The following is a 144,179-nucleotide window of genomic DNA, read 5'->3' as shown; positions in this document are numbered from 1 at the left end:
AGTTAAATTGAATAGGAATCTGTTAATTTTACAGAATTTTGTTAACTTAAGAGCGGCAATTTCCTTCTGTTGAAATGACTAAACTAATTTGTTCGCTTGACAAAGAACTCGGTCGATCTATCCATAATTCGATCAATTTCACTGAATCTCCGTTAAGTCAAGAATCGATTTGTTGATTTTACTAGCACCATTTCTTACAGTGTAAGTATGACCACAATAGTCCTGAAATTTCATGAACTCATTTATTTGTTTTGGGCTATGTGAGAAAAATTTATATATCGGCGTATAACAAAATTATTTACAAAGTGATCCTGTCGAAAAATTTTTGAGTGTTACTTTTCGTTTGGCACGTCGATATACTCCTAATCTCAATATCTTCGTTATGCTTGCATAACATAAAGTTCTGTAAGTTGAATGTGTTAAATGCATAAATATTTTTTTCTCAATTAATTTCTTCGCCGGTCATCATATTGACTCTATCAAAAGCAAAAGCTAGAGGCATACGTGCTTTTTAAAAAAAAATTTATTCAGTGATGTACAAAATGGGCACCACTTCTATTTGACCCGGCTAGTGACAAAAATCTATTACGAAGAGTTTGATAACCGATCGTAATTTTAACCACCAAAGCAAGACCTTTCCTTCTGACAAGTCGTTGTTTCATCACCCATTAACAAAAATTAGTCCTCTTTAAAATCCGACATTATTCTTTTTAGTGTTCCTTTGCCTAAATTATCTGCTGCCGGGATTGAGTCTGTTCTGCCAATTTCATGATTGAATAATTTGTGAATCTGTGCGACACATACCTAGCAGTCATGGAAAGAAATTCATTTAAGTAAATGGAAGATTATATCGTCGGTCTCATGGAAGACTAACAGTTTTCTTTTCTGTTCTTCCCGTATAAAACTAGCACGTAGCGATACTCGCGTGGAAAACAAGCACTTTTCCATTGTTATATGAGAAAGAAAATCACCATAATCGTGGCTCCTTGCTAAAAATTACCAAAACTGACTAAAAGGGACCAGAGGACCAAATAAAGGTTTCAAAAGACCTTTTTTGGTCCAAATGGACCAAAGTAGCAACCGTGCTTATGACTGCTTAAAGTTTTAGAAGTGACATCTCTTGACAGCTGTTGAGTTAACAGCAATTTAATATGTTAACAGCACTGTTCGGTGATAGTGATTATTCATTATTCATGATATCTTTTTGTGGTTGGCTTCTGATTGAATGCGCATCACCGCATATCAAAATTATGTTTGTGCTAAAAGAATAAAAGGCGGCTGCCGTGGTGTGGTGGTGGCGAGCTCCGCCTACTACACCGAAGATCGTGGGTTCAACTCCTGGTCAAAGCAACATCGAAAATTTAGAAAAACGTTTTTTCAATTAGAAAAATGGTTTTCTAAGCGGGGTCGTCCCTCGGAAGTGATTTGGCAAGCACTCCGAGTGTATTTCTGTCATGAAAAGCTTTTCAGTGAAAATTCATCTGCCTTGCAGATGCCGTTCGGAGTCGGCATAAAACATGTAGGTCCTGTCCCGTCAATTTGTAGGAAAAGAAGCGACAACTTTCATTCGCATAACATGGCCTAGCCAGCGTAGCCGCTGTATTTTAGCTCGCTGGACTACGTTGGTATCTGCATAGAGCTCATACAGCGCGTCATTAAATCTTCTTCGCTAATCGCCCTCGCCAACGCGTGTAAGTCAGTAAATCTTTCGAAGAACTGTTCTCTCGATCACTCTCTGAGCGCCTCGTCTAATGTTGTCTTGGACCATTTTTCTGCACTATATAGCTGAACGGGTCCGATGACTTGTTGTAAAGATTTTCGTTTGCCGAGCGAGGAATTTTCTTTTCAATTGTTTACCTAGTCCAAAGTAGCATTTAGTGCTAAGAGTGATTTTTCGCTGGATTCCTAAGTTGATTTTATTGTTTGTATTAATACTGGTTCCCGATTAAGCGAAGTCATTTACTATTTCGAAATTATGGCAGTAACAATGGCGTGGTTGCCAGGGCGACGATAATATCAATGTTGACATCATACGCCAGTAATCGGATGCTTTTATAGAATACTAGCTAGCTCGCAGTCGGTGTTCTGCCATAACTTTACTTCTCTTCCTTCTTTTCTATCCAGCCCCATCTCCTTTTCCCTCCTCCGCTCTATCTATCCATATCTCTCTACCTTCGTCTAACTCCATCTCCCTTTTCCTTCCCTCATTATTCTTCACCATCACCCTTACCATTTTGGGGAATAAAAAATATATAAGATCTGATTTTTAAAACCACTCAATGTGCTCACAAGATTTTATGAGAATCGGTCGAGCCGTTTTGAAGGACCTAAACCACAAACACTGTCACATAAGACTTTTGATATAAGATTGTTCCCGAGCGATTAACTTCTGCAGCTTGTATTATTTTTTTCCGTATCCAATAAAGAAGTTACATGATAGGGGGTCATCCTGTCTGAAACCTTGTTTAGTTTCGAGCGGCTCGGAGAGCTGAGCTGATGGTGTTGCTCAACGTCATTTTGCAAAACCGTTTAAGTTTTGCGGTCTTTTATGTGCTGTCAAAGGCGATTTTAAAATCGACGAAGAGGTGATTTGTCAACGGCCTCTTCTCAAATTTTTTTCCAAGATTTGGCGCATATTTAAAATTTGGTAGATAGTAGTAGGTTTACCAGGCCCGAAGCCGCACTGATAAGGTCAAAATAGCCGATTCACTGTAGGCTTCAATCTTTCGAACAATACGCTTGACAAGACCTTATATATGGTACTAAGAGGGCTGATCCAGCGATAGTTGGCGCGGTTTTCAGGATTCCCCTTCTTGTGGACTAGGCAAAAAATACTTAAGATTCCAATCGTCGGCCATGCACTCGTCCAACCATATTTTGGAAAGAAGTCGCTGCATGCACCTTCCAAACTCCTTCCCGCCGTATTTAAATCAGCACGAGCTGCGTTGTTGTCTTCTAATCTGAGCTATCCTGACTTCGTCACAATCGGGTAGTAGGACATTAACTCCAACATCATCGATTGCGGTCTCGATAATATACATACTCTCTTTCGTTTTTACAAGTTTGCCCTTAACTTGAAACTTTCCGTCTGTCACCGAATTTTTTGGTAATTCCTGATGGCTATCAGCACAAGCTCCTCGCACTCACGGCTTTCTGCCTCCGATTTTTCCTTCCTGTAAAGGCGTCTCGCCTCCTTTTTCAACGTAGATCTGTAGACAGCGTCTTTTCTTCCGTTGCCACCGGTATATTTTCCTAACGCGGAGGTAACTAGTGCTCTCTGAGATCAGGTGGGTATGAGAGTCAAGTTGCGAAATAATTGGCAGTCTGTGGCGATTCCAGCCATGCGACATCTAGCATTCCTCGTTTCTTCATTCATTGTTTTTAGCTACGCAGAGGTGGGAACGTATTTCAGCGAAGTCGATCAGCCTCAGTCCATTCAGAAAGCAGTGAGCCGTTAGTCCACAGGACTGAACGTCCGTACTTAACGACAAAGTCTCTCTTCCGAATCCGACATCGAAACTGTGCTTTTTTCCAGACCAGTAAATCTTACATTTGTTGATAGTTTTCTCACCATTTTTTGTTCGTTGCATTTCTGGATGGCGTAGATGTCAGTTTTTGCTTTCATAAGGACATCAACCAGCCCGAAATCTGCACCCATCTAATGGTTGTCTTCTTACCCGAGGCATTTTGTTGGGTTTCTTTGGAGTGTGGTTTTACGTAGCGGGTCACAATTCCAGCACGAAACCCGCTCAGCTGGGATGACAGTACAACTTGCACGTTTATATGGCTAGCCGCTTGATCCAAAACAGAAGCCCGCTTGCAGTCGCACTTTATGGTGGTCAGACGCTGTGTTGAAATCCTCCAGCTAGCCTTTTAACCAATTATGCACGAGTGACCTGACCTATAAGGTACAATTATACCCCCTGCGGTGGCTTAGAATACACCCGCGCTAGGTATATCTGTCCAGCACACAACCCGCTCAGCTGGGATGGAAGTATTCCTTGCACGTTTGTATAGTGAGCCGCTTGATCCAAGACAGATGGCCGCTCGCAGGCGCACCTTGCGGTGGTCAGGTGCTGCCGATGAAATTCGCCTTAAACCAATTATGTTGGAGTGGCCAAGTCAGGTTGTCTTCTCACAATAGCTCATCACTTGATGTTCAGGAGAAGTGAGCTGCTTGAACTGCATTCAAAAGAATTCCTCTTGTCATTCCCTGATGAATGGCGGTCAGAACTTGGAGTTCGCTTCATTTCTTACTGTGTACATACCTACATACATAGATAAAATTATCTACTTACATGAATATATATATGTATGTACATATTTATGTATGTATATAGCCATACGGCTCATTCTCGTATCCATCGTTTAATCGTGTTTGTCGGTTTTTCATTCAGCATGCTTAACTGCTTTTCATACTGTTTTCATCATTTTGCTTCGGGCGATAACATGCGATAAATGCATGTAAAACACAAAATGAAATGACAGATGAGAGGATAATGTTGCTTTAAAGGATGTGTGGATGGCACATGCCCGGTGTATCCTTAAACATACCTACTTGGATAAAACTTTTGAATATTCACTTAAGTGCCAAAAAAACACTAAACCAGATACTAAACATGAACACAAGAGGCACGCAGGTAGCCAATTTCCTTCATACTGTAAAAACGGAGATGACTTTAAGTAAAAGTTTTCATAAGTATTTTTACGCAAACTTATGTAGATGTATTTACAATCTTAATGTGAACGTACATATGTAAGCCAGATAGAAATTTTAGTCCCGCAATTCAGGGTCCCTGCGACGTGATCGAAAACTACTTTTTAAATCAAAATAGCTCGGAAATGAAGAATCAGATTAATGTCATATGCGAACTATTGATCAGAGCTGCTAAGGTATGCATTCCATTTGGAATAATTATTCCTTTGATTACAGCCCCAGAGGTATGAAATACTTTTTTGTTAGTCCAGAATAATGAATAAAAAATGTAAGTCATTATTCCTTTTTGCATTCCAGACTAATTATTCATTTTTTTATTCGTCGTTGTTTTATTCCATGGATTGCATTCATCGGACTGCATTACTCGCAGGAATGCAATCGTCATTACACTTATGTTTGTATTTTTTAATGATGGGATTGTTTTTGTTAGTTCAGTTAATTAAAAAAAAAATACTAAATTTCATTCATCTATGTTAGAGAGCTCGAACTTTACTGCAATTGCAGTAAATCTATTGCGTTTCTGAAATGGCGAAAATTCTATATCACCAACAAATACAGTTGAATGAGATTTTTTTTACTTTTAAAAATTAAATACCAAAACGTGAAATAAAATCGCACAACGAAACGATCAAAGTAGGAGTTTAATATTTTATAGAATTAACTGTTCATATTAGTTTAAACGGCCAAACTGGCAGAGTAAAGCTAACTTTTCTTTTAACTGTAGTTTGAACTCGCACTGAAAAAATAGGACTTTTATTCAGTAATGAACTGAACTTTGAAATTCCACATAAGGAATGTAAAAAGGAATAATGACTAAAAAAATAAAGGCTGCAAAAGAAGTGTGTTAGCCTTAGGAATGGGAATGCACTCTAAACTTGAAAGAAAATTGAAGCCATATATGTAATTCTCCTATATTGCTACAAAAGGCTAGGTACATTCTCAAACATCAGAGCGTCGATATATTGCTGATTAACGGTTTTTTTTTGTATTCAATAATCGAATGTACCTAATTTAAAATTTTTTCTGGTCACACTTATGCAATCAATTTAAAAATCTGGACGGGTTGCCTTACAAATTAAGGAAAACAGGGCATCATTCAATCCCCTTCAGCGAAAATTGTAGTAGAAAAGTATCTTTAGTAGTGTATTAGTATTAGTAATAAATTTGTAAATGCCAAAAGGTTTTGGGGGTATTAATTAATTTTCAGCTAAATATTTCGTGAATTGATAAAGAGTTATGCTGGTTTGGTCATTATTTCAGAATTTGTTTGAAGAATGCCATACGTTAGAATTTTATCCAAAACTACACTATCTCAAAATTTGTTTCAAAAACTCCAGATTACTTAACCCAGTTGCTCAATTTTGTTTTTCAAGCATTTTTGTAGACGACTGGTACATTGCATTATTTACATTTAAAAGAAAAGTTGGTTTGAAACACACATAGGCAATTTATTCAATTATTAACCGCGAGCAAAAAACAAACCTTTCTTCCATTCTCTCGCCATTCGCGATAGCCATTCTCCCTGCCGGCTATTATTTGACAGGTAGGTATGTTAATTGAGGAATAGAAAGGTTTTTCAATTGTATGAATTCACAATAGATAGGACGATGAAAAAATAAAAAAAAGAAAATGGCCTATTGTCTTTGAACTTTATACCCCGGCTTTGACTTAGAAGAGTTAAGCCTTTGCGCGGTCCTGCTGCACAGGGACTATTCACCTTTTTTCGGACATTTCGGAAAGCTCTTTTCCGTTAAGTATTTATGTTAGTGTTCCGGATAAATCGGTAGTTTAGAATAATCGGAACACGTTTGTTTTTGACGTTGAACGATGAATTTTAAATAAGTTTCGGTTTCGTACGTTCATAGGTTTGCGAAAGTGCACGATTCCTTGGTATCCGTACTTTTAATAAATGGATCATGACGTAGTTAATAAATTCATCATAACATAAAAATTTTTTTTAAGGAATTATACAATTCAGTACTTATCGGGTATTTGTAAACTGATTGCATCCTATTTCTACTACATACTAATATTTTCCGAAAAATCGCAAAGAAACAACAAAGTTAAAGGATGACAACTCGATTTGGCAGCATAATGGCTGCAATTGTCAAAATATTTGTCAGCCGAACAAACCTCTTGTAATTGAATCAGTTGTTTCTTTGCTATTTTTCGGAATCAGTGTTGTTTCTTTGCTATTTTTCGGAAAATATTAGTATGTAGTAGAAATAGGATGCAATCAGTTTACAAATACCCGATAAGTACTGAACTGTATAATTCCTTAAAAAAATTTTTTATGTTATGATGAATTTATTAACTATGTCATGATCCATTTATGAAAAGTATGGATACCATGAATCGTGCACTTTCGTAAACCTATGAACATACGAAACCGAAACCTAATTAAAATTCATCGTGGATTTTTGAAGTTTCATAATGTTTGTTGTTTTGCCAGAACCGTTGCCATACCGTTACGTCTAAGGCGAAATTGTGGTTTTTCGGGATGGAAATTTCCTTTAGGATGAAAACGCAATGGTCACCTGAGACAATAATAATGTGACGAATATTAGTGACACTACGTGATACTCACATCACTAGTCTGATGCTAAGTAAATTATGCCACAACAAGAATAAAGCAGGCAGTCACTTGTATCTACATAAACGACTCAATCATTATGTCTACACATATGTACGTACACGCAGCGGAGAAGAGACGCACAAACACATGCATATATCTTATCTGAGATGCTCCCAAAAGTAGGCAGTTATCTGTGGAAGTGTCACTCACATATACACGCGCATATGAGAAGCTATACACGTGCATCTGTAGTTATAATTTTATAGCAGTAACTAAGTTAATTCTGGAAACGCCTAGAAGTATGGAACGAGGAAATCGAAGAGTATGAAAGAGCGCAATCTGAGCAATCAGCAGTCTGTTTGATTTAAGCACGCTATCTGTCGAGCAATAGAAGTGTTATTTTGAAAGTAGTCCAATAAAGACCATTTTGCATTATCGAATATTGGAGTTATTTATTCAACAGTTTAGTGATTCGAACGTTAGCAGAAGGTTGCAAATAACCGGAATTGCACTAAATTCGTTACAGTTGGAGTCAGAAGAGGAATGATTGAATAAATTCCGAAGATTTTGAATACAACTTGGACATGGCCAAGTTGAGTGAATTAAGGATCTAGCAATTGAAAAAGGAGTTGGAGAACCGTGGGTTGAGTACAACCGGCAATAAGATCGAACTTCAAGCACGGCTACGAGACGCTATGGAGTCGGAAGGAATTAATGTTGAACAGTACGTATTGAAGAGAAAAACGAAACATCGCAAACAGTAACCAGCACAGACTTGAACAAGATATTGGCTGCAATATCTGCACAAACATCGACAGTAACATCAATGTCGTCGCAAATATCATCCCAACTGAAATCACAGGAGGTACGCATTTCAGAAATGGCGTCGCAAGTGTCATCTCAACTAGAAGAACAAAAGACAAATATAACATCTCAACTGGCAGAACAAAAGACAAATATAACATCACAATTGGAAGAACAGAAGACATATTTGGCATCTCAACTGGAAGCGCAAGAGACATGTATATCGGAAATGTCGGCACGAATTTCAGCGCAGACATCATCTCAGATCTCTACACAACTTGGAGACCAGGAAGTCCGCATATCATCAAAGCTGGAAGCACAGGACACAAAAACCGCTCAATTTCAGGCAGAAGTCTAGGATTTAAAAAGTCGTATGGAGCAGTTGCAACTAAATTGCCCAGCAGTTTCTGCGAGTAATCCAAAGGTAAAAACACCATCCTTTGACGGATCTGTTCCTTTCCAGGTGTTTAAGCTTCAGTTTGAGAAGGCCGCAACAGCGAACAACTGGAATGCTGAAGATAAAGTTGCTGCACTGTTCATGGCAATGAAAGGGCCTGCAGCTGATATTTTACAAACCAATCCAGATGGCGAACGGAACTGTTATGAAACATTGCTGGGCGCTCTAGTGAGAGATAGAGAACTGAGCAGAGAAGACAGATATACCAAATGGAGTTACTGAACCGCTTCCAGAGGCCTGGTGAAACATTACAAGAGTTTGCCTCGGATGTTGAAAGATTGGCTCATCTCGCAAATGCAGACGCACCCGTGGAATACACCGAAGGGTAAAAATCCAGAGCTTTATAAATGGCATCGGGGCGTGGAAACGAAGCGACCGACATACGCAAACCCAAAACCTACATTCACAGAAACGGTATCACATGCTCTGATTCAGGAAACAGCTTCGCTTCTGCGTAAGTCAGTTTTCAAAGCACGCCGTGTGGAAATAGAAAGGCCAGAGTGGGTAGACGCAATATTGAAGGCGCTGAAAGGATCGTAAAAGCGGAGTGAAAGAGTTATCAAATGCTTCAAATGCGGGAAGCCCGGTCACATTGCACATAATTACGATCCTGGTTCTGGTAGTTCCAACTTGGGTGGCCGTAAACGCGTGTCAGATATAAAGATCGTGAGCTATCTCCAGCTGTTGAATGTCCTGTGATATCTATCTCGCAAATTGGAAGAAAGTCGAGCAGTCTTGCCATCAAAGAAAAGGTGGATGGCAAAAAACGTGTACTGACTGTAGATACGGGCGCATCTCATTCCTTGATTCGATCTGATTTGGTCAACAGGAGAGTTAGAAGCTATTACCTGGAGCAAGGTTGCGTACGGTCACTGGCGAGTATAACCAAGTCCTGAGAGAAGTGATCTGTGAAGTCTTAATTGGGAAGGTCATGGTTCTACACAAAATCGTTGTAGCAGAGATTATTGATGAAGTCATATTGGGAGTGGACTACTTAGTTGACCATGATATCAGGATCGACATGCAGAGAAGGATTGTGCGTTATAAGAACCAGGATATACCACTTAACTTCAGTTTGGAGAAAGGGTTCAGTAGTAATCGAGTACTGATGGAGAAGACTCGACAAAGACCACGAAAGTCAAAGGGAAAGGTTGATATATCGAATGGGCCAAATAAAGCGAAATCAAAAGTACCTGCGAGAGAAACACTAGCATTGACAAAACCAAATGGATGCACAAAAACGAAGGAACGAATTTCCCAGAAAGAATGCGAGGGTAGTTTTAAGTCGGGCGCACTACTGTTGTGAAACGTGGGAACGATACTGATTATGCGAAGCCAATCCGTCAAGTGCAAGCTCTACGAAGTAGTTCCTTGGCCAAACAACAGAGCGCGAGGGAACGATCCAGGATAATGAGTATTAAGATGAAACGCAGGTACGATGAGAACAATAATTCGGAAGGTTTCTTGGAGGGAGATTTGGTCATCATCATCATCATCATCCTCCTCAACTCCTATTGGAGCATAGGGCCTCGACCACCGGCTTAAATCTTATTCTGTTAGGTGCAGTTCTTGTGATGTCATTCCACGTATATCCTGCGTCTTCGAGTTCTTTATCCACAGTTCTGCGCCAAGTTTTCGCAGGTGCACCAGGTCGTCGGCTTCCTTGTGGATTCCATCGCAATGCTTGTCTGGCTATATTTACTGGAGGTCTTCTGAGAGTGTGACCAATCCACGACCATTTAGGCTTGGTTATTTCTGTGGTAGCCTTAGGTTGATTTTTTCTAGACCATAAGTCGTCATTTGAAATTCTTTCCGGCCATCGAATTTTCAGGATTCGGCGCAGACATTTATTAATAAAAACTTGTAGACGTTTCTGAATTGAAGTTGAGCTTTTCCACGTCTCGCAAGCATAAAACAGTACTGATTTAACATTCGAATTAAACAGTCGAAGCTTCGTTTTTAAAGATATTTGGCTGGACCTCCACACGTTTGCCAGTTGCCCAAAAACCATTCTTGCTTTGTTTATGCGAGACTGAACGTCCTCATCTGCACCGCTCTTATTTGAGACAACACTACTAAGATAAACAACGGACTCTACACCTTCGATTTCATTTTCGTCAACCGTAAGCGTCAATGGCCTTGATGAAATACTATAGCCGCATCTTATGACTTTGGTTTTCGCTGTATTGATGCTTAGTCCGGCCTCCTTTGCATGTGTGTTGACAGCTTCTAAATTGTGTGAAGGTCAGTACTTCTGTGGCTTAGCAGACAGACATCGTCTGCATATTCTAAATCCCCTAGCTGAGTGAAAGGCGTCCACTGTACACCGTGTCCACCATTTTCTGCGTTCCTCATAATCTCGTCTAATGCCAAGATAAACAAGAGCGGCGAGAGTATGCATCCCTGTCGCACCCCGCTTTTAATTTCGAAGGGTTCTGAGAGGCGCCCATCGTGACTGATCCGGCACTTAAATTCGGCATACATTGCCTTTATAATGTTGATTATTTTATTGGGCATCCCTCGTTTTCGTAGTATTTCCCAAATATATTTCCTGTCGAGACTATCAAAAGCCTTTTTAAAGTCGATAAAAAGTAAATAAGCTGATGTTCTGTATTCACAGCATTGTTCAACAATGATTCGGACGGTATTTATTAGATCAACACAGGATCGGTTTTGTCTAAAGCCAAACTGATTTTCTCTTAGAGTTCCATACACCGCCTCTTGAATTCGGGACAGTAAGATCGTGGAGAACACTTTGCTAGGAATCGAGAGTAAGGTGATACCTCTGAAGTTGTTACAATCAGAGGTATCTCCCTTTTTTGCGACGGAGATTTGGTACTGCTATACAACCCTCACTGGTGGAAAGGTGTTCCATCCAAATTTTGGTGCAGTTGGGAAAGCCCGTACAGAGTTGTGAATATTAGTGACACTGAGTGATACTCACATGACTAGTCTGATGCTAAGTAAATGAAGCCACAACAAGAATAAAGCAGGCAGTCACTTGTATCTACATAAACGAATCAATCATTATTTCTACACATATGTACGTACACGCAGCTGCATATACATATCTTATCTGAGATGCTCCCAAAAGTAGGCAATTATCTGTGGAAGTGTCACTCACATATACACGCGCATATGAGAAGCTATACACGTGCATCTGTAGTTATAATTGTATAGCAATAACTAAGTTAATTCTGGAAACGCCTAGAAGTATGGAACGAGGAAATCGAAGAGTATAAAATAGTGCAATCTGAGCAATCATCAGTCATTTTGATTTAAGCACGCTATCTGTCGAGCAATAGAAGTGTTATTTTGAAAGTAGTCCAATAAAGCCCTTTTGCATTCTCGAATATTGGAGTTATTTATTCAACAGTTTAGTGATTCGAACGTTAGAAGAAGGTTGCAAATAAGGGGAATTGCACTAAATTCGTTACAATAATATGCTTTAGCACGATTCGTGTGCATACATATCGATTGAGAATACAGTAAAACATGCAATTTTATTGAAAAATAGTGGACAATGACTCATACATTGGTTAATGACTCATATCTTTATGCAGTTTGACCCCTAGACAGAAAAAAATACACCAAAAATCCTGTTATTCTAGCATGGCTCTATTATCATGCCCCTACAGTGAATATTTCTCAAGCATGTTGAGAAAAAGTGTACCTCCAAAGTCTGCACATCTATGTCAATGCTAAAAGGGCACAGAATGTGTATAGGTGGGGCTGCCACAAGGTGACGAGCAAAAACACTTTCATAACTAGTGGCTAACCTGCAGAGCTACAGGGTAATCCTCTCCCTAAAAAATGGTTTAACCATTCCCTCCTAAAGCGCAACGCTTGAATTATACAATAAATAAAAAAATAAAAAATGTGGACCTGTAGCCAATTTATCATGAAATTGCGGTATCGGTTTATAAGAACCTCCTTTAAGGAAGCAATTGACAAACGTGTATGTTTTGTCAAAATGTTCGGAGCAAACGTACGGGCTATATTCCCTTGCTTTGCATATTTCGATCCATGTTTCTTCCACCAAACAAAATTTCGGGAGCTTGAAAAACTTATTAAAAACCTTCTTTTCTAGGCAGATATTTCGTATTAAAATATGTCCAAGGCATGGGACTCGTTGTTTTTTCTTTTTTATTTAAAATAACTATGAAAGTAATTTAGTCGTATTCGTTAATATGAAATCCATACAAATTAGAAAAATTCGTAACATTTTTCAATCTGGTAGCTGGTTTTTGGGGAAATTGTCATTGTCACCGCAAAAGTCAAGTGGCTAACGTCACACTCAATGGAACTACCTCCATTTTTTGTATCATGGTCCTATCTATTGCGAAGTGAAAAATCTTTCTAATCCTCCATTACCATACCTACCTGTCAAATAATAGCCGACAGGGAGAATGGTTGTCGTGAATGGCCAGAGAATGGAAGAAAGGTATGTTTTTTGCTCGCGGTTAATAAATTGAAATAAATTGCTTATGTGTGTTTCAAACCAACTTTTCTTTTAAATGTAAATAATGCAATGTACCAGTCGTCTACAAAAATGCTTGAAAAACAAAATTGAGTAACTGGATTAAGTAATCGGGAGTTTTTGAAACAAATTTTGAGATAGTGTATTTTTGGATAAAATTCTAACGTATGGCATTCTTCAAACAAATTCTGAAATAATGTCCAAACCAACATAACTCTTTATCAATTCGCGAAATATTTAGTTGAAAATTAATTAATACCCCCAAACCTCTTGGCATTTACAAATTTATTATCAATACTAATACACTATTAAAGGTACTTTTCTACTGCAATTTTCGCTGAAGTGGATTGAATTATTCCGTTTTCCTTATTTTTTAAAGGCAACCCGTCCAGATTTTTAAATTTGGGAGTGTCAAAGCTCTGTCATCATTGGAGAACAAACCCCTAGTTATTGAATCATGTTATTGCACTATAAACTTAAATCCGTTTTTTAGGTTATCTAACCGATATATGAGTAGAGTTTGAAAAATTTGTCGCATCTAATGCAAATTATGTGTACGCTGATGTTAATTTATCTAACAATTGAGAAATTAGTTTGGATAGGTAAGTATTTAAAAGTTGAAGCTTTGAACTGTTGCAGTATCCATACCTAGAGTTTGCCATGGAAGGTAACTTAATTATGACTACAGCGGAATCCACGCGAGGGTTGGTAAAATAATTCAGTGATTTCAGATATATTTTCGGTCTCGCATTCGTAGGGGGAGAAAGACTTGCCGCCAAGAACTTATAGGAAAATAAGAATAAATATTTCCTATTGAAATTTAAATATAAATGAGAACGAAAATCGACACTGATGATGGCACAACGCCGAAACCGGTTTGTCTCAAAACCAAATTTGACAAGGGATGACGGAAAATCGTTCCAATATACATCATAAATGTATTTTATTATTTCACAATGAAAAATACGTAATGACTGTCTCAACTATGAAAACTTGTTGAACATTATAATATTTAAATGTTAGTTGCTAAGCAACACTTTTTTTCTGAAAACTTGAACTGCACCGCTACACTACCCCCCTTGGTAGAGAATTTGGCTACAAATCCAAAATTTCTCGAAATCGAATTTTCCTGCCAGACCGGGTCGTGCATTCTGGAACTGGTGCATTTGTAGGAACAGGAGCAGGTACAGACGTTGAAACAGGATCTGATGTAGAAGTAGGAATAGGTGTTGAAACAATGTCATCTTGAATAACAAAAGCTGGTTTTTACATGATCAATAGAGACTTGAATTGGTTCATTTCGAATTTTGAGTGTGACTGTTTTTTTATCACGATTCATTATTTCATACGGCCCGGTGTATGGAGGCTGGAGTGCTTTAATAAATGGTCCAACTTTGAGAAAGGCGTGACTGCATTTCGAAAGTTCCTTGAAAACAAAAACTCCAGGTTGACGGTGTCTTGATGCTGGAAGTGGACGTTAGCGCGACATAAATTCACGTAAACTTGAAAGAAAACTGCTTGTATCATCGGAAATTTTATGTCCAAAACTCGAAGAAAGAAATTCAAATGGCAAACGAATCGTCTCACCATAAACCATTTCAGAGGAAGTAGCCTTGATATCTTCTTTAAAAGCTGAGCGAATTCCAAGTAGAACTAGAGGCAAAGCCCGAACTCAGTCAATGTCGGAATGAGCCATGATTGCGGCTTTCAAGTGACGATGTAATTGTTCGACTAAACAGCAGGATGCCAACTTGTAGTGAAATTATGTCGAATTCCGAATTGTTTAACAAAAATTTCGAAAAGATGAGAAGAAAATTGAGCTCCATGAACTGAGGTTATAATTTCAGGAACGCCAAAACGAGATATCCAAGAATCAAAAAGTGCATGAGTCACATTAACTGTAGTTATGTTCTGCAAAGGATATACCTCAGGCCATCGAGTAAAACGATCGATGACAGTCAAGCAATATCGAAACGAACATGCAAGTGGAAGTGGACCAATCAGATCAATGTGAATATGGGAAAATCTCTTTGTTGGAGTTTCAAAATTTTGAAGTGAAGCATGAACATGGCGTGAGATTTTTGATCTTTGACAATCATTACAAGCAGGAGCCCAATTTCGACAGTCTTTATTCATTGACGGTCATACAAAACGATCGCTGATTAGCTTGAGCGAAGCATTGGCACCTGGATGGCTCAGGTTATGTAGCTGATCAAAAACAGAACGACGAAACGGTGATGTGATGAAAGGCCGAGCTTTTCCTGTTGATGTATCACAAAACACAGTAAGTGAGGAACCAGGAATTGGCACACGCTCGATGCAGAGAGAAGAATTTTCTTGGGTAATTCTCTTAAGTTCATCGTCTTCCTCTTGAGATTCAACCAGTAACTTGTAATCCAACGGTGCAGAAACAGCTTCAATTTGTGAGAGTGTATCAGCAACGACATTATCGGCTCCTTTGATGTGCTGGATATCAGTTGAAAACTCCGCAATGAATGAGAGTTGTCTGAGTTGAACCGGTGGAAGTTTTACACGTTTTTGTTGACAAGCGTAAATCAATGGTTTATGATCGGTGTAAATCGTGAATGAATGTCCTTCCAAAAAATGACGAAAGTTCTGGATTACAGCGTAGATCGCAAGAAGTTCACGATAGAAAGCAGGCCAAGAGCATTCTTTTGAGGACATTTTCTTCGAGAAGAAGGCAAGAGGTTGCCACACGCCATCGACAAGCTGTTGTAAACATGCTCCAACTGAATGGTTCGAAGCATCTGTAAACAAACCAAGGGGCGCACCAATGCGAGGATGAACCAGAAGTGAAGCAGAAGAGATACAGTTTTTACAGGTTTTGAAAGTTTCTTCCAGTTCAAACGTCCAGTTGATTGGTTGAGATCCTTTCAGGAGTGGGTTGCTGATTGCGTTATTCAATGGAGCTTCGTATTCAGAAACATGCGGAATGAATCTGTGATAGAAGTTTAACATTCCAAGAAAACGTCGAAGACCTTGTGCTGTTTTTGGCAATGGAAAGTCCTTGATTACCCGGACGCGCTCTTCTGGAGCTTGTATTTCAGCAGCAGAGATAATATAACCAATTAAAGGTATTTCATTAACTCCAAAAGTACACTTTTTGACGTTGATCACCAATCCGTATTTTGCTAGACGTTCAAAAATGATCTTAAGATGGCGTTCGTGCTCTTCTTTGGAACGAGAGAAAACGAGAATGTCATCCATATAAACGAAACAAAAATCTAAACTTCGCAAAACTTCATCCATGAACCTTTGAAAGGTCTGGCCAGCGTTTCGAAGTCCAAACGTCATGAATGGAAATTCAAAAAGGCCAAATGGAGTAATAATAGCAGTTTTGGAAATGTCATCTTCGGCTACAGGAATTTGTTGATAAGCTTTAACAAGATCAATTTTCGAAAATACTGTACAACCATCGAAAAAGTGAGTGACGTCATGAATGTGACGGACAGGATACCGATCTGGGATAGTTCGAGCATTCAATGCACGAAAATCTCCACAAGGGCGCCAAGTTGAATCACTTTTTAGTGCCAAGTGTAAAGGCCATGACCAAGAACTCTCTGATGGACGACTTGTACCAGCCTGTAACATAGCGTCGAATACTTGTTTAGCTATTTAATTTCTCAGGATTAAGCGTCGGACTTTGCTTGTCACCGGTGGTCCAGGAGTTGTACGAATGTGATGAACAGTCTCGTGTTTTATATTACGAGGTAAACCAGGTGGACGAATAATTTCAGGAAATTGAGAAATGAGAGCACCGAAAGTCGAAGAGTCCTGAACTGCTTTAACACTGCTTTGCGATGAAGGCTGAGAAAAACCGTGTACTTGAAGACCAGTTGTGACGTCGACGATGCGTTTTGTACGACAATCCGGTAAAAGGTGATAATAAGCGAGAAAATCCGATCCAATTATTGGTAGATCGACGTCAGCGACGACAAATCTCCATGGAAAATCACGACGAAGTCCTAAGTTGAGATACAAGGTTAGAAAACCATATGTTTTGATTTTGCTTCCATTTGCAGCACACAAGTCGTAATTGACAGGAGAACGACGATCACGTAACAGACGTCGAGGAAAGCAACATAAGTCTGAACCGGAATCGACGAGAAAGCGATGTTTTGATATCTTATCAGTGACAATAAGACGGCAACTGGTTGACAAGCAGTCTGATGCCGCATTCACAGACTGCTTTTTCCGTTTTCCAAATAATTACATGGACTTACACATTTTTTCGCTTTGTCCTGGAATTTTTTATGGTACCAACAAATTTGTTGGTTAAAGTTGCTTCGATTTTGAGATTTGCTACGACGTCGAGAGCTGTTGGAAGAACTATGGGAATGATGGGGCACGAACGAAAAGCAGACAATTTGGCTACTTGCTTTTGTAGATCAGCAATCGTATTTAATAGGTTGCTTTCGATACTTTTATCGCTGAGCGCTGAATTTACAGCGAAAGTCGGTGTGCTCGGTGAGACTTCGACAATCTTGTCAGCAAGCTCCGCAATGTTGTCGAGCTGCAATTCTGATTGTGTCGCCAGAATGGCCTGGACGTTGGACGGAAGACGTTTAAGCCAGAGTTGACGAAGGAGGTTATCCTGCACGATAGTTGAACCAGCGAGAGAGCGTAAGTGACGGAGAAACTGCGATGGTTTGCGATCGCCGAGCTCTTCCTCACTGATAAGTTGGCAGACTCGTCGTTCCTCAGACGCAGACAAACGATCAATCAATTTTGTGCGCAAAAATGTGTATTGATTCTGCAGAGGAGGATTTTCTATAACGTCCTCGATTTCCAATGCGATACGTGGGTCCAGCTGCGAAACAACATAATGGAACTTTGTTACCTTATTTGTGATATCCGACAACGTAAACTGCGAATCAGCTTGTGAAAACCATAATTTTGGTTTGTCAGACCAAAAAGGCGGCAGTTTTACTGCAGCACTATGGAATGAAGGCGATGATAGACTAAGTTAGCGGCAAAATCAAAGAGGATAGATAATAAGAGGCGTCATATCGCCATTTCAGAAAACCGACTGCGTTTTGTATGAAATTTGCCAATGTACCATTTCATGGGCTCGGCCATTCCTCTTTGTGCCTGTCCGCGAAGATTTGGTAAAATGCAGTGAAGAATTAATTCAGTGAGTGTAAAGTAAATATTGTGTTTCTGCCTTAAAATAGTGTAAAAAGTGAATAAAAAAGGCAAATAAATAGTGTAAAAATTTAATATAATTGTGTAAAAACATATAAAAAAGTGAAGTGAAGTGAAGTGAAATATTGGCTTCAAATCAAGAAATTGTGCAAAAAGTTTTGTGTTTGAGCTAAAACATAAATTGATTGAGAATGTGAAATGTCAGTGTAAATGAAAATGTAAAACAAAACACAGGATAAAAAGTGAAGGAATAAAAACACGTAAATATTCTGTGCAAATTAGTAGAAAAAGTGATTATAATTGTGTAAAAAGTTGATTAAATTGTGTAAAAAAAGGATAAAAAAGTTAAGTGAAGTGAAATATTGTCATAGAAGAAGTTGTTCGTTTGAGCTTAAATGAGTGAAAAGAAGATTATGTTGTGTTGTGAGAAGTGTGTGTTGTTTATGCTCAAAAGGCAAATAAGTGGAAATATAAACAAAAATTTTAGAAAAATTTCTTTCGGAAAATTGTGCAAAAAAGTGGAAATATAAATAAACATTTTAGAAAAAATTGTTTCGGAAAATTGTGCAGAAAGTTGAGAAAATTGTGAAAAATATTGTAAAGTGTTAAGTGAAGTTTGAAATCGTGGTATATAATTTCAAAAAGAATTTGTGTGTGATTAAAGAAACTAAAAGGAATTATGCAGGTGTATAAGTTTTTCCAAAATGTATATATGTATTATATATATATTGTATATGTGTTTTTAAAATCTATACAATATTATATAAATGTATATGTATTTGGATTCCAGCAATAAAGTTATTAACCTCTGACTTAATGGAAATTATCGGTAGAAAATTGCGCCAAAATTGGTAAAATTCCAATGAACATTTAATATAAAGAAAACTTCGAATTAAGTAGAAGCATATATTTCTGCGCAAATCAAAATCTGAAAAAGTTGTGAAAATTGTGAAAATCAAAAAAAATTAACAAACAAATTTTTACTTATACTTATACAAACATACACAAACAAATTTAAAATAAATTTTAAATAATTGAAAAAATTAACTTGTGAAAATTGTGAAAATCAAAAAAAAATTAATAAAATAAATTTCAACATTGAACAATGCCTTCATTAAGAAAGTGCTCCGCTCCTGGGTGCTGCAGAAATGCAAGGGCAGATCCAGGATTAACTTTCTTTTCGTTTCCGGCCGATCCCGACCTATTACGAAAATGGATGGATAATTTAAAAATTTCAAGTCTGAAGAAGAAGGAGAACTTTCTATGTTCCCTTCCCTTTAGGCCTGAAGCCGTATGGTCAAACAAAAGGTTGAAGGAGAATGCAGTTTCTACTGCCAACTTAGGTAAGTATTAATTTTTTTATGTTCAAATTTTTATGTGATACTTTAGATTGCGTAAATTCAGTAAAGTGGTTAATGATGTTTTTGGTACAGCACATCGCGCGCGTGGATTAATGATGGGTGAGGGATTTCAAAAATCTGCTGCCGGCTAAAAAAAGAAGCAATAGATTATTATTATTATTATTAGCTTCTTTTTTTAGCTGTACCTATTTAAAACGTCCAGGTTTATATATATATAATAATATGGTTTGCCGTCGGCAAAACGCAAATCTTGTAGATCTCCGCCTGATTAATGAAATTGATTGAAATTTTTGAAATGTTCTTTTATTTAAAGTATTATAATTTGATAGATCAGAACTATTTTCAATTGACAATATTTTTATATCTATCAAAACTAAATATCAAAGAAAAGAATATTAAAATATTTGACATAAATTATAAACATATTTAGGTATTTCAAAGTTGATATATGTACAAGTGTATATTGTTGTATACAAATTATATAATTTATTATATATTTGTTGCATAAATATCGTGCCTGCAATGTTGCATGAAATAACATTTTCAAACCATGTAAATTTTGGTTGCCATTATTAAGATTTGCCGTCGGCAAAACGTAAAACCTCCCCCTGATTAATTAACTTGTAATATGGTATAATTTATTTATTTAAATTAAAATTTTCAATATTGCATAAATATTGAACATAAATTGTGCATACATATTCTAGTCATTTGTACAAAAGTATTAACAGCCTATTTTGCATGAAATCGCATTTTGTAAGCATATGTACAAAAGTAACAAAACTTCAAAAAGCTCAAATGCAGAAAATAACTCAATGTCTCAATGTCACTCATTTTGACTTATTCTCTACTTAATTTTCGTCAGGCGAAACAAAAAATATGAGACAAGAAATTACGAAAAATAGGAAGAGACGGAATGGCCGAACCCAAGAAGTAGGTACATTGGCAAATTGCAATTCTGCCCGACATTGTCAGCTGGTGTCTCTTATTATCTATCCTCTTTGGTTATGTTGTTGCTGCGCTTGCTGGCGTAATTCGTCGATTTGTCGTTGAAGCTCCTCATTTTCTACGCGAAGGGTAACGAGCTGATCTTCATCTCGAAGCATTTTATGAGATACGCGTTAAACGGGGTCACCAATATAGGAAAATAAGAATAAATATTTCCTATTGAAATTTAAATATAAATGTATTTTATTATTTCACAATGAAAAATATTTAATGACTGACTCAACTATGAAAACTTGTTGAACAAAATAAAATTTAAATGTTAGTTGCTAAGCAACACTTTTGTTCTGAAAACTTGAACTGCACCGCCACAAACTGACCTGCACGCCGGTGGACTAACGTCTAGCCACTATCCGAATAAAAGCGATTGCTTTTTAATATGGGTGCAAAAGTTTTAAACTTTTCTATTTATTTATAGATACTGTCACCTGTTGGAAGACGAAAAAAGTTCCTAAGGGTAGTAGGGTTGGTTCAACTGCTTTGAAAAAATATAGAGAATGACAGGAACTCCATATTTTTTACTTGAGTGAAGCAAAAAATTATGTACATTTTCGCGAAGAAGGAGTGACTGACAGAGGACACAACACACATGAATTTTAAGTATTATAGGTAGTTTTATTGTGGTGGTTCTTGAGCCACCCTTTGATACAACCAAAAAGCCAATTTTAATTTTAACTCAACAATTTGTCTCTATTTCCATTGATTTCTCAGCTAACAACTTTTCACTACTGTCCGCCCACCGCATTGTACGAAACTTCTCGCCATCTCGTATTGTCACGTCAAAACGCACACGGCTCTCTTGCTCTTCCACTTCATTCAAAGCTTCATTCCAATATGTTAATTCCCGTTTTCGATCACTTACAGGTATCAAATGATCGCGCAAATGATTCACAACAACTTCACGTCCAGCCAGATTCTCGCTGTTACGTGCACGTTGTCGTAGTTCCTCAATAATTTTGTCTATATAGCTCTGGACAGTGGCTAAATGTTGTTCTTGGCGACGACGTACATAGCAGTAAAATAGGACTATTAACATAATAACCGACATTATAAGGGCCACATTACTAACGAAATGTATAAACCGATATCCCTTATTATAGAGCAAACAAGGTAAAGGTAGCCTAGGCTTTTTGAGAACAAAAAATGTATTCTGATAAGGCACAATCTTATCCAATCCAATAAAAATTACAGGATTTTTCTTTGAATCGACAATATCGATTTTCCATTGCGGATTACATGTAATTAGATACTGTGCCTCCCTAATATTTCGCATATCAACTCTAATACCATCTTCGAACATTGTCATAATGAACTCCATAACACTCATAGCTTTTGGTTTCGTGCGATCGTAACAATAGTGACGCTTCGTACGAATTCGTAATTTTTCTATTAAATAACGAACAGTTGTCAATGTCGGCTCAAGACGCTCCTTATCGATGCAGACAAATGGTGACCGTAGCAAAGGGCCTGCTGGATTGCGTCTATCACAGATTACATAATGTGCGTTTTCTTCATTAATATTCTTCGTTAAATCTGTCATATTAATCATGTACATAAATGTGAGAGCTAAGAAAAATAATGTAAGGCACCACCATACACTATTGGTACAGTTTTCTTCTAAGCCCATTATTTTCCATATCGTACTGAAGAATCCTCTCGAACTATTATCAGTTAAATTGGACAATTGCTGATTTGTTTCTTGGGTACGTTGCTTTCGACTACGTTCGCGTAACGGCCCGGTAGCTGTGTGATTTAATTGGTGCACTCTTGGTGTATCGATATCAGCAGCTACAGACTCTTCTAAATTAACAAGTGCTCTAGTAGCACCATCCTTTTGGTGATTTCCTGCGCTATGCTGACTCCAGTCTTTGTCTTGCGCAACCAAGTTTTCTTGCTCTTCTTTGAAGCATTCCGTCACGTAAGGCTTTGTCGACTGTTTTCGGCTTTTCAGATTTTTCATGTGATTTTTGAGCTTTTTTACTAAACAGCCACGGCTGGTCTCTGTGATGGGAACATTTGGGAACCCGTATTCAAGTAGTTCATGGCGCAATTCAACATCGGTTAGATCGTCGAAATATTCCAAAGACATTTCTATGCCAATAATAGTTTTATACCAAACAAAAAGTAAATTTTTCTTTTTAACTGAAATATTTTTTTTTAATGTGTTCGTACATATGTTTTCAAACTATAAAATATTTGTATAAGACGAGAAAGACCATGATCCATGATCATAATGATCCAAAAAGAAAGGTAGTTTACTCGGAGAACTCCACGATATATACATATATGAACATACAAGGCTGGCCCACGATACAAGAACTCATGGCGGAACCATACAAGGTTCCGGTGACCTACAAACATAAAAACAAGCTCCATGTACTTTGTTTTTGTAAATTCGATGGACTGGAAAATTTTCATTGATTTCAATTAAATGAGATATTTGAGTACAAGGCGTTGTATGGAAAATAATCAAGAAGAAGCAATCAACTGTTGGAATAACAACACCTGGTACTGAATTGGCCTTGACTCTAGATAGTTCCACTTTGACATATTTTACATAGTTGCAAGATGAATTCAGTACCAGGTGTTGTTATCCCAACAGCCGATTTCATCTTCTTCTTGGTGAGTTTCCTTGGTTATAACTTTGATTGGAAAACGGCTGGTTGTACAAAGGAATCGAGATAGATATAGACTTATCAAAATCATCACTATCGAAAAAAAAATTCATTGAGTCCTGTCCGTCCGCCTGTCCGTACAATAACTTGAATAAATATTGAGATATCTTCACCAAATTTGGCACACGAGCTTATCTGGACCCAGAATAGATTGCTATTGAAAATGACCAAAATCGTATGATAACCACGCCACTTTTTATATATGTATATAACATTTTGGAAAACACAAAAAACCTAATTATTTAGTAAATAATACACCTAGAATGTTGAAATTTGACGTGTGGACTGATATTGAGACTCTGGATAAAATTTTGAAAAAATGTTTAAAATGGGCGTGGCACCGCCCACTTGTGATAAAATCAATTTTACAAATATTAGTAATCATAAATCAAAAATCGTTAAACCTATCGTAACAAAATTCAGCAGAGAGGTTACATTTACTATAAGGAATGATTTGAAGAAAAATTAACGCAATCGGTTAAGAACCAAGCCCACTTGTATATAAAAGATTTTTAAAAGGGTCGTGGACGAATAAAGTAAGCTATATCTTTGCAAAAAAGAGCTTTATATCAATGGTATTTGATTTCCCAACTGGATTTATAACAATAAATAGGAAAACTTCAAATTAAAAAAAATGGGCGTGGTATCGCCCCTTTTATGACTAAGCATTTTCTATGTTTGGAGAGCCATAACTCGAAGACAAATTAGTTCAGAATAGAACCATATGTATATGTATTATTGCGCAGCTTTAAGCAAAACAAACAACAACAGCATTTCAAGTGAACAGCTGGATATGTAATGTTCGGTTTCACCCGAGCTTAGACATCCTTACTTGTTAATAATAAACTCGCGGAACTTGAGATAAGAAAGAAGCCAAAAAGTCTACATTCGCCCTCATTTTTGCATTGCAAAGGTGGCATTGTGTTAATTGACCGATTTTGTTTATTTTTGGCAGGCGTCATTACCATTGCATGCAGATTATGAATTTTTGAAACTTTATTTATTGCCGGCATTAAAGCTTCCGAATTGTGGTGAAATTCTGAGCCCATAAAGGGGCGGTGACATGCGCATTTTTCAAAATCCCTCTTTTTGACGATCTCAATGATAGTCCAAATGCAAATTTTGAGCGAATACGCTACATTTATCACTTATTTAGGTCGAGGCAAAGTTTGAGCGACTACTCGTGCTTTTCAAGCTGTAACTCAGAAACGGTTGGGCTTAAGGAAGCGAGATGTATGCGAAAAAACTAAATTTTGTGATCTTTGACTTAGGTAAATATTATAAACTTTTCAGTTCCATTTGTATTAACCAGCAATATTGTGATGTGTCCTGCGTAGTACAGAGTTATCTAGCCTTTCAAAGATTGATTAAGTCAGGAGTTTAGCCTGAGTCGCAATTGGCATTACTGATTTACGATTTGCATATAATTAATAAGGCGCCGCCGTGATGAGGTGGTAGCGTGCTCCGTCTACCACACTGAAGGTCTTAAGCTCAAGCCTCGGCAAATTTTAAAATAAGTTTTTTCAATTAGAAAGTACTTTTTCTAAGAGGGGTCGTCGCTTGGTAGTGATTTGCCAAACACTTCGAGTGTATTTCGGTTATGAAAAGCTTCTCAGTGAAAATGCATCCATAATGCAGATGCCGTTCGTCAATTTGTAGGAAAAATTTAAAGGAGCCCGACGCAAATAGAAAGAGAAGTTCTAAAAAACCTTTGGGGGAGAAAACCGAACTTCCCTAGAACAAGTGCGTTAGTTCCTTAGGACCATACGTTCTACATAAAGATATGACCATTCGCAACAAAGAAGCTCTGCACTGCCCACAGCACTATTTGCTGACGTGAACCAACGGTGTCCTCCACTATGAGGACCATCCATTTATTTTTTAGGCGCTGCAGGTAGCAGATTCTCTCTACTCTAGATGTGACGGCTCGAAAGAGTCTATCCAGATGTGACGCCCCGTCCATGATAATGGAAAACTAAACACACATCAACTTACCGCCCGCCAATATATATTGCAAAGGCTTCGAAAAGCTTCAATCACAACAGACTGCCAATGATTTCGCAACTCGACTCTCACACCTGCTCTCTGAGGGCACAACTCATCCTGAAGGAATACAGGAGCAGTGGGAGCATATCTCCAAAGCACTTCATACTGCCGCCGAGGAAAAAATTGGTTACCGGCGGCCACGAAAAAACAACTGGTATGATGAAGAATGCCGCGTTGCAACCGAAAGAAAAGACGCTGCCTACAGGGCTACGTTAAAAGCGAGAGCGACAAGAGGAGTGTGTGAACGCTATCGTGAGTTGAAAAGGGAAGCGAGACGCCTTTTCAGGAAGAAAAAAGCAGAAGCAGAAAGGCGTGAGTGCGAGGAGCTTGAGCTGCTAGCCACCAGGAATAACGCCCGAAAATTCTACCAAAAAATACGGCGACAGACGGAAGGTTTCAAGACCGGGGCAAACTCCTGTAGGAATGAAAACGGCGACCTTGTAACTGATGTCCAGAGAGTGCTTAGATTATGGAGGGAACACTTCTCTGCTCTCCTAAATGGAGGCAGCAATTCACCGCGCAGAGATGAAGAACCCGATCCCGCAATCGATGATGATGGAATATATGTCCCCCCGCCCGATTATGACGAAGTTAGAATAGCAATAACCAGATTGAAAAACAACAAGGCCGTGGGCGCTGATGGATTGCCTGCGGAGCTATTCAAGTTCGGCGGCGAGGAGTTGGTAAGGCGCATGCAGCAGCTTCTTAGCAAAATATGGGCGGACGAAAGCATGCCCGACGGTTGGAATCTAAGTGTTCTTTGCCCAGTCCACAAGAAGGGGGATACTGCAAAATGCACCAACTATCGTGGAATCAGCCTTCTTAATATCGCATATAAGGTCCTTTCAAGTGTATTGTGCGAAAGATTGAAGCCCACCGTGAACCGGCTGATTGGACCTTATCAGTGCGGCTTCAGACCTGGTAAATCTACCATCGACCAGATTTTCACAATGCGCCAAATCTTGGAAAAAACCCGTGAAAAGAGAATCGACACACATCACCTCTTCGTCGACTTTAAAGCCGCCTTCGACAGCACGAAAAGGAGCTGCCTATATGCCGCTATGTCTGAATTTGGTTTCCCCGCAAAACTTATACGGCTGTGCAAAATGACGTTGAGCAACACCATCAGCTCAGTCAGAATTGGGAAGGACCTCTCCGAGCCGTTCGAAACTAAACGAGGTTTCAGACAGGGTGACCCCCTATCGTGCGATTTCTTTAATTTGATGCTGGAGAAAATTATACTAGCTGCAGAACTTAACCGCACTGGAACAATATACTATAAAAGCGTGCAATTACTGGCATATGCTGATGACATTGATATCATCGGTCTAAACACCCGCGCTGTTAGTTCTGCTTACTCCAAGCTGGAAAAAGAAGCGGTAAAGATGGGTTTGATGGTGAATGAGGACAAAACGAAGTACCTGCTGTCATCGAGCAAAGAGTCAGCGCATATGCGCCTTGGCAACCACGCTACTGTTGGCAGCCATAATTTCGAAATAGTAAAAGACTTCGTTTATTTGGGAACCAGCATCAACACTAGCAACAGCATCAGCACTGAAATCCAGCGAAGAATCAATCTTGCCAATAAATGCTACTTTGGACTAGGTAGGCAATTGAAAAGTAAAGTCCTCTCTCGGCGAACGAAAATCATACTCTACAAGTCACTTATCGTACCCGTCCTGCTATATGGGGCAGAAGCATGGACCATGACAACAGCAGATGAAGCGGCTTTGGGAGTGTTCGAGAGAAAAGTTCTTCGAAAGATTTATGGACCTCTACGCGTTGGCGATGGCGAGTACCGAAGAAGATTTAATGATGAGCTGTACGAGCTATACGCAGACATCAACATAGTCCAGCGAATTAAAACGCAGCGGCTGCGCTGGCTAGGCCATGTTATGCGAATGAAAGATGATGCTCCGGCCAAGAAAGTGTTTCTAGCGGAACCCGCCTATGGAAGCAGAGGTAGAGGGCGGCCCCCACTCCGTTGGAAGGACCAGGTGGAAAACGATTTAAACTCCCTTGGTGTGACCAATTGGCGCCGGTTGGCGGAGCGAAAGATCGACTGGCGCGCCTTGTTGGACGGCCATAACCGTTTAGACGGTTAAGCGCCAATTAAGTAAGTAAGTAAATATATATTGCAAGCCTTAAGCCATGGTACCGCTCCGCGGATTGGAGGCCTGGGCTCTCCAATGGTAGTTAGAGAGCTAGCAAGGCTATCGAACCCTCTCTTTTAGTGTTTTCGTTGAACGCATCGAGTCCCCATCCTACCGCGCTCTCTTAATTAAGCAGACATACAGGATTGTTACATCGAATATGTTGCTCTGAGTTAACCAAAAGTTTTTTCGCTACCGCAATTACTTCAAAGCATTTGCGGCTCCTTACTGTTAACGCCCGGGGAGCCTTACGGACCCGACATTTGCACGCATTTAAACGCGCATAAAAGAGGACATGAGTTGCGAATGGATATTGTTTAGATACCACCACCAGGTTGCCTCATTTTATTAAAACTCTGTGGACATTATACATTGCAGAACTGATACGTGACCATTTATAAGGCGGTTCGGACACGACAAGAAATAGAAGTAATTTCTTAATGCTTGTGAAAGTATGCAAAACTTAGCCAAGCTCAAGGGAAATTTTAAATTCCTTAATTAAGAGCCTGAAGGTGAGAGACGACCCTATGCTCGAAGATTTACGAAATCTGAAATATGCTTTTAATACTTTGGATATATGTAAGTTAAAGTACTGTTACGAACGTTCAGAATTCGATATTATGAACAATAGCTTGCTGATTGAAGAGGCATGCGTGAGTCTGTAGGGTTCGTGCCTCGATATCAATATCACCTTCTAGTAAGGTTGGAACGGACACGTTTCCAAGCTTTCTTCTCTTCGTTGTTTTCCTTGTGTATTTGGATATGCAAGGGTAGTTTTTTGGCTTTGTAGCTTGAATAAGTGAAGTGCAAATTTGACGTTAAGTGGATTTTATTTTTTATTTTTATTTTTTTTTTTTTTTGAGTATTATTGCCATTTGCGGAGGACTATTAACTATCGAATAGATCTGCAATGATTGAGTAGAAGTCGCTTGAAAGTAGGGAAGCTTACACACTCTTTTATTTGCGATGGGAGCTCATCAAAACATTTCAAACAGTTGTATTATATATTTTTCTTGCCTATTTCTGTTCTGTATAGCGGCAGTCTATATCTATCATTTTCCTTTAGCACGAGATCACCTGCATCTTTGTCATAGCATTAGGTAGGTTTCTGTCGCTGATAGTCAAAAGAGCAAACATGTTTTATCTTACGATAGTTAAGTACTGCGTTTATGTCATTGATACAAATATTAAAAAGGATTGTGGCTAAGACCGATCCTTTTGGAAGACCAATATTGACAGGTACACATCGAGGCATCGATGAGCCGATCACAGCTTATTGCTTGCGGTCTGTAGGGAAGGTAAGGAACCATTCAAGTTCAGTGCTCTTTATTTCAATATGTTCTAGCTTATTCAACATTATTTCCTTGTCAATCGTCTCGAAGGACTTTTGAGGCCGCCACTACATGCATCTTTTAATTGAGGCTTTATTTTAACGCACTTTCGCATGAAACCTGACTGTTCCCTTATTAACAACTTACTAGACTCGATATAGTGTCATAACTGATTCCTAAGTACTGATTCCATAATTTCTTCTAAACTGGGAAGGGCATTTTATTGACCTTAATTCTGTTTCTAACCTTCTTTACTGGCACTTTAGTCGAGTCTTTCCATTCAGATGGAACATATCCCGATTGATGTTGCTTACTAGTTTTGCATAGAAGTGAGCTATATACTATACAGAGTTTTTTATTACGCCCCAAATAATAAGTTTTTCCCACCAATGTTTGTTTTGAATTTCCTGACAATTTTGATAATGTGTTCTGTTATCAACAAAACGTTAAATTTTAACCTTGTTTCGGGAGTAATTTGAGGAATGAATTCATACTCAATACTATGTTTCTGTTTATATCATTAGTGTTTAGTTTTTCGCTATTTCATCACTATTCCTATTCAATTTTCAATCAGAAGAAAAGTTTTCTAAGCGGGGTCGCCTCTCTGCAGTGTTTGGAAAGGACTCTAAGTGTATTTCTGTAATGAAAAGCTTCTCAGTGAAAGCTCATCTGCTTTGCTGATACCGTTCGTAGTGAGTCGGCATAAAACAAGTAGGTCCCGGCCCGTAGGAAAAATTAAAAAGGAGCACGACGCAAATTGGAAGAGAAGCTCGGCTGAAAATCTCTTCGCAGGTTACTGCGCCTTACATTTTTTATAACTTAAAATTAGTCGGTGGTCGTCTCTATTTTTTTTTCTACCTTATGTTCCATATATTTTATTTTTTTAATATTAACCATCCCTCTTTATAGCATTAAACTCGGCAGAGTCCCCTGTGCCAATAGCCTTCCGGTAAACCCTAAACTTCTTCTTATTGGTCTCAACTAATTGCCTATCATACCATTTGTTTATAATTTTAATTCAAGCTCTTACACGATTTGTTAATGAGTCATAATTGAATTCAAGCAACTGTTAATATATTCCAGCATAACGTCAGAATTCCAACCATCCATGGCTGTAAACTCGTATTGCCTCAATAAGTGTAACAGGTTGTCAGCGCTCTACGCGCTACATAACGTTGTCTTAGTAGGTTTAGTAAGCGGGCTTTGTTTTTATACTGCATCTGAACTATATAGTTTCATGGTCTGATATTTTTTGTGCCTCAGATTTTTTAAGATATTTCATCACTTTTTGAGAAATTCCTTCAAAGTCGATGGCAAAGTTCCGACCCAGTGAAAACTTTTCCTTATTTTGTTTTGTCATTGGACTTTGAAGTACGTTTCAAGTCTCAAGAACACATATACACGGGAAGTAACTCAATAATCGATCGTAAAATTGCAAATGCTCTAAATGAATACATAACTCGATTCCTGCCTCATCTATTAAATGTTTGTTTATTAAAACTGACAACTTAATCTATGTATAAAGTTTAAGATCTTTAGGTTATCGAGAAGTTCCGCAAGAACCCTGGACAACCTAAATAAAATGTTTGCCCTGTCATGGGGCTCTGAAGAACGTTCCTCTTTTCAAGAGTATAGCTCTAAGGGATGTTACTTAAATAGCGGTGACAAGATGCGACATGTTGTAAATTGACTTTCTGAATATGTCGATCCCTGTTCCATAGAGAAAACTCTCTTCTCCTTAATATTCTAACCCAAAAAAGATTGAAGCCTCGTTCAGAGATTCAGGTCTCTGGGTCATCTGAAAGTTTCTTAAACTCTAAAACCAAAATTTCCAAGTTCAAACGATTTTTGGAATTTTCGCAATCCCTGGGCCACATAGCGACATTTTTATTTCTTTATGCTACATTGTGATGGGGTTCTGAAGTATGTTATTAGTTTCAAGAATCTATCTCTACGGGAACATACTCAAATAGCTGCCGCAAGATTCCACATGTTGTAAATGAACTTTCTAAATATCTTGATCCCTGCCCAATACAGAAAACTCTTTTATTCTAACTATAACAACCCAATAGATGCCAATTCTTCATTTAAAGTTTCAGGTCTCTGAGTTTTCTGTATATCTTGGTCCCTGTCGCATCTAGAAAATTTGTTTATCCCAACTATTACAACCTTATAGAGCTCAAAGCTGTGTTCGAAGCTTCGGGTCTCTGGGTTATCGGGAAGTTTTTTTAAACTTAAAAACAAAATTTCCAATTTTTTCCCTTATGTTGCATTTTCATTGGGTTATGAGGTATCGTATTAGTTGCAAGAATTTGCTCTAGGGGAAGTTACTTAAATAGCGGTCGCAAGATGCCACATGTTCTAAATGGACTTTCTAAATATCTCGAACCCTGCCCTATCTATAAAACCTTTGATCCTGAAGATTACAACCTCACAGAGCCCAAAAGTTACGTATAAAATTTCAGGCCTCTGCGTTATTGGGAAGTTCCATAAAAATTTTTGATCCTGTAGATTACAACCTCACAGAACACAAAGATTCGAATAAAGTTTCAGGTCTTCGGGTTTTTGGGAAGTTCCATAAAAATCGTTGGTCCTGTTGATTACAACCTCAGAGAGCCCAAACCTTCGTGTAAAGTTTCAGTAGCCCGTTTCTGTATCGCTTCGATATGAAAAGTGTTTCTGTAACACACTCAATTCACCTTGCGATATAATAGTGGTGAGTTTTTATCATATCGACTAAACAATCTAAATGGAACTTAGTCTGTCATCAATAGCGAAAAAGGTATAATAACAAAAATTAAGTCATACAAATTGTTGTTTTGTAATCCTGCTACCTTAAGTTTTTATTCTAACATTCGAAGACTCAGTCCATTTTCAGCACTATTGGGACCGCTAAAAGTCCCCATTGCCACTTTTTTATTGGCCTACATAATATCTACCAGTTTCACCTTCTCATTTTTTGAAAACTGCCACTTCTGGTTTTTCTATAAAATAAAAAATTAATTAGAAAACAAAATATGCAAATCAGTTACAACCAAATGAACTTTACTCATTTTCTTTTTAACGTATGTATGCTATCCCGACCTTCGGAGCTAGTGATATGAATATCGCAAGAAATATCGAAAATACATACTCACCACTCATACAGAAACACTACCTTCCGATAACTATTCAGGGTTGCATTTTGCGATATAATTCGTCTCGCAAGGATACAGAAATGGGCTACAGCAGGTCTCTGGGTTATCGGGAAGTTCTTTAAAATTTGAAAGCGAAACTCCCAAGTTTGGACAATTTTTAAATTTGCATGATCCTTGGACCACCTAACGAAAATTGTTTCCCTTTCTTGCACTTTCATTTTCTGAAGTATGATATTAGGGAAGTTTTAAAATAGCTTTCGCAGAATTCTATGTGTTGTACATGAACTTTCTAAATATGTATCTAACTATTTCGATCCATGTCTCACACAGAAACTCCAGTTATTCTTAACATTACACCCAATAGAGTACGAAGCTCTGTTCAATATTTAAGGTATCTTAAGGTAAGGAAACTCCTTAAAATTCCAAAGCAAAATTTCCAAATTCGGATGATTTATCGAATTTTCACGATCCTTGGACCAGTTGCAAAATTGTTTTTCCCCCTTGTTAAATTGTCATCGGATTCCGATATGTGAATCAAGTTTCAAGACTCTAGCTTCCCGGGAAGTTACTTAAAAATTGATTGCGAAATTTCACATTTCTGTACTGAAATTTGTGAAAAAACATGAAACGAAACTGATATAAAGGAAGTAATTAAAAGCAAGGTAGCTTGTACTGATTTCTTTTGTGTCTGCATATGAATCTTTTGAATACACCAACCTAAATTAATTTTTACGATTCTGTACAATGTTCTTAACAGTATACAATATACTAAACAACCCGCCAAAGTATTTTAATAATTTGTATTATGTTTTATACTATGGATAGTAATAAACTATACAAATTCTATGTATTTTTTTGTTTGGAATTTTCATAGGAATTTTCACAGAAGAAGAAAGAACCAACCAACCAACTTCGAATCGTCGGGGAAGTGTTCACAAGGGAGCTTACACCTTTTTTCTGTATCTAAATCCCCATTTTTAATTCAGATTATTTATTTATTAACTAAAAAATAAAAAAAAGTAAAAAAAGTAAAAAAAATAAGCAAAAAAAAACAAACAAAAAAATAATTTCCCTCATTTTTCCAACGCACCACTGTCACCACCACTGTGCCTGGTATTAAGTTTAGCATAATTTTAGGCTATTTCTTTGTGCTATGTATTGGTCCTTTTGTATTTTTTTGTTTCGATTTTTTTTATAGTAAACTTTTTAAAGTTAATATCTGCTGTTACGTAACTGCCTGGTGCGGGAGAGGATGAGTGGCGGGTTGGCATGGTAATAGCCCGGCTGAGGCTCGTCGGCTTTGAGACGCGGTTCTTGCCACTTCTCCTTTCCCAACAGTTGCATAGCAAAATTTAGGTTCATGCCTGGGGAAAGAATTTAAACAAAGGAAGAAAAAGAAATATAGTAAAGCGGGAGAAAACCTGTCTGAGTCAGGTGGAGCCGTCCCACCCCTCCTGTTCACATGATGTGACCAGCCTTCTAACTCTACTATGGCTCCGCTTCCCGAGTAGAGTTCCCTTGTTCCTGACAAGCTCCCGTCACTAAGTCATCAGTCCATGTCCCTCACTCCCTCAACCGTCTCAACTCACCTTACCTCTTGCCACCAGGCAACACCCACACCAACAAAGGAAAAGACTTTAGCCTGACATATTATTTATGTTTCGCCTGGAAAAAACTTCAACCCATAAAATATTAATTAATCTGGAAATTTTGGCAAAAATGTACAATTTCTTTATTATTAACAATTCATCAAAATTCTTACGATGTTAAATAATAATATCTAAGGCAAAATCTCACAGAATTTACACTGTAATTATTACGACTACTGCAAGGAGCTAAGTTCAATTATCTCAAAACAATTATTAAACCGACGACCTACATCTATAAAAATTATTTCAAATTATTATATTTAAAAGTAAAAGGTAAAATTATGCGTACGGAATTAAGAATTTAAATCAAAAAATTTTTTTATTTATGTTTTCAAAAATCTGACCTAGCCTAATGTTCCTTTACCCAAGCATATGCACAAAAATCTACTTCACTCAAATATGTACATACGTTTGTACACTTGACTAGCAAAAATTAAATATATGTAAATGCGTGCGCTCACCTCGCTTTTGTCACCAGAGTTTGGTACCAAAGACGGCGTATGAAGCTGAAAGTGGAGATTAAAGAAAAGGTACAACAATAATACATACAGGGTATTCCGCTAATAGGGCAATGGCCGAATAACTAAAATCAAGGAAAGTTTAAGTTCTTGATGTTTTTACTCTTCTTTACCTTTTCAGTTTTAATATTTTTATTCGGCCGCGCGGATGTGATTGTTTCAGTGAGAAAAAAAAACAATAAAAGTGAAAAGTAAAAATGTGTAGTACTGATATGAAAAAATCAGGTAAAACAAATATTAACAAAGAAATTTATTGTTTTTGTTCCTTTTTTTCGTTAAATAATTTAATAAAACTAAATAAAATGCATTTAGTAGAATTAAAGATCAAAACCAATAGTGGCAAAGCGAAAGGCAATTTGAATTAAAATTAATTTAAAAACTAATACAAGTGGTGTCAACTTAATTAAGCGCCAAATTTTACTTTTCACTTTAAATTAATAACTGAAAAAAAATTATTTTTACCCAATGAGAAAGATATCTCAAAAAAAATAAAAAGCTCAAAAAGAAAAAAAAAATGTTCTTAAGTGGACTTAGGTGCTTTTGCACAAGAGTGACCGCAAATGAATATGCTTGTGCAAGTAGAAATGGCAAATTAAATAATAAGCAAATGACAAAAAATAAAGAAACGAAATAAGAAAAATTCAAAGCAAATAATTTTTGCAAATTATATAAAAAAAGTGGTGAACTTACGACTACGCTTATTACGTAAATTTCAAGCAAAATTCTTACTTATTGATCTAAAAAAATATGTGTAAATTACAACAAATGAAAAGTACATAAAATACATCAAATAGGAATTTCATAAAAAAATTTTGTGGTTTTTCCAGGTGTACCTTAATAGTTCATATCAGTGTGGTGGAAATGTGTAGCCGTGAGCATGAGCAAGCGACGATAGCGACTCTCCCGCTCGCTCACTTAGTGGATGTTGCTAACGATCTCTTTCGTGGCGGATGTTTCTGGTGAGTGGTGTTGCGTGTATAAATTGTTCTATGTGGCCGATGTTTAATTACCGATGTTTCTTGTGGCGTGTTGCCTACCGCCGTGTACGATGTTGCTAGATTGTGTGTGTCGCCGAAATTGTTTGCCAAAAATGTTGCCTTGTAGCGTGTGTGTGTACGTGTTCGTGGATAGTGTGTGTAGTGTTAGTTTCGGTTTTTGTTTTACCTTGGTGTATGTGCGTGTGTTTGGTGACTACTCGTTGTATTCTTGTTCCGCCGAATATTGTTGTGTTTGTTGGTTATTGTATTTACTGCTCCAGAAGAAATACCTTATTTTTTGTTTTGTTGATCCTTGAGTGGGTGCAAAAAAAAGCAATGATGCAGCTCCTCCCAGTCCCAACCCTTTAGTTCAGTTGCTGTTGTTGTTGTGGGATTTCGTGCCAGGTTATGTGGATCCTTTCGATAATGTGAAACTGTGTCGTCGTGAATCGTTGTTGTTACTCGTTGTGGTAATTCCCACATTTCTCAGTGCCAACCACCAATTCTTTAAAGTATATTCTTTTACTACAAAAAAAAACACACAGTGACTTACCTGATTTCAACTGCCAACCAGTTCGCTCCTTCGGTGCGCTCGTTGCGCCAACAGGGTGGCGGTAATCCTTAGGAAAATTCCCAAATATTCTGACACGCACTGAATTTTATCGACGCGAAACTTTTCGAAAACCACGCACTTTAAAATAAAACTTTAAACCATTTTGTTGTACACACTCGGTTTTGAAACGCGCACTTAAAAAAAACTTTCACCTTTTTTTCACACTTTAAACTTTGTGTAGGCAGCACAGACCGCTGTGAAGCGGACCCCTTTTATAGGCAATTTTACCTTGCGGCATTTTCCTGGTAACCGTTCAGCAAAGCCTTTCAGCCACGGTCAAACTTAATCGTGATCGGCCTTATAGCGGGTGCACATATGCACGTATATGCATCCCAATAATCAACCACTAATACATGCACGTATTTGGCGAAGTGTGTGTAAGCTAACAACTAAAAAGGGGAACAATTTTTGTATGCCGTTGCATACCACCTGTTCATATACCCGGTTGTGTTAAAAAAAATAAAAATAAACATTAGGGTTGACTACAAAGGCTGTCGTTACACTGCTCAGTGTCATAAAGGAAGGAACACAACTGTACTTTCATTAGATTACGATCTTTTCTGGTGCGTGTCTTTGCTAAATGCTTGCAAAATATACACAGCTAAGCAATTTAAGTACACAATAAACAAACATTCATAGGCTTTTGAATTACCCAAACATTATATTGTGGTTTGGGAATGCTCCACCATATAGCGAACTGAATCATTTAATATTTAACTATATACAAATGTACACACATTGTAGACGAAAAGGTTTATAAGCAAATGTGTAAAGCTATCAGCTGAATGTTAAAGCAGTTGTCAGTTGTTTCGTGAGTGTCATTCTCAACGGCTGTGGATTTGTAGAGTTAAGAAATCGATTTACGTTTTTGTTATGATTAGAGGCAAATTAAGAAAGTGGTAAATAACAAACAAAATTTGTATGTGGCAAATGTCGGAATCAGTGTTTGCTTAGTACAAACAAATTAACGGTACGACTTTTGGTGAAAACAAAATTCTGCCCGTAATATTACTAATGTATCCATGTTTGCAAACAAAAAGAATATTACTGTGTAATTTTAATTTGAAGGTGAAGTGGCTACGTCATTCCTTGCATAATATTTAGACAATTTATCGATGCATTAAGGCGGTTCTCTCATGAGTGTGGGAGAGCGTAATAGCTAACTTACTTGTATATGTGGGTGGAAAATACTATTTGAATTTGATATATTTCTTGTATAAGTATACATATGTACGTTCACATGTTTGTATACATTACAAATTATAAATAAAAACGAACTGTAAATGTAATTGTGAAAATCGCTGCGCGGTATTGATAACAAGTGTCTGTACTGAAAGTCTTGTGCTTAGGCAACTGGAAGTGCACAAGGAGAGCAGAGGAAACAGCTGACGAAAACAATATAAACGAAGAGGTACGAAAGAACACATATTTTTTACATCTGTACGTATGTCACACGATAACCTGAGTGCTTAGTGGGAAAGATAAGTGATTAGAATTTGTAATCATTTTGCGTTTGATATGATTTCACTATGTTTGAAATAAATACATGTTTAACGGCCACCTGTGTGCCGTCATTAGCTTTTATATCAAGCAATTTTCAATTCTATTAAAATTTTTCGCAAAAATTACCTATAATAACAACGAGTCCTAATAGATAGTCCAGTAAGTGAATAAAAGAGTTAACAACTGTTTAGCGGGAAAATACTTTCTACCCTGTTAGCATATCTTGACTGAAAGTGAAGTGGGCTAAACCGAAGTGTTTTTTTTTTTTCAAGTCAATTTTGAATTGTAAAAGAGACACATACATAAACTGTTATCCAAAATCTTATATGTGGAATTGAGAGAAAACGTCACAAATTAGTTGATTTTTTATACTGATTTAGTAAATTCAATATATTTTGTATGTAATTTAACATTTTTTGTATTTTGTTGTTTGTAAAAGATTTAAACAATAAACAAATATTCCCGATGATGCTAAAAAGTTATTAGTGAAACATTGGGTTAGAAAAGTGGAATAATGTAATTTTATATTCGCACTTTAAAAAAACTTATACCGGAAAAGCCTAATAGTATACCTTCAGATTCAACAAGAACTGGTCGGAAATACATAATATCGCAAATAATATTGAGAGAGTGTGCTCTCTTTGCAGCGTTGATAATATTTTGCCCGACCTTCTCACAAAAGGTCATAGTCAAGTGTGCCAGTTATTAAACTAATCAATTAATCCGTAATATTTCTACTGGGTATTTGCATGTACATATGTACATAATAATAATATAACCCAGTAAGAATAGTACGGGTTGATTGAATGGTTTCAAAATTACACACTTTACTATAACCTTGGTTAGGACCATACGGCAGACTTGGTAAATTTTGTGTAAAGATCGGCCAAAATATAACCACCTCAGCAAAGAGAGCGCGCTCCTCAATATTTGTGATGCTCTCTCTCATTTACACTTATAATATTTTGGATACCAGTTTATGTAGGTATGTTTTTCTTTTACAGGTTAAAATTGAATTGAAAACAAGTAAGGAATGCTAAGCTCGGGTGTAACCGAACATTACATACTCAGTTGAGAGCTGTGGAGACAAAATAAGGGAAAAGCACCTCGTAGTAAAATGAACCTAGGGTAACCCTGGAATGTGTTTGTATGACATGTGTATCAAATGGAAGGTATTAAAGAGTATTTTAAGAGGGAGTGGGCCATAGTTCTATAGATGGACGCTATTTAGGGATATCGCCATAACGGTGGAACAGGGTTGACTCTAGAATGCGTTTGTACGATATGGGTATCAAATGAAAGGTATTCATGAGTATTTTAAAAGCGAGTGGGTCTTAGTTCTATAGGTGGACGCCTTTTCGAGATATCGCCATAAAGGTAGACGGGGTGACTCTAGAATTTGTTTGTACGATATGGGTATCAAATGAAAGGTGTTAATGAGTATTTTAAAAAAGGGAGTGGGTATTAGTTCTATAGGTGGACGTCTTTTCGAGATAGATATCGCCATAAAGGTGGACCAGGGGTGACTCTAGAATTTGTTTGTACGATATGAGTATCAAATGAAAGGTGTTAATGAGTATTTTAAAAGGGAATGTGCCTAAGTTCTATAGGTGGACGCCTTTTCGGGATATCGGCATAAAAGTGGACCAGGGGTGACTCTAGAATATGTTTGTACGATATGGGTATCAAATGAAAGGTGTTAATGAGTATTTTAAAAGGGAGTGGACCTTAGTTCTATGGGTGGACGCATTTTCGAGATATCGCCATAAACGTGGCCCAGGGGTGACTCTAGAATACGTTTGTACAATATGGGTATCAAACGAAAGGTGTTAATGAGTATTTTAAAAGGGAGTGGGCCTTAGTTCTATGGGTGGACGCCTTTTCGAGATATAGCCATAAAGGTGGACCAGGGGTGACTCTAGAATTTGTTTGTACGATATGGGTATCAAATGAAAGGTGTTAATGAGTATTTTAAAAGCGAGTGGGTCTTAGTTCTATAGGTGGACGCCTTTTCGAGATATCGCCATAAAGGTAGACGGGGTGACTCTAGAATTTGTTTTTACGATATGGGTATCAAATGAAAGGTGTTAATGAGTATTTTAAAAGTGAGTGGGTCTTAGTTCTATAGGTGGACGCCTTTTCGAGATATCGCCATAAAGGTGGACCAGGGGTGACTCTAGAATTTGTTTGTGCGATATGGGTATGAAATGAAAAGTGTTAATGAGTATTTTAAAAGGGAGTGGGCCTTAGTTCTATAGGTGGACGCCTTTTCGGAATATCGTTATAAAGGTGGACCAGGGTTGACTCTAGAATGCTTTTGTACAATATGGGCATCAAACGAAAGGTGTTAATAAGTATTTTAAAATGGCGAGGGCCTCAGTTCTATAGGAGGACGCCTTTTCGGGATATCGCCATAAACGTGGACCAGGGGTGACTCTAGAATGCGTTTGTACAATATGGGTATCAAACGAAAGGTGTTAATAAGTATTTTAAAAGGGAGTGGGCCTTAGTTCTATGGGTGGACACCTTTTCCAGATATCGCCATAAAGGCGGACCAGTGGTGACTCTAGAATTTGTTTGTACGATATGGGTATCAAATGAAAGGTGTTAATGAGTATTTTAAAAGGGCGTGGGCTTTAGTTCTATAGGTGGACGCCTTTTCGAGATATTTCCATAAATGTGGACCAGGGGTGACTCTAGAATGCTTTTGTACAATATGGGTATCAAACGAAAGGTGTTAATAAGTATTTAAAAAGGGAATGGGCCTTAGTTCTATTCGTGGACGCCTTTTCGGGATATCAACATAAACGTGGACCAGGGTGACTCTAGAATGCGTTTGTACAATATGGATATCAAATGAAAAGGGTTAATGATTATTTTAAAAGGGAGTGGGCCTTAGTTCTATAGGTGGACGCCTTTTCGGGATATCAACATAAACGTGGACCAGGGGTGACTCTAGAATGCGTTTGTACGATATGGATATCAAATGAAAAGGGTTAATTAGTATTTTAAAAGGGAATGGGCCTTAGTTCTATTCGTGGACGCCTTTTCGGGATATCGCCATAAACGTGAACCAGGGGTGACTCTAGAATGCGTTTGTACAATATGGGTATCAAACGAAAGGTGTTAATGAGTATTTTAAAAGGGAGTGGGCCTTAATTCTATGGGTGGACGCCTTTTCGAGATATCGCCATAAAGGTGGACCAGGGGTGACTCTAGAATTTGTTTGTACGATATGGGTATCAAATGAAAGGTGTTAATGAGTATTTTAAAAGGGCGTGGGCCTTAGTTCTATAGGTGGACGCCTTTTCGAGATATTGCCATAAAGGTGGACCAGGGGTGACTCTAGAATTTTTTTGTACGATATGGGTATCAAATGAAAGGTGTTGATGAGTATTTTAAAAGGGAGTGGGTCTTAGATCTATAAGTGGACGCCTTTTCGAGATATCGCCATAAACGTGGACCAGGGGTGACTCTAGAATGCGCTTGTACAATATGAAAAGGGTTAATGAGTATTTTAAAAGGGAGTGGGCCTTAGTTCTATAGGTGGACGCCTTTTCGAGATATCGCCATAAAGGTGGACCAGGGGTGACTCTAGAATTTTTTTGTACGATATGGGTCTCAAATGAAAGCTGTTGGTGAGTATTTTAAAAGGGAGTCGGCCTTAGATCTATAAGAGGACGCCTTTTCGAGATATCGCCATAAACGTGGACCAGGGGTGACTCTAGAATGCGTTTGTACAATATGGATATCAAACCAAAGGTCTTGAAGAGTATTTTAAAACGGAGTGGGCCATAGTTTTATGGGTAGAAGCCTTTTCGAGATATCGCCATAAAGGTGGAACAGGGGTGACTCTAGAATTTGTTTGTACGATATGGGTATCAAACGAAAGGTAATAATGAGTATTTTAAAAGGGAGTGGGCCTTAGTTATATAGGTGGACGCCTTTTCGAGATATCACCATAAAGGTGGACCAGGGGTGACTCTATGATGTGTTTGTACGATATGGGTATCAAATTAAAGGTATTGTAACGAATTTGCTGCAAATCCTCTTATTTGCAATCCTCTGCTAAGTTCGAATCACTAAACTGTTGAATAAATAACTCCAATATTGAATAATGGAAAAATGGCCTTTATTAAAGTACTTCACAATAACACTTATACTTTGCTACTCGCTGGCTTAATAACCAAACTGATTGATAACTCAAATGAAACTCTACTATTCAAAATAATACTGCTATAGCTTGCTAGATAGCGCTTAATCGAACTGCTTGACGGTTCAAATCAACTGAATTACTTCTTACTCGCTTGCGCCACTTTTGTAGTTTACGCTGCATACATCTAGGCTCTTCTATTTCCAGAAGTTACTAGTTAGCTTCGGCTACAAAATCGCCAGCCACAAATACGTGCACAAATTATTGCCCTCTCTTGTGACAACTCAGATAAGATATATGCATGTGTTTGTGCATTGCCATCCGATGCTCGTATACGTACATATGTGTAGACGCAATTATTTATTCGTTTATGTAGATACATAATGATTGAATTATTGATGTGAATGTTTGTAGTTTACAGTCTCTCGAGTACACATAGGCGTATAAGTAAATGCATCTGTGTGTGACATCTCTTTCGGCTGCCTTATATATGTGTATACATGATTTGATTATTGACGTAAATACTGCTTGGCATGGCCTTAGCATCGCCTTAGTGATGGTATAGCTTAGTGATGCTAATATCCGTGACACTGCCCTCCACCTAAGTCTGATCGTCCCGATCAGACAAATCTCCCGATCTAACTGCCGCTAGCATCTCCAAATGTACCACTCTTCTAATCCGTGGTTTCCCAGTGGTCTGTATGCGGTAGATGGTATCACTGATCTTCTTCACAACTTTGTACGGGCCTTCCCGACTGCACCGAAATTTGGCTGGAACACCTTTCCGCCGGTGAGGGTTGTTTAACATTACCAAATCTCCCGCCAAGAAAACTTCCGAATTAAAGTTCTTGTCATGCCAGTGTTTCATCTTACTACTCGTTACCCTGGGCCGTTCTTTCACACTCTGTTGTTTGGTCAATGAAACACTTCGTAGAGCTTGCGCTGGACGGATTTGCTTTGCATAATCGGTATCGTTCCCACATTTCACAACAGTAGTGCGCTCCGGCTTGAAACTACCCTCGCATTCTTTCTCGGAAATTCGTTGCTTCGTTTTCCTGCGTCTTTTAGGTTTTTTCAATGCCAGTGTTTCTCTCGCAGGTAATTTTGATTTTGATTTATTTGGCCCATTCGTTTCATCAACCTTTACCTTTGACTTTCGTGGCCTTTGTCGACTTTTCTCCACCAGTACTGGATTACTGCTGAAACCTTTTTCCAAACTGAAGTTAATTGGCACATCCTGGTTTTTATAATGCATAATCCTTTTCTGCATGTCGATCCTGATGTCATAGTCAACTAGGAAATCCACTCCCAATATGACTTCATCAACGATTTCTGCCACAACGAATTTGTGTAGAACCATGACCTCCCCAATTAAGACCTCACATACCACTTCTCCCTGGACTTGGTTATACTCGCCAGTAATCGTACGCAATCTTTCTCCAGGTAATGGCTTTACTTTCCTGTTGACCAAATCAGATCGGATCAATGAATGAGATGCGCCCGTATCTACAGTCAGTACACGCTCCTTGCCATCCACATTACCTTTGACGGTAAGACTGCTCGATTTCCTTCCAGTTTGCGAGATAGGTATCACACGACATTCCATAGCTGGGGCAAGTCCTCGATTTATACATTTGACTCGCTCTTTTTTATCTCCTCCAGCTTTGCGTTTACGACCAGCAAAGTTGGAACTACCATAACTGGTGCTGCAATGACGTGCAATGTGACTTGGGTTACCGCACTTGAAACACTTCATAACTCCGGCATTATTTTGTTGTAATCCCTTCAGTGCTTCCAAAATTGTGTCTACCCAATCTGGTCTTTCCACTTCCACACGATGAGCTTTGTATGCTGGTTTACTCAATAGTGAGGCGGTTTCCTGAGTCAATGCATGTGATACCGTCTCTGCAAATGTTGGCTTTGGGTTTGCGTATGTGGCTCGCTTCGTTTCGACGTCCCGTATGCCATTTATAAAGCTCTGAATTTTTACTCTTTCGGTGTATTCCACGGGTGCGTCGGCATTCGCCAAATGTGCAAGCCTTTCGACATCTGACGCAAACTCCTGCAAAGTCTCATCAGCTTTTTGGTAGCGGTTTTGCAACTCTATTTGGTGTATCTGCTTCCTGTGTTCGCTTCCGTATCGCCTCTCTAGAGCACTCATCAATGTTCCGTAGTTGTTCCGCTCTCCCTCGGGAATAGTTTGTAGGATTTCAGCAGCAGATCCTTTCAATGCCACGAATAGCGCAGCAACTTTATCTTCCACACTCCAGTTGTTCACTTCTGCGGTCTTCTCAAATTGAAGCTTGAATACCTCGAAAGGAACAGAGTCGTCAAAAGATGGAGTTTTTATCTTCGGATTGCTCGCTGGACCAGCTGAGCGGTTTAGTTGTAACTGTTGCATAAGACCTTTCAACGCTTCTATCTCGGCATCAATTTTGTCCTCGAGTTGTAAAATGTTTGCATCCTTCTCGTCAAGTTTCGCAAAGAGCTGCGATGATACCTGTTCCGAAATATTTGTCGACATTCCAGATATACGTGCCTCTTGCGCTTCCAATTGAGATGACATATATGTCTTCTGTTCTTCCAATTGAGATGACATTTGCGACGCCATTTCGGAAATGCGTGCCTCCTGTGACTCCAGCTGAGATGCCATTGTCGATGTTTGTACAGATACTGTCTGCGGTGTTTCGTTTTTTTCTTCCATTTTTGTTGTTGTTTTGTCGCTATCATAATGAAAGTCATACTCCTCAGCATTGTAGATTCCTTCAAATACCATAGCTACACTTAGTCGCTTTTGTAGCTGGGATTTATCGCCAAAAGTAGCCACTCCACGGACCTCCAACTCCTCCTTCAGTTGCTGGATCGTCAATTCACTCAACTTAGGCATGTCCAAGTTTATTCTAAGTCTTCGGAATTTATTCAACAATTCCTCTTCTGACACCAATTGTAACGAATTTGCTGCAAATCCTCTTATTTGCAATCCTCCGCTAAGTTCGAATCACTAAACTGTTGAATAAATAACTCCAATATTGAATAATGGAAAAATGGCCTTTATTAAAGTACTTCACAATAACACTTATACTTTGCTACTCGCTGGCTTAATAACCAAACTGATTGATAACTCAAATGAAACTCTACTATTCAAAATAATACTGCTATAGCTCGCTAGATAGCGCTTAATCGAACTGCTTGACGATTCAAATCAACTGAATTACTTCTTACTCGCTTGCGCCACTTTTATAGTTTACGCTGCATACATCTAGGCTCTTCTATTTCCAGAAGTTACTAGTTAGTTTCGGCTACAAAATCGCCAGCCACAACTACGTGCACAAATTATTGCCCTCTCTTGTGACAACTCAGATAAGATATATGCATGTGTTTGTGCATTGCCGCTCCGATGCTCGTATACGTACATACATATGTGTAGACGCAATTATTTATTCGTTTATGTAGATACATAATGATTGAATTATTGATGTGAATGTTTGTAGTTTACAGTCTCTCGAGTACACATAGGCGTATAAGTAGATGGATCTGTGTGTGACATCTCTTTCGGCTGCTTTATACATGTGTATACATGATTTGATTATTGACGTAAATACTGCTTGGCATGGCCTTAGCATCGCCTTAGTGATGGTATAGCTTAGTGATGCTAATATCCGTGACAGTATTAAAAGGGAGTGGTAGTAGTTGTATATGTGAAGGCGTTTTCGAGATATCGACCAAAATGTGGACCAGGGTGACCCAGAACATCATCTGTCGGGTACCGCTAATTTATATATATATGTAATACCACGAACAGTTATGCTTCCAAGATTCCAAGGGCTTTTGATTTCGCCCTGCAAAACTTTTTCATTTTCTTCTACTTAATATGGTAGGTGTCACGCTCATTTTACAACGTTTTTTTCTAAAGTTATATTTTACGTCAATAGACCAATCCAATTACCATGTTTCATCCCTTTTTTCGTATTTGGTATATTATTATGGCATTTTTTTCATTTTTAGTAATTCGTAGTAGTAGTTTCGAAATCGAAAAAGTGGGCGTGGCCGTAGTCGGATTTCGGCCTTTTTTACACCAATATAAAGTGAGCTCAGATAAGTACGTGAACTGAGTTTAGTAAAGTTATATCGATTTTTGCTCAAGTTATCGTGCTAACGGCCGAGCGGAAGGACAGACGGTCGACTGTGTATAAAAACTGGGCGTTGCTTCAACCGATTTGGCCCTTTTTCACAGAAAACAGTTATCGTCCTAGAATCTAAGCCTCTACCAAATTTCACAAGGATTGGTAATGTTTTGTTCGACATATGGCATTAAAAATATCCTAGACAGATTAAATGAAAAAGGGCGGAGCCACGCCCATTTTGAAAATTTCTTTTATTTTTGTATTTTGTTGCACCATATCATTACCGAAGTTGAATGTTGACATAATTTACTTATATACTGTAAAGATTTTGACTTTTCTTTTAAAATTTGACTTAAAAAAAATTTTTTTTTAAAAAGTGGGCGTGGTCGTTCTCCGATTTTGCTAATTTTTATTAAGCATACATATAGTAATAGGAGTAACATTGCTGCCAAATTTCATCCTGATTTCTTCAACGACTGCCAAATTACAGCTTGCAAAACTTCTAAACTACCTTCTTTGAAAAGTGGGCGGTGCCACGCTCATTGTCCAAAATTTTACTAGTTTTCTATTCTGCGTCATAAGTTTAACTCACCTACCAGATTTCATCGCTTTATCCGTATTTGGTAATGAATTATCGCACTTTTTCGATTTTTCGAAATTTTCGATATCGAAAAAGTGGGCGTGGTTATAGTCCGATATCGTTCATTTTAAATAGCGATCTGAGATGAGTGCCCAGGAACCTCAAAATTTACTCAAGTTATCGTGTTAACGGACGGACGGACGGACGGACATGGCTCAATCGAATTTTTTTTCGATACTGATGATTTTGAAGTCTATATCTATCTCGATTCCTCTATACCTGTACAACCAACCGTTATCCAATCAAAGTTAATATACTCTGTGAGCTCTGCTCAACTGAGTATAAAAACCATTTCGGTTTTGCCCGCTTCACTTTCTGTCAAGAGTTGCTAACAGGATAAAATAACATTTATTAGATAATACCAGGGACCAAATTTAGTTGTTATTTCAAATTGAAAACGTTTCCGTAATTCAAAATGTATCAAAATCGTTGCTTTTTTATGGCCCATGATTTAATAATAAAGGATATGTCAACCACATAACCTCACTTTTTCGGTAGATCTATTTTTCAGTATTTACTTGTATTACAAAAGTATTAAATTTTGATCGCTACATTCTTCGTAGAAAATATTAGTTTTCTTAAAAACTTGTTCTATATTCTTTTGGGGAAGACAAAATTACGTTAATCTTTTTAGCTAAACAATTCTAGTAGCGGCTTATATGTATATGTAGTTATTTCTAAACATATAGTAAAATCTGCTTCGGTCGTAGTAGAACTATAACGTTGTTCTTTATGATAGACATCCCTCTAAAATAAACATGGCGAATTTGTCAGAATAAGGGAAAACGTCAACGGAATGAGAACACCTGAATATTCATTTCATCATGATCATGGCCGATAATTATTTGTTTCGATGGTGATAGAAATAATGGATAAGGGTGTTGTGAGCAAGGTCTGAGCACACTGATTCTGTGGTTATTGGTGTAGTTTGCGTGACCGCTTTTCTCAAGGATTGGCCAAAGCACGGGAGGCATGCCCGCTCTTAGCAAACTCTTTATCTTTAAGCGCGATATCTAGATCACTAGAAAAATCTCAAGATATTTTTTAATTTTCCTGTTGTAATACCTATATGACATGTAATATTCTCTGTATTTTTCTTGCATTTTCTAATATTTTTGTCGCCCACCCTCCTAATACGGTTTTCCTGGTGTAAATGTAAACTACATTTCCAAAAGCTAACGAAATATTGCCTGGGAACAAAAGTCAGACATAGCGGCATATAACAGCTCCTTTTCGTGTTGTCGTAGAAGCCTTTAAAATCGACGAAGGGGTGATATGTGTCAGTTCTTTTTTCGCGGGGCTTTTCAAAGATTCGGTCATACTGAAAATCTGGTCGATGGTAGATTTACCAGGTCTGAAGCCGTAGCGTGGTGTGGTGGTAGCATGCTCCGCCTACCACTGAGGGTGTCCTGGGTTCAATTTCAAAGATAAGTAGCATCACAAGTTTTTTCAATTCAACTAAAAGAAAGTTTTTAATCGGGGTCAGAGGTGGGCCGGTACCTCGGTTGCAACGAGATAATGATCTAATAGATGATCTCTAAGGACCAATCAAGCATATTTAGTGATGACAACTTCGCAATCTTAAACAGTTTAACGATTCTAAAAAGAAATCCACTGTAAAAAAAGCGATTAAAATAGAATCGAATTCCAGCTCTAACCAACGGACTCCACTTAGATGTTGCTTTGCCCGGGATTTCAACCTACAACCGTCGTTCTGGTAGGCACGCTACCACCACACCACTGTTCGCAGGTGCAATGCGTATGCAAATAATATCAAATATTTAAGTTTTGGTCGTGATACGAAGCAATTATATCATCAAAGTTCAGATTTCTCTATGGAGACTCAAAAAATTCAAATCCAATTCGATTAATTTTTTGATTTTTTTTATCCAAAATCAGAAATGTTGTTGTTGGCGATATCACATATGTATAAATTTTGGTATCTATATTTCAGATTTTAATATTGTAACGAATTTACTTACAACTCCTCTTATTTGCAATCCTCTGCTAAGTTCGAATCACTAAACTGTTGAATAAATAACTCCAATTTGTAATAATGCAAAATGGCCTTTATTAAAGTACTTCACAATAACACTCAAACTGTGCAACGAATAGCTTGCTTAATAACCAAACTGATTGATAGCTCAAATGAAACTCTACTATTCAAAATAATACTGCTCTTGCTTTCTAGATAGCGTCTTAGTCAAAACTGCTTGCGCAGGCGCTTCCAGAATATACCAGTCCAGCAGCTCTCAAACTTCTCAGCTGTAACTACAATTGCACAATTTTATACATCTTCTAGGCGCTTCCAGAATCTACTAGTCCAGCAGCTCTCAAACTTCTCAGCTTTAACTACAATTGCACAGTTTTATAGTTTTTCTCATTGCATACTTATAGGAGTATCTCATGTATATGCATGTGTTTGTGCATTGACTCTCCGCTGCTCGTATACGTACATGGTACATATGTGTAGACAAAATTATTGTTTCGTTTATGTAGATACATAATGATTGATCTATGGATGTGAATTCACGTCACTGCTTAGCATCGGCTTAGAGATGGCAGCACTCCTTAGTTTTGCTAATATTCGTAACACTGCCCTCCACCTAAGTCTGATCGTCCCGATTAGACAAATCTCCCGATCTAAACGCTGCTAGCATCGCCAAATGTACCACTCTTCTATTTCGTGATTTCCCAATTGCTTGTATGCGGTAGATGACATCACTGATCGTCTTCACAACTCTGTACGGGCCTTCCCAACTGCAACGATATTTGGATGGAACACATTTCCGCCGGTGAGGGTTGTATAGCAGTACCAAATCTCCCTCCCGGAAACCTTCCGAATTATTTTCCTTGTCGTACCTGTGTTCCATCTTACTACTCATTATTCTGGATCGTTCTCTCGCACTCAGTTGCTTGGCCAATGAAGAACTACTTTGTAGAGCTTGTTCTTGACGGATTGGCTTCACATACTCAGTATCGTTCCGACGTTTCCCAACAGAAGTGCGCGCTGGCTTGAAACCATCCTTGCATTCTTTCTGAAAAATTCGTTCAGTCATTTTAGTGCATCCATTAGAGTTTGTCGATGCCGGTCTTTTTCTCGCAAGTACATTTAATTTCGCTTTATTTGGCACATTCGATCCATCAACCTTTCCTTTTGACTTTCATGGCCTTTGTCGAGTCTTCTCCACCAGCACTCGCTTACTGCTTTTTCCAAACTGAAGTTAAGTGGCACATCTTGGTTCTCATAATGCATCACCCTTCTCTGCATATCGATCTTGATGCCATGGTCAACCAAGAAATCCACTCCCAATATAACTTCATCAACAATCTCCGCCACAACGAATTTGTGTAAAACCATGACCTTCCCAATTAAGACTTCACAGATCACTTCTCCCCGGACGTGGTTATACCCGCCAGTGACCGTACGCAACCTCGCTCCAGGTAACGGTTTTACTCTCCTGTTGACCAAGTCAGATCGGATAAAGGAATGAGATGCGCCCGTATCTACAGTCAGTACACGCTCCTTGCCATCCACATTCCCTCTGACAGTAAGACTGCTTGATTTCCTTCCAATTTGCAACACAGATATCACAGGACATTCAATAGCCGGGGCAAGTTTTCGTTCTTTATATCCGACACGCTCTTCCTCATTTCCTCCAGCTTTGCGTTTACGGCCACCCCCATTGTTGGAACTACTAGGATCAAGATCGCAATGACGGGCAATGTGACCGGGCTTCCCGCATTTGAAACATTTGATAACTTTTTCACTCCGCTTTTGCGATCCTTTCAGCGCCTCCAATATTGCGTCTACCCACTCTGGCCTTTCTACCTCCACACGGCGTGCTTTGAAAACTGGCTTACACAGAAGCGACGCTGTTTCCTGAATCCGAGCTTGTAACACCGTTTCTGCGAATGTTGGCTTTGGGTTTGCGTATGTAGCTCGCTTTGTTTCGACGTCCCGTATGCCATTTATAAAGCTCTGAATCTTTACCCTTTCAGTGTACTCCACGGGTGCGTCCGCATTCGCTAAATGTGCTAGCCTTTCAATATCCGACGCAAACTCTTGCAATGTTTCACCAGACCTCTGGAAGCGGTTCAGCAACTCCATTTGGTATATCTGCCTCCTATGCTCAGTTCCGTATCGTCTCTCTAGAGCGCCCATCAATGCTTCATAACAGTTCCGTTTGCCCTCTGGAATGGTTTGTAAAATCTCAGCTGCAGGCCCATTCAACGCCATGAACAGTGCAGCAACTTTATCTTCAGCATTCCAGTTGTTCACTGTTGCGGTCTTCTCAAATTGTAGCTAAAAGACCTGGAAAGGAACAGAGCCGCCAAAGGATGGTGTTTTTACCTTTGGATTACTCGCTGAAACTGTTGGGCGATTTAATTGCAACTCCTGTATACGACCTCTCAAAGCTTCTATCTCAGCATCAATTTTGTCCTCGAGCTGCACAATTTTTGTATCGTGTGCTTCCAGCTTTGATGTTACCCTTGCTTCCTGTGCTTCCAACTGCGAAGACATTTGCGCCACCTGCAATGATAAGCGCTCCTCTTGTGCTTCCATCTTAGATGTTATACGTTTCTCGTGCGACTCCAGTTGGGATGCCATATATGTCTTCTGCTCTTCGAGCTGTGTAGAAATTTGTGTTTCCTGTGCTTCAATCTTCGATGATATTCGTGTCTCCTGCAATTCCAATTGTGATGTTACTTTCTGAAATGCGTACCTCCTGTGATTCTGGTTGGGATGATATTTGCGACGACATTGATGTTACTGTCGATGTTTGAGCAGCTATTGCAGCCAATATCATGTTCAAGTCTGTGCTCGTAACTGCCTACGATGTTTCATTTTTCTCTTCAATTTTTGTTGTTGTCTCGTCCCCATCAGGATAAAAGACATACTCGTCCACATCAATTCCTTCTGCTTCCATTGCCTCTCGTAGCCGTGCCTGAAGTTCGAGTTTAACGCCGCTTGTATTCAATCCACGACTCTCCAACTCCTTCTTCAGTTGCTGGATCTTCAATTCACTGAACTTTGCCATGTCGGAATTTATTCAACAATTCCTCTTCTGACACCAATTGTAACGAATTTACTTGCAAATCCTCTTATTTGCAATCCTCTGCTAAGTTCGAATCACTAAACTGTTGAATAAATAACTCCAATTTGTAATAATGGCCTTTATTAAAGTACTTCACAATAACACTCAAACTGTGCAACGAATAGCTTGCTTAATAACCAAACTGATTGATAGCTCAAATGAAACTCTACTATTCAAAATAATACTGCTCTTGCTCGCTGGATAGCGTATTAGTCGAAACTGCTTGACAACTCAAATCAAACTGAATTCCAGCGCCTCTACAATTGTCGTCTTTTATATTCTTTGATTTGAACCTTCGCATCTTCTAGGCGCTTCCAGAATCTACTAGTCCAGCAGCTCTCAAACTTCTTAGCTGTAACTACAATTGCACAATTTTATACATCTTCTAGGCGCTTCCAGAATCTACTAGTCCTGCAGCTCTCAAACTTCTCAGCTGTAACTACAATTGCACAATTTTATAGTTTTTCTCATTGCATACTTATAGGAGTATCTCAGATATATGCATGTGTTTGTGCATTGACTCTCCGCTGCTCGTATACGTACATGGTACATATGTGTAGACGCAATTATTGTTTAGTTTATGTAGATACATAATGATTGATCTATGGATGTGAATTCACGTCACTGCTTAGCGTCGGCTTAGAGATGGCAGCACTCCTTAGTTTTGCTAATATTCGTAACAATATATTGAGTCTTTATAGGGAAATCTGAACTTTGATCTCTGTACAACCCGACTTAGATGTTTCCAGTCGTGAACAAAATTTATGCGTGGTATCGCCAACTATAGTACTATCGATTTTTGGTATTGAAAATCCCATTTTTTTTAGTACCAACAGAGCAATTTTCACTTCAACCCCCGTGTGGCACCGCTTTTCGTCCCCTATCGGGACCAAAATATAACTGTGATATTTTAGACCGAGGTATTGCCCACTGAAGAACTGAGCCCTGAAAAATTCGTTTATTTGACGTATAAGGTCCACCCTTTTGTAAGTACAAAGGTCCATATATGTATGTGTGCGTAGTTAGATGTTATAATTCTACAGTAGATTGCCACAATTGAAATTCAGTGTGATTCACGACGGCAGGGACACCATGATTATGCGCTTATCGTTTATGTTGATACGTATATAAATATATACCTAAGCATATAGTATGTTTGTATATTAGACCGACTGCTTTGAAAAAAGTATCTCCAATACTTGCGATTTTCACTAAAATTGTTTTGCATCCTAAAATCCCCCTTCATGAAGTTTCCTGCAAAAATATCAATGTTCCTGAAGCCGACGCTGCATTCAGTTGTTTTGGCCGACCGTATCCTTTTCCGAAATTATCGGGATGACAAGCTGAGTTTGTTTAACCATGTCCGTTTGTCTGTTCGAACGCAAACTAGCCCCTCATTTTTTGAGATATGTTGGTGAAGTTCGGTGAGCGGGTTTATTTGGGTGTCCGATTGATAATTTTTTGGAACCAACCAGATCGGACAATTTTCATCATTTCTTCCTTATTTTATAAGTTGGAAGCTTGAAATTTCACAGGATGCATGCATATAAGGCTGTATTTTTACGTAATTTCTTTCTCAGTTTAACAGTTAGAAGCTTAAAATTTTTGGATATGCTAACGTATGTCTATAGCTTACATTATTACCTGAAAAAATATATATATTATATATCCAATACAACCGATTATTCGTTCAGATAAGGGGTTTTCGCCATTTCTCCCTCATTTTACATTTCACAGGATGCTTACTCATTAAAGTATGCATTGTTACCTGACAAAACCGTCAATATCGGTTTTATATAAAATATATATCCCAAACAATTGATTCTTCAAATTTCTGGAATGTTCTAAATCTCATTAGATTATTGTTCAGCTCCATTCATGCAAAATATGAGGCACAGCCGAAAAATTCCCCATTACAAGTACTTGGAAAAAGTAAATTATTTTTGTAAAATGCATATTTAACAAGTTATTGTATATTATATTATTATATATAGAAAATGAGTTAATAGAAAATCAAGTTCATAGAACGTGTAGCGGACAATTTCAAAACCCATGACAGCTTATCGTCAGCGGTCCGCATTGAAGGTTTGAGGTTTTATCGCATCCAGATATCTTGCACTTTGTAAATTTTTATTTATAACTCCTTTTCTACTTTTTGTACTTTTGATTCTTCTACCACCGCAAATTAATTGCGTAGCTAAAATCAGAAAGCGCAAAAATACAATTAATTTAAAAGTATAGTACAATCCACGGAATAAAAAAATATACAAAATGATAAAATATTTTGTTGTTTTAGTGTCTTTATTGTATATTGTTTTCTGCATTATAAAAAACCGTGCAAATCGTAACTGTGAACAAAAATGTGCGAAACAGGTAATGAAAGGCACCTCTTTTTGCTAGCGAACTGGAAAAAAAGCTTTAACTAGCTAAACAGTTTTACGTGGCAGTTGGTGGAAGTAAGGAGCTAATTGGTAGCTGCTTTAACACTTCAACTTGTGGCACAGTGCGTTTTTGACACTAACTATACCAGAGAATTGCAAAAACAATTGTCACCCTTCCGCCACCTTTTTATTTTTGTTTATCCACACATTCGTATTGTAACTTGGGAAACTTGATTATTTTGCACCGTCTCAAGTTTTAGGCGGCCAAAAATATTTTATTGCCTAAATCTTCTTAAAACTGTCTAATAAATGAAAAATTATAATAATTTGTGTAATTAATCGGTTATATTAAAAAAAAGATATTACACTTCGCAACACTAAAAAAATACCTGCGCAGTGAGGCTATTTTTCTTGTTGTACAGCAACAAGGGTGTATCTAACCCCCATTTTGCAAGCTAATTGTGCCAAGTACCATGTTCAAAACTAATTTTCACTTTGACGAACTTGGAAACATAACAAAACTGATTTTGAATACAAAAAATTTAAAAAACAATTTTTTTTTAACATCCTAAATAAAATAGGTTCTTTATCAATTTATAACTTTTAAACATCACAAGCACCATTAATAATGTTAGTATTTACCTGAAATATCAGAATCCATCGCAATTACTCAATTCAATTCAATTCATATCAATTTATAACTTTTAAAAATCACAAGCACCATTAATAATGTTAGTATTTACCTGCAATATCAGAATCCATCGCAATTACTCAATTCAATTGTCTTAAAACTTAAAATATTCACGTTAAAACATGCGATTTCACATAGGTTAAAAAAAACTATAACACGCGTTTCAGAAAGAGCTAAGTTCCGATTACTTGACAGCTAACGCCAGGTATGCGATGAATGGGAAGGGGTATAATTATTGTTCCCCTGTCTATCCTTAAGCTGTGGTAGTGCTTTTTTTTTTTTTGTAATTGTGGTAACTTTCAGAAATTCAATTATGGCCGCCTAAATGTCTAAAATCTACCTATGGTCGTCTGCTATCGTTCGATTCGCTGAACTGTCGAATAAATAACTCAAATATTCAGTATAGCAATATCTCCTTTATACTTCACTAACAGCGTGTTTAAACCAAACCAGTGTTGCCATTTTGGTTATTTTGGAGCCAGATCTAGCCCTTTTTTTGCTTTTAGATCCAAAAATTCCGGTTTAGCCCCTAGCTCTTTTTTTGGCCCTCTTTAAAATGTTTGCCTCTTTTTGTCTCCATCTATTTCGGCAATACGTATTGTGAAATTTGTAACGTGTTTTATGTGTGTCGAAGTTTTATTTTATTTGTTTCGTTATGTATTATGTGGCAACTCGATACTCAACTGATAACAAAAACTTTAGTCGTTAAACTGTGTCATTAGGTTGTATATTTGCTTTCCAGCTTGTCCAACAGCGTGTCCCCTTCTAAGAGTTTCGACTCTTAAATTTTAGATTATAATAAATGATGTATATTGGATATATTATAATAAATGTTTGTCTCCCGTACCTTATTTTATTAAACCTTTGAAGAATATATACGAATTCAAAAATTAGGTAAATGTATGAACGAATTCATTGAAAGAAAGATGCGTAATGTATGTATGTCGCGACTTCATAATTAAATTAAAGCAATTAAGGCAACGCTTGCAGCACAATATAGAAACGCTTAGCAAAATAGATTTCTTTTCGGTTGAAAACACATTGAGAATTGTAAAACCTCAAAGGTTTTCATATTTCACAAATGAAGAAAAACAAGTATAGCACTGATGAAATGACGAGATTACAAATGAAGTGGAAAAATATCTATCCTCAAATTGGGAAAAATGTGACTTCAACATTAAGTTTTTGGTTTGATGTTAAACAGTATAAATCAAAAATGAGTTTGATTAAAAGCAAACGCAGAAACAAAATGAGTTTAGTTATGTTGAATTCGCTTCTGACAATAAGGAGTGGTCTTAAACGACTGAATAAATGTTGTCATGACTTTGAAATAAACAACGATCTCTTAAAATTAATGAACACAAAAAATATTTATGAGTGTAGCAAAAATAATAATTCATCTTCTGAGGAGGAAATCTTAGATTTTGAAGTCTAAGGCCCTTCAAATATATCTCGTCCTAACATAAGCTTGAATATCGCACACGTGTATTTCAATGGTGATTCGTACACCCTTAGAACGTTAAGAATTTAATAAAGGATTGGAAAAAATGTAAATTAATTTTCGTCGGTCAACATTTTGGCAAGTCGGCGAACCTATAGCCGTGCCTTCATTATAGTAGTGTGAAAAATACTTACTACTTTTTAACGATTCCTTACCGTCAAATGGCAAAACAAAAGTTAAAAAACCTATTTTTGTTATTGAAAAATATAAAATGAACTATGATAAAAATAAAATTAAAAAATTTTAAGCACTTCCTTTATATAAATGGACAAAAATCACCGAAAAATGTCGCCTTATATAACTTGCTAAACTTTGATTTTTAAATTTTGACATAGAAATTGCAAAAATATTTATGAGAAGTAAAAATATAAAAGTGGAGCGCACATTATTTGGATTGGAAAATTGGTAGTAAAGGAGATATTATTAGTCGATCAATATAAGGAGATATTTTTCGCTGTTTTTTGTCCATTTATATAAACGAAGTGCTTCAAATATTTTTATTTTATTTTTATTTTCTCCTTTTCTTATATTTTCTCGGTGTATTAACCTATCTGTTAAGTTTTACGCTTCTAGCTCAATGAGAACTTACATAAAAATCAATCCCAAAATTCCCTCCGTTCCGATTGATTTTTCTAAATATCTCAGTCCGTGTGCACTAGACTGTGTTGGTCCCCATACAAAAAAAAGTTGCTAATGTCCGCCCTAAATTTAAAGATTATGTTGAGAGGGTTTGGGAAAAAAAATTTTTTTTTGATCCTTCGTAATACCACCGAAAAGGTTTTTTCGTTGTAACTTGGTTATTTGACGTCCGATTTTTAAAATTGTCATTATTTTGGCCTTGAGAAGCTTCACATTTCCGTTTAATGTGCTTTTAAGTTATGAAGTCGTTTTCACATGATTAGGTCAGCTAACAAATTTAAGTATCCTTTTTTCCTTACCAAACGAAAATACTTAAAAATTCAAGAAAATGTTGCTTTTAAATCATATTACTAAAATAATAAACAAATAAGTTATAGCACTTTCAATATTTATTGCAACTTCTTATTATACTTAGACCTGAAACTCATGATATTTTTGGAGGAAAAATTGCAGGGTTTGCATTGAAAATTTAATAAAGATATGCCAAATATCATGAATAGGGGAAGTCAAAGTAAATAAGTAGTCAAATCTGTTGTTTCGTATTTATAATAATAACACTATGCGACAAAATCAAGTTTTTTTCTGGGTATTGGACAAAACCCACTTTTTTGTAGAGATTGAGGCTTAAATAAACAAAGTACTATCTCCGTTTTTCGAAGTTAGCCTCCAAAAAAAGATATCGGCTTTCGAAGTTTGAAATTCTACATTTCTAAATTTTCTTTTCTTTTGTTAACGAATGTGGTCGTGGTGCGCTCTTTCCTCTTATTTGAAGGGCTGAATTCTATTTTTTTTTAATTTGATATAACAACTGTTATACAAGGTGAAAAATTAGACTCTGACTTCTGACTACAGTCAGACTCTGACTTCTAATCTAATTTTATAATTTTTCCGATCCGTGCGCCACTTAACGGAATTTTTTCTCCTTTTCTTAAATTTTTTCGGCGTCTTATCCTATCTGGGAAGTTTTGCAGTTGTAGCTCAATGAGAACTTACATAAAAATCAATCCCAAAATTCCCTCTGTTTCGTACGATTTTTCTAAGTATCTCATCCCTTGCGCCCCCTAGCGAATCTTTTTGTATGGTGTCATTGGCTGGCATCGAGCTCTGAATTAAGTTTGAAATTTCAAGTCTCTAGCTCATCGAGGAGTTACTTAAAAGCTGGTTTGAAAATTTGCGAAATCTTATCTAACTATTTCGATCCGTGCGTCAACTAACGGATTTTTTCCTTTTGTTGCATTGTCACGGTGCTCTAACCTTTGTGTAAAGTTTCGCGTTTGTAGCTCAATGAGAAGTTACTTAAAAATCGATTGCAAGATTTGTATGAAAAGCGGACAAACATTCAACCGACCTAATATAAAGGAAGTAAAAACACTATTATTTACGTACATCTCTTATACTTTATTTTTATTTTTATTTTTTATTTTACTGTACCTTTTTTATAACGTTGTTTAAGTTTGCTTTGAAATAAATGTGAAAAATTACATTGAAAAATATACATATACTTTTGGCTCTTTTTGCAACGGGTTTTGGATTTTCTTGAGGAAATTCAGCTCTTTCTAGCCCTTTTTTCTAGATCCTAGCCCCAAAGAAATTTTGTTCTGGCAACACTGAACCAAAATGATGAATTATTCCTCAGCTTACGCTGATTTTATACTCTCCATGGCGCAACGATACAAAGTGGCAGCATGGGACAGCTGATTATAAACTTTTTTTATTTGATTTGATACATCAACTTCCGGCGCAGTACGTTTTGGCATTTGTTCATCGAATTTACAAAAACAAAATACATTAAATTTTTATTTATGTTTGTAGGTATGGTAGGTAGGCTGCCACCTTGTATCGTTGCGCCATGACACTCTCGGATACCTCATTCACCCATTTCTCGTAAGATCTAGACCAGCGGTCACTAACATAAACAAATGAGCCAAGACCTAGCATTCCGGAATTGTTGTATTTGTAATCGGATTCGAAAAAAAGTTTGATGACGTAGCGCTTTTGAAGTTTTTCGATTTATTACATTTCTCTCATATTTCGCTATCAGTGTTCGGAGTATTTGAAACTATTACCTGAGTAAACGACTACGCCGAAGTAAAAACTAAATTTTTGGAGTATATTTTTTCTCCCTTTTTGAAAGCGGGCGAACAACTAACATCAAATTGATTTGGTGACTTGGCAATCCCTTCGATTGTGTTTTTGCCATGAAATGTTTCTCAGCCTTATTAGATGCATGGCATAAAACGTATAGGATGATTAATTATTGCTCCTATAAGCACAAAAAAGTGGGTCTTGCAGTAAATGTGGACAAGACGAAGTACATGCTGTCATCGCGGCCTTTGTAGCCACGTCACTGTTGACGGATATATATTCGAGACTATGAAGAATTTCGTCTATTTGGGAAGCAGCATTAAAAGAAAAAGCAATGTCAGCCTAGAAATCAAACGGAGAATGACTCTTGCCAACAAGTGCTTCTTTAAGCAATTGAAAAGTAAAGTTCTCTCTCGACGAACAAAATTCTCGCTCTATAAGTCACTCATTGTACCTGTCGAAAGAAAAGTTCTCCGGACGATTTATAGTCCTATCCGTGATGTGGACGGCGAGCATCGAAGGAGGTATAATGATGAGCTTTTCGCAGATATGACGATAGTGCAGCACATTAAAACAGAAAGCTTCGCTAGCTAGGTCATGTTATGCGGATGAACGAATACGCTCTGGTCGTTTGTAAACAGAGGAAAGAGAATACCTTCACTGAGTTGAGAGAGACAGTTGGAGGAAGCTTTGACCTTGCTTGGTGCTCTTAATAGGCGACTGTTATCGCAAACCAGGGTTAGCTGCCCTCAATGACTCAACATACTTCATTTTTATATAAAACTGCAAAAGTGCTGTATGTTGAATTTTTGGCGGGATTTACAGATCGCGTCTGGACACATTTTTTGCTTACATTTTACTCCTATTCTCATTCCGTACGAAAAAAGTACAAAAACTGTGAGTAAAATGTGAACTAACATGCCTTAAGACACGAACAATGAATTCCCGTCATTTAATCTAATCGTCACTTGTAAACAATCAGATTTTCATACGTATGCAATGAAAACTTCAACCGAAAGATATTATGTAGTAATACTATTTAGTTTTCAACTCCACCCACAAAACCTTTGAGATAAAAAATGTAGTAGGAGGTAAGAGTGGAACAAAATACCTCGATTGGAATAAAGTCTGAACCATACGTAAGCAATGAAATATGTTGTCAAAAGCGTGGTGCCACGCCGAGAAAATTTATTTCCCAGCCCACTATGATTTTTTGCTCTCTCTTTTTTTAATGCGGGATCTGTTTATTGGTTCATGGGTCACTAAAATTGAAATTGTGGCTGTATTAGTAAGAGTAAAATCATGAAACTCATAGTGATTTAGTAGTTGGCACTGATGACCTGATACGAAACATTCATTCTCTCTCAATTCGTTTCCAGGAATGGGGCTTGAAATCAGCTGTCTATTCATTCAATTGTAAACAAAAGTTCATTCGTTTCCAAGAATGGGTCTTGATGACTATAGAATTGCCTAAAATACGCAAATAAAAACCACCAAGAAATCCGTTCGGTTTCATTATTTCCAAATAAATCAGCAAGTAAGCTGATAAAAACTCACTAAAATTTATAAAAAAGGCAAAGTTTTGTAGAAATATTTAGATAGAGGTAGATAAGTGAAAAAATATGAAATAATATATTTCGATTGCGTTGCTTTGCTTTGTTGCTCTGGCACCGCCATAAGATAACAATGAACGACTAGCCCCTTTTTTCACTTTGATGCGACCAAAACGTTTATGTACATACATATGTATATCCACATACAATAAAAACGCAAAGAATGTTTAAGAATTACGAAATTACATCAGTTGTCGTCCGCAAAAGGCTGCTAATGAAACATGTTGAGTTAACCTATACGTATACCTACAATTTATCTCAGCTGTCAGAAATGGAATTTCGCAACGCTCCACAAAATCATGGCCTTTATGCATGCATTTATATCAATGCGAAGACTAAGAAGCTGACTTTTTCACCAATGGAAAGTTGCTACCAAAACCCGCTTCGTGTGCAGCCCTTCGATGAAAGGTGTTGTCACTGATAAATTTTCCACGGGTGAAAAAGAGTTATTTTTTTCTTCGGATTTGTAATCCTGACAAAAATTTGAGTTTTTTAATATCCAATTTGACAATCTTGAGTAAATTTTCGGTGAAAATCGTAAATTAAACCTTTACCATGTAAAATAACCGACAGTTTTCCTGAAATGCCCAAATTTGATTTTGAACATGATGGTATCTATGGCCAATATCATAAAAAATTTACATTTTCACGCGCTCCCCGAGAGCGAGAAGTTTCATATCAGGTCATCAGTGGGTAGTTGGTGAAAAAGCAGTGAGGCTGGGCGTATGTACGCATGTTTGCTAACACTCAAGAAATAAAAATAATATTTTATTGCTCGGGTGTAACAAAAAATTTAAACAAAATATATTGCTTATATTTAACTATTAAAACATTATGGCAGAGGCATTGGTTTGCAAAATATCTGTTTGGAAACATGCAAATAAACAATACCCTCCTCTGATGTTGATACTCTGCTTGTTCAGCAAATACTAAACGAAAGAGAATAATAATCAGTGATGCCAGGTGATGAAAAAAAGAAGCTAGATTGGCAAAAAAAAAGGTTAGAAAAAGCTAAATTTAGAAAAAAAGCAGCTAAAAAAAGGACAGACATTTTTTTGGTTAATTCATAAAATTTTTTTTTTATTTTAGTTTACACATTTGAAAATAAAAACTTATAAACATAACTTCTTGTTTCAAAACATATCAGGCACATTTTCCTTGACTAGCACATGGAATTACTTTAAATGATTGCATATGTGTATATACAAAAAAAAGTATTACAAACTAATTATGTATATAAAATATTCCCCGTCTGAAGAATCAGAAGAGCTTAGGTCTGCGTATAAAGTTTGGCTATTTACCATAGATATGAGATCATCGGTAATTTCAAAATCATTACAACATTATATAAGCGTTTTAACGAGCATCTAATATTAAGCAGCGCATTAAACTTTTAATTTTTAGTTTGTTCCTTAATTTAGTTTTCAGAATTTTCATGCCACTAAAAATTCTTTCAACCTCCGCGTTACTGAGTGGTAATACTAAAAAACTAAATATGAATTCGACAAGTTCTAAAAAAGGAGGTTCGTTTAATGCATTTTTATGTTCTCGGACTTCCGACCAAAATTTCATGGTGGAGTGTACATTTTTCCATTGTATAGTTATAAGTTTTCGCCACTGCAGCTCTATTAATGCTATTTGACTTGAAGAATAACTACACTTCTCTTTTTCAAAGTAAGAAAATACATCTGGCCACGGTTGCCACTTTGGGTCCATTTGGACCAAAAATGGTCCCTTCCAACCCCATTTGGTCCACTGATCCATTTTCTTCAATTTTGGTCCTTTTTAGGCAGTTGCCACGATTTTGGTACTTTTCTTCCTTTTTCACTCAGGTAAAAATTCACAATATTGCCCAAAAAAATTGCAGCAAATTCGTTAGCCCACATATAATTTTGAATTTACTTGAATGGATTTCTCGCCACAAAAAATTGCTCAGTCAATAAAAATGTACGAGAACAGTGTCATTTCACCTGGGAAATAATTTAGGCGAGGCATTAAAAAGAAAAGTGCTGACAAACGCACTGTCGTTATTTGTTGATGAAACAGCCGACTTATGAAAAAAACTCTTGTTTAATATTTATAATAATAATGACTAGATATTTCCATCGGTTATTAAACACTTAGTGAAAGACTAGTCACTAGTAGAGCTAAAAGTATGTATTTCAAATGCACTTGCGCCTCTAAGAAATTTGACAAGGCTTGCAACTGATGAAGCGTGGAGTTTAATGAATTGAAAACTAAGTAAAAGAATGAAACTAATTTCTTTTGTATTAATTGTACTTGCCACTTACTTAATTCAAGCCTATCGAGAGATATTGAGAGTTTGTGAAGGCACGTCGATATTTAAATCATTTTCACCCAGCACAAGAAATATTTTAACTGGAAGGCAGAAATAAATGAAAACATGGTCTGGCAACCGTGCATCTGGCTTTGAAACTTTCAACGAATTTTCAGCAGAAAAAGAATTAATCTTTTGTAGAGAACTCATATTATTAGGTATTAGGTGTTCACAGGAACTATTGAAATTATTTTATTTTAGAAATTATTAAAAATACATTCGGAGTAAAAAAGGCTAGAAAAAAGTCACGAAGCTAAACCCAAAATTTCGAGGCTAAAGGCAAAAACAAAAGGCTAAATCTAGCCTCGAAAAGGCTAACCTGGCAACACTGATAATAATGTGTGTGAAGCGAGCGCGAATAATTATTTCACTAGCTGACGACCGCTGGTCTAGACTTTTCGCGAACAGCTGCTTATTTATGTGTCCTTTATGTATCTGATATATACGTTACGTAACAACTTCTTACGTTACGTTACGTTGAGTAACAACTTATGCTCTTAGCTGCCGACTACATATATGTGTGAAATATTCTCTTTGCTGTTAGCTTAGCGGTTTACATGTATTTATGGCAGCTTGCTTTGATGTTGTTATGAATTTATTTACTAGCAGCATAGTGATGTATAGAGCTGCTAATACTAGCCACAGTATGTACATTTCATTCGGTCGCAAACGACAGTGTGTTTTGGTTGCCTTTGGCTTAAGCGATTTCATCTCTTAACTTAAGCGCGGTATCCAGATCACAAGAAAATTATCAAGAAATTTTTTTATTTTCCTCTTGTAAGCCAAACTTGAAAACATTTTATTTGAAAATATGTATTTCCTATTTTATTATTCATTTTATTTATAAAATTACATCAGAGATTAGAGCTGCAACCATAAATTTAAGCCTGGAAGTATTGCTTCAGCATTTTTTGGACCCTTGAAAAAATGCCAAAGGAAGCCTTGTACGTTTCAATTGATCCATGCAGATCGCATCTTGAACGAAATTTTTAAGGAATAGGGCAAAAATGCAGCACTCAGAGAATGCACGACTTACATAAGAAATATCTATTAGATTTACTCCGTCATTTAGAGCCGAAAGTTGAATAAAAAATTAATGTTGTGTGCATTAAAAATACTTACATAATTTTTTTTTTTATAGATTAGGTCGGTTGAATGTTTGTACGCTTTTCATACAAATCTTGCAATCGATTTTTAAGTAACTTCTCATTGAGCTACAAACGTGAAACTTTACACATAGATTAGAACACCGTGACAATGCAACAAAAGGAAAAAAATCCGTTAGGCACACTGATCGAAACAATTAGATAAGAATTTGGAAATTGGGTGTTTTGAGATCGATTTTTAAGTAAATTCTCATTGAGCTACAAACATGAAACCTCAGATACAGGTTAAGACACCGTGAAAAAGGAACAAAAGGAGAAAAAAATTCCGTTAGGTGGCGCACGGATCGAAAAAATTAGATAATAACTTGGAAATTTGAAACCGGGTTTTAAGTAACTTCTCGATGAGCTTGAGGCTAAACATTTAGAGCTTAATTCGGAGGTCGATGACAGCCGATGACACAATACAAAAAGTTTCGCTAGGGCCGCACGAACTGAGATATTTAGAAAAATCAAACGCAACGGAGGGAATTTTGGGATTGATTTTTAGGTAAGTTCTCATAGAACTACACGCGTAAAACTTAACAGATAGGTTAAGACACCGAGAAAATGTTAGAAAAGGAGAAAAAATTCCGTTAGATGGCGCATCGAAATATTTATATAAGAATTTGGAAATTTGGAGTTTTGAGATCGATTTTTAAGTAACTTCTCATTCAGCTACAAACATGAAACTTCACAGAAAGGTTAAGACGCCGTGACAAAGGAACAAAAGGAGAAAAAATTCCGTAAGGTGGCGCATGGATCGAAATAATTAGATAATAAATAGTATTTAGATACGAATTTCGAAATTGGGAATTAAGAGATCGGTTTTTAAGTAACTTCTCGGTGACCTAGAGACTTTAAATTTCAAACGTAATTTAGAGGCTTATGATAATGAATAATACAAAAAAATTCGATAGGGGCGAAAAATCGTACGGAAAGAGGGAATCTTGAGATCAAATTTTAAGAGACTTCCCATTAAGAGAAATCTTCAATGGGACTCTCCGTATAATCTTCCTCCTTACACTAATCGGTTAAAACTAATAAATCTTCCTATCCTTGCAAGTCGTAGAGAAATGCTAGGTGTACTATTTATGGCTAGACTTTTAAATGGATCGATTTCAAGTCCTTTTCTTTTGAACGAAGTAAACTTGAATGTTCCATGCCAAGCTTCAACGCATTATAAACCTATAATTCTTAAACAATACAGAAGCAATTTCCAACCAAACGAACCTTTTCTATATTTGTGTGAAGATTATAACTCTCACTCGAGAATAATTAATGTTTCGGATAAATAACTCCAATATTTAGTAATGCAAAATGGTGTTTATTGGACTACTTTAAGGTACTTCACAATAACACTTATACTTCACAACTAATCGCGTGTTTAAAATTTACCTGTTACGGACTACTCAGCTTCTGCTGCTTTTATACTCTCTGCCCAAATGTCTAGACGTTTCTTCTTCTAGAATCCTCTACCTGGTCCCTAGCCATACGCGCGTGTATTTGTAGTGTGTAACCAAAAATTTTGGAATATAAAGATATTGCATGCGCGAACTTCGGTGGAAAGCAGCGGAGCGTAACAAAATTCTAGTAGGTCACTTTCACCACACCAAAAACTTTAACACAATTTTTAACATAATTTAAGCACAGAAATACACTGATTGGAGTTTTAGTGAGTAAAAGTTAAAATTCTGAACACATTAGCTGAATAAAAAGTGTACAAATAATTATTAAATAACAAATACAGACAGTGGTAGTTTAACAAATTCTGCTGTGGTAAGTGGTGAATGTGACCTACTAGAATTTTGTGAAGCTTGCCTTACACTATTTTTCGTCTATGCAATGTCTCTCTATTATATCGTTTCTGGTGTACTATATGCTTGTGTATATGTGAACGAAGTAGTAGCTGATGATGACATGCGTTTGTGAGTATTTCTCTGCTGCTTGTATGTATGTGTGTACATGATGATTAATTTGTTTACGTACATAAAAGTGTGACAGCCACCGTGTGTGATGGTAGCGTGCTCCGCCTATCACTCCGTATGCCCTGGTTTCGCACCCCGGGCAAAGCAACATCAAAAATTTTAGAAATAAGGTTTATCAATTAGAAGAAAATTTTTCTAAGCGGGGTCGCCCGTCGGCAGTGTTTGGCAAGCGCTCCGGGTGTATTTCTGCCATGAAAAGCTCTCAGTGAAAACTCATCTGCCTTGCAGATGCCGTTCGGAGTCGGCGTAAAACATGTAGGACCCGTCCGGCCAATTTGTAGGGAGAATCAAGATGAGCACGACGCAAATTGGAAGAGAAGCTCGGCCTTAGATCTCTTCGGAGGTTATCGCGCCTTACATTTATTTTTTTATTTTTTTAAGTGTGACAGCTTGCTTTATTGTTGTTGTGGCTTTATTTACTTACTATAAAGTAAGTATCACTTAGTGTTACTAATATTCGTCACAGTATGAATTAAAAAAAAAAAACCAAATAAAAACAAAATAATAACAGGATTAGCCTGGTTTCATCGGGCCACTTGAGGGCAGTGCGCTGCCACAACGTCCGAGAAAAAAAAAAGCTACAATTTTGGAACTTCGTACATAGTTGAGAAGTCGGTGGCAATAAATGAAAGGGGAGAAAAACTCCGGTAAGTGGTGCACGGATTGAGATATTTCAAAATCTTATCCGAATTTGGAAAATTTTGCGGTTGAGTTTTAAGTAGCTATACAGTAGTCGCTCATAAATTAGAACCTTCAGTAATTAAAATGTCCAGACATTAGAATCAACTTCTTCAATACATTACACGCTCTGAAATTAGAATCGAAAATTCTAATTTCTGAGCATATTTTGTTTTTTGTTGCAAAATAGATATAAAAAGGGGAATCTCCAATTTATTCATGGTACGCTCGGTAGTCGTTGGATTTTCGTCGCGGTTCTGTACAATTTTTGTTAGTTTTTGTCTGAAATGCGATACGCGTGCACGTGTTTCGGCTTTGTTTGTTTAAATGTAAAAGTAATTCGCTGAAATGCCAAATAAATTAAAAAAAAAAACAAGTAAGGAGGGTTAAGTTCGGGTGTAACCGAACATTACATACTCAGTTGAGAGCTATGGTGACAACATAATTGAAAATAACCATGTAGGAAAATGAACCGAGGGAACCCCTGAAATGTGTTTATATGACATATGTATCAAATGAAAGGCACTAATGAGTATTTTATGAGGGAGTGGGCCATAGTTCTATAGGTGGACGACATTTAGGGATATAGCCATAAAGGTGGATCAGGGTTGACTCTAGAATGCGTTTGTACGATATGGGTATCAAATAAAAGGTGTTAATGAGTATTTTAAAAGGGAGTAATCTTTAGTTCCATAGGTGGACGCCGTTTCGAGATATTGCCACAAAGGTGGACCAGGGGTGACCCTAGAATTTGTTTGTACAATATGGGCATCAAACGAATGGTGTTAATGAGTATTTTAAAAGTGAGTGGGCCTTAGTTCTATAGGTGGATGCCGTTTCGAAATATCGCCATAAAGGTGGACCAGGGGTGACTCTAGAATGTGTTTGTACGATATGGGTATCAAATTAAAGGTATTAATGAGGGTTTTAAAAGGGAGTGGTGTTTGTTGTATAGGTGGTCGCGTTTTCGAGATATTGCCATAAAGGTGGACCAGGGGTGACTCTAGAATGCGTTTGTACGATATGGGTATCAAATTAAAGGTATTAATGAGGGTTTTAAAAGGGAGTGGTGGTTGTTGTATAGGTGGTCGCGTTTTCGAGATATCGCCGTAAAGGTGGGCCAGGGGTGACTCTAGAATTCGTTTGTGCAATATGGGTATGAAACGAAAGGAGTTAATGAGTATTTTAAAAGGGAGTGGGCCTTAGTTCTATAGGTGGACGCCTTTTCGAGGTATCGCAATAAAGGTGGACCAGGGGTGACTCTAGACTTTGTTTGTACGATATGGGTATCAAATGAAAGGTGCTAATGAGTATTTTTAAAAGGGAGTGGGCCTTCGTTCTATAGGTGTTCGCCTTTTCGAGATATCGCCATAAAGGTGGACCAGGGGTGACTTTAGAATATGTTTGTACGATATGGGTATCAAATGAAAGGTGTTAATGAGTATTTTAAAAGGGCGTGGGGCTTAGTTCTATAGGTGGACGCCTTTTCGAGATATCGCCATAAAGGTGGACCAGGGGTGACTCTAGAATGAGTTTGTACGATATGGGTATCAAATTAAAGGTATTAATGAGAGTTTTAAAAGGGAGTGGTGGTAGTTGTATATGTGAAGGCGTTTTCCAGATATCGACCAAAATGTGGAACAGGGTGACCCAGAACATCATCTGTTGGATACCGCTAATTTATTTATATATGTAATATCTGCCAAGATTTTAAGGGTTTTTTATTTCGCCCTGCAGAACTTTTTCATTTTCTTCTACTTAATATGGTAGATGTTACAACCATTTTATAAAGTTTTTTCTAAAGTTATATTTCGCGTCAATAAAACAATCCAATAACCTTACCATGTTTCATCCCTTTTTTCGTATTTGGTATAGAATTATGGCATTTTTTTCATTTTTCGTAATTTTCGATACCGAAAAAGTTGGCGTGGTCATTGCCGGATTTCGTTCATTTTTCATACCAAGATAAAGTGAGTTCAAGTAAGCACGTGAACTAAGTTCATTAAAGATATGTCGATTTTTCCTCAAGTTATCGTTTTAACGGCCATGCGGAAGGACAGACGAACGACTGTGTATAAAAACTGGGCGTGGCATCAACCGATTTCGCCCATTTTCACAGAAAACAGTTAAAAATAAATAAATGTAAGGCGCGATAACCTCCGAAGAGATCTAAGGCCGAGCTTCTCTTCCAATTTGCGTCGTGCTCCTCTTGATTTTCCCTACAAATTGGCCGGACGGGACCTACATGTTTTTATGCCGACTCCGAACGGCATCTGCAAGGCAGATGAGTTTTCACTGAGAGCTTTTCATGGCAGAAATACACCCGGAGCGCTTGCCAAACACTGCCGAGGGGCGACCCCGCTTAGAAAAATTTTCTTATAATTGAAAAACCTTATTTCTAAAATTTTGATGTTGCTTTGCCCGGGAGTTGAACCCAGGGCATACGGTGTGATAGGCGGAGCACGCTACCATCACAACACGGTGGCCGCCACAGAAAACAGTTAGCGTCATAAAATCTATGCCCCCACAAAATTTCAAAAGGATTGGTTAATTTTTGTTCGACTTATGGCGTTAAAATTATCCTAGACAAATTAAATGAAAAAGGGCGGAGCCACACCCATTTTGAAATTTTCTTTAATATTTGTATTTTGTTGACATAATTTACTTATATACTGTAAAGATATTAAATTTTTTGTTAAAATTTTACTTTAAAAAAAATTTTTTTTTAAAAGTGGGCGTTGTCCTTCTCCGATTTTGGTAATTTTTATTAAGCATACATATAGTAATAGGAGTAACGTTCCTGCCAAATTTCATCATGATATCTTCAACGACTGCCAAATTACAGCTTGCAAAAGTTTTAAATTACCTTCTTTTAAAAGTGGGCGGTGCCACGCCCATTGTCCAAAATTTTACTAATTTTCTATTCTGCGTCATAAGTTCAACCCACCTACCAAGTTTCGTCGCTTTATCTGTCTTTTGTAATGAATTATCGCACTTTTTCGGTTTTTCGAAATTTTCGATATCGAAAAAGTGGGAGTGGTTATAGTCCGATATCGTTCATTTTAAATAGCGATCTGATATGAGTGCTCAGGGTCCTACATACCAAATTTCATCAAGATACCTCAAATTTTACTCAAGTTATCGTGTTAACGGGCGGACGGACATGGCTCAATCAATTTTTTTTCGATCCTGATTATTTTGATATATGGAAGTCTATATCTATCTCGATTCCTTTATATATGTACAACCAACCGTTATCCAATCAAACTTAATATACTCTGTGAGCTCTGCTCAACTGAGTATAAAAATACTTTGCCCTTGGAAACCAAAGTTCAAATATTGTAAAAGCTTGACAAAGGCGTTCAAGGGTAGAGGTTAGCCCTAGAATTTGATGTGGCGCCATCTGCAATCAGCTATATCAAATCGAATAAATCATCAATTTTAAACGCTGTTTCTAATACCTATTAAAAGGCTAACAAAAAATCATTGCACGTCGCTGAATATTAGTTATTACGTTTTTGATACATTTTTGGTTTTTTAATGTATTTTTACAGATCTTTTATGTATTTTTAATGAAAAAATATATTTATTGTAATTAAAGTGTTTGTTTTTTGGATCTTTTTCTGATTTAGCATATTCGAATATGTACATATATGTATATTTAATAAAAGAACATGAGATATGTATTGTACTGGATTGTTACTTTATGTTTTATCGTTTTTAAAAATAAAATTGGATAAGGCAAAGTTTCACTGTAGTTTTTTAATGCAAATTGGCTTAATTTTTAAGGTTTTATATAAATAAAAAACGTCCAGGAATTAAAATTTTTCAGAAATTAGAATCACCCTAAAAACAAAGTGGCTCTAATTTGTGAGCGTCTACTGTATACCTGAAACTTTGAGCAAAACTTAGAGGTATATATGAAAAATTTTCAGGAGTTTAAGAATTAATGTAGCTTGACGTATTTCTTTATATGTGCTTTATTTTATAGATACAAGTATTGTACGCATTCTAAATTAAAAAAATTAAGTATTTCACCTTGTAAATCATAAGGCAGTACTCTTTTCCACCTAGAACTGAAAAGGAGAACATAAAAATAAAATAAACAAATTGTAAGCACTTCCTTAATATAAATGGACAAAAATCATAAATTGTACAAAGACGTGTTCTTGCTAAACTTTGATTTTTAAATTTTGACATAGAAATTGCAAAAATATTTATGAGAAGTAAAAATATAAAGGTGGAGCGCATTTGATTGACTAATAATATCTCCTTTCCTACCAACTTTCCAATACAATTAATGTGCGCTCTACTTTTATATTTTTACTTCTCATAAATATTTTTGCAATTTCTATGCCAAAATTTAAAAATAAAAGTTTAGCAAAAATATGTCTTTATATAAGGAGACATTTTTCGCTAATTTTTGTCGATTTATATAAAGGAAGTGCTTAAAATTTTTTTAATTTTATTTTTATTTAAATTAAAAATTCAATTTCAACATTCTTGTCATATTTATAAATTTTCTATTCAAATACATAGAATATAGAAAATGTAGAAACCGTAGAAAATGTTTCACAAATGTGTTTTGTTGTTGCGCGTAGAAAACCTTTGTTAGTAAAATGGAAAACTTTATATCTCTTCTATGGATTCTAAACAGAGAGAATACCCCTAAGGTGACTGTTGATAAGGCGAAATAAGATATATTCAAATAAAACAACTTCAACTTTGGCCTACAAGGGGAAAATAAAAAAATTTCTAGAGTGTTTTCTTGCGATGTGGAACAGCTCTTTAGGCAACACGTTGTTGTTTTCTTTCCAATTCGCTAATCTATCTAGCGTTTTATTTCCACTAGCATGCAAAAAAGCGGGTAACATATTGTTAATTTAGGATCAAAATTTATTAAAAAAAGGACAAAATAAACGTATAGTAAAATCTTTTGCGGCCACCGTGGTGTGATGGTAGCGTGCTCCGCCTACCACACCCGGGTTCACACCCCGGGCAAAGCAACATCAAAATGTTATAAATAAGTTTTTTCAATTAGAAGAAAATTTTTCTAAGAGGGGTCGCTCCTCGGTGTTTAGCAAGCGCTCCGAGTGTATTTCTGTCATGAAAAGCTCTCAGTGAAAAACTCATCTGCCTTGCAGATGCCGTTCGGAGTCGGCATAAAACATGTAGGTCCCGTCCGGCCAATTTGTAGGGAAAATCAAGAGGAGCACGACGCAAATTGGAAGAGAAGCTCCGCCTAAAATCTCTTCGGAGGCCATCACGCCTTACATTTATTTTTTTTTAATCTTTCCGATGGTATTAGAATTCAAAAGCAGTTATGTATGATAGATAACCCTCTAAAATATGCATACCAATTTTGTCAGGACGGAAAACATCAACGGGATGAAAACAACTGAATATTAATTTCATCGTGAATATATTAATGACATGATGCGATATACATACCTCCGACTAGTTTTAGACCGAGCTTTAACTTCCAAGGACGTGCTACTTAAAATTTTTCCCACAAATTCTCGGGACCTCAGGATTTAGTAGGTCTATGCTAGTTTACATATAAAGCGATTATCCTCATTTTCGTACTTAACTCATAATCGATAATTAAACAGCTAAATTTTTCTTCGATAATCTGTAGCTACGCTGCAGTCAAACCAACTAGTTCAATACTAGAAGAATACTAATTTCCCTGCACGCATACCAACTAGTTGCATACTAGAAGAACACTAGTTTGCCGAAAATCTGAGATGAGTGCCCAGGAACTTACATACAAAATTTCATTAAGATACCTCAAAATTTACTCAAGTTATCGTGTTTACGGACGGACAGAAGGGCGGACGGACGGACGGACATGGCGAAATGAATTTCTTTTTTCGCGCAGACCATTTTGACATATAAAAGTTTATATCTATCGCGATTAGTTTATGCCGTTACGGAGTACCGTTATGCGAACAAAATTAATATCATTGTAAATCTTACCAAGTAGCGCAAATAACAGCTGATTGCTGAAAATTCGCACTTTCACACGCACAGTTCTCGACTCAGTTTCAAAAAAAACTTTAGATTATTTAGCTTAAATTTTAAAGTTGGATAATCCTGACGAACTGATGTATATATAGAATATATAAGGCGTTTTTGTTGTTATTAAAATAATCTTTTTGTTTATATAAAAGTTTTTATCATTTTTTTAAACTTTATTTTAACAATTTCATGCATTTTTAAAGCATTTTCGTGCATATAAATACAACCATGTGCATATACGTTTTGACATTACATTTCATACACGTTCGTATTTGCCATTCTCATTGTTCCTAAATTCGTAAACAATGACTGCGGATATTATGTGTGATTTTTCGAAAACATTTATTATTTTTGTGAAATTGTATACTTAATCTGTGGTGGTCAAAAAGCAACAACAGTACTTTGCCTCACAACGCGACAATGTATTTCGTAATGTCCAAGTACTTATATGTTAGTGATGGAACGATATTTCGCTATTGGTCATTGAATCCCGTGAATGAAAAATCGCTCATAGCCAAGGCGAATCTATACCAGGTGGTGGCAAAGCGAATTCAATCAATTCGCCGTGCAGATGAATGTCAAGTCAAAAGAAAAAATCATAGACTTCGATTAACTGACATTTTGTTGTACAAGGCTTTGTATGGAAAATTATCAAGAAGAAGCAATCAGTTGATGGGATAACACCACCTGTAATGAATTCGCGTTGCTCATAGCTATCCAAATATATCAAATATTGGCGATTTTCCTTCAGCATGAAATTCTAATACTAATTGTGATAGCGGCGATGCAATCACCGATAGTGAAATATCGTTCATCGCTACTAGCTATCCAAATATATCAGTGATTGGCATTTTGGCAGCATTTCGCCAATAGCGATATTTCTTCATGAAGCTACATATATTTCTTCACTCGGTTGTGTTTACTTTTAGCTAGTTTGCTCTTTCAGGCGACGTTATTTTGAATTGATATTTTTATAAACGACGTTTTGATCTGGTTGGCTGCGAAAATTTGGTTGTATTAATTTATTAAAAATCTGTTTTAATACCGAGCAAGGCGAATTCATACAGGTGGTGTTATCCCTCAAGCTGATTGCTTCTTCTTGATAATTTTCCATACAAAGCCTTGTACCATAGCGGAATGATACAGGTGGCAGCATGGTGACATACCTACAAACATAAATAAAAATTCCATGTACTTTGTTTTTGTAAATTCGAAAGACAAATGTCAAAATCGTACTGCGCCGGAAGTTGATGTATCAAATCAAATAAAAAAAGTTTATAATCAGCTGTTCCATGCTGCCACCTTGTATCGTTGCGCCATGCCTTGTACCACAAAATGTCAGTTAATCGAACTCTATGAAAATTTTCTTTTGACTTGACATTCATCTTCATCGCGTTGCTACCGAGTGAAAGATGAGAGCAAATTATAGTAAACAAAGCAGTGAAATATGGCAATTTCATGAGCCCATAAATGAAACGCATGCAAAGCCCGGTGATAATTGCAAAAATCCCCGTTCATATAAATATTTCATGAAGAGTATAAAAGAGATTAAATGACTGATTTTTTTAGTTTTTAATTACAACTGACGCCAAATAGACCAGGGTCTAAGATTGGTTATCTGCATGATGAAATGAAATTCAGGTGTTTGCATGCCATTGACGTTTTCCGTTATTGTGACAAGATCGGCATGCATAAAATATGTATGTAATAAAGTGATATCAATCCTACATAATTTATTATATTTCCATACGAAATTGAACAAAATGGGAGCAAACATTTATAAATAAATTGGTAGGCACTACTTTATTTCTGTCATTGTTTTGATTTGAATTTATCTTTAAAAAAATTATTCGTTGCCAAAACCCAATCGAAAAATTGCGGAAGTATATTGTAAGTTTGGAAAAAAATAAGTTTTCGAAAAAGATATAACCATTTTTTTCCTAAAACGGGCTCTCTACATTTGATATTGGAATGGTATCGGGTATTTGATATTGAAGTGGATGGTGCTATTATGTTAGATGAGCGCAAAATTTGTTCGGCATTCTCTGCTTATAGCTAAAAAAAAATCGGTACGTGTCATTTGGTCGTTTTGCAAATACATCCTTTAATAATAATTGTTCTTGAATCACTCTTGTTTATAGCTTTCCATCCGTCTGTGACCGGCGACCATCAACCAGCACTGCGAACTCCTAGGCTCTTTCGATTTTCTACACATTACAGAAGTAGCGCTGAATTTATTTCGAAGAGCAAATTTGTATTGAGTGCGGCTTCACTGTCGGGCGGCTTAACTGTCGTGGGGTATCCACGTTGCAAGTTTTGCTGATGTGTCCTTCGGAAGGTGATATATTGAGTTTTTATTCTCAGTTTATCCATGTTGTGGGATAACATGACCAGGTTTCGCTTGACTGATCTACTGCTAGGTGTAGTTATGATCAGGTGGAGGATTGCCTCGAAGTCAGGTGTTGGGCATTTTGGTTTTCTCTTACGACAGGCATGCCAACCGTGGGAATATTTTAAGCCCTTAACAGGCTGGGGTCGTTTGGTCGGCTTTAAAGGGTTTACCTTGAAATTCACACCGACACATCATCCTTTTTTAGGATCAATGCTCTTTTCACGATGTCATCGGCAAAGCCCTGGATTTTAGAAGTGTTGGTTCCGCATTGCTATAGAAAAAATGTCTGGCGTCATGTGCGGCACATTACATTCATGGTTATGGCCAAGTTAAAAGCTATTGCAGTATCCAGAGCTTATCAACCCCTTGAATCCCATGCCTACAAGTGGGATGTTTAATCGTCCTGCAACATAACATGCAGCTGATCTATCTGGCTAAGGCTGGTTCATGAACCGGTTCAAGTTTTGCCAAAGTGTTTCGAACTGAATGAGACAGCTTTGATTTTTTAAGCGGTTTGCTTTTATTGGACAGATAAACCTTACAGTTTACTTGAGAAAACCGGTCTTAGTATTTTAATCCTTATTTCAAAGTTTCTCTTACGTCATGCCCCAATATATGGTTATATGAGGCTTTTTCTGCTACCTGTATTAACACAAATAATAAAAAATACCATTAAAAATATAATTAATCATCAATATTTCTTATAATGTACAGATATATTTCTCGATATAGATAATGCCTAAAACATCCTAGCTAAGCGTGGGGCAGTTAAGGGCGAGCAGTTTAATGTGAGTTATAAGGGAGTAATTTGATGTACTTGTAGGCGTAGTCGTGGCACAGTGGATGACGTACCCGACTCAAACGCTTGGGGTTACGGGTTCAAAGACCGCTGCAACCAAGCATTTTTTAAATTTATAATTTTATAAATTATTATTTTAATGGACTGTATTTTATTTTCATTTAGTTTATGATGTATTTAAAACACGGGACGATGCCAAGCATTGGTACACCTTTATGTATTTAGTTTATGGTGTATTTAAAAGACGGAACGATGCAAAGCATCGGTTCACCTTTATTTATTTAATTTGGGGCGAGCATAGGGAACTCTGAGGTTTCGCTCTAATGAGCCACCTCATCTTCTATTTGAAGACCCCTTTCAAAATGTGATGTGGAGGCGAGCACTGGGCTCTGAGGTATTGGCACCCCATTTTCTACTAGAAAAATCTCTATTTATTTAATTTGGGGCGAGCATAGGGAACTCTGAGGTTTCGCTCTAATGAGCCACCTCATCTTCTATTTGAAGACCCCTTTCAAAATGTGATGTGGAGGCGAGCACTGGGCTCTGAGGTATTGGCACCCCATTTTCTACTAGAAAAACCTCTATTTATTTAATTTGGGGCGAGCATAGGGAACTCTGAGGTTTCGCTCTAATGAGCCACCTCATCTTCTATTTGAAACCCCTTTCAAAATGTGATATGGAGGTGAGCACTGGGATCTGAGGTATTGGCACCCCATTTTCTACTAGAAAAACCTCCGTTTTAAATTAAAAACTAAAACTATGTCTTTAGAATATTTCATAAGCCGGATGAGAATTTCAGCGCTTATGAAACAAACGAAAGAAAAAAACTCATAGTTTAAGTCGCGTAAACACATCCTATGTGTTGTGTCGGACAACGTTAAAAAACTACAATTTTAATTTCTTTAATGTTCCAAAGGTTGAAAATAGAAAGAGGAAATGGGAAGAGGCTCGTGGCGTAGAATTGCCTGAAGAAGCTAGGCTATGTCAACTTCATTTTGAGGATAAAGAAATGGATTTCCACAAAGAAAAAAACGATGAAAAATGCATTTTCGAATTAAGTTTCTAAACAAGTCCCTGAAAAATAAATAAGTTTATTTTAATAACATTAGTGCCTTGTATTTTCCTTATATCCTTTCAGAGTGAGTTACAAGCTTTTCTATAACTTAAGGCAAAAAAGCTTAAAAATTGTTGAAACCATTTTTTTCTGACGTTTTAGAATTTCACTTGTTATGCCAGTTAACTGGCTTAAGTTAGCCCAAGCCGTCTGATAGTTGAAGATATATTTTTTTTAGGCTGCTGGTTGCACTGGATATTTCGATTTTTCTTTTTATACAAAAACTGAATTAATACCAAAAAGCTAGTACGTAATAGTACTAGTTTTCTCCCCTTTTTCGCTACCTTAAAATACATACATGAAAGCAATAGAGCTGCGGAAAAAGTGAGGTTATGTCGATGACATCACCTTTATTATTACATCATGGGTTGCCTGTGTAATTCCTAAGTTAATACTTCTAGGCAGTAGCCGTTAGCAGTTTTATAAAATTTGTGTTTTTGATGGAAAAATAAAAGAAATATAGAAACATATATCACTCGTCTTATTGTAAACAGATTAACTCAAAATTTAAGTTTTTTGGGAGAATGCAATTCAAGCTTTGTCATATGGTTGAATTTCCCGGCTAATTTCTAGGGCACTGAAGTGGGTGGCTAATTTTCTGCTAAAGAATATTTTTATAATTGTTTGAAGAATTTGCTATATTTTTCCCCTGCATTTTTCATTAAAAATTGATTCACTTTACTATATAAATATTATGCAGCCAAATACAATTTTCAGAATTAATTCATACGGAGTGTTTCTGAATACATCCGTGTAGTATAAAAATAATAGTAATAAATCATGTTTTTATGGTGTTAAATTTACAGATATATTTCGGGTTGATTCATCTTACATTTAAAAATCAAAGCATTTTCAATTAGCAAAATTTATAAAACAAAGATGCATATATATCTATTTCAGTTAGTTTCATCTCATTGAGTGTAATACGAGACTGAACACAATGCCGTCAGCCAGTTAATAATATTGTATCATAATATCTCAGAAAATTAGAATTTCACATTATATCAGTTTACAATAAAAGGTCAATATTTTTTGTTTTTGTTCCAATTTTAGTTCATATATTCTGTATATGTACTAAACTAAATTAATGTATAACATTCAATTTACTCCTTACTTAAATTACTTTTTAATCCAAGTATACAAATTGCAGATTAGCTTATTAAAAATAAATTAAAGCGATCGCTATAGCTATAAAAAATAGCCGCGATTCAAAAATCGCCATATCTATTTTCACTGATAGCTCAAAATAGCCATATCGTCTATCACTATTATATGTAAATGTATTTGATGTGGAAGCTTGCATTTGAGAACACGGTTGCCACTTCAGTCCATCTGGACCAAAAATGGTCCCTTCCAACCCTATATGGTCCGCTGGTCCCTTTTTCTCAATTTTTGTTCTTTTTCGGCACGGTTTTGGTACTTTTATTTCTTTTTCACTGAAACAAAAATTCAAAACACTGCTAAAAAAATTTGCCGTAAATCTAATACCCACATATAATTTTCAATTTACTTCAATGGAATTCTTACCACGAAAATTGCTCTATCAATAAAATATAGCAGAACAATGACATTTCACCTGGGAAATAATTTAGGCGAGGCATTAAAAAGGAAGTGTTGAATGTTCGGGCAAACACATTATCATAAATTTTTGATGAAACAACGGACTTATTAGAAAAAGAATTGTTTTAGTGGTTAGATATTTCGATCGGAATTCAATTATTATACAGTTGAAACTTTTAAGTTCATTTTTAGTCCGAGTTCAAAACTCACACTTACTTAATCTAGGCTCTGGTATGAAGTTTAAACTGTTAGGGAAAATGTAGGCATCTATAAAAATAACATTAACATAATTTTTTAACCCTTCCTTACTAAAACCTAACTGCGCTATACATTTTACTTCATTGCAATCAAGCAAAACTAGGTTCACAACGTTTGATTGGTGAAAGACATAGTCTTATCCTAGAAATTTGAAAATGTAATACTTAAGGTACACTTTATTGTTGTTTGTGCAGTTTGAACTAAAGCCAAGTGCCTCCTTTATTAAAATTTTGTATAGGAAACCACTGAAACATCCTACAATTTTTGCTTTTTACAACAAATACGATACTCTAGTAACTTGCCGAATTGTTTGTATACCAGTAAAGTAAAACTAAAATTTGGTCCTTTTTTTGAGGTCTGGTGCTTTTTTTTAGATAAATTTTGGTCCCAAATGAAAACAAGGTGTGGCAACCGTGAAAAGGTTGCATTTTTCCGAACTTAATTATTATTTTTTTAAATAATGAAATAGTAGTATGCAAGCGACTGCCATAGTAGTACATGAATGTTATGAACAATGTTTAAAACTAAACAATTTTTCTTTGAAATATAATCTAAGAAAAAATGGGAACAAGGCGTAGCTTCATAGACGCGTATTAGGCGCAGCATAAGCAATCTAGTGGTGTAGAGAGATCTTAGCTGCATGCCATATTTTGCAGGCGTCTACGAAGCTACGCCTCGTGTGTATCTTTAGGAGATTCAACATTTTTAACTTATATTGATAAATAACACCTAAAGCAAATACGCTTAAGGTGATTTTTGCGTCGTTTTGGCACTTGCGTTGCGTCTACATCTGACTTTGAACACACGCGCTTTAATTGCTTCAGTCCATAAGCAACGCAACGCCAACGTCAAACCAACACACAAATAATTAAAAACTTACGCTATTCTTGAAGTTTCTTGCATTTTAGAAAAAAAACCGATTTTCTATCGCCGTTCAACTAAATAAAAAACATAATTTTGTATTCATGTCGATTTCGTGATCGATCAGCGGATACTGTACTGGTGTAAGTGTGTAAGCTATATTCCAAAAAACAAATAAAATACGAAAAAAATACGACCTAGTTCATTAAAAACAAAGGAGCCAGTTTATATTTCGTTAGGTTTTTTGACATTCGGTTGTTTTTTCTTAATTTTTTCTGACAAATCAAAATTTTGTTTTCTGTTTGAAAATTTTGTGCATAAATACACAACTAAAATAAACTTTCGTGTGAAATAGGTGACCCACCAGAGCGCGAAATAACTTTTCAGTCTTAATTGCATTGTTTTCGTTGTGAAAAATTATAATGAAAAAATAAAATTTAAAACATAAAAACATGTCAAATTATTTTATTTTGTGGACAATATTGGTCTCTCTTTCTCTTGTTGGAAATTGTTTTTATAATTTGACTTTCCGATAAAGTTTCGTCAGTTGTAATCCAAGCAAAAATAAAGTAGTGTCATATAGGTATTCGCAGTGTAATTCTCAATAAATTTTCGATCTTTCTATGGCAGGGAAACTTTTAACGTGCTTTATTTCAAAGTGACACTTTATTTGACAAATCATTGAACGATTTCTTTCAAATAATTGCTTGTTAGCGTCAACCGAAGATGGTGAAAACGGCCCCTGGAATTGTTACCTTATATAGCGAGAAAATTAAGATATAATGCATAGGTGTAAACTGCTTGCATGCATAAAATAATTTTTATTATATAAAAGTAGTATGCCATTGAGATTTTAGTTACTTTTTAACATAAATTAAGAAGTAAACAAGTAAGGAAGGCTAAGTTCGGGTGTAACCGAACATTACATACTCAGTTGAGAGCTGTGGAGACAAAGTAAGGGAAAATTACCATGTTGTAAAAAGAACCTTGGGTAACCCTGGAATGTGTTTGTATGACATGTGTATCAAATGGAAGGTATTAAAGAGTCTTTTAAGAGGAAGTTGGCCATAGTTTTATAGATGGACGCCATTTAGGGATATCGCCATAAAGGTGGACCAGGCCTGACTCTAGAATTTGTTTGTACGATATGGGTATCAAATGAAAGGTGTTAATGAGTATTTTAAAACGGAGTGGGCCTTAGTTCTATAGGTGGACGCCTTTTCGGTATATCGTTACAAAGGTGGACCAGGGGTGACTCTAGAATGCGTTTGTACAATAAGGGTATCAAACGAAAGGTGTTAATGAGTATTTTAAAAGGGAGTGGGCCTTAGTTCTATAGGTGGACGCCTTTTCGAGATATCGCCATAAAGGTGGAACAGGGGTGACTCTAGAATTTATTTTGTATGATATGGGTATCAAATGAAAGGTATTAATGAGTATTTTAAAAGGGCGTGGGCCTAAGTTCTATAGATGAACACCTTTTCGAGATATCGCCATAAAGACGGACCAGGGGTGACTCTAGAATTTATTTTGTACGATATGGGTATCAAATGAAAGGTATTAATGAGTATTTTAAAAGGGCGTGGGCCTAAGTTCTATAGATGGGCGCCTTTTCGAGATATCGCAATAAAGATGGACCAGGGGTGACTCTAGAATTTGTTTGTACGATATAAGTATCAAATGAAAGGTGTTAATCAGTATTTTAAGAGGGCGTGGGCCTTAGTTCTATATGTGGACGCCTTTTCGAGATATCGCCATAAAGGTGGACCAGGGGTGACTCTAAAATTTGTTTGTACGATATGAGTATCAAATGAAAGGTGTTAATGAGTATTTTAAGAGGGCGTGGGCCTTAGTTCTATATGTGGACGCCTTTTCGAGATATCGCCATAAAGGTGGACCAGGGGTGACTCTAGAATTTGTTTGTACGATATGAGTATCAAATGAAAGGTGTTAATGAGTATTTTAAGAGGGCGTGGGCCTTAGTTCTATATGTGGACGCCTTTTCGAGATATCGCCATAAAGGTGGACCAGGGGTGACTCTAGAATTTGTTTGTACGATATGGGTATGAAATGAAAATGTTAATGAGTATTTTAAAAGGGCGTGGGCCTTAGTTCTATATGTGGACGCCTTTTCGAGATATCGCCATAAAGGTGGACCAGGGGTGACTCTAGAATTTGTTTGTACGATATGAGTATCAAATGAAATGTGGTAATGATAATTTTAAAAGAGAGTGGGCCTAAGTTCTATAGATGGGCGCGTTTTCGAGATATCGCCATAAAGATGGACCAGGGGTGACTCTAGAATTTGTTTGTACGATATGAGTATCAAATGGAAGGTGTTAATGAGTATTTTAAGAGGGCGTGGGCCTTAGTCCTATATGTGGACGCCTTTTCGAGATATCGCTATAAAGATGACCAGGGGTGACTCTAAAATTTGTTTGTACGATATGAGTATCAAATGAAAGGTGTTAATGAGTGTTTTAAGAAGGCGTGGGCCTTAGTTCGTTATGTGGACGCCTTTTCGAGATATCGCCATAAAGGTGGACCAGGGGTGACTCTAGAATTTGGTTGTACTATATGGGTATCAAATGAAAGGTGTTAATGAGTATTTTAAAAGGGAGTGGGCCTTAGTTCTATAGGTGGACGCCTTTTCGGAATATCGTTATAAAAGTGGACCAGGGTTGACTCTAGAATGCGTTTGTACAATATGGGTATTAAACGAAAGGTGTTAATAAGTGTTTTAAAAGGGATTGGGCCTTAGTTCTATGGGTGGACGCCTTTTCGGGATATCGCCATAAACGTGGACCAGGGGTGACTCTAGAATGCGTTTGTACAATATGGGTATGAAATGAAAGGTGTTAATGAGTATTTTAAAAAGGAGTGGGCCTTAGTTCTATATGTGGACGCCTTTTCGAGATATCGCCATAAACGTGGACCAGGGGTGACTCTAGAATTTTTTTGTACGATATGGGTATCAAATGAAAGTTGTTAATGAGTATTTTAAAAAGGAGTGGGCCTTAGTTCTATATGTGGACGCTTTTTCGAGATATCGCCATAAACGTGGAACAGGGGTGACTCTAGAATGTGTTTGTACGATATGGGTATCAAATTAAAGGTATTAATGAGGGTGTTAAAAGGGAGTGGCCCTTAGTTGTATATGTGAAGGCGTTTTCGAGATATCGACCAAAATGTGGACCAGAGTGATCCAGAATATCATCTGTCGGGTACCGCTAATTTATTTATATATGAAATACCACGAACAGTATTCCTTCCAAGATTCCAAAGGCTTTTGATTTCGCCCTGCAAAACTTTTTCATTTTCTTCTACTTAATATGGTAGGTGCAACACCAATTTTATCAAGTTTTTTTCTAAAGTTATATTTTGCGTCAATAGGCCAATACAATTACCATGTTTCATCCCTTTTTTCGTATTTGGTATATAATTATGGCATTTTTTTCATTTTTCGTAATTTTCGATATCGAAAAAGTGGGCGTGGTCATAGTCCGATTTCGGCCATTTTTTACACCAATACAAAGTGAGTTCAGGTAAGTACGTGAACTGAGTTTAGTAAAGATATATCGATTTTTGTTGGAGTTATCGTGTTAGCGGCCGAGCGGAAGGACAGACGGTATACTGTGTATAAAAACTGGGCGTGGCTTCAACCGATTTCGCCCTTTTTCACAGAAAACAGTTATCGTCCTAGAGTCTAAGCCTCTACCAAATTTCCCAAGGATTGGTAAATTTTTGTTCGACTTATGGCATTAAAAGTATCCTAGACAAATTAAATGGAAAAGGGCGGAGCCACGCCCATTTTGAAATTTTCTTTTATTTTTGTATTTTGTTGCAACATATCATTACTGGAGTTGAATGTTGACATAATTTACTTATATACTGTAAAGATATTAACTTTTCTTTTAAAATTTGAATTAAAAAAAATTTTTTTTAAAAAGTGGGCGTGGTCGTTCTCCGATTTTGCTAATTTTTATTAAGCAGACATATAGTAATAAGGGTAACGTTCCTGCCAAATTTCATCATGATATCTTCAACGACTGCCAAATTACAGCGTGCAAAACTTCTAAATTACCTTCTTTTAAAAGTGAACGGTGCCACGCCCATTGTCCAAAATTTTACTAGTTTTCTATTCTGCGTCATAAGTTCAACTCACCTACCAAGTTGCATCGCTTAATCCATATTTGGTAATGAATTATCGCACTTTTTCGATTTTTCGAAATTTTCGATATCGAAAAAGTGGGCGTGGTTATTGTCCGATATCGTTCATTTTAAATAGCGATATGAGATGAGTGCCCAGGAACCTACATACCAAATTTCATCAAGATACCTCAAAATTTACTCACGTTATCGTATTAACGGACAGACGGACGGACATGGCTCAATCGAATTTTTTTCGATACTGATGATTTTGATATATGGAAGTCTATATCTATCTCGATTCCTTTATACCTGTACAACCAACCGTTATCCAATCAAAGTTAATATACTCTGTGAGCTATGCTCAACTGAGTATAAAAACATGTATAATGACTACATTTATAGGTGTTTCATTTATTTTCATTGAGCAATAAATCGTAAAAATCAAAATCATGTTTTTATAAAGTATATGTGAAGCCCCATAGATAAAATGAGTAATAGAATGAACATTGTTTTATATATTACATTTTTAAAATGAAAATCTCCTGCTAAAAAAGTAATAGAATGAACAATGGTTTTTTATATTATATTTTTAAATTGAAAATCTCCTGCTAAAAGAGGAACAAAACCTAACTACATATTTTCATTTTCGTACTTAACTGCACTCCCTTTTGTGATTCAGGATTTTGGGCAAATTTTGAAAAAACTCCGAACATCATTCCTTCATTATACTTCATTCGAGTGCCTCTTTTCACGGCCTTCGAGTGCCTTCCACTCTATACGCAACATATCCTCAATTTAAGCTGCCAAACTATATAGTAAACAATGATTAATATACTCTGTCAAGGCGAATTCAGTACCAGGTGGTGTTATCCCATCAGCTGATTGCTTCTTCTTGATAATTATCTATACAAAGCCTTGTACAACAAAATGTCAGTTAATGGAAATCTATGAAAATTTTCTTTTGACTTGACATTCGTCTGCACGGCGAATTGATTGAATTCACTTCCCACCACCTGGTATAGATTCGCCGTGATACTCTGTGAGCTCTGCTCAGCTGAGTATAAAAATTGCACGCATAACCTACAATTCAAAATCAATGTAGCGAAAACAAGTAAGAAAGGCAGGACCGCAGAGAGCCGAGCCGGCCCCTGGGACAGTTCGCGTTTACGGGCCCCAAATAAACTCAATCCAATAAAAAATAACATAACATACATAAATTTTTCAATTCACATTGTCAGTTTTATTTCATATAAAATAAGATTTACTGGAGCACTTACATAAATGGAATGTTAGATTTCATTGTTCGATTTGCTTACATTCACTTTTTCTAAATATGTACATTTTAAGAGTTTGAATCAACCAAGGAAAACCTTCCGTGCTTTTTGGTCTGCGAATATGAAAATTACCGATTCAAAACTAATGCTGCGAGCAAGGCTGGACTCCAACGCCAATGTTCCAAGGCTTGTCAAGCGATTTTGGCTCGTAGTAGAACATAAAAAATTTTTCACGCGAGACAATAGACTAAAAGAACGCTCCCCTTCAGCCACACTGACTGGTAGTGTGCAAAATATTCTTAATGCTATACAGATGTTAGGAAATAATACTTCCATCTTCAAGTCATGAAATTTGTTCAGAAGTTGAAATGGTGGCAGCGAATCACATCCCAAATTTGCTAAGTGGATGGCTTTGAGATGAATGATTTCATCTATTAGATCCGTAGAATTATCGATGCCATAAATCGTGCAAAATGCCGCTGCCTTTTCTCTGAGCTCTTCTTCCGTCAGATCCTGATACTTCCACAAAAAACTAAATTTAATCGCAATGTAATTTACAGCTTCGAAACATATTGTCATGTTACCAATCAAGCAGTCCAAAACAACGTAAAAAACTTGGTATTTGAATTGAGTTTTGGAATCACATTCAGGTAATTCATCGAACTGGCCCTTTCTTATCTTCCTTCATTTCTTTGCGAAGGTATTCACAACTGCTATACTCCCTGCCAGAATTTTACATTCTTGAAGTATGATCGACCATTGATCCCTGAATTTCTACAACTCATCAATCCGGCTATGTATAATTTCTGTTTCCACGTCCAGTGTGGCATTTCTAGCTTGCAGTACCAGATTTAGATGGTTGATTACCGTCAACACTTTGAGCCAAATGGAGGCTAAGAGGATACACTCAAATTTACCCATATATGCTTCAATACCTTTCAAATCCGTTACTGTTTCTGAATTCAGATTCAAAAGCTTGATTTCATCAATAGCTTTTAATATTTGGGGAATGTGAATTGCGAAAGGTTTCACACTATCCACACGAGCAGACCATCGTGTGTGTGACATGCTGTGAAAAATTGCAGCAATTATTTTTTCCTTGAGAATTTCCCATCTCTGAGGGCTTGCGCTAAATATATTATACAATTTCTGCATAATGCCGAAAAATGTGATGACTTCTGCACAACATTCAGCAGCTTGCACTCCACATAAATTGAAACTATGACAAGCATAAGGTGCAAATATTGCCAGGGAGTTATCTCTCAGGATATGACTCTGCGCTCCTTTGTAATTACCGCTCATATTACTGCCATTATCATACCCTTGCCCACGGCAGTCATCCAGTGGAATATTGTGCTTTTTTAAAGTGCTGCGAATCAGCTCAGCGACAGCTTCTCCTGTTTTTGCGTTACAATCGACAAACTCTAAGACGGGTTCTTAGATTTTCCATTTTCCGGAGTCCCTGTCTAATAAAACATAACGTAATATAAAAACAGTCTGCTCAATATGCGCCGAATCAGGGGTTGCATCCACTATTACTGTGTAATACTTGACGGAATTTCTCTCGCTTTCTATCTTTCTGATTACTTGATCTGCATAGATTTCTATGAACTCATTTTGTATTCCATCAGACAAATAATGTGCTTGGAGACGATTCCTTTTCGTTTGAGATTCCCTCACCTTCTCCAAATGTTCATGCAGTAGGAGGTCATAATTGCTGATCAGTTCCATAATACCAAGAAAGTTTCCGTTTTTTGGATTTCCGATCAATGAATTATTCCCTCTAAATGCCAATCCTCTTTCTCCAAGAAATAAAACAACATAAATAATTCTGCGAAGTATCTCTCTCCAGCGAGCTGCTTCATTTTTAAGGGTTTCCGCTAAGAGAAAATCCACTGAACTTGCACTTCGAATTCTCATTTCATATTGGCGCCACTCTTTATAGCAAGTTTTATGATTTTGACTATTTTCATGTTCAGGAATTTTGTCGTGTAACCTCTTCCAAGCTTTTTCTTTAGAATAACCGGAAGAGCAACAATATTTGTATGTATCTATGAAATCCTAGTTAGAGTACTGTCAATACTGCTTTGCCTTGCCGGGCCTCCAAAAACCTTCCGGGCCCCAGGGCAATTGCCCTGGCGGCCCCCCCTCTCCGCGGCCGTCAAAAAAGGCTTAGGGTACGAACAGAGTGAGCGCTGATGCCGCTGATTTCTCCAAGAAATAAAACAACATAAAGAATTCTGCGAAGTATCTCTCTCCAGCGAGCTGTTTCATTTTTAAGGGTTTCCGCTAAGAGAAAATCCACTGAACTTGCATTTCGAATTCTCATTTCATATTGGCGCCACTCTATATAGCAAGTTTTATGATTTTGACTATTTTCATGTTCAGGAATTTTGTCGTGTAACCTCTTCCAAGCTTTTTCTTTAGAATAACCGGAAGAGCAACAATATTTGTATGTATCTATGAAATCCTAGTTAGAGTACTGTCAATACTGCTTTGCCTTGGCGGGCCCCCAAAAACCTTCCGGGCCCCAGGGCAATTGCCCTGGCGGCCCCCCCTCTCCGCGGCCGTCAAAAAAGGCTTAGGGTACGAACAGAGTGAGCGCTGATGCCGAGCGGAGCCGAGTCGAGCTTATTTTCATGCGAGAAGAAAATTTGTATATAACACAGTGAATGCGAGAATCAGCGCTGAAATTCTGTTTATTCCATGTGTTTTGCTTATATGCCATCTTGTTCATTTGTGTTTATAGAATTGCTGTACACGGTAATGGACTCATCCGAGGAAGAGTATTTTGCTTCTCCTAGTGTGATTAATGCAATTATTAACACAAAAGAATTTGGAAAACATCCAATTACAATAAAAAAAATTTCACTTATTATTGATCGATTTCACTTATTTTTTGATCGATATCCATTTTTTGTTTTTAAACCATTAAAAAACACGACTGCACGCTAAAAAGCAAACATCAACAATGCAAAAAAGCGAGCAAAACGCTTTGAAACTGTTTTCTCGCACTTATTGGCTTTGCGCTCTGCTCTTGTCAGCGTTCACTGTGTTATACCAAAGATTATCGAAAATAAAGATGTTGCAGGCGCAAACTTCGGCGGAAAGCAGCTGAGCGTAACAAAATTCTAGTAGGTCACTTTTACCACACTAAAAACTTTAACACAATTTTTAACATAATTTAAGCACGGAAATTCACTGATTGGAGTTTTAGAGAGTAAAAATGTGAATTCTGAACACATTAGCTGAATAAAAAGTGTACAAATAATTGTTAAATAACAAATACAGACAGTGCTAGTTTAACAAATTCTGCTGTGGTAAGTGGTGAATGTGACCTATAGAGGTTTTGTGAAGCTTGCTTCACACGATTTTTCGCCCTGCAACATTTTTATTTTCGATAATATTTGGTTATACCAGAGACAGTATTAAGAGAGAGATGATGGAGGCGCAAACTTCGGTGGAAAGCAGCGGAGCTTCACAAAATTCGAGTAGGTCACTTCCACCACACCACAAACTTTAACACAAGTTTTAACATAATTTAAGCACACAAAATACACTGATTGTAGTTTTAGAGTGTAAAAATGTAAATTCTGAACACATAGCTGAATTAAAAGTGTACAAATAATTGTTAAATAATAAATACAGACAGTGGTAGTTTAACAAATTCTGCTGTGGTAAGTGGTGAATGTGACCTATAGAGGTTTTGTGAAATTTGCTTCACACGATTTTTCTTTCCTACAACATCTCTGTTCTTAATATTGTCTCTGGTTATACACAAGCTTATTTGTATTGACTTGTATGTAATCAGTTTTATCGCATGGCAATCTCGGCTCGACTTTCAGCTCCCTCTCTATTCGTACCCTAAGTTCGGGTGTAACCGAACATTACATACAACAGCTTGCAAAACTTTTAAATTACATTATTTTAAAAGTGGGCGGTGCCACGCCCATGGTTCAAAATTTTACTAATTTTCTATTCTGCGTCATAAGGTCAACCCACCTACCAAGTTTCACTGCTTTATCCGCCTTTGGTAATGCATTATCGCACTTTTTCGGTTTTTCGAAATTCTCGATATCGAAAAAGTGGGCGTGGTTATAGTCCGATTTCGTTCATTTTAAAAAGCGATCTGAGATGAGTGCCCAGGAACTTACGTAGCAAATTTCATTAAGATACCTCAAAATTTACTCAAGTTATCGTGTTTACGGGCGGACGGACGGACATGGCTAAATGAATTTCTTTTTTCGCCCAGATCATATTGATATATAGAAGTCTATATCTATCTCAATTAGTTTATGCCGTTACGGGTAACTTTATGCGTAAAAAATAAATATAAACTCTGAGCTCTGCTCAGCTGAGTATAAGAATTTCTGCTCAGTTATTTGACGTCAAATTCCAACCAACATGAGCGGCCGACCAACTGCTTAGTAAGTTGTGCTGGCGACAAGCGACTTGGAGATTTTCTTACGGCTTTAGTCTTTAGATATAATTTCGGAGGTTGAAGATAAAAGTGCTGTAGAGCGTAACACATAAGAACTTTGGGTGACTGGCATAATGCCATCGATGTGAATGTCCAATATTTGCATCATCTGTTCCTTGCACGTCTTTAATAAAGTGGCCGTGAGCATGGTTGTGTCCTCAGAGGGGAAAAAAGAAATACGTGGTAGATAACTATTAATTTTGGATACTAATTCGTCTATTGAGGTTTTGCTCTTAAATTGAACCGGCGCTTTCCGACCACGCAGTTAATTTTCGGTCTATCTTTTTAGACAAGGGGGAAGCTATGCTGATGGCTAGTCCGACATCTAGGCTTGTTAACTGAAGTATGCCTTGCAAATTGCTAGCAGGGAGCGTGCACGCATTTCATCGAGATCGAGTCCTAGAGACAAAATCTAGACATTTAACTAATCAAAAATTGCCTAGTATGATAAACCCCACAAAATTCTAGTCAATGAACTATTCAATCACCAACTGGTATGAATAAAATGGTGTTCCTTATTTTTCGACTTCTCAGAAAATTCTTTACTCAAAAATACTGATGTCGAATATTTTTTTCTTTTTTTTTAGGTTTTAAGAAGCTATTGACTCTGGTACGTTGTTATTGATAATTTTACAATAAAATAGAATGCAAAAATAGCTAGTGGAGTAAGACACTGTTTCCTCACCGCATCGAGGTTAAGGCTCACCTCTTATATTATATAGTGAGCGCTTGATGTTAAGAGTTATTCTTATACATACACTGTTAAAAGTTTGAGCCTAAATCTGAAACTTTTTTGTATTACATAATTCAATTCAATTTTAAAAAAGAGAAGTTACACCAGCGTTTAAAAATAAAGAAAATACTAGTGGATGGTGCTAAGGTTTCCAATCGAAGTGCTCTAAATAACATTAGTGTGCTCAAGCCGCTGAGCTATAAAATCTGTTTGCAAAGCATTCAGATCAAAAATCGACTCTGATGATGGCACAAAGCCGAACTGGTTTGTCTCGAAACCAAATTTGACAAGGTATGACGGAAAATCGTTCCAGTATACAATATATAATAACAACATGTGTATCAAGTTGTTTGGAAAATGAATCTATGACTTCACCTTCAATAAATGAATTTTTTTATTTTAAATTTACAGGCTCAAGTTTATGGGTTTTGTTTTAAACCCAGAAGATTATATATATATTTCTACTTTTAAATTTTTTAATATTTTTTTGGTTGTGTTTTAAAACAATTATAAGGTTTTAGACATATTTTTCATACAAGTTTGAAGTTAAAACCGAATAAAATTAAAAAGCGCAGTAGTAAGTTGAGGGGTTTCGAATTTAGTTCGAAAAAGCTTCAAAAAGTGCTTAACGGCTTAAACTTTAGGCTAACATTTCTAACCTAATGTAATCTAAATAATTATTTGCATGTAAATATGTATTTAATGTTCTGTAATATATATCTGTGGAATTTTGACAAAACAACTTATTTCAAATCTGAAAACTTTTCAGGAGAGCTAAATATGTGATTTGAATAAAACTGAAAGATATTTAAGGCTAAGTATACAGCGGATATAATAAAAGGAAATTTGCCCCGCATTTTAAAATGTATTTCTTAATTTTTAATGCAGTACTTTTCTTTAAAATGCTTTTAAAATTATATATGTTGTTATGTCAAAATTTTTTTATGTAAAACATACTTATTTCAATTAAGTTGTTTTGTCAAAACTATTTTCTACATAAAATAGATAAAAATTTCCACCTATTTTAAAATAGGTTGTTTTGTAAGACTTAGCCAAGCAAACAAGTGTGAAATAAGGTGAAACATAAAAAACACATAGTATATTTTTATGGAAATCCAATAACTTTTATGAATAGTTACATATGCATTTATTTAAAATATTAAATTTTATTATTATTATTAAAATCTCGTTATTCATTTTCTTCGATTTCATCAATATCTGAGTCTACTTCCACTTCGCAATCGCCTTCAACTTTTAAATTGTTGTAGTAACAGTGGAACTCTGTATTTATAAAAGGTAACACATCCAACAAGTCTTTCTTCTTGCTGGAAGAAATAGCCAGGAGTCCTGCGTAGCAATTATTTAACGAAAAATCCAAATTTTTTCGTCGTCTTTGATTATTATTTAACTCCTTGAAACTTTCATTACAGTCAAACGAATTCTTATAATGCAATACGCCTGGTGTAGACTTTTTATACCGCAACCCGCGTATCTTTTTCCATTCGAATTTCTCGTCTTTGGGAAAACATAATTTAAAAGTGAATAAATGAAGTATATATGTATACATATCATCAAAAGTATAAAATGCTGCCTCCGGGTTTGAAAACTTCTCTTTATGACTATTTCAAAAAGAAATTTTTGCAGTGTGCTGCTTATTCCATTTATAAATCCATTTTTGACAACTCGTGAACCCGGGGAAAATATTTTCTACTATAAATTATGATAATATGATAATGCGTAACAGATTTGTAAAAGTAAAATGACTTCGCATAGTTTTACAGATATTATCGAAGTCTGAACGTATTATCAATCTATCTTCGCTGCAAGTTCGAAAACGATAAATCTAAGAAAAACGTTTAATAACGCTCTATCTCAGAATTTTTCTATAAATCCCATATTTTCGTGGATAATGGTTTGAGCTTATGCTGAAACAAATAAGGTGTTATTAAAAAAATACTGGCATAGGGCGCTAAGAAAATTCTTATAAAGTCCTTCAAAGATATAAAGTTATAGTATAGTAGATTACTGAGACAGGGCCTTCTCGAGACGTCATCGCAACTAAAATGATTTTTCACTCAGACTTTGATAAAATAAAGTATGTGTGTACCTGAGCTATTTGTTGTTTTCCAATTGAAGTTATTTTTTAACAAGTCGGAAAAATCAAAGAATTCGTTTTGTTTTAGTTCGTGAACGATATACTTTTTGTTCGCAGCTGCGATAAGGTTTGCCCAATCATGTGGATGTTGGATAGATCCTGAAGAATTTTTTTTCCTTTTTTCGATTTGGGCATGTACTGTGTCACATTCCATATGGGTGTGACCAACTACAAGAAATTTGTGGTCAATAGTTTCAATAGTTGTGCTTTTTAAAACCATTTGGAACATTGCACAGATATTGGCATTGCGATTTTGCCCAGGGCATGAGTCACTATATAAAATAATGTGTTTGACCATCGGAGGTACCGTTGAAAGGCATTTAAAAATACACGACCCTATATCATTTGATCCCCTCTTTGCGATTGTCTCATTCCAAATGAAACACTGGGCTTTGTTTGTAGATCCCTCATGCATTGTGAAATTATATGTCCATAACGGACGCTTGTAAAAAAACATTGATGCATTTATATGTGGAGTCGGCAAACATTGTTGTAAATCCATTGAAAACATCATGACAGTTTTGTTGGCTACAGATAGTTGTTTATCGGCTTTCTTACAACAATAGGCAATGTCTGCTTGGTCGTGATGCTCTTTTTGTAGTGACTTAAGACTAGATTTTTCTTCGGCGTCCAAAGAATTTTGTATTTGCAATATAAACTTCTCGCAAGTGTTGCACAAATCAAGCTGCGGCTTTTTGAATTTGATATTCAATGAACGAAAAATTTCACAATATTTCGATTTTGAAACTGGATCATCAAATTTTTCCGCATACAGATTGTATAACTTCGAAATATTGAGATCACTTTGGAAGTACAACATGTTGGTGTGTCTACGACTATAATGACTTTGATATTTTGGTATGCTGCTTATGTGCTCCAAAACTTCATTATGCTTTTCGATTGAGAGTTTGTGTGATGGAGTGTGTTTTCCGCAGCGATCTCCCTTAATAAGTCCACCACACTCCAGCTGAACTTTGTATTTGTTTACTGTTTTGATCATTTGTTCGGTTTCCCCAAATATTTTTAAGAAACACATTTTACATACCCGATGTCTTGCGGAACTGATCTCAAAGTGATACAAATAGTTATATTTGCGATCTCGAGGATTTGCTGATTTTCGAAAAGTTTCAGAATGTTTCGCCTCAACTTCAATTAAACTTGATACAAATTGTTGGCGTTTAGTGTAGTCCCCCAAACTCCAATAATTATTAAAAAGGGTTTTCTGCTGGTCAAAGTTTAGTTTTAAGTGACAGTCTGCGGCATTTTTTTAACCTTTCAATTTGTTTAGCTGGCATTTTTTTATTTTTATTAGTATAGTACTCTTTACCCAAATTTTTGTTTTGCTTATTAGGTTTTTTCATTTCCTTCATTCTTGGGGTAGAATCATTTTCTTCGGGTAGATCCCAATTAGTACTATAACTTGCGACTACTAATCTGTCTTCGTTATTCTCTGAAGTAGAACTCAATTTCGACAGAGTAGATGGTATATAATCCGAGTAAAGAAAATCTGTCTCATAAAAAATATCTTCATTATCACAAGATTCTGGACTTTCTGTATCACTCTCACTGTTTTTCGTATTTTTTTGTTGCACGTTATATGAATTTAGTATATCAAAAGATGTCATTGTCTCATTATGTAGTGGCTCTAACACTAATCCATCATCATGAAAATATGGCTTTGACACACTTGGTTCTGATAAATTAACTAGATTTGTATTTTTAGACACTTTCCTAGCCATATCTGCCATCTGGCGTCCCCTTTGCATATTTAGTTTTAATGGTTTTATTGTAACCGAAATCCTTATTTTTGAAATTTTTTCAATACAGCACTTGGCAAAAGCACTTATTTATAGATAAAAAATATATTGAACACTCTTTTCACTTTTACAAAAGCACGTATTTCAAAATAAGACGTCTTGTTTTTTCAAAATTACCCCGATACTAATTTCACAAAACAAACTATTTCAATATAAGTTGCCAAAAAAATTAATTGTAATTTGACATAACAATTTATTTGGAAAAAGGTTGCTTTGTGAAATACGATTTTTATTTTCATGGCCGCCTTAAATCGAAATAAGTTGTTATAGGAAAACTACAATGATTACAATTATTTGAAGTTTTTTTGAATTTTTCGACTTAACTGAGAAAAGTTGTTTTCACCGACGCAGTTTCGAAAAAAAATGAGTTAAGTTGATTTTTCGGATACTGTAACTTTCTAACTAAACATCATAGAAATAAACCAGTAAGACGAAAATATGCATACCAATTGACAAAATTACATGCAATTAATATCTAAAATATTTCCTATCTTGAGATAAGTTGTTTTGTCAAAACTCCACAGATATATAGTGTAGGAATAAATCAAAGCAACATTTAAATTCTATAAAAAGTTAAAAGAAAAATCAGATACAATTTCATCATTTTGGCGCACGAGTCTTTATCGTGAAAATTATGGAAATGCCCTCTTGTCAGTTACAGAAAATTCAATAAAAAAATCAGAAATTTTTAATAGTAGCTCCTAAATATTTTAAACTACATATGCGGGTGTTTTAAATATTTTAATTTAACATCCATGCGCATGAATACAGCTTTATTGAACGTATAATGCAGGAAAAAACAGAAAATAAATTTTCAATGTAGGTTTTCCAAAAGGTCTGCTTATAGTTTATAGTTACTACAAAAGTTATAATAGTAAATAGTACCGTAAAAGGATCATGCGCCAGACATGGCAATGACCAATTAAAAGTCAATCCTTGGTAGCGATCTCTAACCACCCTAATGAATAATCCCACAAAATTCTAGTCAATGAGCTAGGATGTTTGCTGACTACTTTGGCTTAGGACTGCAGGCTATGAGCAAATTTTAGATATGCCCATTTTTTTCATGGAGGGAAAGAAGAACCGCCTATAGCGTGCAATCTCAAAGTGAGAGCACAAAATAAAAGGGAAACGTGAAAATTTGACAGCTAATAATCTAACATTTTCGAAAAAAATTCGACATTTCGAGAAAATTTAGTGCGTTTTATTTCAGATCTTTTGAACTTTTTTAGTGTGCAGTTTTGTACAATAAATGTATCATCAACAATAATATTGAACTTCTTAAAAAAGCTTTTTCCGCGATCAAAAGGATTGCGAATGAATTACGAATGCGTCGTGTGGTTACGACAATTCGGGCGACAATCAGGTGCCGTTTGGACACCATATAAACATTTGCCTCACCGAAAACTTTAAGACAAAAGCTGAAATAAAACTGAGCCAAGTAAATATCAACTGTCCATCTCACTGATAAAATCGTTGACTGTGCCTACTGTGTGTGCTAAGAATACAAGTTTATTAAACAGTCAAGGTCGTCATAAAGTGTGTGTACTATTTGTATATATTTGATATTCATAGTTAGTTCTTTTTTTCTTAATAATTTACTAACAATATGTATATAAGAATGGCTGCCCATTTTGCCTTCTGGTCACCATACGGCACGTATGTATATTGGCGGCGCCGTGGTAGGGTGATTCCGCCTATCATACCGAAGGTTCTGAGTCCAAATCACGGGCAAAGCAACCTCCAAATTAAAAAAAAGTTTTTTCAATTAGAAAAAAAGTTTTTCAAAGTAGGGTCGCCCCTCCGCAGTGATTTGGCAAATACTCTGAGTGTATTTCTACAATGAAAAGCATCTTAGTGAAAATTTATCTGCCTTTCAGATGCAGTTCGGTGTCGGCATAAAACATATACATAGGTTCCGACCCGCCAATTTGTAGCGAAATTAAAAGGAGCACGAGGCAAATTGGAAAAGAATCTCGGCCTAAATCTCCTCGGAGGTAAATCGCGCCAAGTATAAACTTTATTTTACGTATATTCTGCACGCAATAAGTTATGATTTGACAGACAATTGATGTAATCGTTTTACGAGAAATGAAATCAAGTTATTTTGCTTGCCAGGTTTTTACATAAATCTGTACTTTCCAAATACATACATGCAAATGGTTCTGTCGCTAATACGATACGCGTGTGTTCCGATTTTTGCCAATCAACGTCAGGGCTAAGGTTTGCTGTATACTATGTCGATCCAGAAATAAATACATATCACTCGCCTTATTGCAAACAGAAGTAATCCAAAATTTCAATTTTTTGGGAAAATGAAACCAAATTTTATTTTTTCATACAGTTTCGTTATAAAAATGAGATTCATAGGCAGATATGGCGGCTAATCTGGACCTCTTAAGTATTCTAACTATGTGATCATAATCTCACTAGACAGCTACTTTGGGGTATCATAAAGTCTCGAAATATGAAATTTTTGATTTGCATCTATTTACAATAAAACGTATGATATATCCTGCAGCACTTCATCAAGAAGTATGCTGGACTTCATTCAAGCATTCGGGAGAATTCGCTCTGGCTGGATTGTATATGTATGCAGAGCTCCTGGTCATAACGGGGCAGAAGGTTGCGAAGAGGCCGATGAATTTGCAGGATGCAGCACGCGGTGAATACACAGCAAAAGTTCGAATTCGTTTTGGGAGAAATTCAAAGATGACAGAAGTTACATACGGTAAACTAAGCAGGAAGGGCGTCTTTTGAAAGTGGGACTACAAAAACTCTAACATTATGTGCAGGTCTAATGATATTCGAAGATATTCACAAAGACATGGCTCCAGCTACTAAGGGAGGCAGAGTTTTTAGAGTCGAGGCAGCAATTAGGCTGAATCCTAGAAAGTTTCTAGTATTTGCCAAGAGGATTATTTTGTAATCCAATCAGTCAAACAAATTCTGGTTGCAAATACATTTTCATTTATTTATTCGAATTCGTATATAGAATCGTGTGCAGCTCATCACTCAATTTAGTTGTTTTGTTATTGATAAAAGAGAAAAATAAGTTTACAAACGGCGATGGTTACTAGGACATGTATCTGAATTTCACTTCTTCATCAGCTAGCTTCTCGGGAGCTGAGTATTGAACTCGAATCTCCAACATGCATACCAGAGAACTGCAAAAATCACAATTTTCTTGATTTAATCAAACACTAAAACTTGCATTCACATTCAATCATGCAAATAATCTCATAATCGAATAAACTCAGCATCTGTCTTTACAAGACTTCGTTAGCATGATTGCGATCGAATGACCGAACAGGTTTTGCGTACGATTGTATTGATCAAACGAAGGCAAGCGGAGAATAAAGCAAAGCACGAGAATTAGTATTAGTATTGTTTATTTCAGCAAACAAACAGAATCGTAAGCAATATTTATATGTAGCTTGTCGCCGTGACGTAAGGGCCGAAGAATCATGCAAATATTCAGACGCATGGAGTTTTCATATTTGCCTTTTCATTCCGATGAATGTAATCGCTGTTGAAGCAAACGAGCAAACGCCTGAATTGATTATATTCGCGCATGCAATAAGTTGGTTGATTTTAAATCAATGTCGATTATGTTCGTTTAAGAAAGTTGGATCATTGCACACGATCATATTGCCGAATGTAATCGAACGTTGTTGAGTTCGATTTTTGCTGTTCTCTGATTCATACTCAAGGGTGGGCATGAGCTTAGCACCTGCTAAGCGGCCATATACGTATACAACGAGCGAACGAAAAATGACTACTTCGTCAAAATCAACGACCAAACACATTTAGTTTGCTTTCGACGTCCCTACAATAAGGAGGTGTCGCACGCAATATTACCACAGAGAACGGTCGAAAAATACGTACAAATGAAAGAAAAATTTTCAATGTTGTCCCCGAAAAAGTGTTTGTAATTTTTTTGCATTTCTCAGAAGTAAAATATGGTAATTTTAGTATTGTAACGAATTTGCTGCAAATCCTCTTATTTGCAATCTTCTGCTAAGTTCGTATCGCTAAACTGTTGAATAAATAACTCCAATATGTAATAATGCAAAATGGCCTTTATTCAAGTACTTCAGAATAACACTTGTACTTTGCAACGAATAGCTTACTTAATACCAAACTGATTGACATGGTGATGGGATAACTTAGTGATGGTAATATCCGTGACAGTATTTTTAAACTGTTTTATTTAGCTTGACTTGACAGGCCGTTGTGAACGGATTTTGTAATTAAAATTTGAGTAACTTTCCGATAAGGTACAAGCTTGAAACTTGAAATATAATATATTTCAAAAAATCGTATTTGTGGTCCGATTAGGCTCATATTTCATATCGCCGCTAGGTGGCGCAAGGATCGAAATATTATTTTATCTTCACACTTACCAGTAGGCGAATATCGATAGAATCTTACTACTCATAACAGTTTAAGTTTGTTATTCATATGGTGATTCCACCATGTAAGTTGTTTTTTTTTAAAATAGCAAACATAGGGAGACAATTCTTTATAAAAAATAATGAATAACGAAAACATAAGAAAGTAAATTAAAGCTCAACTCCATTAAACCATAAAATAGAAAAACTACGAAGAAATATATTTAATTAAATCATCGTAATTTAAAACGAAATTTGAAACTTTAATTCTTAGCAGATCTTCCAAGTGCTCATCAGTGAGCTTGCTTCTGTACGAGTTTTTAATAAAAGCCATAGATGAAAACATTGATTCGCACATATAAGTTGTTCCAAACATCGAGCACAACCTAAAAATTTCAGCTTTCAATAAAGGGTATTTCTGCTCATCTATGACCTTCTGAAATTGAATTCCCCCTCCTAAAGGCAAGGCGAAATCATTGTGAAGTAATTTTATCTCTTCTTGCAGCCGCAGTTCCATATCTTCTATTGCACACAGCAGAGGGTTTTCGTATAAATGTATCAAAAGTTTAATTTTATTAAAATCATGAAATCTTTGTTGGTAACAATTTGTGAGATCTTCAAATGACGGTAAATATTGAGAGATCTTGTGTTGCATTTGAAATCGGTTACATACATCCCTAGTATTTTTAAAATTATCTAAAATGCCTTCACGAAGCTGGGATACTAGAATATCAAGTCGCTTTTCGAATATTTCTAGAGCTGCAATATAGTCAAAAATAAATTTGTTATTTCCTTGAGTACTTATATTTAATTGCGAAAATAAAATTGACACATCACACAAAATGGCAAGGCTTAGCAAAAAATTAGGATCTTTTAATTTGCCTATCAGTTCTTGAGTTTCAGTAGGCGGATCCCCTGGTCCACCTTTATGGCGATATATCGAAAAAGCGTCCACCTTCACCTTTCGTTTGATACTCATAATGTATAAACGCATTCTAGAGTCAACCCTGGTCCACCTTTATAACGATATCCCGAAAAGGCGTCCACATATAGAATTAAGGCCCACTCCCTTTTAAAATACTCGTTAACACCTTTTCATTTGATACCCATATCGTAAAAAAATTCTAAAGTCGCCCCTGGTCCACCTTTATGGCGATATCTCGAAAAGGCGTCCACCTATAGAACTAAGGCCCACTCCCTTTTAAAATACTCATTAACACCTTTCGTTTGCTACCCATATTGTACAAACGCATTCTAGAGTCATCTCTGGTCCACCTTTATGGCGATATCTCGAAAAGGCGTCCACCCATAGAACTAAGGCCCACCCACTTTTAAAATACTCATTAACACCTTTCATGTGATACCCATATCGTACAAATTAATTCTAGAGTCACCCCTGGTCCACCTTTATAACGATATCCCGAAAAGGCGTCCACCTATAGAACTAAGGCCTACTCCCTTTTAAAATACTCATTAACACCTTTTATTTGATACCCATATCGTACAAACAAATTCTAGAGCCACCCCTGGTCCACCTTTATGGCAATATCTCGAAAAGGCGTCAACCCATAGAACTAAGGCCCACTACCTTTTAAAACACTCATTACACCTTTCGTTTGATACCCTTATTGTATAAACGCATTCTAGAGTCACCCCTGGTCCACCTTTATAACGATATACCGAAAAGGCGTCCACCTATAGAACTAAGGCCCACTCCGTTTTAACATACTCATTAACACCTTTCATTTGATACACATATCGTACAAACAAATTATAGAGTTAGCCCTGGTCCACCTTTATGGCGATATCTCGAAAAGGTGTCCACCTATAGAACTATGGCCCACTCCCCCTTAAAATACTCTTTAATACCTGCCATTTGATACGCATGTCATACAAACACATTCCAGGGTTACCCGAGGTTCATTTTCCTACATGGTGATTTTCCCTTATTTTGTCTCCATAGCTCTCAACTGAGTATGTAATGTTCGATTACACCCGAACTTAGCCTTCCTTACTTGTTGTTATTCCTTTTTATTCACCATTTTAGGTACATACTAATATATATGCTGTTTAATCCTAATGGTGTGGAATTTTTTAAGCGCGCTTAAAAGCTTAGTAACAATGGATTTTTATAGCTTTGCTTTTTTTATTAGCAGTGCTTCCGCTGTTAGCTATTATATCAATCATCTGTATTTAATTAGCGAGACTTTCTCGCATTGCTTTATACAATTGTTTTGTTATGGATATTAGGGAAAAATTGGCAAGTTTACAAACGGCGATAATTACTAGGACATGTTTCTGAATTTCAGTTGTTCGAAAGAGGAGCGTACAGATTTCATATGTGGCGTCTAACACGCTTCATGTGCAGCGGGCCTAATAAACAAATTTCATCCGTTTCACTTTTTATTTGTAATCATTTCTTTATTAATCAATTGCCATCTATTCTCGATCTCTTTCAATAGATTACAACTCTAGTACCATGCAAGTTTTATTAGAATTAAACTTTAGACAACGCAACTCTACCCGGGTTATTATAATACTCTTGGGACTGTTTGCCTTCATATTATTCAAAGATAGCTCGAAAGGATGTATATTACTTGGAGCTGCATTTGCGTTATTGCTTAAAAACCCCACGTTTGCTTACTCCTTCGGAAAAACCATTCAACGTGATATTGTGTAAGATTATTATTATCTCGTAGCGCTTTCGATAATTATATATTATAATAATCTGCAGGGCTGGTCTCCGATTTATTTTATTAAATATTTTCATACTAATAATGGAACGAAAGCAATGGACTATATCGCGTATTTTTCAAGAACGCGTGAAAAAGCATCCAGAGAAAACTTGCTTTATGATAGATGATCGCTCATTAAGCTTTCAGTATGTAGAAGATTATACAAATAAAATTGGTGCTTATTTTAAAGCTTGTGGTGTGAAACATGGTGATTGCGTAGCTTTATTAATGGAAACTAGACCAGAATATGTCTGCCTGTGGCTTGGCCTCTCGAAAATTGGAGTCGTTACAGCATTGATAAATTCACATTTACGACGCAAAACTCTGCTTCATTCTATCAAAGTGGCAAATGCTCGTGCCATCATAGTAGGTACCGAGCTTATCAGCGCTTTGGAAGAGATTCATGATGACGACGAAATCAAAGCGTTACCCGTCTATCAATTTCGCGATAATGATCACATCGATAAAGATAATTTTAAGCTATTTAAAGGTAAAACTAGGCCCATATTATAATACTCGATTTACTACTTTCATCCCATGTAGGTGCTATAGACCTTTCCATTGCCTTGAAGCAGCAGGCGGTCGTAGATCTCAGTACGGACATAGTTGCATGCAAACCAAAAGACAAATTGTTGTACGTTTATACATCGGGTACGACTGGTATGCCAAAAGCTGCAGTTATAACTAATTTAAGGTAAGTTCAGACATACATATTTTGAAAGGAACTAAAATTAAGCGAACTTTAATATACGTAGGTACCTTTTTATGGCGAGCGGGGTCTATCATATGTTCGCTCTAAGACCCGATGATATCATATATAATTCCTTGCCACTTTACCACACAGCTGGTGGTATTGTCGGTGTGGGAAACGCCTTAATACATGGCTGTACTATTGCGCTGCGTAAAAAGTTTTCAGCGTCTAATTTTTGGAAAGATTGTATCAAGTACGAGTGTACAGTAGCTCAGTATATTGGCGAATTGTGTCGATATCTCCTTTCTACGCCGGCAAAGCCAGAGGACACTCAACACAGTCTACGCTTAATGTATGGCAATGGCTTACGTCCGCAAATATGGACACAATTCATATCGAGATTTAACATTCCACGCATTGGTGAACTTTATGGATCCACGGAGGGCAACTCCAATCTTGGTATTCGACTAAAGTAAATATATTTTGGAAATGCTTAAGATAACATACATGTGGTATTTACCTCTTTTAGCTAACATTACAAATCAAGTTGGGGCTGTCGGCTTTGTGCCCTTAGTCGCCCGCTATTTTTATCCGGTGCAAATCATTAAATGTGATGAAGAAACGGGAGAACCTATTCGCAATGCGAATGGATATTGTATGCGATGCTCACCGGGAGAAACTGGGTTGCTAATAGGTAAGGTGATACCAAGTCGGGCCGTTACTGCTTTTAATGGGTACGCAGACAAGGAGGCATCTGAGAAAAAACTTCTACGTGATGTGTTTAGGAAAGGTGATCTTTTTTTCAACTCTGGTGATATGATGGTTACAGATATTCTAGGATACTTCTACTTCAAAGATCGTACGGGCGATACCTTTCGGTGGCGTGGCGAAAATGTAGCGACACAGGAAGTTGAAGCGATCATTACAAATTTGATTGGTCTACAAGATTGTGTTGTCTATGGAGTAGATGTAAGTTTTCTTGCAAAATCGTTATTTATTATGAACTTAGCCTTCCTTACTTGTTTCAATTAACCTAGTACTAATTTTAAAAGAAAAATTCCTAAGAAAAAACAAAAGTTTTCGCTCATGGTTAAGCGTCCGTAACGCCGCTCAATTTATTCTAAGTTTTAAGGTGTACTTATAAAAATTATGTCCAGCTTGCTGCCAGTCAGGATTGGGATTGTTGGTGTACCGTCTTTTGGAGCCGAAATGTCTATTCCACTCAATTATGCATTCGCTGCCATGCGCTCGTTGTTGTAAACTTTTTGTAAAATGGGATCACTTGCATCCTTGCAAACAAATTAAATAGTTTGTTTTCGAAAAAATTGATTTAAATCCTTTTTAGGATTTTGATAGTTACTTTTAATTACTTTAGCCTTTCAGATCTTTAGCAGGATCTGGCAGGCTCTTCCTTCAAGATGATTTCCTTTAGCAATTTTTCTCTTGTTCAGCAAATTTTTGTGCTTAAGGGTCGAACTGGCAGGATCGCCATGAAATATTTAAAATAAGTAAAGAGAAATGCTGTTGTGTAGCGTAAGAATGTCATTGATTTTATTGGAGAAATGCATTTCCTTTTATACAAAATTTCCTAGCTTACATCCCACTCAGCATTTAGATGATTAAATTTTCAATTTCCCAACATATAAATACAATATGATTACTCTTCGTGACTAAATAATGCGTTATCATACAATTGAACAAAAGAAATAATCAAATATGAATACTTTTAATGATCTAAAATTGAAAAGCATTTTTCGATCACTTTTTGGAACCATTTTTGAAGTCTTTTATGATTAAATTTTAATATTTCATAAAAACCAACAAAAAAATAATCAAATATGCTTACCTTTGATGATCATAAACTGAATATAGTTTTTCAATCACATTTTAGAATCATATATGAATCAAATGTGTTTACTTTAGGTGATCAAAAATGTATAATCATTTTTCAATCAGCTTTCTGAATGTTTTCTGACTATATTTGTTCACTGAATAATGAGTTTTATACTTGTTAAAACTTTACTTTTCATTGAAAATGTTATTTTTTTCACATACACACATTTTTTCAATCATGAAGTTCAGAAAAAATATGTATATAAAATTTGTATTATTAAGACATTCTTCAAGACAATGCAATCCATTTCTCGACCTTCGGCTTCCCAGAAAATACATAATAGTTGGACAATACAAAAGTTGTGAGCTATTTGACCAGGTAAGTGAAACTCTCTTGACATATGTACCTGGATATGTCTTCAACATCCCGTGCCGTATCGTATTTTAAGATATTGACGATCATACCTGATGTTGGATGTTGTAGTCGCAGGTGTATATCGATCAAGTTTGTTTGCGAGGAACATGTGGTTCAAATAGCTCACTTCCGCATGCTTTCTTCCCCTGATGAAATAAGATTATTATGTAGTATCTATTTAGAATGAGATATGAAGAATAAATGCATCATAATCGCATTCAAAAATGATTCAAAAATCTCAACCAAAACGATTGAAATATGTTCACGAATATGATCAGCAAATGACTCTGAAAAGTAGTCAAATATTGCTCTAAAACAATTAAAGCTCAATTTTACAATGATATCAAATATGAATAAAAAGCGTTTCGAAATATGAATCATAAATGATTATTCAAGAATAATCACATTTATGGTACATTTTTCTCCCGACGGTACGTTAATTTTCGAACAAAAAATGCTTTTAAATTGAACGTTTTTAATCATCTTGGGGTATGATATTTGAACAATTTTTGATCAAAATTTTCAAAAAATGTTGGCTGGGTAGCTTCAAATAATTAGAGAGCAGCACAATATCTTAATATATAAAAAACACGTGTCACATAATTGAGGCCAATGGACTCCTAAACTACTGAACCGATTTTGAATTTGCTTTGCACCCCGTATGTAGTTTGATCTAACTTGAAATATAGGATAGGTAACTGGGTGACTAGGGTCTCGAGATATAGGCCAAAACGTGGACCCGGGTACCCCTAGAGCGTGTTTATAGAATATGGATATCAAATGAAAGCTGCTGATGAGTGATTTAGTAGAGGTTAATTTTTATACCCCTGGGTGACTCGGGTCTCGAGCTATAGGCCAAAACGTGGACCTGGGTACCCCTAGAATGTGTGTATAGAATATGGATATCAAATGAAAACTGTTGATGAGTGCTTTAGTAGAGTGTAATTTTAATACCCCTGGGTGACTAAGATCTCGAGATATAGGCCAAAACGTGGACCCGGGTACCCCTAGAATGTGTTTATAGAATGTGGATATCAAATGAAAGCTGTTGATAAGGGCTTTATTAGGGGGTCATTTTCATACCCCTTGGTGACTAGGGTCACGAGATATAGGCCAAAACGTGAACCCGGGTACCCCTAGAATGTGTTTATAGAATATGGATATCAAATGAAAGCTGCTGATGATTGATTTAGTAGAGGTTAATTTTTATACCCCTGGGTGGCTCGGGTCTCGAGATATAGGCCAAAACGTGGACCTGGGTACCCCTAGAATGTGTGTATAGAATATGGATATCAAATGAAAGCTGTTGATGAGTGCTTTAGTACAGAGTAATATATTATCCAGAGACGGACTGGAACTGGGATTGGGACTAGGACTGACTCGGAATGGGACTGGGACTGGGGCTGGAATAAAATACATACCACCTTCTGGGACAGGCAATAAGAGAAAAAATTGAGAGAAGAGAAAAGAGAGAAGGAGATTGAGAAAGAGATAGAATGAGACGAAGATGGAGATAGATGAAGTGAAAAAGACGGAGGGAAGAGTGAATAAAAGGATTAGGAAAAAGTGAAGAGGGGGGAAGACAGAGTCAGACGGAAAAAGCTTATTAAAATGTATGCAGATTGGCCAAATTTAGGGCAGGACAACGACATTTATTTTTATAATAATATCCATTGTGAATAAGACAAGTGTGATAACTTCTGCATATACGTCAAAATTACAAATACAACTGATCACCTGATTTTTAGTTGAGTAACGTGGTCTCATTCTGTATCTCTCTCTATCACCCGCTGAAGATAGCCGTCTCTATGCGCCGCCACATTGAACATCCTGCCAAAATGACGTCTTGAACATCTTATCAGGCAGTTGACGGATAAGATATCACTCTTGCTTTGTACACAATGATAATAGATGTACGGCATAAGTATTTCCTTCGGTGTATTGAGCGAATGAGATTCAACCACAAAAGCCAAATCCATTCGACTTTTGCGCTGGCGTCACTTATAAATAACTCACGTTGAAAGTTCGTTACCACAATAAAAGTAAAAGCCACATTTTCACTTTTGTTATCATGAAAAATTAAAATCAACAATATTTTTACAGCAATATAAAAAGTATGTTTGAATGACGATTATACATATTTTATTTTCACGATTCCTGACCAACCTAAACGGCACACTTCAAAAGACAAAACTCACCTCTAATGAGTTAAACCACTCTTCTACACAGCGTTATTTCCCATCCTCAAAAAATTAATAATAAAAATAAAAAATATAAAACGAAACATAAAATTAACCATTTCTAAATAACTTTTAAGTGCGAGCGAAAAATGTTTCCTTCCGAAAAAAGGCGAATAAAAACTGTAGAGCTCTCTAAAATTTGGTCAATATGTTGTCTATATAAAACGACTGCTGCGTGGAATGTCACCCTATCTCGACAGTTCGAAAGCACTCTATCTCAGAATATTTTTCAAAAAAGCTCTATCTATTCGTATACGCCCTACGTAATGTCAAAATGTTTTTGAAACAAATTCTAAAACAGGACGTTCCTCAGAGAAAATCAATAGTTTTCTGAGATAGGGCGCGCTTTTGAAGAGACAGTCGAAATAAGGCAATATTCCAGCCGGCAGCCGAAATGTAGTGTAAAACGTCAAAATTTCTTGATTTTTAAAATTTTTACTGCGATACTTATATTTTGTACTACATCTTAGCATTGTCATAACTCAACTGAAAATTTCGAGACTCGCGAAATCGAGAACTCGGCTTCTCGCAAGATACTCGTGTTTCGAAATCAGGTTTGGGCATTTTAGCGCTATCATTAAAAGCAGAGTTGGGCAAAATTTATTCGAATAACGAATAAAAGATACATTATTTTTTTCTGTTATTCACGAATACAGATAATTTTGTTTGTTTTTGGAATAATATATAAATACGAAAATTAACACTTAGCATACAAAAATTTTTAATCGGAAAATTATTCATATTTAAAATATCCATCAAAAATTTATTCACGCATACTTTATTCATGATACATTTAACTTTGAATCATTTTTTTAAGATAAGTTTTCATTCGAATAATTATCTAAATAAAAATGTATTCGAAAAATGCCAAATTTTGGGCTCGAATCGTAACATACGATCACGGATCGGCAATCATACGAAAGAAAATTACGTGATACGTCAAACGTATAAACAAAATGGGATTAGAACATACGATAGCAAACGGAACGTATTTCTTTTCAATTCACAATAAATTTTACGATCCACATTAGATTTAGTTGTGTTTTTAGCTCACAATAGATTTTTAACTGTCAAATTGGTTGTCAAAAATAAAAAAAAAAGTAAGTAATTGCAATGGACTCAATTTTATTGTTTTGTTTGAGCTCCAGTAATAGCGAATGCGATGAAAAGATAGTGCGAAAGCGGTTAAGAGAGTGTAGTAACACTTTGGACTTATCGGACAAAGCGTAAGCATATCATTTATGTATTATTTCTTTGTAACAAAAAATTATTGCAGTTTCTTGAAGAGATTTCGCTTAATTTAAGAAGCTTTTTGTTACTTTCTGCAGTAGTTAAATTTGAAGCAAGCCGATACCAAAGCGGGTGTCTCGTCATGAATTCCGCCAATATTTCCTTTTGGCTTGGGTTAAGGTTGTTTGAACTCGACCTTTGTTAATTATAAGAGTTTGAAATTTATTATATTTTTTTATTTATCTATTTTAACAATTTTCTTACATCTTCAGTGAATTTTTTGTGTATACGATGGCCAGTTTGTGTTCGAAGGAAAGTGGAACATAACGTGTACGTTCGGTCACTCGTCACGTATGTTGCGATCCAAAATTACGATCGAAGTAGTACGTTCACGTATGTCATAATCCGAAAATCATATTTTTACGTGACGAGTTATACGATTACGGATGTTACGATTTGGCCTCTGACTTAAGCACTATCACTAAACTTCACTCTTAAATTTCACTGAAATATTGCAGTATCACTTAAAGTTTTGCACTATCAAGACCAAATAATATTGAGGCTCTTATCAGGGACAGTTTATATTGCGTTTTCATTTAATATATAAAATTTTTTATTATATATGACAATACAAATGATATTTGTAGGTTAATTTTTCTCTTTTTATCTGTTTAGTTAATTTTGCACAACAATTTTTTTTATCACTAAAAACTTTTGTCAGGTTAAGTGGCAAGAGCACTCTCCTATAGTGTCATCGGTGGAGTGGTTATGGGGTTTGACGCGGTGGCTATACAGTTTTTGGAAATCATACTGATGATGATTGTCGCTAATGTGCTAAAAAATAAGGTAGCAGAATGATTTCCGAAGACTTCGCTACTGGCGAAAATAATGATATCGGGCGATACGACTTACCTTAGTAAGTTGCTAGCTGGGAAGTCAGCGACAAAGTGAAAACAACGTTATGTAGCTGATTTCCTTGTCACTGAGATATTTTAACATCATCGGCATAGCTATTCCGTATGGGTCAAATGATTTCAGAGATTTGGCCTTTTCAATGGCTTCTTTAAAATCTCTGAGGTGTTGGTAATGTAATCCTACATATATAGTGAAGAAGAAGAACAAGACGGTCGTTTTGATACGTGCTCCGTGTTTTTATTAAACAAAAAAATAGTAAACAACATACAGGAGCGCTAAAAAAAACGTACAACATCTAACAACAGGTGCGGGAAGCGGTATTCAAGTGGACAAATCTAAAGGTGTGGTTTGGGAGAGTAGAGTATTTAGGTGGTTGGTAATTTGCAAAAGCTATCTGCTGTGCTGCCATTACCACAGTCGGTGCGCTGCTAACATCGCCAAGCACACTTTCACACAAACGCCTGCTGATACGCTGAGTACGGGTGAGAACATCAACAACCTGTCGCTACTAATTGTGCTCTTTATTTTGTGTTTTTGACTTTTCTTTGCTATCATTAACTTAGCGCGAAAAATTAGCGCCTGTTAGGCATTGAATTTGTTTACAAAGGTGAATGATAGAAAGGGCAAGTGGAAGACATAAAAGAGTGAAAAGTGTCAGCCTAAAACAGGGCTGCCATCACGGTAGAAAAATATATATTTATACATATTTTTTAGGTTATTTTTTCAAACTAGTCTTGCGAATATTTAAAGTTGTGTATCACAAAGTTGCCATGTAAAGTTGCATATCTTTTACATTGTCTTATAAAGATATACATTTACAATGCCAGCAGAGTGCAAAGAATGTACTGCGAAACTGCTTCAGGTAGATGACATAGTAGCATGCTCTGGTGGGTGTGGCTATAGTTTCTGCTTGAAATGCAGTAATATTAAAAGAAATGAAAAAAAGATAATAGAAGATAATATGAACATAAAATGGTTCTGTAATGTATGTGCATTATCGGATACCAATACTAAATTTGTGGAAATCAAACATTTGATTAATAAATGTGAAGAAACAAAAATGAAAGCCGTTGATATTAAACAGATAGTCGAGCAGATATTTTGTAATAAATTTTCCCAGATTAAAAGTAGCATTATTACGGACTTCAACTCCCTTTTAGAGCATAATATAGAAGTAAAATTGATTGCAATGAAGAATGAGATAGTAAAATATTTATCTAATGAATTAAAAAAGAGCAATGAATTGCTTAGCGATTTACGCGTGGCAAATGATCAGCCAGAAAAACTATCTTATGCTCAGGTCGCTTCTGTAAATGAGAATAAAATTGTCATTAAACCGAAAAAGAAGGGCAAAAAAGCTAAGGAAACCAAGGAAGCTCTAAAAAAAGTTGTCGAACCTACCGAAGGCCTTGTTAAAAATGTTAAAGAAGTAAATAGTGGTGCCATTATTGTAGAATGTAAAAATAAAGACGCCTGTGAAAAAGTCCAGCTAAAGGTAAGAGAAGGTATTGGAAACGATTACGAAGCAGAGAAAACAAAAAATAAGGATGAAATAAAAAAGAAAATAAAAATTGTTGGTTTAACTGAAAAAGTTAGCAATGAGCGTTTGGTAGACTTAACTAAGCAAAATGACTCATGTAACGGAAAGGATTTTAAAGTGTTAAAACTGTATGAAAATACCAATCGTAGAGAAGTAAGCTGCATTGCGTTAGTGGAAACAGATGCAGTAACATTCGATAATGTGTTGCAACAAAAGAAACTATATATAGAGTGGGATACTTGCGTTGCTTACGAGCATATAAGTGTTTTGAGGTGTTTTAAATGTCTGGGATATAAGCACAAAGCAGCTGAGTGCACGAATAAAGTAGCTTGCAGAAAATGTGCTGGACCCCATGATAGCAAAGAGTGCACATCTAACATTGTTAAATGTGTAAACTGTAGCGAACTTGTTCAAAAAAAAGTTATTGACGTCGATGTTAGCCATTACGCTTTCAGCAAAGATTGTCCTGCGTATAAAAAATATTCGCAGCCAAGAAATAAGGCACGAGTTTAGCAACGAATACCAGAGGAGCTAAGTTGTATATATTTAAATATTTGTAGTATCGTCGCCAATAAAGCTGAACTAGAGCGTCTGATAGATGTACATAAACCACATTTAATATTTTGTTCGGAGACTTGTTCGACTGAAGAAATAACGAATCAAGAGCTACAGATACAAACATATAAACTTGTACGGTGTGATTCCCACAGCAGGCACACAGGCGGTGTGCTAATATATATAAATGAAACAATTGAATACTCAATAAGTTACAACAGAACATTAAACAAGAACATCTGGTGTATCATACTAAAAGTTAAAAATATTTTCCCCCAATATCAAATAGCTCTGATATATCACTCACCGAGCTCAAGTGATGCAGAATTTATAACGTACTTATACGACATTTTAAATAATAACTGCGTAACACAGGATAATATTATCTTCGTGGGCGATTTCAATATAAACTTTTACAAGAGCACAACTTATAGTAAACAGTTAGTTGACTTATTTCGATGCTTTGCTATGGAGCAAAAAATAGATTTTTATACACGAAAGGGCGATAAGACAGATACATTGATCGACTTGTTATTTACAGATAGTAGCTCTATATCATGTTTAAAATTAGAAGAGTTTCAGATTTCAGATCATGAAACGATTAAATTCAAAATCAAATTACATAAGCTATTTCAGATGAGAACGAAGAGAACAATAATTTCCTGGGAAAATTATACAAGCGACAGCCTTGTTAATGAATTACGACAGCTTAACTACACTGACTTTGAAAATCTGAGCATCGAAAATAAGGCAACATTCCTATGTAATACGCTATCAAGCGCAGTGACCACCCTGACATACTCTAAAGAAGTCAGTGTCAAACTTATGAACAAGTGGTATGATTTTGAGCTGGCTAACTTAAATAAACGTAAGCTAAATCTTTACAAGATCAGCCTATCCACTGGAGAATGGTGTGAATATTATATTGCGAAACGCCAATATAAACGGCTAATTAAGATAAAAAAAGCCAAGTACATGGAAAACAAAATCAACCATAGTGCTGGTGATAGTAAGGTCATGTGGAAAAACTTGAAAAATTCCATAAGCATGGCTAAAGAAAATAATGGTATTAAAAAAATTAAAATAAACGACCAACTCTACACAGAGGAAAATGAAATAGCGCAGTCTTTGAATGACTATTTCATTGATAGTATATTGGAGATTAGCATGAATATTCCTACTTCTTTTAGTAATGAAGGTACTATAGATGAGCAAAATGGCCGTAATGTTTTTAAGTTTCAGAAAGTTTCCACTTCAGAGATAGTTGATATAGTAAGTAAGTTTAAAAATAAAAGTGGAGGGAAGAGTCGTTAAAGATTCCATAACGTATACAGGTTTTTTCTATTCTCAGCTTGTTAATGAGAGCTTAGATAAAGGTCTCGTTCCTAGTTTATGGAAATCTTCTATAGTTGTGCCATTAGAAAAAGTGAAAAATACCATCAAAGCTGAGGAGATAAGACCTATTAACACGTTACAATGTGATGAAAAAATTTTGGAAACAGTGGTAAAAAATCAGCTGGTAAAATATTTAGAAGATAATGTAATTATTATACCTCAACAATCTGGTTTTCGAAAAAAACATTCATGTGAAAGTGCTTTGAATTTGGTTTTAGCTAACTGGAAAGAAGACTTAAGCAGGAAAAAACACATATTAGCTGTGTTTTTGGATTTAAAGCGTGCATTCGAGACGATCGACCAAAAATTAATGCTGAAAAAGCTTTCTTGCATTGGCGTTTCTGGTATAGAACTAAAATGGTTTCAAGACTTCCTAATTAACAGATACCAAAGAACAGTGATTGGAACGTCCGTATCGGATAAAAGGGAGGTACCTGTTGGTCTACCTCAAGGGTCTGTGCTGGCACCCATAATGTTCAATATATATATTAATGATATAACTAGCTCCATTAAGCACTGTGAAATAAAATTGTTTGCTGATGATACATTGCTGATGATAAGTGGGAACAATATTACTGAAATATATGCTAAGCTACAAGAAGATCTTAACAGCGTATATGGTTGGTTATGCGTAAACAGACTAAAAGTGAATGTCAATAAAACGAAATTTATGGTTATATCTAGACGCAATTTTCAAAACAATGAGCTACAAAACTTAAATATAAATAACGAACTAATTGAAAAAGTCAGCATTATAAAATACTTGGGAATAAAAATAGATGATAAGCTGAATTTCAACGAGCACGTGGATTATACGGTAGGAAAAATAGCGAAAAAGTTATGTTTTACACAACGAACCTGCAAATATTTAAATAGAAGGTATAAAATCATCGTCTACAGATCTATAATCGAACCTAATTTTATTTATTGCCCAACTATATTTTTCATCTTGCGAGATAGTCAGATATACAAGCTACAAAAGCCACAGAACCGCGCTATGAGATTCATTCTCAAAAAACGGTATGACACACCTATCAGAGACATGCTATGCTCTCTTAATTGGCTTAGCATTAGACAGCAACTTTTTTATTATACCATACAATTTATTAAAAACATAATAGAAGGAACTTTGCCTGCGTATTTGAGGACTAATATAAAATATGTTAAAGATGTGCACTCTGTAAATACTCGTAATAAAAATGATTTTAATCTGCCGGCTTATAAAACTGAAGCAGACAAATGTAATCTGTATTATAAAGGTCTTAAATCATATAATGAACTACCGATTGATATTAAATCATGTCATTCCAATAAATTTAAACAAAAATTGTACAATTATTGCAGAACACTACCAATTTAGTGCTGGACAGGCGGACTTCCATAGCATCGATAGAAGTGCAGCGAAACTATACTGCTGTGTAGCGCCAAGACTTCCAAGCTCTTGTGGGCATACAAAAAAGGTTGCCGAAGCACATACTGAAACGCATCACTCGATTAACTCAGTGCATCGCCGTGCAGATGTTGTCTTCGCGCTTTACTAACATGCGTAAAATGCCTACATACTACATAATCGCAACGCTTTGTTCGCATGATCTGGAAGTCTCCCATCCATAGTACTCCAAGGTAGGACATAGATGTAACTATTCTAGATTGCATAGTCCAGAAGACAATTATAAACATGTAAAATAGATTTAAGTTAGGCTTAGGAAAGCCGTAATAAATAAATACATTACATTACATTACAGACAGCCGCCCTTGATATAAGGGAAAAAGACGCTCCAACTTAGATGAAAAAATTCTGGGGAAAATGATACGACCTAGCCATTCATAATGCCGTCAGTTACCACTAAGAAGGAATGCCCGATCAAATAATGAAAAACATGGGGTTTTACATACGAAATAACTTTTACTTGCTCAATCAAACTCACAATACCTTTTAAGAATGGAATGGGGAATTTGAAAGTATTTTTTTCATTCCTTGTAATATTATTGGAAAAAATTCAATACTGGGGCAGTCATTAAATTTTTATAAAGTAGTTCTCAGTAGTAGTTGAAATTACATTTGATTTTTTTAGGATGATAATCCACTCAGAAGTCTCTATTTTAACGGCTATTTTTTATTAAAAGAACACGCCTCCCTTTTACCCCTTCGCAACAGAATTTTATTTCCGCTATTTTGTTCACTTTTTTATATTTATTTCTAAAATGTGAGAATAAACTTTGAAAAAAATTGTTTTGAATACTTTAAAAATATAAACTTAGACATAAAAGAGCGAACATTGTTTGGTGGATTAATGAAACCCATAATGTATACTAGAACAATTCACATAGAAGTTTTCATAAATAAACAAGTAAGGGTGTCTAAGTTTGGGTGTAACCGAACATTATATACTCAGCGTGAGTCTCAATTGTACAGTTCATTTCAGATAAATTACTTTTATACTTTTATAATCCTACAGAGGCAAAAAAGTAGGACAGTCTAAGTTAGCCATGTTCGCCCTTCGTCCTTAAGTAAATAGTGAGATATCTTATTGAAATTTTGTAAATGGGTTCCTTGGAACTCATCTCCCATCACTGTTAAAAATGAGCGAAATCGAATGATAATCACGTCCATTTTTATACATATTACATTTTGGAAAACACAAAAAAATTTATTATTTAGTAAATAATATACATACAATGTTAAAATTTGATGTGTGGTCTGATATTGAGACTCTTAATAAAAATGTGAAAAGATGATTTAAAATGGGTGTGGCACCGCTCACTTGTGATAAAATCAATTTTATGCCGTTACGATCAACCGGTATGTTACCAAAGTTAATATACTGTGTGTGCAAAGTACGCTGAGTATAAAAATATGTATGGCATTGGTTGACGTTGTGGTATGTCCCAGTAGTCGCGCAAAGGTAGGAAAGGTTGGACTTATCGCAGAGCTAACTTTTGAAAATAATACTGAGAAAAGAACTTGAAAACTTGACAGGCCTAGCAGGGCTAAGAATACAACTTTTTTTTTTTTTTGAGAATAAAATGCTTTTCTGTATTTTTCACAGGTCCCGCATGTGGAAGGCAAAGCTGGGATGGCGGCCATAGTTGATCCCGATCGTAGAGTGGATATGCAACATCTATCAGCTGGAGTACGAGGAAGTTTGCCGGCTTTTGCGCGCCCACTTTTTATTCGTTTAATGAATAATATTCCACGTACTGAAACTTTCAAGTTAAAGAAGATAGAGCTGGTACGAGATGCTTTCGACATTTGTAATATTAATGATGCAATATATTATTTAAACAAAGATGGTATATATCGTTTGTTAACAAAAAAACAATTTGAAGATTTGTTAGACGGTCATGCTGGGCTGTAACAAGGAGAATAATATCTTAAGGTTCCTAGCTATATATTTTAAAAGTATTTTTGTACATAGAATGTCGTAACTATTAAGTTGCCTTAGCCATGTGCCTATATACATATATGTCTGTAAATAAAATGCACAATTTGTTATACTCGTACTAAGACTAAATTCCTACTAGATACCCTGGAAATGTGTTAATAAAATTTGAACTATACTTAGATCTAAAGTGTGAAGATTCGTTCTCTTGACGGCGTAATACGGACAATGCCAAAAAACATTATATAAGGGAACTTGTCAGAAAAGTTTTTCGGAAGACTTATATATGCACGTTAGCGCCATGGCGATAGCACCTGCAATCAAAATTTGTTACTTTTGTAATACACGTAAATACTGGCAAATAGAGTTGCCGAAAAAGTGAGGTTATGTTGTTAACATCACCTTTATTATTGCATTATGATATAGATATGTATGTGTGCAATTTAGAAATTTTAAAATTTTTCATTGCGGAAAAATGTCAGAAACGTGTTTTTATCATGGGTTGCACTATGGTATAAAAAAGAAAGTAGTTCGATGTAACAATAATAATATGCTTTAGCATGATTTATGTGTATCCATACGTATGTATGTACTAATAATACAGTAAAATATGTAATTTTCCTTTGAAACCAGCAAGGCTGTTTGTACTGAAGACTTCATACCTTTCATGAATGGAGCAAAGCAATAATCCCATCCCGTTCGTTATATCCGAATAATCGGCTATATGACATGGCAAACCTTGTATGGATCCATCGGTTTTGAGTGCAGGGTTAATTGACCTTATGACCACTTCAAATAAGGTCAATTTTAACTTTGCGCAGGTATCAAGATCCGATGACAATAAAATAATTTGATGGTGAGATGACTTAAATTCAAAGGACAGAAGGACCACTTACCTCATGAACACATATATCAAGGACCATAAAAATGCAATAACTTTATGCTGAAAGGACATAAGGTCAACAAACATAAGATCAATCGACCTAATAACCACTTCAAATGGCCATAAGGTTAATGGAAACTTTACACACGTTTCAAAGACCGATGAAATAATTTAATGGTGGTGTGGCATAAGGTCAACCCGTATAAGACCAATTTAGCTTATGGGCATTGAGACAATTGGCCATTTAAAGTGTCCATAAAGCCAACGGACTTTGTGACTTTTCTAAATTTGGTTTAGTGGCCATTTCGAAAATCTCCGTTTGACCATGTGACTATTTCGAGGAAGAGGCCATAATCATATTTTTAACGATTTGAGACCAGCACAGAAACGAGAACTAAAAAATTAATAATTTTTAGAAAAAACTAAAAACCCTTTTATAGCTGACCGAACTAAAAATTTGAAAATAATTTTTAATCACAAATAGTTTATGTTGCAGTAGGTGAAGGTAGAATAAATTACCATAAATAACTAGCCCAAAATAAGTTTACTTATAACAAAATTTAAGTTATTGACAAAATAATTAAATTCAGATTAAAAGGGGTGGGATCAATTTACTCTATTTTCATAACTCTCTTCTTACGGATAGTTGGAAATAGAATAACCGCAAAATTTGGGAAAAGAGCTGTGATTTGACATTAAGCAGCTCTTGCCATTTTTGCGAAAAGCATTCCAGTTCAAAAGATTTTATTGATTTCTTAGCCCAGACAAGTGCCTTTAAGAAGGCGCGTTTGCTCCCCAGTGCGGTACCTTATACGAAGTTCAGCACAAATAGACCTTAATCAGTGCATAAGTGCAAGGCGCTATAACTTCCGTAAGATTTTAGGCCGATTTTCTCTTCCAACTTGCATCGTGATCCCCTTACTTTTTCTACAAGTTAGTGGGACGAAACCTACATATTTTACGATTACTTTGAACGGCATCTGCAAGGCAGATGAGTTTTCACTGAAAAGCTTTTCATGGCAGAAATACACTCTGAGTGTTTCCCAAATCACTGCCGATAGGCCATCCTGAATAGAAAAACTTTTTTCTAATTGAAAAAACTTGTTTTTAAATGTTTTATGTTGCTTTGCCCGGGGATTTAACACAGGGTCGTCGGTATGGTAGGCGGAGCACGCTACCACCACAACACAGCGGTCTATAATGTGCTTAGATCGCAAAGGGTTAATGCGCTGTTTATAATTTTTTGAAGTAAGAACTCCTACAAAAATAAAATATCTCATTTTGATTTGCCTTGGTTTTAGGTACATTTTTTAATAGTTTTCATATATGTATTTACGTCGTTAGAAGCACAAACATGTTCCTTTTTTACTGACGTAAAAATTCTGTTCGAAAAATAAACAGATATCACGTAAAATACCTTTTGATAGAAATAAAAATGGGACAGGAATCGCATATTTTCCATCAAGCAGGAAGGGCGTGGACAGAAGGGCGGTGCTACAATGTTTGTAAGATCATGTGCAAATCCCACATTAGACCCACAAAGTTGTTCATGTCTCTAAAGAACTAAGGCTTAAGACTCACGATGAGCATACTAACTAAACACTTACTTCTGGCGTCATATACTTATAATTTAGGCCTCGTCGGTAACATCAGATTTAGGAAGCGCAAGCTACATGAAGAAATAGTTGAGCACGTTCTATGTACGTGTCCTGCACTCGCGAGGCCAAGGCTCCAGGTTCTTGGGGCGGCAGAGTTACCATATCTCGAGGCAACAATTAAGCAAGGTCCTAGAAAAGTTTTAGGATTTGCCAAGAGGACGTGGTTATTCTTTAAAATAGGTCCTATTACCTAATTGGGGGTTTCCGTTTGATCATCAAACTAATTCTGAACACATTCAGTCTATGCGACAGTTCTACCTAACTCAAGTCGATATATATCTCGACACCTTTATGCCATTACATACAACCGTTATCCAATCAAAATTATAATACGCTGCGAAGAAGTAGACGCTGGGTATAAAAAAACAAAGATATCTGGCAGGATTGAAATAGTTATAATATCAACCAGTACGTTTATTTATTTTCAGTTTTTTCTACCTTAATAAAAAACAAGTAGAGGTGTCTAAGATCGGTTGTAACCGAACATTATATACTCAGAGTGAACTGTAATTGTACATTTCATTTCAGATAAATTACTTTTCTACATAATACATGGCACCACCCGTTTAAAAAAAAAATGTCTCCCTATTTCCTCTTACAATAAAACTTGATAAGTGAAATATCATTGATTCAAAACTATTTTTTGCTAAGCTATAGCTTAATATTCTAGCCTACGACCCTTTTAAACTTGTTTTATATCTAAGTTGCCGTGGTCTTCAACCGATCCCCTCCATTTTTACTAGAAATATTTCCTGCTATAGGGAAAATTTGTGTACCCAATTTTATTACGATCCGTTAATTTTTCTTCGAGTTATGGCTCCCGAAACATAGAAAATTGCTTAGTCATAAAAGGGGCGTTGCCACGCCCATTTTTTAAATTTGAAGTTGTTCCTATTTATTGTTATAAATCCACTTGGGAAATGAAATACCATTGATATAAATCTCTTTTTTGCAAAGATATAGCTTATTTTATTCGTCCACGACCCTTTTAAAAATCTTTTATATAAAATGGGGCGTGGTCCTTAACCGATTTCGTTAATTTTTCGTCAAAACATTCCTTATAGTAAAGACAACCTCTCTGCCGAATTTTGTTACGATAAGTTTAACGATTTTTGATTTATGATTAATAATATATGTAAAATTGATTTTATCACAAATGGGCGGTGCCACGCACATTTCAAAAATTTTTTTTAAATTTTTATCAAGAGTCTGAATATCAGTCCACACGTCAAATTTCAACATTCTAGGTGTGTTATTTACTAAATAATCAGATTTTTTGTGTTTTCCAAAATGTTATATATTTAACAAGCAAGGAAGGCTAAGTTCGGGTGTAACCGAACATTACATACTCAGTTGAGAGCTGTGGAGACAAAGTAAGGGAAAATCACCATGTTGTAAATAGAACCTAGGGTAATCCTGGAATGTGTTCGTATGACATGTGTATCAAATGGAAGGTATTAAAGAGTATTTTATGAGGAAGTGGACCATAGTTCTATAGATGGACGCCATTTAGGGATATCGCCATAAAGGTGGACCAGGCCTGACTCTAGAATTTGTTTGTACGATATGGGTATCAAATGAAAGGTATTAATGAGTATTTTAAAAGGGCGTTGGCCTAAGTTCTATAGATGGACGCCTTTTCGAGATATCGCCATAAAGGTGGACCAGGGGTGACTCTAGAATTTATTTTTTACGATATGGGTATCAAATGAAAGGTATTAATGAGTATTTTAAAAGGGCGTGGGTCTAAGTTCTATAGATGGACGCCGTTTCTAGATATCGCCATAAAGATGGATCAGGGGTGACTCTAGAATTTGTTTGTACAATATGGGTATCAAATGAAAGCTGTTAATGAGTATTTTGAAAGGGAGAGGGCCTTTGTTCTATAGGTGGACGCCTTTTCGGAATATCGTTATAAAAGTGGACCAGGGGTGACTCTGGAATGCGTTTGTACAATATGGGTATCAAATAAAAGGTGTTAATGTGTATTTTAAAAGGGCGTGGGCCTTAGTTCTATAGGTGGACGCCTTTTCGAGATATCGCCATAAAGGTGGACCAGGGGTGACTCTAGAATTTGTTTGTACTATATGGGTATCAAATGAAAGGTGTTAATGAGTATTTTGAAAGGGAATGGGCCTTAGTTCTATAGGTGGACGCCTTTTCGGAATATCGTTATAAAAGTGGACCAGGGTTGACTTTAGAATGCGTTTGTACAATATGGGTATCAAACGAAAGGTGTTAATAACTGTTTTAAAACGGTGTGGGCCTTAGTTCTATAGGTGGACGCCTTTTCGGAATATCGTTATAAAAGTGGACCAGGGTTGACTCTAGAATGCGTTTGTACAATATGGGTATCAAACGAAAGGTGTTAATAAGTGTTTTAAAAGGGAGTGGGCCTTAGTTCTATAGGTGGACGCCTTTTCGGAATATCTTTATAAAGGTGGACCAGGGTTGACTTTAGAATGCGTTTGTACAATATGGGTATCAAACGAAAGGTGTTAATAAGTGTTTTAAAACGGAGTGGGCCTTAGTTCTATAGGTGGACGCCTTTTCGGAATATCGTTATAAAAGTGGACCAGGGGTGACTCTAGAATGCGTTTGTACAATATGGGTATCAAATGAAAGGTGTTAATGTGTATTTTAAAAGGGCGTGGGCCTTAGTTCTATAGGTGGACGCCTTTTCGAGATATCGCCATAAAGGTGGACCAGGGTGACTCTAGAATTTGTTTGTACGATATGGGTATCAAATGAAAGGTGTTAATGTGTATTTTAAAAGGGCGTGGTCCTTAGTTCTATAGGTGGACGCCTTTTCGGAATATCGTTATAAAAGTGGACCAGGGTTGACTCTAGAATTTGTTTGTACGATAGGGGTATCAAACGAAAGGTGTTAATAAGTGTTTTAAAAGGGAGTGGGCCTTAGTTCTATAGGTGGACGCCTTTTCGGAATATCTTTATAAAGGTGGACCAGGGTTGACTTTAGAATGCGTTTGTACAATATGGGTATCAAACGAAAGGTGTTAATAACTGTTTTAAAACGGTGTGGGCCTTAGTTCTATAGGTGGACGCCTTTTCGGAATATCGTTATAAAAGTGGACCAGGGTTGACTCTAGAATGCGTTTGTACAATATGGGTATCAAACGAAAGGTGTTAATAAGTGTTTTAAAAGGGAGTGGGCCTTAGTTCTATAGGTGGACGCCTTTTCGGAATATCTTTATAAAGGTGGACCAGGGTTGACTTTAGAATGCGTTTGTACAATATGGGTATCAAACGAAAGGTGTTAATAAGTGTTTTAAAACGGAGTGGGCCTTAGTTCTATAGGTGGACGCCTTTTCGGAATATCGTAATAAAAGTGGACCAGGGGTGACTCTAGAATGCGTTTGTACGATATGGGTATCAAATGAAAGGTGTTAATGAGTATTTTAAAAGGGCGTGGTCCTTAGTTCTATAGGTGGACGCCTTTTCGGAATATCGTTATAAAAGTGGACCAGGGTTGACTCTAGAATGCGTTTGTACAATATGGGTATCAAATGAAAGGTGTTAATGAGTATTTTAAAAGGGCGTGGTCCTTAGTTCTATAGGTGGACGCCTTTTCGGAATATCGTTATAAAAGTGGACCAGGGTTGACTCTAGAATTTGTTTGTACGATATGGGTATCAAATGAAAGGTGTTAATGTGTATTTTAAAAGGGCGTGGGCCTTAGTTCTATAGGTGGACGCCTTTTCGAGATATCGCCATAAAGGTGGACCAGGGTGACTCTAGAATTTGTTTGTACGATATGGGTATCAAATGAAAGGTGTTAATGTGTATTTTAAAAGGGCGTGGGCCTTAGTTCTATAGGTGGACGCCTTTTCGAGATATCGCCATAAAGGTGGACCAGGGTGACTCTAGAATTTGTTTGTACGATATGGGTATCAAATGAAAGGTGTTAATGAGTATTTTAAAATGGCGTGGTCCTTAGTTCTATAGGTGGACGCTTTTCGAAATATCGCCATAAAGGTGGACCAGGGGTGACTCTAGAATTTGTTTGTACTATATGGGTATCAAATGAAAGGTGTTAAGGAGTATTTTGAAAGGGAGTGGGCCTTAGTTCTATAGGTGGACGCCTTTTCGGAATATCGTTATAAAAGTGGACCAGGGTTGACTCTAGAATGCGTTTGTACAATATGGGTATCAAACGAAAGGTGTTAATAAGTGTTTTAAAAGGGAGTGGGCCTTAGTTCTATAGGTGGACGCCTTTTCGGAATATCGTAATAAAAGTGGACCAGGGGTGACTCTAGAATTTGTTTGTACGATATGGGTATCAAATGAAAGGTGTTAATGAGTATTTTAAAAGGGCGTGGTCCTTAGTTCTATAGGTGGACGCTTTTCGAAATATCGCCATAAAGGTGGACCAGGGGTGACTCTAGAATTTGTTTGTACTATATGGGTATCAAATGAAAGGTGTTAAGGAGTATTTTGAAAGGGAGTGGGCCTTAGTTCTATATGTGGACGCCTTTTCGGAATATCGTTATAAAAGTGGACCAGGGTTGACTCTAGAATGCGTTTGTACAATATGGGTATCAAAAGAAAGGTGTTAATGAGTATTTTAAAAGGGCGTGGGCCTTAGTTCTATAGGTGGACGCCTTTTCGAGATATCGCCATAAAGGTGGACCAGGGGTGACTCTAGAATTTGTTTGTACGATATGGGTATCAAATGAAAGGTGTTAATGAGTATTTTAAAAGTGCGTGCGCCTTAGTTCTATAGGTGGACGCCTTTTCGAAATATCGCCATAAAGGTGGACCAGGAGTGACTCTAGAATTTGTTTGTACTATATGGGTATCAAGTGAAAGGTGTTAATGAGTATTTTAAAAGGGCGTGGGCCTTAGTTCTTAGGGTGGACGCCTTTTCGGAATATCGTTATAAAAGTGGACCAGGGGTGACTCTAGAATGCGTTTGTACAATATGGGTATCAAATAAAAGGTGTTAATGTGTATTTTAAAAGGGCGTGGGCCTTAGTTCTATAGGTGGACGCTTTTTCGAGATATCGCCATAAAGGTGGACCAGGGGTGACTCTAGAATTTGTTTGTACTATATGGGTATCAAATGAAAGGTGTTAATGAGTATTTTGAAAGGGAATGGGCCTTATTTCTATAGGTGGACGCCTTTTCGGAATATCGTAATAAAAGTGGACCAGGAGTAACTCTAGAATTTGTTTGTACGATATGGGTATCAAATGAAAGGTGTTAATGAGTATTTTAAAAGGGCGTGCGCCTTAGTTCTATAGGTGGACGTCTTTTCGAGATATCGCCATAAACGTGGACCAGGGGTGACTCTAGAATTTGTTTGTACGATATGGGTATCAAATGAAAGGTGTTAATGAGTATTTTAAAAGGGCGTGCGCCTTAGTTCTATAGGTGGACGTCTTTTCGAGATATCGCCATAAAGGTGGACCAGGGGTGACTCTAGAATGCGTTTGTACAATATGGGTATAAAATAAAAGGTGTTAATGTGTATTTTAAAAGGGCGTAGGCCTTAGTTCTATAGGTGAACGCCTTTTCGAGATATCGCCATAAAGGTGGACCAGGGGTGAGTCTAGAATGCGTTTGTACAATATGGGTATAAAATAAAAGGTGTTAATGTGTATTTTAAAAGGGCGTAGGCCTTAGTTCTATAGGTGAACGCCTTTTCGAGATATCGCCATAAAGGTGGACCAGGGGTGAGTCTAGAATTTACTTTGTACGATATGGGTATCAAATGAAAGGTATTAATGAGTATTTTAAAATGGCGTGGGCCTAAGTTCTATAGATGGACGCCGTTTCTAGATATCGCCATAAAGATGGATCAGGGGTGACTCTAGAATTTGTTTGTACAATATGGGTATCAAATGAAAGGTGTTAATGAGTATTTTGAAAGGGAATGGGCCTTAGTTCTATAGGTGGACGCCTTTTCGAGATATCGCCATAAAGGTGGACCAGGGGTGACTCTAGAATGCGTTTGTACAATATGGGTATAAAATAAAAGGTGTTAATGTGTATTTTAAAAGGGAGTAGGCCTTAGTTCTATAGGTGAACGCCTTTTCGAGATATCGCCATAAAGGTGGACCAGGGGTGAGTCTAGAATTTACTTTGTACGATATGGGTATCAAATGAAAGGTATTAATGAGTATTTTAAAATGGCGTGGTCCTAAGTTCTATAGATGGACGCCGTTTCTAGATGTCGCCATAAAGATGGATCAGGGGTGACTCTAGAATTTGTTTGTACAATATGGGTATCAAATGAAAGGTGTTAATGAGTATTTTGAAAGGGAGTGGGCCTTTGTTCTATAGGTGGACGCCTTTTCGGAATATCGTTATAAAAGTGGACCAGGGTTGACTTTAGAATGCGTTTGTACAATATGGGTATCAAACGAAAGGTGTTAATAAGTGTTTAAAAGCGGAGTGGGCCTTAGTTCTATAGGTGGACGCCTTTTCGGAATATCGTTATAAAAGTGGACCAGGGGTGACTCTAGAATGCGTTTGTACAATATGGGTATCAAATAAAAGGTGTTAATGTGTATTTTAAAAGGGCGTGGGCCTTAGTTCTATAGGTGGACGCCTTTTCGAGATATCGCCATAAAGGTGGACCAGGGGTGACTCTAGAATTTGTTTGTACTATATGGGTATCAAATGAAAGGTGTTAATGAGTATTTTGAAAGGGAATGGGCCTTAGTTCTATAGGTGGACGCCTTTTCGGAATATCGTTATAAAAGTGGACCAGGGTTGACTTTAGAATGCGTTTGTACAATATGGGTATCAAACGAAAGGTGTTAATAAGTGTTTTAAAACGGAGTGGGTCTTAGTTCTATAGGTGGACGCCTTTTCGGAATATCGTTATAAAAGTGGACCAGGGTTGACTCTAGAATGCGTTTGTACAATATGGTTATCAAACGAAAGGTGCTAATAAGTGTTTTAAAAGGGAGTGGGCCTTAGTTCTATAGGTGGACGCCTTTTCGGAATATCGTTATAAAAGTGGACCAGGGTTGACTTTAGAATGCGTTTGTACAATATGGGTATCAAACGAAAGGTGTTAATAAGTGTTTTAAAACGGAGTGGGCCTTAGTTCTATAGGTGGACGCCTTTTCGGAATATCGTTATAAAAGTGGACCAGGGGTGACTCTAGAATGCGTTTGTACAATATGGGTATCAAATGAAAGGTGTTAATGTGTATTTTAAAAGGGCGTGGGCCTTAGTTCTATAGGTGGACGCCTTTTCGAGATATCGCCATAAAGGTGGACCAGGGTGACTCTAGAATTTGTTTGTACGATATGGGTATCACATGAAAGGTGTTAATGAGTATTTTAAAAGGGCGTGGTCCTTAGTTCTATAGGTGGACGCTTTTCGAAATATCGCCATAAAGGTGGACGAGGGGTGACTCTAGAATTTGTTTGTACTATATGGGTATAAAATGAAAGGTGTTAAGGAGTATTTTGAAAGGGAGTGGGCCTTAGTTCTATATGTGGACGCCTTAGCGGAATATCGTTATAAAAGTGGACCAGGGTTGACTCTAGAATGCGTTTGTACAATATGGGTATTAAACGAAAGGTGTTAATAAGTGTTTTAAAAGGGAGTGGGCCTTAGTTCTATAGGTGGACGCCTTTTCGGAATATCGTAATAAAAGTGGACCAGGAGTGACTCTAGAATGCGTTTGTACAATATGGGTATCAAATAAAAGGTGTTAATGTGTATTTTAAAAGGGCGTGGGCCTTAGTTGTATAGGTGGACGCCTTTTCGAGATATCGCCATAAAGGTGGACCAGGGGTGACTCTAGAATTTGTTTGTACTATATGGGTATCAAATGAAAGGTGTTAATGAGTATTTTGAAAGGGAATGGGCCTTAGTTCTATAGGTGGACGCCTTTTCGGAATATCGTTATAAAAGTGGACCAGGGTTGAATTTAGAATTCGTTTGTACAATATGGGTATCAAACGAAAGGTGTTAATAAGTGTTTTAAAACGGAGTGGGCCTTAGTTCTATAGGTGGACGCCTTTTCGGAATATCGTTATAAAAGTGGACCAGGGTTGACTCTAGAATGCGTTTGTACAATATGGGTATCAAACGAAAGGTGTTAATAAGTGTTTTAAAAGGGAGTGGGCCTTAGTTCTATAGGTGGACGCCTTTTCGGAATATCGTTATAAAAGTGGACCAGGGTTGACTTTAGAATGCATTTGTACAATATGGGTATCAAACGAAAGGTGTTAATAAGTGTTTTAAAACGGAGTGGGCCTTAGTTCTATAGGTGGACGCCTTTTCGGAATATCGTTATAAAAGTAGACCAGGGGTGACTCTAGAATGCGTTTGTACAATATGGGTATCAAATGAAAGGTGTTAATGTGTATTTTAAAAGGGCGTGGGCCTTAGTTCTATAGGTGGACGCCTTTTCGAGATATCGCCATAAAGGTGGGCCAGGGTGACTCTAGAATTTGTTTGTACGATATGGGTATCAAATGAAAGGTGTTATTGAGTATTTTAAAAGGGCGTGGTCCTTAGTTCTATAGGTGGAAGCTTTTCGAAATATCGCCATAAAGGTGGACCAGGGGTGACTCTAGAATTTGTTTGTACTATATGGGTATCAAATGAAAGGTGTTAAGGAGTATTTTGAAAGGGAGTGGGCCTTAGTTCTATATGTGGTAGCTTTTTCGGAATATCGTTATAAAAGTGGACCAGGGTTGACTCTAGAATGCGTTTGTACAATACGGGTATCAAACGAAAGGTGCTAATAAGTGTTTTAAAAGGGAGTGGGCTTTAGTTCTATAGGTGGACGCCTTTTCGGAATATCGTAATAAAAGTGGACCAGGAGTGACTCTATAATGCGTTTGTATAATATGAGTATCAAATGAAAGGTGTTAATGAGTATTTTAAAACGGCGTGGGCCTTAGTTCTATATGTGGACGCCTTTTCGAGATATCGCCATAAAGGTGGACCAGGCGTGACTCTAGAATTTGTTTGTACGATATGGGTATCAAATGAAAGGTGTTAATGAGTATTTTAAAAGGGCGTGCGCCTTAGTTCTATAGGTGGACGCCTTTTCGAGATATCGCCATAAACGTGGACCAGGGGTGACTCTAGAATTCGTTTGTACTATATGGGTATCAAATGAAAGGTGTTAATGAGTATTTTAAAAGGGCGTGGGCCTTAGTTCGATAGGTGGATGCCTTTTCGAAATATCGCCATAAAGGTGGACCAGGGGTGACTCTAGAATGTGTTTGTACGATATGGGTATCAAATTAAAGGTATTAATGAGGGTTTTAAAAGGGAGTGGCCCTTAGTTGTATATGTGAAGGCGTTTTCGAGATATCGACCAAAATGTGGACCAGGGTGATCCAGAACATCATCTTTCGGGTACCGCTAATTTATTTATATATGTAATACCACGAACAGTATTCCTTGCAAGATTCCAAGGGCTTTTGATTTCGCCCTGGAAAACTTTTTCATTTTCTTCTACTTAATATGGTAGGTGTCACACCCATTTTACCTAGTTTTTTTCTAAAGTTATATTTTGCGTCAATAGACCAATACAATTACCATGTTTCATCCCTTTTTTCGTATTTGGTATATAATTATGGCATTTTTTTCATTTTTCGTAATTTTCGATATCGAAAAAGTGGGCGTGGTCATAGTCGGATTTCGGCCATTTTTTACACCAATACAAAGTAAGTTCAGATAAGTACGTCGACTGAGTTTAGTAAAGATATATCGATTTTTGCTCAAGTTTTCGTGTTAACGGCCGGGCGGATGGACAGACGGTCGACTGTGTATAAAAACTGGGCGTGGCTTCAACCGATTTCGCCCTTTTTCACAGAAAACAGTTATCGTCCTAGAATCTAAGCCTCTACCAAATTTCACACGGATTGGTAAATTTTTGTTCGACTTATGGCATTAAAAATATCCTAGACAAATTAAATGAAAAAGGGCGGAGCCACGCCCATTCTAAAATTTTCTTTTATTTTTGTATTTGGTTGCAGCATAATATTACTGGAGTTGAATGTTGACTTAATTTACTTATATATTGTAAAGATATTAACTTTTCTTTTAAAATTTCAATTTAAAAAAAAAATTTTTAAAAGTGGGCGTGGTCGTTCTCCGATTTTGCTAATTTTTATTAAACAGGCATATAGTAATAAGTGTAACGTTCCTGCCAAATTTCATCATGATATCTTCAACGACTGCCAAATTACAGCTTGCAAAACTTCTAAATTACCTTCTTTTAAAAGTGGGCGTTGCCACGCCCAAAATTTTACTTACCACACGCCCATTGTCCAAAATTTTACTAGTTTTCTATTCTGCGTCATAAGCTCAACTCACCTACCAAGTTTAATAGCTTTATCCGTATTTGGTAAGGAATTATCGCACTTTTTCGATTTTTCGAAATTTTCGATATCGAAAAAGTGAGCGTGGTTATTGTCCGATATCGTTCGTTTTAAATAGCGATCTGAGATGAGTGCCCAGGAACCTACATACCAAATTTCATCAAGATACCTCAAAATTTACTCAAGTTATCGTGTTAACGGACAGACGGACGGACGGACGGACGGACATGGCTCAATCGAATTTTTTTTCGATACTGATGATTTTGATATATGGAAGTCTATATCTATCTCGATTCCTTTATACCTGTACAACCAACCGTTATCCAATCAAAGTTAATATAGTCTGTGAGCTCTGCTCAACTGAGTATAAAAAGTGGGCGTGGTTATCATCCGATTTCGCTCATTTTTAACGCCAATTTATCCTGGGTACAGATAAGCTCGTGTACCAAATTTGCTTAAGATATCTCAATATTTACTCAAGTTATCGTGTTAACGGCATGGCTCAATCAAATTTTTTTCGTTACTGATGATTTTTATCTCGTTATCCAATCAAAGTTAATATACTCTGTGTGCAGAGTACGCTGAGTATAATAAACGGTAATTCTTTGAGATATTAATATTTGTTAGTCAGTTCAATCTAAAATGTAAACTAATGTAACTGAGAAACGCAGCAGTTTCAGTTTAGTACAAAGAGGTTTGTGAAATTGCTTTAGCCGATGAAGAGAATAAAATTTAGTCTTAAATGTTTAACCATGTTGCTGACTGGAAAACTGCTTAAATCGATACCAATGATACCTTACAAAATTCGCTCATGATGCGTTGGCACCGTGTTCCGAACTATGTGGGATGCTGCTGGTAACCAGCTCAATAGAAAGTCCCATAAAAATGTATAACCGATTCCCCAGTTCCGTACCATTTCTATAAATATTTCAATCAGAGTACCTAGATTAGCGTTTTGCTTTATGTAGTGCCTCATTGGCCTCCCTATTTTTCAATATTCAAGTATCTTGCTTACCGGAACTATAATTTAAGCATAATGACAAGATTCCGAACCTCGGTAGAATTTTCTAGTTTTCCTGATTCTGTGCTATCTATCGGATTTTGGTTCTGCCTTTGTTGCACTATCGCTTACTGTCATATCCAGCACGAGGTTCGTGTATAAAAAGATACATGAAGTTATATGGCTGTCCCCTGATCGAAATACTCGCAATCAGATCGACCACGTTGTGATAGACGGACGGCATGCCTCCAGTGTTTCAGATGTGTGCACGATCCGAGGACCTAACCTCGATTCGGACCATTATCTCCTCGCATCCAAAATACGCAACCGCCTCTGCGAGGCTAAAACCAAGGAACAAAAAATACAAGGAAAGCTAGACATCAAAAGGCTGCAATCGTAACAGACTGTCAATGATTTCGCAACTCACTCTCACACCTGCTCTCTGAGAGCAAAACTCAACCCGACGGAATGCAGGAGCAGTGGGAGCATATCTCCAAAGCGATTCGTACTACCGCCGAGGCAAAAATTTGTTACCGGCGACCTCGGAAAAACAACTGGTACGATGAAGAATGCCGCGTTGCAACCGAAAGTAAAGACGCTGCCTACAGGGCTACGTTAAAAGCGAGCGCAACAAGAGGAGTTTGTGAACGCTATCGTGAGGTGAAAAGGGAAGCGAGACGCCTTTTCAAGAAGAAAAAAGCAGAGGGAGAAAGGCGTGAGTTCGAGGAGCTTGAGCTGCTAGCCACCAGGAGTAACGCCTGAAAATTTTACTAAAACATTCGGCGACAGACGGAAGGTTTTAAGACCAGGGCAAACTCCTGTAAGAACGAAAACGGCGACCTTGTAACTGATGTCCAGAGAGTACTTCGATTATAGACGGAACACTTCTCTGCTCTCCTAAATGGAGACAGCGATTTACCGCACAGGGATGAGGAACCCGATCCCAAAATCGATGATGATGTAATAAATGTCCCCCACCCGATTATGACGAAGTCAGAATAGCAATAACCAGATTGAAAAACAACAAGACTGCAGGCGCAGATGGATTCCCTGTGGAGCTATTCAAATACGGCGGCGAGGAGTTTGTGAGGCGCATGCATCAGCTTCTTCGCAAAATATGGTCGGAAGAGTGCATGCCCGACGATTAGAATCTAAATGTTCTTTGCCCATTCCACAAGAAAGAGGATACTGCAAACTGCGCCAAGTATCGCGGAATCAGCCTTCTTAATATCGCATATAAGATCCTATCAAATGTATTGTGCGAAAGATTGAAGCCCACCGTGAATCGGCTGATTGGACCTTATCAGTGCGGCTTCAGACCTGGTAAACTAACCATCGACCAGATTTCCGCAATGCGCCAAATCTTGGAAAAACCCCTCAAAAAGACAGCAAAAAAAGGAGCTGCCTGTACGCCGCTATGTCTGAATTTGTTTGACGTTGAGCAACACCATCAGCTCAGTCAGAATTAGGAAGGAGCTCTCCGAGCCGTTCGAAATTAAACGAGGTTTCAGACAGGGTGACCGCCTTTCATAAGATTTCTTTAATTTAATGTTGGAGAAAATTATACTAGCTGCAGAACTTAACCGTCTGGAACAATATTCTATAAAAGTGTGCTATTAATGGCATATGCTGATGACATTGATATCATTGGCCTAAACACCCGCGCGTTAGGTCTGCTTACTCCAAGCTGGATAAAGAAGGGAAAAAATGGGTTTGATGGTGAATGAGAACAAAACGAATTACCTGCTGTCATCGAGCAAAGAGTCAGCCTATATGCGCCTTGGCAACCACACTACTGTTGGCAGCCATAATTTCGAAATAAAAAAAGACTTCGTTTCGAACGCATCAACACTAGCAACAACATCAACTCTGAAATCCTGCGAAAAATCACTCTTGTCAATAAAAAAGCTACTTTGGACTAGGTAGGCAATTGAAAAGTAAAGACCTCTCCCGGCAAACGAAAATCATACTCTACAAGTCACTTATCGTACCCGTCCTGCTATATGGTGCAGAAGCCTGGACCATGACAACATCAGAGGCGGTTCTGGCAGTGTTCGAGAGAAGTTCTACGAAATATTTATGGACCTCAACGCTATGGCGATGGCGAGTACCGAAGAAGATTTAACGATGAGCTCTACGAGCTCTACGCAGACATCAACATAGTCCAGCGAAATAAAACGCAGCGGCTGCGCTGGCTAGGCCATGATATGCGAATAAAAGATGACGCTCCGGCCAAGAAAGTGTTTATATCGGAACCCGCCTATGGAAGCAGAGGTAGAGGGCGGCCCCCACTCCGCTGGAAGGACCAGATACAAACCGATTTAAACTCCCTTGGTGTGACCGATTGGCGCTGGTTGCCAGGAGAAGGAGCGACTGGCGCGCCTTGTTGGACGGCCATAACCGTTTAAACGGTGAAGCTCCATTTAAGTAAGTAACTCTCGGTTGCCGCCGTAGTGAGGTGGTAGCATTCCCGCCTACCTCACCGAAGAGCTTGAGATAAAGGCCCGAGAAAAGCAACATCAAAATCTTTAGAAAATCGTTTCGATTAGATAAATTTTTTCTTACGGGGTGCCTCTCGACAGTGGTTTGGCAAATTGTCGAGGGTATTTTTTTCCATGAACATCTTCTCAGGAGTCAGCATAAAACATGAAGGTCCCGTTCCGAATATATGTGTGAAAAGTTAGAAACAGCACGACGTTATTGGAAGGTAAGCTCGGCCTATGGCTCCTCGGAGTTATATCGCGCATTGTAGTTTTTTTTTGGTGCTCCAACCTATGTGTGAGGTTTGAAGTAGGCAACTCAATGGGAAAGTTCTTTAAACCGATCGCAAGTTTCCTCCGCTCCCATTTATAAGATTCCCTAAATATCTAAATCCCTGCGCCACCTGTTAGTAAAGCCCGCTTTTATAAATAAATCGTCACAATAGTACTATGCAATTTGAGTCGTCAGTCGATGGATACTGAAAATAAAGGGCACGTCTCTACTGCTATTCTTATAAGTAAAATAAGGAAGGAAGGTTAAGTTCGGGTGTAACCGAACATTACATACTCAGTTGAGAGCTATGGTGACAACATAAGGGAAACTAACCATGTAGGAAAATGAACCGAGGCAAACCCTGGAATGTGTTTGTATGACATGTGTATCAAATGAAAGGCATTAAAGAGTATTTTATGAGGGAGTGGGCCATAGTTCTATAGGTGGACGCCATTTAGGGATATAGCCATAAAGGTGGATCAGGGTTGACTCTAGAATGCGTTTGTACGATATGGGTATCTAATTAAAGGTGTTAATGAGTATTTTAAAAGGGAGTAATCCTTAGTTCCATAGGTGGACGCCGTTTCGAGATATCGCCACAAAGGTGGAACAGGGGTGACTTTAGAATGTGTTTGTATGATATGGGTATCAAATTAAAGGTATTAATGAGGGTTTTAAAAGGGAGTGGTGGTTGAATGATGTATATTGGTGGTTGTTGTATACGTGGTCGCCTTTTCGAGATATCGCCATAAAGGTGGACCAGGGGTGACTCTAGAATGCGTTTGTACGATATGGGTATCAAATGAAAGGTGTTAATGAGTATTTTAAAAGGGAGTAATCCTTAGTTCCATAGGTGGACGTCGTTTCGAGATATCGCCATAAAGGTGGACCAGGGGTGACCCTAGAATTTGTTTGTACAATATGGGTATCAAAAGAAAGGTGTTAATGAGTATTTTAAAAGGGAGTAATCCTTAGTTCCATAGGTGGACGCCGTTTCGAGATATCGTCATAAAGGTGGGCCAGGGGTGACTCTAGAATTCGTTTGTGCAATATGGGTATCAAACGAAAGGAGTTAATGAGTATTTTAAAAGGGAGTGGGCCTTAGTTCTATAGGTGGACGCCTTTTCGAGGTATCGTAATAAAGGTGGACCAGGGGTGACTCTAGACTTTGTTAGTACGATATGGGTATCAAACGAAAGGAGTTAATGAGTATTTTGAAAGGGAGTGGGCCTTAGTTCTATAGGTGGACGCCTTTTCGAGATATCGCCATAAAGGTGGACCAGGTGTGACTCTAGAATGTGTTTGTACGATATGGGTATCAAATGAAAGGTTTTAATGAGTATTTTAAAAGGGAGTGGGCCTTAGTTCTATAGGTGGACGCCGTTTCGAAATATCGCCATAAAGGTGGACCAGGGGTGACTCTAGAACGTGTTGTACGATATGGGTATCAAAAGAAAGGTATTAATGAGGGTTTTAAAAGGGAGTGGTGGTTGCTGTATAGGTGGTCGCATTTTCGAAATATCCCCATAAAGGTGGACCAGGGGTGACTCTAGAATTTGTTTGTACAATATGGGTATCAAACGAAAGGAGTTAATGAGTATTTTGAAAGGGAGTGGGCCTTAGTTCTATAGGTGGACGCCTTTTCGAGATATCGCCATAAAGGTGGACCAGGGGTGACTCTAGAATGTGTTTGTACGATATGGGGATCAAATTAAAGGTATTAATGAGGGTTTTAAAAGGGAGTGGTGGTTGCTGTATAGGTGGTCGCATTTTCGAAATATCCCCATAAAGGTGGACCAGGGGTGACTCTAGACTTTGTTAGTACGATATGGGTATCAAATGAAAGGTGTTAATGAGTATTTTAAAAGGGAGTAATCCTTAGTTCCATAGGTGGACGCCGTTTCGAGATATCGCCATAAAGGTGGGCCAGGGGTGACTCTAGAATTCGTTTGTGCAATATGGGTATCAAACGAAAGGAGTTAATGAGTATTTTAAAAGGGAGTGGGCCTTAGTTCTATAGGTGGACGCCTTTTCGAGGTATCGTAATAAAGGTGGACCAGGGGTGACTCTAGACTTTGTTAGTACGATATGGGTATCAAATGAAAGGTGTTAATGAGTATTTTAAAAGGGAGTTATCCTTAGTTCCATAGGTGGACGCCGTTTCGAGATATCGCCATAAAGGTGGGCCAGGGGTGACTCTAGAATTCGTTTGTGCAATATGGGTATCAAACGAAAGGAGTTAATGAGTATTTTTAAAGGGAGTGGGCCTTAGTTCTATAGGTGGACGCCTTTTCGAGATATCGCCATAAAGGTGGACCAGGGGTGACTCTAGAATGTGTTTGTACGATATGGGGATCAAATTAAAGGTATTAATGAGGGTTTTAAAAGGGAGTGGTGGTTGCTGTATAGGTGGTCGCATTTTCGAAATATCCCCATAAAGGTGGACCAGGGGTGACTCTAGAATTTGTTTGTACAATATGGGTATCAAAAGAAAGGTGTTAATGAGTATTTTAAAAGGGAGTAATCCTTAGTTCCATAGGTGGACGCCGTTTCGAGATATCGCCATAAAGGTGGGCTAGGGGTGACTCTAGAATTCGTTTGTGTCACACGTTATAAGTCCATACTGAACAATTCCTGAAATCCACCCAAACACACGGCAACCCTAGAAATATAAAAGTCTACCAGTAGAGTTTAACGAAGACATCCGACGATAAGTAGTACGAGCGGTGCGATATCAATTACATTTAATAATACATGATCTGTATTTAATAAACAATATTAATTCTCTATAATTATATTAAACTTCTAAATCATTACTATACTAGACTTTTGTGTACGATTTAATAAAAACGGGCATCCTGAAAACGTAAGTAACCCGTCGCGTGTATATAAGTTAAGGATTCTTTTATTAAGAATTCCAAAAAAATATATTTTAGGGTCTTTACGACCTTTATTGAGTCACATCAAAAGTATAACTAACTTTACAAAAATTATTAACTTATAACTAAGCTTAATTAATTGGCCGACTCCGCTGGCGTTGCTGCTGCGTTTTGCTATTCCGCGAATTAGCCAACTTTAGTTGCGCATGTTGGGCTTCCTGTTTAAATGAATTTGAGCTTTAATTTGCTGACGTCGCGTCTGGCAATTTTGTGGGAAAGTATTGAACTTCCGCTCTAAATAAATTCAAGCTAATTTTGCTGACATTTTTTCTTGAGCTTTTATGTGAAATATTGTGCAACGAGAGTTGCATATCCGCTTTACCTGTATTTATTATTGCTTATTAATCATTTATTGTTGTAGCAATTGTTAACATATGCCATGTTAACATATACATACATATGTGTATCGACCTGCGGTATATACCAGTGACAGTTTCAGAAGAAGGATTGAATTTCTACGCCTTCGAAATTTAGTAAAAATACTTGGTTGCATAAAATGTATTAAGCAAAAAGAAGTGCTAAAATCGTTTAAAGAAAAACCAATCGTTTGTGTGAACGTGAAAATTAAAGTTTCAGTGGCTAACGTTTTGCCATAGTACATAACCACACTTTGTGTGAGACTTCAAGAATTTTAGGGCTCCGGCGACATACGCTTTGTTCCTGAGCTCAACGGCTAAAATTTAAAATTTAAACTTGCAGTTTTGTAGTTGTGCAGCGATTCATCGTTTATCACGTTCACCACTTCGTTACGTTGTAGCTTATAATACATAAAATACGTTTTTCGCGTTTGTGCATACAAAATTTCGTATATCGCACTCATAACTTCAAAATTAAATATATCGCTCTCGTGGTTGTGTACTATACCCATCTCGTACTCGCGTTATTATTTCACATTGATAATCATACATATATTTTGTTCGAGTAAATCTTATTAGAAACGAAAACAATAATCAAAACAAAATGTCGCGAAAAGAGGTAACTATAAAAGAATTGCGAAAAAAGTGCAAAGATGCTGGTTTGCCTACATCAGGTTCGAAAAACCAACTAATACAGCGTTTACAAACTAATCTCGATGATTACGAAAGTGAACTAGAGGAAGAAGTTACTATAGTGCAACGTATATCAGCACTTGAAAGAACCATCGAAAAGTTTATTAATTCGCAAGTAACAACAAAGATGAATGCGCGAGTGAATACGTGTGTGCAAAATTTTCAGCCCGCGCAAACGTCGTCACCCGTGTCAACAGTGTATGCGTGTACAGCAAATATGCAACCCATAACAACAACTTCGTATGCGCATGGCAATTTCACATCGCAGTGGCAGAGGCCAAACGTACCATCTGCACCAATACAACAGATTCCAATTGGAACTAAAATATTTCATCCAAACAATGGTCCAATTCCAATGTGTAGTGATTATTCTAATTCTTATAAGATAAAAGATATTGTTGAGTTGTTGCCCGAGTTCAACCCAACAAGCGAAATTTCCTTAAACTCAATACAATTTATTAAACGTGTTGAAATGCTGAAAAGTGCCTACAACTGGCAAGAAAGTATTGTAATTATTGCGGTGCAACAGAAGATGCGAGGTGCCGCAAAATTGTGGATCGACTCATTACAGTGCGCGTTCGTAAATTGGCCTCAATTTGTAAATAAATTTTTGCCGATTTTCCGTGTACGGTTAACGAAGCAGATACGCAGATAAAACTTTCGCGAACGAAACGTCAACAAAGTGAGTCGCCGATCGAGTACTTTTACAGAATGTTAGCACTTGGTAATAAGGGTGGCTTAGTACAAAACCGAATTATTTCACAATAAAATCACAACCGGTAAATGTAAAAGAATCCGACAATTCAACAACGAGTAAACAAGTACGCCCAACAAATGATTTAAAATGTTTTAATTGTGCTAAATTCGGGCATATATGTAGCTCTAAACTGCACCGAGCCGCAGAAAAAGCAACGATGCTCAAAGTGTCAACGCACGACACATAAGAGTGAAGAGTGTCCAGAAAAAAGAAAAATAACGTAAACAATATAATAAATCCGGTCGTAAACCAAAAGTCAGAAATTACAAGTGACGGCATAATAAAGCAAATAAACGTAAATGGTCATCAAACTCGTGCTTTTGTTGACCTCGGTAGTACACGTACGCTCGTTCGCAAAACGTTTGCTAGCAATATAGGTACTCTCAAAAGCGAAATTACAAAACTACGAGGGTTCGGTGGTGGCGAATACGTTTCGAATTGCGTGATGAATGTGATGATCATGATAGATGACCAAACATTAGATGCAAATGTCGTGGTTGTTAAAGACGATTTAATTTCAGAAAACGTTTTACTCGGGAAGGATGTTCTTTGCGGTTCAAGTACGCGTCTAATTATAGAAAATGATGAGTGTCGCGTCGAACAAGTTCGTTGCATAGCCGTCCCTGATGTGCTAAATCAAAATGAAAACAAACAATTCGGGAAAATGTTTAGCGAATATAGTGGAGTGTTTGCAACAAATATTGAAAATATTGGAAAGTGCGGCATTTCTAAGATGGAAAATTGTCTTGAAAAACGATACGCCTATTTCATTAAAACCACATCGTGTTCCTTTCGCAAAACGACCAATAATATCACAAATAATAGCAGAGTTACTAGCACATGATATAATAAGGCCAAGTGAATCGTCGTTTTCTTCCCCAGTAGTTTTAGTAGAAAAAAAGAATGACGAGAATAGACTCTGTGTAGATTATCGTTGCTTAAACAAAAATACGGTTAAACAGCCATATCCCATGCCAAACATGGAAGACCAATTCGCTCAACACGCGGGAAATCGATTTTTCAGTGCACTAGATCTCCGTATGGGATACCACCAGATCGAAATTAACGAATCGTCCAAACAATATACTGCGTTCGTGACGTCAGACGGACATTTCGAGTTCAATCGTATGCCATTCGGTCTCGTGAACGCGCCTGCAACATTTCAATGTATAATGAACAAAATCGCGGCTAAAATGAATCCGGGTGAGGTACTTATATACTTGGACGACATTATTATTCCAAGTAAAACGGTTAATGAAGGGCTGCTGCGTCTAGAGCGGTTCTTAAATCTTTTAAAAGAGGCGGGGCTTACACTGCGTCCTGATAAATGCAAGTTCCTGGCAACGAACATCGATTATCTTGGACATAACATAAGTGAAAACGGCGTCACACCTGGCTCGCATAAAGTAAACGCTATTAAGAATTTTCAACGACCTAACAACGTAACTGAGGTAAGACGATTCTTAGGCCTCACGGGTTTCTTCCGGAAATTCGTGAAGGACTACTCAATAATATCGAAACCAATCACCATATTACTAACCAAACCTAATCAGGACAAATTTACTTGGGGTCCTGAGCAGCAAGACTCTTTCGAAACTTTAATTAACTCACTAACAAATGAACCGATTCTTGTCCTATATGACTATAACGCCGAGCACGAAATACACACTGACGCTAGCAGCGTTGGGTTGGCTGGGGTACTTCTTCAATCATCCGATGGAAAAGAATGCCGTCCCGTCTGTTATTACAGTCGCCATTGCACGGATGCTGAAAGCCGATATCACAGCTACGAGCTGGAAGTTCTTGCTGTGGTCGAAACCCTAGAGCGTTTCCGCATATACGTATTAGGCAAACATTTTCGCCTTGTAACCGATTGTTCAGCAGTAGCACACGTCAAAGAAAATAAAGAACTTAAGTCTAAGATAGCGAGTTAGATCATTGAAAAAACACACCTTTTAAGAGTGAATTTATTACTTTATTTGTCAATGACCAGTTTGATAATGGTTTTACAATTCAATTTCTTACTTACTAAAGGTATGATTTTTGTCTAGTCACCGTTAGGTCATTTATAAAAGGTATATGTAACGAGCATTTTCTAATGTACATATGTACCAAGACGAACCAGTTTTGAGAGTCTCTTATTATACATAGATGTTTACATATGGCTGTTTCTGTGCTACGACTGATAATGATTACAGGTACGGCTTGAAGGGTACGTAACTCCTCCGCCCTAGATGAAGAACTCTCCTGACGTCTTCTTTGTTATTATTATTTTACTTTATACAAAAAAAAAAAAAATTAATAATACAATAATTCAAAAAATTTTACAAAACATTTTCTTTTTTTTTATAATTGTGTAAATATGTGTATATGTGTATATGTAACTATGTAATAAATGTTGAAACTTGAGCATTTTCGGTTGGTTCTGTTAGTAAATATTTTAATGGTCTTTTTATATTAGCGGGATGGACATTTTTCAGCTTTTCTTTCCTAAACTTTGGCTGTTCCTTGTGCCGAAGGCTTTTGTAATTTTTTATGTATCCTATAGCTCGGCTTTCATTGTATTCCTCCCTATTTTTGTTTCGTTTTAGCAAAACTCTTTGTTTTAGTTTTTCAATTCTCTGCTTAATTTGGTGAAGATCTACTTTGCCATATTGGGCTTCAAAAGGTGTGCATTTTATAGTAGTATGGAAACTATTATTATAAAATGTTATTGCTTTTGCCATCTGCTCAGTAATAGGTGCTTTTTCGTCCAAGTTCAGAACTCTAATTTTTTCAGTTAATGTATTGTTTAACCTTTCAATGTCAGAGTTACCTGTATGACTATTTGGCTTTGTAGTATGAAACTCGATTCCTTCCTGGTTCAAAAAATTTATAATATTACTTGATTTGAACTCATTATCGAAAACGAATTTTTTTGCTTTTCCCTTAATAGAAATGAATTCTTGAATTTTGAGTTTGATTGTCTGGCTATTTTTGTCAGGTAAATGAAAACATATGGCGTGCTTAGACAACTTGTCAATAAAAATAATGAAATAATTTTTGCTATTGGTATATGTATCGACATGTACGATTTCGTTAATATTTGACGGTGTTTCGGTATTATTGAATTTAGCTTTGATAGGATTTCTATCATATTTTGCTGACGAGCAGATATGGCAATTATTAATGATTTTGTGAATGAATATTTTTATTTTTGGGTTGTAAATTTTATATTTCAGTCCCTCGTATGTTGCTGAAATACCAGAGTGTCCCGTTTCGAATTTATGAAAGTGTGAAATCTGGGTTTTCAGCTCGTCTTCGTCTTCGATGTCGCGAGCAAAATAGGAACACTTTACGAACTTTACAGTTGAACTTGATTCGAATAAACCTATCAGGAGCTGTTGCAATTTGTTGTATTCTTGATCGGATATTTCTGAATAAATACCGACTTTTCCTGTTTTGATGTGTTTGCGAACAATGTCTGCTACGAGTCCCTGGTTTATATCATTTTGGTCTATAAATATCCTTTTGTTTCCAAATGCAGACTGGGTTTCAAGACTTTTATCGTGTACAAGGACTATTTGGGTTTTAAAGCGATTAACCACCGTCTCCAGGATTCCGAAGTGATCATTTTGATCTTCTTCCTATGAATGGCAAGTCTGTGCTCCTAAAGAATCGATATCATCGTTCGGCGTCTGATCATTTTCTAAATCAACCGATTCGGCAGCATTTATTTGGCTAGTTTCTGCATTTATTCTGCTGAGAAAATCTGCTATGTGATTGCATTTTCCTTTTATATACTGTATTTTAAAATTGTATTCACCTAGTTCAATTAACCACCTTTGGAGACGGGGGCTAATGTCCTTGCCGGTGTACTTTACCATCAGCCATTTAAGTGGTTGATGATCATTTTCTAGCTCGAATTCCCTACCAAATATGTATGGCCTAAAATATTTAACGCCCCAAACTATTGCCAACAATTCTTTTTCAATTGTTGCATAGTTAATTTCGTGTTTATTTAGTGTTCGAGATGCAAATGCGATTGGGTTGGTCGTCTTGTGATAAGACGGCGCCAATAGCAATATTACTAGCGTCTGTTGTTATTTTAAACTTTTTTTGGAAATTAGGATATCTTAATATCGGTGGATTTGTGACTATGTTTTTAAGTTGCTGGAAAGCCAATATGAAACTAGGGTCGTTTGGATTTACGACCTGGTCTTTTTTTAAATATTTAGTCAGGGGGTGTGCAATTTTTGCATAATCTTTTATAAATTTTCGGTAAAATCCCGTCATACCTAAAAAAGCTTTAATTTTTGTCTGAGTATTTGGTAGTTTGAGATTTTCGATAATCGCAACCTTTGAAGGGTTTGGTTTAACTCCGCTCGTTGTGAGTACGTGCCCCAAGAACTGCGTTTCTTTTTGCATAAAATTGCATTTATTTATCTGGATTTTTAACTTGGCCTTTCGCAAGGTTTTAAATATAGAAACTAAGCTATTAATATGCTCTACCAGGGATGTACTAAACACGAGTATGTCGTCCATGTAGACCACGCATATTTTATTTATAAAGTCGCGAAGGACAGAGTTCATCAGCCTTTGAAAAGTGGATGGGGCATTCTTTAGCCCAAAAGGCATACGATTGAACTCGTAATGGCCCTGTGGAGTCGAAAAGGCTGTTTTTTTCTTATCCTCTTCTTTAAGTAGGATTTGGTGAAATCCTTTAGCCAAGTCTATCGTAGTAAAATAATGGGCATGCCCTAGTTTGTCGAGAATTCCCGATAGATTGGGTAGTGGAAATTTGTCGTCAACAGTGTATTCGTTGAGCTTTCTGTAGTCCACGACTAAGCGCCATTTTTTTCACCAGAGTTGTCGAGTTTCTTTGGTACAATCCAAAGTGGACTGTTGAATGGTGAGTTACTTTCTCTAATTATACCCTGGGAAAGCATTTGGGTTATTTGGGTTCGAATTTCTTCTTCGTGAATTAAGGGATATCTGTAGGTTTTCGAGTACAAGTGTTTGTCTGGTGTTGTCACGATTTCATGACAAATATTTGTTGTGACCGAGAGCTCGTCTCCTTCTTTGTAAAAAAGATCCTTAAACTCGCGTAAAACGTTGGTTATTTTAATTCTTTCCTCCTCATTTAAATGAGAGAGGTCAATGTTGTCAATAATAGTCTGTTTTGTACTACATTCTATATTAGTAATGTCGTCAAAGATATATGGACAGGCTTGGCGTTCGAAGAATATATTATTTCCAAAAATATTTATAGACCGTTCTTCATTATTAATTTTTGCCTTAAGGGCTATGAGGAAATTTTGGCCTATGATTGCGTCGTAGTTCTTGTTTTTAAACTCAACTACCTTCCAAGTCAGAGTTCCTTTTGCTAAAAATTGCTTAGGGATTGGTGTTGTGATTTTATATCTAATGCGGTCAGTACCTAAGATAGTTCGATATCATAAAGGTTTTCCAATTATTTGCTTTTGATAATCTTCTAAAAGAACGCTCGATTTAATTATGCTAATTTCGGACCCAGTATCTACGAGGCACCTGATGTTCTGGCATCCGATAGTAATTATTATTATTGGTAATTTACAGTACGAGGCAGCATTAAAAAATTTATTTCCTCGTCTTCACTTTCCTCTTTTTCTTCTATATTTTCAATATCCATTGGATGATTGCTGACTTGTTGAGTATCTACACTCATTCTAGACAACCTAGTCTGCCCTGATTGATTTGTTTTTGAAATATTTTGGCGTGAAGTACTCACGTTGTTACTGCTATTCCTCGAATTAGAGAATCGGTTATTGTTTCGAAAACTATTTATGTTAGTATTTGAGTCTACAACATTTTTATCAGTCATTTGTATTTGCTCATCTGAATTACATTTTCTTACAATATCATTTGCATTTTTGTTTCTTTTGTGATTAAACTCAATGCACTTTTGATCATAAAGGAGCTTAAGCCTACCATATTTCCTATACAATGACTCTAAGGTTTCGTTTTCTTCCATATGTATTCTCACCTGACCATTTATTTTTTCTAAAATTATTTCACAAGGTCCCTGTCAACATTTTCTGGGCGGTACATATTAGGTTTGTTATCATCAAAGAGATATATTTCATTTATTTCGTGTTTGAAATCAATAAATTTAGTGAAAAGTTCTTTTAAACAGCTAACTTTAATCATTCTAGCTTTATTAAATACCTCACCATATGTTGTAATTGGACGGAAGTGTTCCATAAGTGTGCCTTTAATTCGGATCCATGTTGGATTGTCTTCGATAGCTCTAATACTTCTAGCAGCTTTACCTGTTATCTTCTCATTCACTATGATTTGCAGTCCAAAGTTTAGTGCTGCTTGATTTCCATTGCAAAGCGCCATTGTACATTCAACTGCCTTAATGAAAGATATAAGACTGAACGACTCATTGTCCGAAAATGATCGCAGATGTCGAAACTGATCCAATATTTTACTTATGCTCATGTCTATTCTGTCGTTTTGGTTTTGTTGAACTGGGATTTGTTCCTGTCGCTGTGTAGCCTGTTGTTGCAAATTCTGCACCACTGCACCATTGTGTAATATTTGCTGATTTTGAGCTTCAATAACCTGCTCCAACTCGGCGATCCTTTGTTGCAAATCTTCCATTAGAATTTTTGTTATATGATGTTCTCGGTTTTTGTCAAATCGATGTGTTGTGTTTGGCATATAGCACAGAAATTTTTATGAAATTTATCACTATAAATTATTCTCTTTCTTCAGAAAATGTCTATAATTACTGTACTTTAGTACTTCTGCAGTTAAACTTCAGTTTACAGTAAGCCGTGCTTGGTTCGATGTAGACTGCGCCAGTTAGATCATTGAAAAAACACACCTTTTAAGAGTGAATTTATTACTTTATTTGTCAATGACCAGTTTGATAATGGTTTTACAATTCAATTTCTTACTTACTAAAGGTATGATTTTTGTCTAGGCACCGTTAGGTCATTTATAAAAGGTATATGTAACGAGCATTTTCTAATGTACATATGTACCAAGACGAACCAGTTTTGAGAGTCTCTTATTATACATAGATGTTTACATATGGCTGTTTCTGTGCTACGACTGATAATGATTACAGGTACGGCTTGAAGGGTACGTAACTAGCGCGATGGTGGCTGAAATTGTTAGAGTATGATTTTGAATGCATACATCGTCAAGGTAGTCGTCTACAACATGTAGATGCTTTGAGTCGCATGCCTGACCAACCTGCTAGGGAGGTCGAACCAGCTGGGTGCGTATTAAACGTAACTGCCGATATCAATGATTGGCTCTTCACAATGCAAATGCAAGATGAAAAGCTACGACAACATATAAATGTGCTGAATGGTGCATTAAAATCATCAGAAACAAATACTGTAAAATCACAATATCTACTACGCAATAATCGCCTTTATAAAAAGCTACCTGATGGTACTAAATTCGTTGTACCCAAAGGTGTACGCTGGCGGATTCTGCAGTGCTTCCATGATCAGGCAGGACACCCCGCACTAGAAAAAACGATCGAACGGATAAAGAAAACGTACCGGTTCCCCAATATGAGACGATATGCAAAGAGCTATATAGCCGCTTGTATTAAATGCTGCTATCAAAACCAAGTTTCTAACAAACGCGA

The 144,179-nt window shown here is 36.7% G+C and overlaps 3 protein-coding genes across 12 annotated transcripts; 1 reads left to right on the top strand and 2 right to left on the bottom strand.

Annotated features, from left to right (window-relative positions):
* Window positions 1–21,211: 21,211 nt before the first annotated feature.
* Window positions 21,212–22,833, bottom strand: LOC137246534 (inner nuclear membrane protein Man1-like). Its single transcript, XM_067777632.1, has one exon. It carries the CDS (start codon window positions 22,652–22,654, stop codon window positions 21,242–21,244), a length of 1,413 nt encoding a protein of 470 aa, XP_067633733.1. The 5' UTR covers window positions 22,655–22,833; the 3' UTR covers window positions 21,212–21,241.
* Window positions 22,834–34,216: 11,383 nt separating this feature from the next.
* Window positions 34,217–115,371, top strand: Fatp3 (Fatty acid transport protein 3). 10 transcript variants are annotated; one of them, XM_067772769.1, is made up of 8 exons: window positions 34,217–34,299; window positions 34,902–35,033; window positions 100,712–100,925; window positions 100,984–101,474; window positions 101,528–101,678; window positions 101,740–102,134; window positions 102,205–102,644; window positions 114,849–115,371. In XM_067772769.1, exons 2-8 carry the CDS (start codon window positions 34,997–34,999, stop codon window positions 115,155–115,157), a joined length of 2,037 nt encoding a protein of 678 aa, XP_067628870.1. In that variant the 5' UTR covers window positions 34,217–34,299; window positions 34,902–34,996; the 3' UTR covers window positions 115,158–115,371. The 10 variants fall into 10 exon arrangements, with proteins under 10 accessions (XP_067628870.1, XP_067628877.1, XP_067628875.1 ...); XM_067772774.1 differs by lacking the exons at window positions 34,217–34,299; window positions 34,902–35,033 and adding exons at window positions 36,482–36,563; window positions 36,733–37,075; XM_067772773.1 differs by lacking the exons at window positions 34,217–34,299; window positions 34,902–35,033 and adding exons at window positions 36,483–36,634; window positions 36,733–37,075.
* On the bottom strand, window positions 91,106–93,209 carry LOC137246533 (uncharacterized). Its single transcript, XM_067777631.1, has one exon. The coding sequence runs from the start codon at window positions 93,072–93,074 to the stop codon at window positions 91,959–91,961; it is 1,116 nt and encodes a 371-aa protein (XP_067633732.1). The 5' UTR covers window positions 93,075–93,209; the 3' UTR covers window positions 91,106–91,958.
* Window positions 115,372–144,179: the final 28,808 nt, after the last annotated feature.

This window comes from Eurosta solidaginis, chromosome 3 (genome assembly GCF_040869045.1).
Source record: "Eurosta solidaginis isolate ZX-2024a chromosome 3, ASM4086904v1, whole genome shotgun sequence".
NCBI classification, from domain to species: domain Eukaryota; kingdom Metazoa; phylum Arthropoda; class Insecta; order Diptera; family Tephritidae; genus Eurosta; species Eurosta solidaginis.
The sequence above is the reverse complement of the archived record's forward strand: the minus strand, read 5'-3'. Positions and strand labels throughout refer to the sequence as shown.

Bases quoted from the DNA above. Each gene is read 5' to 3' on its own strand.
- LOC137246534 (XM_067777632.1), bottom strand. From the start codon at position 22,654: ATGTCTTTGGAATATTTCGACGATCTAACCGATGTTGAATTGCGCCAT.
- Fatp3 (XM_067772769.1), top strand. From the start codon at position 34,997: ATGTTGCTAACGATCTCTTTCGTGGCGGATGTTTCTG. The intron at 101,475-101,527 runs GTAAAACTAGGC...CATCCCATGTAG, and splicing joins TAATTTTAAGCTATTTAAAG to GTGCTATAGACCTTTCCATT. The intron at 101,679-101,739 runs GTAAGTTCAGAC...TAATATACGTAG, and splicing joins GCAGTTATAACTAATTTAAG to GTACCTTTTTATGGCGAGCG.
- LOC137246533 (XM_067777631.1), bottom strand. From the start codon at position 93,074: ATGTGTTTCTTAAAAATATTTGGGGAAACCGAACAAATGATCAAAACA.